General features: G+C 41.6%; 8 protein-coding genes and 5 pseudogenes across 13 annotated transcripts; 2 read left to right on the top strand and 11 right to left on the bottom strand.

Annotated features, from left to right (window-relative positions):
- Nucleotides 1–41,195: 41,195 nt before the first annotated feature.
- Nucleotides 41,196–41,654, bottom strand: GCG54_00015397 (uncharacterized protein; the record flags this gene model as incomplete). Its single annotated transcript, XM_045415183.1, is given in 3 exon segments — nt 41,196–41,491; nt 41,508–41,586; nt 41,625–41,654. The coding sequence occupies 3 exon segments, from the start codon at nt 41,652–41,654 to the stop codon at nt 41,196–41,198; spliced, it is 405 nt and encodes a 134-aa protein (XP_045264997.1).
- A 30-nt stretch (nt 41,655–41,684) lies between these two features.
- Nucleotides 41,685–42,816, bottom strand: GCG54_00015396 (annotated as a pseudogene). The gene is given in 3 exon segments: nt 41,685–42,237; nt 42,252–42,500; nt 42,601–42,816. Coding segments are annotated over 3 exon segments (1,018 nt in total).
- Nucleotides 42,817–42,878: 62 nt separating this feature from the next.
- GCG54_00015395 (Fusarin C synthetase) lies at nt 42,879–43,699 on the bottom strand (the record flags this gene model as incomplete). Its single annotated transcript, XM_045415182.1, has 4 exons — nt 42,879–43,121; nt 43,161–43,268; nt 43,293–43,395; nt 43,494–43,699. 4 exons carry the CDS (start codon nt 43,697–43,699, stop codon nt 42,879–42,881), a joined length of 660 nt encoding a protein of 219 aa, XP_045264996.1.
- A 45-nt stretch (nt 43,700–43,744) lies between these two features.
- GCG54_00015394 lies at nt 43,745–44,503 on the bottom strand (annotated as a pseudogene). The gene is made up of 2 exons: nt 44,074–44,503; nt 43,745–44,034 (listed from the first exon to the last, which is right to left on the bottom strand). Coding segments are annotated over exons 1-2 (720 nt in total).
- A 50-nt stretch (nt 44,504–44,553) lies between these two features.
- Nucleotides 44,554–46,346, bottom strand: GCG54_00015393 (uncharacterized protein; the record flags this gene model as incomplete). The annotated part of the gene is given in 6 exon segments (XM_045415181.1): nt 44,554–44,601; nt 44,617–44,823; nt 44,839–45,083; nt 45,143–45,171; nt 46,053–46,145; nt 46,216–46,346. 6 exon segments carry the CDS (start codon nt 46,344–46,346, stop codon nt 44,554–44,556), a joined length of 753 nt encoding a protein of 250 aa, XP_045264995.1.
- Nucleotides 46,347–47,480: 1,134 nt separating this feature from the next.
- GCG54_00015391 (uncharacterized protein) lies at nt 47,481–47,827 on the top strand (the record flags this gene model as incomplete). Its single annotated transcript, XM_045415180.1, has 3 exons — nt 47,481–47,487; nt 47,516–47,553; nt 47,669–47,827. 3 exons carry the CDS (start codon nt 47,481–47,483, stop codon nt 47,825–47,827), a joined length of 204 nt encoding a protein of 67 aa, XP_045264994.1.
- A 14,943-nt stretch (nt 47,828–62,770) lies between these two features.
- Nucleotides 62,771–64,573, bottom strand: GCG54_00015390 (putative serine/threonine-protein kinase mkcD; the record flags this gene model as incomplete). Its single annotated transcript, XM_045415179.1, has 1 exon — nt 62,771–64,573. The coding sequence occupies one exon, from the start codon at nt 64,571–64,573 to the stop codon at nt 62,771–62,773; it is 1,803 nt and encodes a 600-aa protein (XP_045264993.1).
- A 644-nt stretch (nt 64,574–65,217) lies between these two features.
- GCG54_00015389 (uncharacterized protein) lies at nt 65,218–67,164 on the top strand (the record flags this gene model as incomplete). Its single annotated transcript, XM_045415178.1, has 2 exons — nt 65,218–65,827; nt 67,148–67,164. The coding sequence occupies 2 exons, from the start codon at nt 65,218–65,220 to the stop codon at nt 67,162–67,164; spliced, it is 627 nt and encodes a 208-aa protein (XP_045264992.1).
- Nucleotides 67,165–67,335: 171 nt separating this feature from the next.
- Nucleotides 67,336–68,467, bottom strand: GCG54_00015388 (annotated as a pseudogene). The gene is made up of 2 exons: nt 68,355–68,467; nt 67,336–68,280 (listed from the first exon to the last, which is right to left on the bottom strand). Coding segments are annotated over exons 1-2 (1,058 nt in total).
- Nucleotides 68,468–68,471: 4 nt separating this feature from the next.
- Nucleotides 68,472–69,376, bottom strand: GCG54_00015387 (uncharacterized protein; the record flags this gene model as incomplete). The annotated part of the gene is given in 2 exon segments (XM_045415177.1): nt 68,472–68,735; nt 68,750–69,376. The coding sequence occupies 2 exon segments, from the start codon at nt 69,374–69,376 to the stop codon at nt 68,472–68,474; spliced, it is 891 nt and encodes a 296-aa protein (XP_045264991.1).
- A 172-nt stretch (nt 69,377–69,548) lies between these two features.
- On the bottom strand, nt 69,549–70,481 carry GCG54_00015386 (annotated as a pseudogene). The gene is given in 4 exon segments: nt 69,549–69,751; nt 69,768–70,101; nt 70,114–70,233; nt 70,288–70,481. Coding segments are annotated over 4 exon segments (851 nt in total).
- A 71-nt stretch (nt 70,482–70,552) lies between these two features.
- On the bottom strand, nt 70,553–71,033 carry GCG54_00015385 (annotated as a pseudogene). Its single transcript has one exon. A coding segment is annotated over exon 1 (481 nt).
- A 120-nt stretch (nt 71,034–71,153) lies between these two features.
- GCG54_00015384 (Vegetative incompatibility protein HET-E-1) lies at nt 71,154–71,882 on the bottom strand (the record flags this gene model as incomplete). Its single annotated transcript, XM_045415176.1, has 2 exons — nt 71,154–71,279; nt 71,373–71,882. Coding segments are annotated over 2 exons (636 nt in total), but the record flags the coding sequence as incomplete, so codon positions are not given.
- Between the last annotated feature and the right edge of the window lie 31,420 nt (nt 71,883–103,302).

Genomic DNA, 103,302 nt, shown 5'->3' with positions numbered 1-103,302 from the left:
AGTATTAAGTTTATAAATAATATAAAAAAGGGTTTTATTAGAGAATTATTGAAAATTAAAGATATTTTTTAATTTTTAAATAATAGAAATCTAGTTTTTAGAAATAACCCTAATATTTTTCAAAAAGTTTTTAAGTTCTTTCTAAATATTAAAAAGCTTTTAATATTCTTTATATAGTATAGATATTATAAAGAATTTATAGTAGCAGTTTAGTTAACCTATATAAGTGGGTATTATAGTTCACTTTATACTTTTTTTTCCCTATACTTTAAACCTAATAGCAGCACTTTAACCTATACTTAATCTTAATAAAGCAAATAAATAAATCTTAGTATACTAGTTATACCTACTTAAAACTATAACTAATAAAGATAATCTATAGTAGTTATATAGCCTTAAGATTAATATAGATATAGTTAAGGCTACTAATAATAATCCTAATACCTATAAATATCTTATAAGCTTCCTTAAGATAGCTAAGGTAGCCTAAGTAGTTAGTAAATTAAAAAGGGTAAATCTAGTATTAAGAGTATAGCTAATAGTAGTAAGGCTATTAAGACTATATAGTAGGGCAGAAGACGTTATTTATAGTATAGACGTCTAAATAGTAGAGGAGAGCAGATAGAAGTAGCTAGAGGAAGATAATTAACTTAGCTTATTATAATAGTTAAAGTTAGAGGAGCGTGAGGGTAAAGATAATATCTAAGTAGTTATATAACCTAAAGGCTGTTAGTAGAGGGCGAGGGGACTAGTCTAGCTTTTGCAGTTAATACTAGTTAAATTTTATAATATAAGGCTAGCGGCCCTTATAAAGGATTTATTATAAGTTATAAGAATAAGTTATTAATAGAGGTTTAAGGATAAGGAAGAGGAAGAGGAAGAGGGATAGGTATAAAGCCTTATATATAGTAGAGTTTTTATACTTCTAGCTATAAGAACCTCTTCTAATAACCTCTTTAGTTAAGAAGTTATCTCTTATATAGTAGCGCTTATAGTACCTTACTAGAAGGTTTAAGAAAGTTACTATTAGCTATAAGAGCCTTAGTAACCTATTCAGCCTTAATATAATTAGGCCTACTATATATAGCGCTACTACTACTAGCTTTATACTATATAGCTAGCGCTATTACTATTCCACTAGTCTATTTAGCTAGGGCGCGCGTTTAACTTTATATAGTGATATTTAGAGGGTTTACTTACTAGTAGGAACATATAGGGTTTCTATACTATTTTCCTTAACTAGTATAGGGTATAGGTTAAAGTACCTATATAGTATTTCTAGAATTATACTGATATATAGGGTGAATTTTACTATAATTTTTTTGCAGGGCGGCTATATTATAACTATAAACTTAATAATATTTAAAATTAGAAAAACAGTAATAATATATATAATTACTACTATACCTATTACTTATAGTATAATAGAGATATTTTACTTTATTTAGTTTATTAATCTTATAGTTATAGTTAAAAATCAATTAATTCTTAAATTTATAAAAATAGAAGTTTATAGGATTTCTTTCTCTATTCTTAGAATAAAAGACATGTATTACTATTACTATCCTAATAAGATTAAACCTTAGTAGAGGTATATAGAGTATACTTTAGAATAAAATAAGGAATTAAATTTATATAAAAGAAAGGAAAAAACATTATTAACTGACTTTAGTTAGTCCTTAATAATATCTTCCTTATAAGAAGTATTTTAATATATATTCTTATTTATAAAATAGAGAGATGTTAATCTCTAGTTATTTATAATACTTAAAGATATTAACTATCTTAAGGTTTTTTAGAATAGCTAGGGATATTCTTTTTTATAATCTTATTAAAAATAGTTCTAAAGAGGTATTTATAAAATTATAAATATATATAAATAATAATAAGTAGGTCTTTATAAGTTTCCTTAATAGAATCTAAAGCTATAATAAGTTTATTAAAAAAATCTCTTAAATATTACTAATAATATAAGCTACTTAATCTCTTTAAATAATATCCTATTTAGCCTATATTTTAAAATAATATATATAAGTACGTTTATAAGATATAGTAAGGCCTCTAGCCGTTCACAGTGATTTTTACCTGCTTAGAGCAACAGACCTCCTAACTCCGCGCCTCCTGATAATACACACAGCCTTTAGTCACATAATCGTAGCTCTCCCAACCACAGCCGCACTTATATATGCATATCAGTCAACAACCTCACGATCTTTAACTTCACTTTAATAACAATATAGTTTGTGATTACTTAATTACTTAATTACTAACTACTAAACTATTAACCTATCCTCTCTCTCGCGTATTACCTACGCCACTAACACTATCTCTATCACTACTTCGCTATCTGCTATTAAGTTGTCACTATTATTATCTTCTTATTCGATTAGGCTAGCTAACGCCTTTGTAGCTATATTATTATTAGTAATGCTCTCTCTATATAATAGTTAGTATAAGGCGTACTTATTAATCCCTACTATACTTATACTTATACTTAGGCTTAGGCTACCTCTGCCTTAGTATTACAGAGGGCTTATACAAAGAAGGGCTACTCTTCAGGATAGCTAGAGACATATATAGCCTCTATATAGAGGCGTTTAAGGCTATTATTTATTACCTTAATTATAGTATAAAGAGGGTCCCCTTTAGGGGTATTTATAAGGGCTTTAGCTATTACTACCCTAATAATATACTACTAATTAGTAAAAAAGTACTTACTAAATTTAAAGGCTTTATTTAGTATATAGATATTATCCTATATAGTAATACCCTTAGCTATTTACTTATAGAAGGGCGTACTTCATAGGGGATTAGTGTTCTTATATATCTCTTATAGTGTAGATATTATAAAGGACTTATTATAGGTTAATAAGGAAGAGGAAGAGGAAGAGGGATAGGTATAAGGCCCTATATATAGTAGAGTTTTTATACTTCTAGCTATAAGAACCTCTTCTAATAACCTCTTTAGTTAAGGAGTTATCTCTTATGTGGTAGTATTACTAGGCTATAAGAGCCTCAGTAACCTATTCAGCCCTAATATAATCAGCCCCACTATATATAGCGCTACTAGCCTCACGCTACGTAGCTAGCGCTATTACTATTCTACTAGTCTATTTAGCTAAGGTATGTATTTAACTTTATATAAGGGTTTACCTACCAGTAGGAATATATAGGGTTTCTATACTATTTTCCTTAATTAGTAGAGGGTATAGGTTAAAGTGCCTATATAGTGTTTCTAGAATTATGCCTACGTATAGGGTGAATTTTGCTGTAGTCTTTTTGCAGGGGGGCTACATCATAACTACAAACTCAATAAGATATAGTAATAATAAGACTTATAAAATAAGAAATAATTCCTAAGAGAAGAATTTTATATAAATATAGTTTAGAAAGAATCTTCTTCTTTATTTATACTTATTTTACGAGTTACTTTTATTTCTAAATATAAAGTATTTAAATTAATATAGTTTAAATAATTTTTAAGGCTAACTAAATATATTTTAAATGAGGGAATCAGAGGTCTTTTAATTATAATATAGTAAATAAGTTCCTAAACTATTCTTTCTTAAGAAAGTATTCTTAATTTTATAAATATAATTAGTCTTTATATAATAATTTTAGTTTATAAGTAGTTTATATATATATAAAGTACTACTAGCTATTCTTATAACTAAAGGGGTATAAAGTAATTTATTTTATAATATGCTGTTTATTCTATATAGCCCCCTTAATAAAACCTATTAAAGGAGTAGGTTCTAAAACTAATATAAGCCTTATAAGTTTATAATTTAAGGATACTTAGTAGTAAAACTTCCTCTTAAGTGATATTTACCTTTTTATAGACTCTTTAGTCTCTTCTAACTACTAGATATTAGTAACTAGTAATATAAAAAGAATATAGGGCTAGTACTTAGAATATTAATAAATCTAGTAAAAGTACTAATAATTAAATATATAACTATAATATATAGGTATATAAACTATATACCTATTGATTATATATTCATATAATAAAAAGAAAGAAAATAAATATAGCTTTATTAAATTAGAGCAAAAAGATAGTTAAATAAATTACTTATTATAGTTATTCTTATAATTTACTAAAAGAACAAAGCTTTATATTAAGTTAGTTATAATAAAAACTATATATTAAAAGAATATAAGTTCCTTAAAACTAATAATATATTTATTCTTACTAAAGCTAATATTAAGTTAAGAGTTTAAATTTAAATACTACAAACTACTAATTTATATATAAAAGTATAAACTATACCTATAATAGTATTATAAGTCTGAAGTACTTAAGTTAAATAAAGTAAATTAGAATTATTAACTATAAAGTAAAGTCTATAGTTTACTACTTAATATAGTAACTACTTTATTTAATAAAGGTTTATATAAGACAAATATACTATATATATTATAGATATTTCTATTTAAAACTTAGTTAATAGAAGTAAGTACTTTTTTATTATTATCTATCTAACTATTATTACTTACTCTCCCTTTAGTATTATTAGTTATATTATCTTTATTATATTATTAAAAGCTGTTGAAACTAGTTATAAGTAGGGTTTTATTTTTAAATATAAGAAACTTAATAGTAATAAGAAATAAAACAAATAGTTCCCTCTTTTATTATAATAAGTAATACTCTTACCCTTAATATAACTACCTCTATTATATACTATTTTATAATATAAGATATATTTTAGCTATTTACTATAGTAAAGAGTGTATATAGTAATTTATTAAGTGTTATACATCTTATTTAATATAGTATCTTTAGTAAGTATATACTAAAGTATTAACTTATATAACTAGTATAAGTTTTCTAACTTTATAATTTAATAATATTTAAGAGCGTAACTTCTTTATAAGTAATCTATATTCTATTTATAAGCTCTTTCGTTTCTTTTAACTACTTAGTCCTAGTAATTTATAAGTAAAAGCTAGAACTTATAAGATTCTTAGCTTAAGTTTAAAATATTATATCATTTAGTTTCCTTTTACTTAGCTAATAAATTTATATAAGAAAAAAGAAATATATTATATAGAGTTAGTTTATATTTTAAGACATATAAATAAGTCTTAGTTATTATTAAGCTTTAGCTATTAAGCTTAAACTCCTATTAGTATTTATATTATAAGTAATATGTTTATTATACTATAAATATAACCTTTATAAATATATATATACTACTTTTTATCTACTTACTTACCCTCTTTAATATAATCAGAGATAAGTTTAGCTAAATATAAAATACTAGTTATAATAATTAGATTTTATTTATTTATTCTATTAGAGTTAAGTATTAGTTTATATACGATTATTAGCTTTAAGGTATTATTAAGTATAAAAGCATATATAATCAAAGTAATATTATTAGAGGTAGGAATATTATATAATATAGGAAAAGGGGGAAACTATTCGTTTTACTAATTATTATAATAAGATTCCTTATAATTAAGAATAACTATTTATAGATAGTATAAATAGTTATTATTAATATAAAAGAAATAATACTAATAATAGGAATAATAGATAAAAGGTAGTAATAATAGGTAGTAGTAGTTAAATAGATAAAACTATTAAACTACTCACTTCCTTAAAATCTATTCTAAGTAGAAAAATCTATTATATATATAATATATTTATTTCCTTATAAATCCTTACTTAGTTAAGTAATTATTTAATTAAGTAATTACTATAATAGGTAAATAACTATAATAACCTTACTATGAAGTTCATTATTATAGCTTTATTTTATCTAATTTAGATATTTTAAATCTATATCATTATTATAGTTATAGTTTATAGATTTATTATAGATTATTACTTTCTATTATTTCAGCTTTAAATCTTAACTTAATATTAACTTTAGTTAATAATAACTATATTATTAACTCTAGGGTATTATTATTCTATTAATATATACTTTTTATAATAACTAATTTAATATATAGTTTTTATTTATTTTAGCTAATTATAGTAATTACTTTAATAGNGTAATTTATATAATTACACTTTTTATTCTAATTAGATAAAGTTACTATTATTTTCTTTCTTTTTATTATATTAATATATAATTAATAGTTATAAGGCTGCTTATTTAGTTATTAGGTATAGCTTTACTAGCTATACTAATATTAGTAGTATTAGCCCTATATCTCTTATATAGCGCGCTAGTTATATTTAGTTTTACTTAAACTCTACTTTAGGGGGTACTTAGTTAAAACCTAGTAGTTTTAGATTAAGTTTTTATTAAGTAAAATATAACACCTATTTATATAAGCTAATATAACTATAAGATCTATGATTTATTTTATTTAGAGAACTTATTACTTTATTTTTAAATAAGATACTATAATTAAAGCTTCTTATTATGTTATTTTATATCTAAAATAATCTCTTTCTTAGCTTTATACCTCTTTTTAAGATATATAGCCTATAGGTATTATAAGTTATAACTACCTCTTTTTATTATAGCTATACTTATATATGATTACTAATACTTAAGGTTAGTAAGCTACTTACTTAATATTTAGTTAGTTAGTTAGTTAGACTAATCTAGTTAGACTTAAGTTACTTAATTTAGCTAACTTCACTTAACTAGCTTAGTTTTAATTAACTTATTAACTTAACTTAATTTAACTAAACCTTACCCTTATTACTAATACATTTTATAGCTTTTAACTTTATTATACTACTTCATTATTAAACTGTTAATAAATATTCCTTTTCTATATTCTAATTATATTATTAATAATATCTTTTCTTATTACTTTTCTACTGTCTATTAATAGTTTCTTTATATAGTTATATTACTTCCTTTAGCTAAGTAATAACTTAATATTAGCTTAACTCTACTATATATATTACTACTAGCTTTATACTATATAGCTAACGCTATTCCTATTCTACTACTCTATTAAGCTAAGTCGTACGTTTAACTTTATAAAGTAATATTTAGAGGGTTTACTTACTAATAAAAATATATAAGGTTTCTATACTATTTTCCTTAACTAGTAGAAGCTATAAGTTAAAGTACCTATATAGTCTTTCTTAAAATATATATATATATCTATATATAGAGTGAATCTTACTGTAGTTTTTTATAAGAGGGATATATTATAACTATAAACTTAGCCTCTAGCTGTTCATATTAATTTTTACCTACTTAGAGCGATAGACCTCCTAACTCTACGCCTCCTAATAGTATATATAGCTTTTAATTATATAATCCCTAATAACCTCCTAAGTCTCTAACTACCTCTCTTAACTATAACTATACTTATATATATATATATATTATACTAAATAACCTTATAATTTATAACTTTACTTTAATAATAATATAATTCATAATTACCTAATTCCTATAAACTATTAAACTATTAACCTATTCTCTCTCTTATATATTATTTATACTACTATTAAATACTATCTCTATTACTACTTTACTATCTACTATTAAGTTATTATTATTATTCTAGTCTTCTTATTTAATTAGGCTAGCTAATACCTTTATAGTAGTTATAATATTATTAATAATACTCTCTCTATTTAGTATAAAGTATACTTATTAATCCCTACTAAACTTATACTTAGACTTAAGTTATATCTACCTTAGTATTATAGAGGGCTTATATAAAGAAGAGCTACTCTTTAAGATAGCTGGAGATATATATAACCTCTACTCTAAGGCTATTAGAGATATTTATTACTTTAATTATAGTATAAAGAGGTTCCTTTTTAGAAGTTTTCTTAAGGATTCTATTTAAAACTACTATAATAAAATACTTCTAATTAGAAGTAGAGAATATATTAAAACTAAAAACTTTATTTAGTATATAGATATTATTCTATATAGTGATATCTCTAGCTATTTTCTTAAAAAAAAGTATATCTAATATAAGATTAGTATTCTTATATTCCTTATATAGTATAGATATTATAAAGGATTTATTATAAGTTAATAAGGAAGAGGAAGAAGAAGAGGAATAAGTATAAAGCCTTATATATAGTAATAGAGTTTTTATACTTCTAGCTATAAGAACCTCTTCTAATAACCTCTATAGTTAAGGAGTTATCTTATATATAGTAGTATTTATAGAGCCTTACTAGAGAGTTCAATAAAGCTATTACTAAGCTATAATAGCCTTAATAACCTATTTAGCCTTAATATAATTAGCCCTACTATATATAATACTACTAGCTTTATATTATATAGCTAATATTATTACTATTCTATTAATCTATTTAATTATAATATATATTTAACTTTATAATATTTAGAGGGTTTACTTATTAGTAGGAATATATAAAGTATTTATATTATTTTCCTTAATTAGTAGAGGGTATAGGTTAAAGTGCCTATATAGTATTTCTAGAATTATACTTATATATAAGGTGAGTTTTGCTATAGGCCTTTTATAGAGAGGCTACGTTATAACTATAAACTTAATAACTATAAACTTAATCTTAAAACTTATATAAAGAAATACTACTCTTTAGAATAAGTAGAAATAGATTTTACCTCTATATTAACACTATTAGAGGTAGTTATTATTATAACTATAATATAAAAACGATCTTTCTTTAATATTAAGTTAGTATATTTATATTATTTATATATAATAAATATATAAAGGTTTTATATAAGATGTTAAGAATTATCCTTATATAGGATAAATATAGTTATAGCTTTCTAAGTAAAGAGGCTATATTAAATTTTCAAACTTAATATAATTTAGCTACTAGTAGCTCTAGCTTTTATAATAATACTTATAATTTAGTACTTCTTAATAGTTTTAATATTATATGTTTCTTTTTTAGTTATTATAAGCTTAGTTCTAAGTTAGAAGTCTATATTATAAGATTTATAATTATTTTATTAGTAGTATTATAATGTTTAGAGTACTAAAATAGATATACTTAAATATATAAATAAATCTCTTTAAGTTTAAGACTTAAAAGATAGTAGTAAATATAGATTACTTATTAAACTATTTTTAGATACTGAAATTAATTAATTCTTAGAAAAATACTTAATAACTATTATTAAAGCTATTAAATAATAGCTTAAAATAAGGTATTACTATTAATTATAACTATAGAGTATATTATTTAGGATATTCTTCTTATTTAAAACTTATCTCTCACTTTATCTAATATTATATTATAATATCTAAGCCTTAGAATATATTATATTATAATTATAAATACTTAAGACTAGCTTTAGTTTTAGCTTTATATATTATATTAGTATGCTTAGAAATATTATTTCTATATAACTAAGCTTTAATATTTCTAATAAATATAATATTATTAAGAGATAGTAATTATTAAAATTAAAAGATATTATTAAAAAGTATATATTACTTAAAAAGAAGCTATCTTCCTAAGTATTCTTATATTATAAGCTTATATAGCTTATATAGCTTATATTACCTACTTTTTATATAAGTACTTATAAAGAGGGCTATAATAAATAGGAAGTTTTATTAGAAGATAAATTACTATAAGTGTATATTAATAAAACTTACTTCTTAACCTTACTTCCTAAAAAAAGCTTAAAAGCAGAGATATAAGTATTATTATAAAGAATTTTAAATTGTTAATACTACTTATATAGAGATTTTAACACTATAATATACTACTTATTTATTCAAAATAGCTAGCTAAAAGCGCTTATTAGTACTATTTAATTTAGCTTTATAACTAATTACTTTATTAAATTTATTAATTTATATTCTATTTATATGCTATTTATATTTTCTCTTTACTTTATATAAGTATAAGACTATATAAGTAATAGTTAAAGGAGACTAAAGAGTTAAATAAAAGTGTATCTTTTCTAAGAAGATATTACGCTCTTAATATACCTTATATCCTATAAGTATTAGGTATATATAGCTTATATAACCTATTCGTTAATAAGCACTCACTAAGGCTTCTATATAAGGCGTATAGCATATTATTAGATACCTCGCTATATATAATTTTATATTTTACTTAATATTAATATTTCTTTAATCTTTTATATTAGCAGTCTAGTTAACCTATATAAGTAGGTATTGCAGTTCACTCTATACTTATTTTCTTAGTACTTTAAACCTAATAGCAGCATTTTGACTTATGCTTAATCTTAATAAAGCAAATAAATAAATCTTAGTATAACTAGTTGTTAATACTTAGTTTAACTTATTTCTAGCTATATAGAAGAGGGTAGGTAGGTAGATAGTAGAGTAGTAAAACGTACTAGTAAGAGCGTTATTTATAATATTATAAGAGTATTATTTATAACGTTATAAAGGCGTTATTTATAATATAGCTAGAGTTTAGTAATAGCTTAAACCTATACTTAAGGGTATAAACTTAATAGTATAACTCTTTACTACTATAGCTAAAAGGGTTCTTATAGCTATAGTATAAGAACTTAACTATTACTTTAAATAAGGCTTTAAACTTATTCCTTATATCCTCCTATATATACTATAACTTTATATAATAACTTTCCTAACTTTCTTACTTATTATAACTCTATATAGGCTAAATAAAGCTATACTAGATAACTTAATCTATAAAACTAAAGTTAATAAAATTAAGGGCTCTAAGTATAGTAACTTTCTCTATATTAATAAGAAAACTCTTCTTAAATTTACCTAGAAGTACCTACTTAAGATAGCTAATAAGAACGATATAATAGAGTTATATAGCTTTAAGATTAATATAGAGATAGTTAAGGCTATTAATAACGATCTTAATATTTATAATTACTTTATAGGCTTCCTTAAGATAACTAAGGCGGCCTAAGTAGTTAGTAAGTTAGGAAGGGTGAATATATTAAGAATATAGCTAATAGCAGTAGGGCTCTTCATTAAGACTACGCGGTAGGGCGGAAGATGTTATCTGAACGGTGTAATAGTATAGAGGCCTCGGGGCCCCTGCGCCTAGTGGAGCGGCGTAGACGTCTGAATAGCGGAGGAGATAACAGAAGATAGGCGCGGATCGAATATAGCGTGTAGATAGAAGCGGCTAGAGGAAGACGGTTGACTTAGCTTATTATAATAGTTAAAGTTAAGATGTCTAAGTCTGAAAGTTATATGACCTGAAGGTTATTAGTAGAGGGCGAGGGGACTAATCTAGCTTTTGTAGTTAATACTAGTTAAATTTCATAATATAAGGCTAGTAGCCTTCTTTAATCTTTTATACTTTTTTAAAATTTTATTTAATATCTCTTTTATACCTTATTTAGTGTTTTACTTAGTACTATTTTTACTTAGACTTTTAGAAATAAGATATCTATATATATTATAATACTATTTCTCTATATATTATAATATATATTAAAAATTAACTTTTATAATAATCTTCTTTTAAATTGTATAAAGCTTAATATAGTACGCTTAATTTTAATATCTCTTATTCTATTATATATTTAGATTAAAACTATTAATTTAGCTATAAAACTTTAATATCTAATATATATATAAAAATTAGCATTAGTTAATATTTAATAATAACTATATATATAATTCTAGTAACTACTTCTACTTTACTATTAAGCTTATAGTTATAATATTACCCTCTTATAAAAAGACTATAATAAAATTCACTCTATATATAAGTATAATTCTAGAAACGCTATATATATGTTTTAACTTATATCTTATATTAGTTATATAAAGTAATATAGAAACCTTATATTAACTTATTAATAAGTAAACCTTTATTTAAAGTTAAATATATATTCTAACTAAAACTAAGATTTATTTATTTACTTTATTAAGATTAAATATAAGTTAAAGTGCTACTATTAGATTTAAAGTGTTAGGAAAAATAGTATAAAGTAAACTATAATACTTACTTATATAGGTTAACTAAACTACTAATATATACTCTAACTTAATAGGATTAAGAGAATAGTAGTAATATTAAATATATAATATAAAGTTAGTAATAATATATATAGTAAAATTAATTATATTAGAACTAAGTAAGCTATTTAAGCTCTTATAACTTAGTAAAAACCTTCTAATAAAGTACTATAAATACTACTATATAAGAGATAGCTCCTTAACTAAAGAAGTTATTATAAAAGGTTCTTATAACTAGAAATATTAAAAGCTCTACTATATATTAAGCTTTATACCTATCTCTCTTCTTCTTCTCTACTTTACTATATATTATTATTAATCTTAATAGTAATAATAGTAAAAAGACTAAATTAAATAGTGCTTTTAACTTATTAAGTCTAACTTACTAGCTTTATTATTCTTAATAAATAACACTTTACTTATTAGTAACTATAAGTGCTTATTAAGGCTAGTAAGCAGTATTAGATAACGCTAAGAGAAACTATTTAAGGTAACCCTAAAGGTAGATTTATAGTATTAGACCTAGTTATATCTTAATATCTAGTCTATAACTAAGAGGCTTTTAGATTGTTTCTCAGCTAGGGGCAGAGCGCGAATAATCGCGGCCGCTGGGAGGGAATAAGCTAGAGGTTATCATTCGAGCCGGCAGTCACAGGGCTATAGTCGAGAGAAATCTCACAGATCCTCAGCGTAATTGAGTTTGACAATGGTCTCGCAGAAAGAAGCATGTTGTCTCTTGTTGCCGCAGGTCTTGGCGATGACGAAGACGCAGACCAGAGTATTAGAGCCTTGAACCCATGCCGACTTGGTGGAGACGTTGATAGGACTCGTTCAGAAGCTTCAACTTAGCGAATCTGCCAAGCGGTTGACTTGATCCATGGGGGATGCAGGTTGAACTGCAAGAAGAGTAAGAGGTGGCAGTAGACAGGCTTAGTGTGAGCAGTGGTCTTATGGGATTGAAGATAACGAAAGAGGCAGACCGTCCATCTGAAATGGTGTCGGGCGTAGGTCAAGGCGGTTGGTGAGCGACATCTACCGGCATACGTCAAAGGCAGGATCGGTGCTTCAGAGTCACAGAGTTGGCTGTTCGTGGGCGCGCGCGCTGGGGGAGGTTAAGACAGTGACCAGACGTGAAGTTTGTTGGGTCTCCACTAAATTTGCAGCGCGTTTGTGGATGGTCGCGTGGGGGCGATGGGGCTGCACCTGCAACCTTCCGGGTCTATGTTGCACTGTGTGGCGCACCCGCCAGCCGCAACCACAGGCTCCACTGCAGGTACGTTGGGCTTGAGGCACCTTACTGGGTACATTGAGAAAGCATGAGGCCTGTGCACTGCACCTCCTTGCCGCAGAGCATGAATATGGACGACCGCCAAGCCCACTGAGGCAGAAGTTCTGCTCAGGTGGTCAAGGCCCAACGCCCTGTGCAAGAAATTGCAGAGCTTTGCACATCCTGTGCAACTAACCCCATGCTGTTATCAAGAAGCATGACCGGAAAGCATTAGTGGTTTCTGTTACGTATCTCTGATGTCCAGAAATGCAACGAAACACCAATGGGCACAGTCAACACCGTGCTTATTTCAGGACTAGTATTGGGCAAATACTCGACTTCTAGTACGGTTTCAGGACATCAAGACAGCTTCATTGTTCCTGAGCTCACTAGCCCGGCTCCAGGCGTGCGATGATGTCGGTCTCTGGAAGCGACGAGGTTGAAGTGGTTTTCTAACAAGCGTCAGACTTGGTACGGGACGAAAAGTGGCACGAAAGGTGGCAGCTCTTTCATTCTACAAAAGGCTTCGAACGGCCATGCAGATTCGATCGGCTATGCACCAATCCCCTTTCGAATGCGTGGAAAGTACTCTTTGAACCAACCAAGTGACAGACTAATGCAGGAAAACAATGCACCGTCCAGAATGAAGTTATGTTTACAACGAAGGTCACGTTTGATGGACAACGCATAATCGTAAGGGCCTGTCGAGGAAAGAACCGTCAATGGCTGGCTTCTGCGATGGAGAAGCCAAGGCATGTGCCGAACCGCTTCTCGAGCCAGACTAGATGGGGAGTTCACATGGATAGAAAGGATGATCCAGGCGATGGCTATCGCCTGCTTCCGGTCGCCAATCGTCCCTTCTTACAAGACTGAAACTCTTCTCGGGGAATGCAGCTCGCAGCGTCCATTGACGGCGGAGCAAAGACTCAAAGCCCAAAAAGCCGCGGATGCTGCTCATAAGCTATTATTCCCCACGTCGTCAATAAGATAATAAATCTGGTAGACTAGAAATTTGACGAGGCCGGAGACCGCAAGCAACGCCGATGGCAGTGGTGAAGACAGGACCGACTTCGCCAAGACAACTCGTAGAAGAGCGAAAACACTCGTGGGAAGACTTTGAAGAAAGGGCGGTAGCTACCTGGAATAATTGGTTAGCATGAACTTGGTGAAGAGTATCTGGTTGTTCTTTCTGAAGCTGCAGAAAAAGTCACCGAAATTTCAGGAGAGCGAAACGCACGACAACAGCGGTGAATGGACATGCTGCGCCCAAGATCAGCGAACTTGGCGGCGATACTGGTCGCTATTGAGAAGGTTGTGATAGCATGAGTCCATGTCAAACGCATGTAGAATGCCGCCTGCGATTCTGCGCTTGATGGTGGAACTACACCGCTTATCTAGTCCTGGCTGTGCCAATCATAGTGGAAAGGACCCACGAGGAAGCATCGTACAGAACCTCTTCGCCATCTAAGTCCAAATGCCTATTTTCCCCTATACTTCGATGCCCATCAAAGCGTCTCTGAGCTTCTGTCTTGCCACGTTATTTCAACTCCGTTTCTTAGGACTGTTCTCGCCCGTCAAAAAGGCTGTCCTCGAATGCCAGCGACTGGTTTCGGTGTTCGATAGCGAACCCGTTCGAGCCCGCCACTTCCGCGATCGCCGAGGCATTCGCCGCGGCTTGCTGCGGAGCACTACCCACCGCCTTCTGATCATCCCACATCTCAGTCCCGGCCAGAGGAGGCAAAGATCTACTGCAGGATGCTGAGACTTCTGCTCACACACTGACACGCTTTCTCATGTGGCCGGCTGGCGAGAGTCATGCAAATGATTCGGGATGAAACCAAAAAGAACACGAAAAGTCCAGAGGCATTGCCTCATCGAGTCTTACGGAAGTTTCTACGAGTCGCATCATGGGATCCAAGTGATCAACCAGAAAGAGTCGAGATCTTTCCTTGAAACCCGTTGACGCAAACCGGGACATTACCAAGAATGGAGTCGTCTTGGTTCAGGGCAACAGAACCGAAGAGGTAGGATAAGCCTGACGCAACAATATCTAGACGAAGTATCGACAGACCTTTTAGATTGGATGTCCACAGCTGCATAGAAGACGGTATTGGACCCAGAAATGATACAGCGGGACACGTAGCAGAGCCTGGAGAGAAAAGTGAGGAGTTGTTGGTTGACGATCAGGTTTCGCCCGGCGTAGCGAAGCAACCATCACGTCTCCCTAACACTCATCCTCATTATCGACGTTCCAACTATCCTACAACTATGTTTTAAATGTGAAAGACACGATGAAACAACCTTGTGTGTCTCTCTTGGGGAGCTGGCATTGAACCAACTCGAAAAAGACGGCAAAGTCAACAACTGACTTGGCGTGGGCGTCAAAGCTGATCCGTCCTTTATTCTTTGCGGTGGCAGGATTAGTGCTTAGAGGCCGTTTGACTAGACACTTGTGCGAAGAAGTCTGATATTTCTCTGTTGATATGGTGGTTATCCATTCATTGGTACCCAAAAACACTTCGAGGCCCCACAGCAGAATCTACTGTCGGAGGGTATTCTCCGATCTTCAACAGAGTAGGGAGCATACGACTGTCGATTGACGCATTGTGCCCATAGGACGTCTGCTGCCATTGCAATTTGTGTCAAGAAGTCTGGATCGATTGGTTTGAAGCTTCTCTTCCCATTTCACCTCGGTGCCCACTATTGGCGTTTTCTTGGGCGAACGTTCCTTTCTCGCAAGTGCGCCTGGGTCTCGCCGAGGGAATCAACCCCTTGTCCCAGATATGCGAGAGCAAGTTGACTTGAGGGTCCTAGGCCAGGAGAAGCTCTTTCCACTGACTGATAGTTTGTCCTCACGGCTCGTACCGAAGGCTTTTCCAAGCCGGGCCACTATGTCGGTAGCGGAGCAAGTCATTTGCAGAGCGCAGCTCGTGAGCGGTCACGGGGGGACGCGATGAAGTAGATCGACGGCGTTGTCATCCGTGGCGGCGCGGGCACGACAGGCCATGCCAACCTAGTCATCACACCCAATGCCACCGGTCACTGCCTATTTTCAAGTGAGAAGCAGACGCCTGATTACTTGATTCCGGCTTTTGTTGTGTGGCTGATGTTTCGCTTCAGCGTTGTGCAGGACTGTCCATTCCTGAACGTCTTGTGTCGGAACAATGTTGTGATGATGTCGGGAGCTTCTGATCTAAATGTGTTTCTTGTGTATTCGGATGCGAATGTCTCGGCTATTATGATTTCCTTGATTGACTTGGAATGAGATGTCCGTGGCCCGCCAGGGGAAAAGATCTGCGGCTTGCGTTTCCTTCAGTTGATTGCTTAAATGTGATAGCTCAGACGTGGTGGTATCTTCAACAGCCAGTCGTCCACTAAATCTTCGCGTGCTCTCATCTTGATGAAATCTGGCATACTTCCTCTGCACCGTCGATCGTCTCGTGTTCTCCCTCTGCTCTGCCTTGGTACGGTGTCATGAGGTGCGGTCTCTGAATCCTCCGTTTGGAGCGTCGTGGCGGGAACAATGGAGGTCGGCCTCAGACTCAAAGAAGTGTTCATGTTGCCTCGAGGTCAACATCGACACTACGAAGGCTTGATCAGATGTTGGAACATGTGATGCTAGGTTTTGGCTCGTGCTGAATCAATTCAGGCTTGCGAGATATAATGCCCGTTGCGCTGCGGTGTTGCCACGTGCCTGAATAGTGTAACGGCAGAAAAAGTAACGAATGCCCACCGAATGCCTGTTGTCCAGAAGATTAATACTAAGGGTGAAAGTCTTGCTGATGATGACTTGATGATTGAAAGCTGCTGTACATATTCTCCTGCGGTGGCTGCAGTAGGACTTGGCATGGGAAGACAGCATGTCGACTCCAACACTTGAGGTAGTTGCGTCAAATTCTGTTCCATTTTATTCCCCTCCTCCGGAGCGAAGGCAAGGGAGTAATGTTGTGCTGGCATTAGGACTCTCACAAACAGGAAGATGACTTCACAGGTGACTGAAAACGTTACTCAATGTGACAAGTAAGAGTCAGATGAGCGGCTATAAACAGAGCCCATTAGCTGCTCTGTCTCTCAAGAGCAAACTTGTACCTTTAGCAACCGAATAATCCCATCTTTGGTCCATCGTCATGGACATTTGCTTGCTGCTCACAGCAACAATGGCGATCCAAGTGCTTGGCCAAGAGTTCAAGAGGATGAGGATGTCACAAATATTTCAAACGCTGTCGCACGAGGAGGGACATTGTTCTCCGTAGGAGCTTGGCGAACTGTGATGCCCCGAAGGTGCCGATCATTCACAACGAGCACCCGCTGCCGCGTAATGGTCTCCGGGTGAATGTCGAGCCTTGAAAGCCTCCCTGCTCTTCTGCAGGAGAGCACTCAGCGGCGCCGTGAGCTTGCCTCGAACCCATCGAATGGTGTTCCATGGACGGAGCACATCTGCAGCAACCCCGCTCGAATGACCGGAGCACCTAATCTTCTCGCTGACCGAAACGCATCCTTGACCGATTTGCTCAGTCACGGCCTGAGTTGTTTCCAATCGCAGTGAAGTAATGACATAGTTCAATACGTCGCTGCAACACATGACAGAGTCGCTTGTGATGTGGAGATGAACACCTCTTCCCGCTTTTGGCTTTTGCAACCACATGCCGACACGGCGACCATTGCGTTTCAGCCACCAGCTGTTATTGTTTTCTCAATGGGGGCTTGGGAAGATTTTGGGCTTCTGCGCGAGCGTTGGTGTGTCGCGGTTGACAATTTCGGACGTGTGTGGCTCGCTGTTCGCTAGTCCCCACGTCCAGGCGTTCCAATCACTTCCTTCGCCGTGATCATCACTGTTGTGAGTCGTGTCTTGCATTTAGCGACGTTTGGGGGGAGAATTGAGGAGCTCGTGCCGTGGACGAATAGTGCGGATCTCGATGTTGGAACCTGCCAGATTGCGTGGCATCTGCGGGCGTGGAGGAGAGCCAGCCGGGGCGTGTAGCTAGAATGCGTTTGAAGCAATGTCAGCGGAATGAGTGAAAACGCTGCTGGGCCGCAAAGAGAAGAAGTCGGGTGGATTCAAACACACCGTAGTAGACCTCCTCGATGACCGGGGTTGATCTTGTTGTCGGCAGCGGAGGCGTTTGCGGGGCTCGACAGGTGCTGTGAAGCGAAGGAGATGGTCGAAGCCAGGTTGTTGCTTATGGGGACACCCGTCGGTATCCCATTCGAGGTGAAGGAGAGAGGAACAGGAAGGGAAAAACCGCTTTGAGATCCGTTTGAGCTGTGAGCTGTGTGCAACGAGTCGATGGGAAAACCCGCAAATGCTGTGTCGGACGGACGTTGGTTGTGGATGGCGGACGGTTGGGCGCGTGCCGAGGCTTAGCAGCAGGACGTAATTGATTGAAAGAGCGGATCCAGACCTGGGTCGAAGGGGTGGCCTACCGTGATGGGCTCTCGTTCCTTTTCAGTCGTGAGCTAGAGAGTCAGGTGCCTGCAGCTCGTAGTTGGCCTCACGGTTTGGCCGTGCCTTACGTCATGTAAGTCGAAAAACATGGGCTAAATACTTCGACCTGGGACGCGAACTCTGCGCCTGCCTCTGAAGCCCAAAATTGGTAGTTGACGCCTCAGACGCTGTTGCATGGCCACTTGGCGGGAAGGTATCGCAGACGTACCTCCTGCTGAAGTGTCTAGGAAGGAAAGAAGGTGATCTGCGATGCCTGCCTGCCGTTAGGGTAGTGATCAGTGCCACTGCGCGCGTCCGTGACGCCCGCGTCGCCGTCGCTGCCGCTCTTTGAAAATGCCAGCATGAACCCAACGCGACTGGCTGCGGGTCATCATTTGATGATGAACCGGCGCTGTGTTGAAAGATTGTTTGTTGCCTCTGCGGCAATAGCGGACATGTGCGTCTTGGGGGATATGAGTATCACCATGGAGATTTGTGGATGCTTGCGAGGGAAGATTCGCCCAAGTTGGAGGCAGGGAAGCTCGCCGGGTTCAGGAGATTCGGGCGTCTGGTGCTCAATTGAGCTTCGGCTCGTGACTTGTGGCTTGAGCCCGCCGGGAAATGTCGACTTCCTCGAGTGTCCATGCATGATGGGACACAGGCGCTTGCGCCGAAACGGAAGAAGCAAGATCCGCTTTTCCTGCGGGAGATAGAAGCAGGCGCGGCGTGTGACAGCAGCGAAGAGCGGGCAGGAAGGAGCTCGAAGCAGGGGCGGCGGGGGCGGCGGCAAGACCTGGAGCCCCGGCCCCGGCCTTCGGGCGCTCGCTCCGGGAGTTTCTCTGGACGCTAGCTTCAGCATTCGCAGTGTTCAGTGGCTGTCGCATTTCGAAGGGCTCACTGAACGACCCATACAGCGTCTTTCCCTCTTTCTCGGCGTTGGAATGATGCGCGCTCAAATCCCTCCAACATTTGGAGATCTACAGTAAGCTATAAACGGTCCCAACTCTTACCCCGTGGCGGCTCATGTCTCCCGCCGTTATCCATGCTCATGATGCGTCAGTGAAAGCTGTGACCTGTGCCCAGAGAGCTTTCTGGCCAAAAATAAAGACAGCTCACGTAGGGGTGGCTCGTGGAACTCGCTTTCCAGCCTGCACCTCCCAAGGACCGCCTCAGTGGATCAATCGAGTTCATTTCTGGGCCACCAATCACCACGCTCTGTACCATCGCTCGCAGCTTTTGACGACGCGACAGTCCCCAACGGCGGTATGAGGCATGAAAACTGGTGGCTGGGAACAGCACACCGTCTCCGCTCTGCGGACATTCTGCGCACGGCTTGCCCTCGGTTCGCATACCCTTGCAATCCCCAATTTGCGCGTTCATTATGTGCATTTTTCGCATGATTTCCTGGGAGGAAAGCTGGGAACACGCCGCGACACCATCAATACCCCAGCTAGACGTGCATCAGCCTTGTGAGGAGCAAACATTGTGCAAGTTGTGGTGCTGCCCTGGTGCATATTCCGAATATTGACGCAGTTGTCAGAGAGGTGACGGCGTGACTTCAGTTGGGTAGGGTAGTGACACTGAGGAGGGTTGGTCAGATAATGGCGGAAAGAAACAGTCAGTGTTGCCACTTTTGGGGGCACGCCCATACTCTCTAGTGCTGAAAGTCTGACCACGGCCCTGGGAAACCCCTGTGGAGGCGGGACAGCGCCAGTGAACAGACCAACCAGAAGTATGGGATCCTGGTGTAGGTAGCTGACTATCAGCTATCCATACGACTGCTGCTGCTTCGCCCTGCAGGCCACAGTGACTAAGATCACTGCTGTGGTCTGTGGGCTGCCCGCACCAGCCCTCGAAGCTCGGCGGGTAAGGTATTTCCAATTTGATCCCCCCATCAAACCAAGCGATCTTGTTTCATCGCTACAACGTCTACTCACCGATCAGCTTGGCACTCCGTCAGAGCAGACGACCCTCTAAATGATGCGTTCTGGGTTTTGATACTTGTCAACTATCTTTTTGAATACCGTCCTGTGCCGCAATGATCAGATTTGTAGGTGGGACCTCGGTGCAGCTCTACCCAAGACGCCGCTCCACCCCAGCGAACATGAGCGCCGCAGCAAGAGTCCCGGAAATGCAATGGGCAGCCAAACACCGAGGCGTGTGCAACTAATAGGAGTAGACGTGATTCGTGGCTGATTGAGCGGTCGCATGCCTCGGCAATCGGCATGGTTCTAGGCAAACGCCTAACCGGTCGCGGCGGTGCTATTCCCGAAAGCTTCGGCGGCGGGCCGCAAGCGCATATTGAGAGATGTGATGTTCTCCTGCGGGAAAGTTTGCCGGTTACTGCTCTCATGTGCGCTTGCGTTACCTAGCACTTCGGCAGAAACGGATCGGGCCGAGCCGCTGCCAAATTCGATGAGGTGGAATTGTCTGAAAAATCACCGCCAGGATCGTGACTTCGGCAGGCACCTCATGCCCTCCGACACCAGCTAAGCACTTGGGGCGATCAGCGGATGCCTTTCTAGCCTTTTTTTCCCTAGGCCCGAATGGTCTAGTTGAGGGACATGGCGGTTAGGGGGCATGTGGCGGTAGCTTCAATGGTTTTCCCAGCGGCGACGACGACGAACGACACGTCACGGTCAGAAGTGCTTACGTAATACAACTCGAAACTCTTGGGTGACGAACTTCGACCTGCACCATAAGGGTCCCTCTCGTTCACGTGCTTATGTAATGCAACTCGAAACTCTTAGGTGACAAACTTCGACCTACACCACAAGGGTCCCTCTTATTCACGCGCTTATATAATGCAACTCGAAACTCTTAGGTGACAAACTTCGACCTGCACCACAAGGGTCCCTCTCGTTCGCGCGCTTATATAATACAACTCGAAACTCTCAGGTGACAAACTTCGCCCTGCACCATAAGGGTCCCTCTCGTTCGCGCGCTTATATAATACAACTCGAAACTCTCAGGTGACAAACTTCGCCCTGCACCATAAGGGTCCCTCTCGTTCGCGCGCTTATATAATACAACTCGAAACTCTCAGGTGACAAACTTCGACCTGCACCACAAGGGTCCCTCTCGTTCGCGCGCTTATATAATACAACTCGAAACTCTTAGGTGGCAGACCGAAATCCTGAGACAGTGATTTTTGGCCTGCACATTTCAAAATTTGCCTGACAGCTAGCACGTAAATGTTAACACACTGTTGCAAATGTTATCAGGAGAGCAACAAGGCTTGATTCAGGATGTGCTGTGTACGAAGCTCTCCCCAGCCACCTACTACGCGCTCCGTCAATCTCCGCCCCTGAACACGCATCGCTCTTTCGGACGGCTCTGGCGCGGCTCTACAGGAATAGCACTTAGACAGAAGGGGTTCCCTACGGAGAGCCACCAGCTGAGCTTCGCGGCCAATCACACTATGACGGCCAAGACCGAGTGCAAGACGGAGGTGATGATGAAGACTAAAGCAAACACCATAAGTAGGGCCAAGCCCTTGCATTCCAGCCCGGGAAGCCCACCAAAGACGAGCATGCCAAGCTTGGACATATCGAAGTCGAGCTCGGTGCAATGGAAAGGCTGGAAAACGCTGGATACAGGACAACGACCCTCCTGTTAAAGAACCTGTCAAATTGATTATGACCCGGATGGCATGGTTGGATGCACGGATCAGCTGCCGATTCGAGACGATCATCTCAGCGATCTTCAGCATTCAAATCGTCAGTCCTTCTTTGGGCCTTTTTCCCCGACATGAAGATCATTATCCCTTGTCCATCTTACTCGCAGCCAACTAGACACCCCCTAATGATATTGAGCCCCTCTATGATGATGCGACTCTTCATTTCTGCGCTGGTTGCGCTTCTCACCTTCTTCGGCTTGGAGTTCCAATGATCCTCTGATATGCTTGGCTTTTCGCGAAAGACGTTGATCTTTACGCAGTATTCACAACTTCCCTCGATCTTCACGTACGCACACCTCCCGAATCCATCCTCTCCGACGCTCTGTTACCGTCCCGGTAGCACCTCTCCCGCTGCGCTCGGTCAGATATCATGGCGGAGCTCAAGAGCACCGCCTATGTCGCTGAAAGGAAGCTCAGCCAGCGGCTACCTCTCAGTCCACCACAAATCGCTGACGCTGCAGGGCTGCCTCGACGAGGAGAAGCACGCCTCCCGCCCTTCACCCCTGCTGTTGACGAATTCTGCAATCTCAGGTGGAGATTCCACATCGAATCCATTGCAGCCCCACCACCGCTTCAGAGGACACGCGGTGCATGCGCCAAAAGTGATGCACGCCTGGCCAGGTACGTGCCTCTTCAGGGGTTTAGTGGGTACTGCACTACCACGAACTACAGCCTGTGGGTAGCTGAAAGTCAGCTACCCAGACCGGGATCCCACACCACTCATTGGCCCGTTCGTCACTCAGCGACCCTCCTAGACCGTGCACCTCTGAAATCGGCAGCTGCTGCAACTGCCATGAAAAACTGCAGGTGGTGAAACTACGCCGTCCTGAATTCGATTTGAGGAAGGTAGAGCACACTTCACCTTCCGCCCGAGCCTGGCCATCTTCTTCCCCCAAAACGTGAATTCCAGGAGCAGGAGGTTCAGTGGATGCTCAACTGCTGTTTGAAATCTCGCGCGTGCCTTCCTTAGCTTAACAACGCAACTACCTTAGAGCATTCGGCACCCGCGCACTCCCTCCAGCCCGCATCCTTCCAGCCCGCGCCTGCCCTCAACCCTTCGCGTTCAAATCGCCGAAGAACACTTGAGTGCGCAGGGATCTGTGCGTTGAATTTGCTGATCCCCATGGAGAAAAGGAATCTCTGCGCGTTGGGAGCCCGCTCCGGATCACCACCACCACTGCCATTACCACTGCCACCACCATTGCCATCACAACTACCATCGCCAACAGCTACAACCTAGACGCATCATCGCCGTCTCACTCGCCTCTCCCAACTAGTGCGACCAGACATTTCTCCAAAACAACCACTGGGCCTGTTCTCCATCACACCTCATCTGCACCCTCTCGATTCCAGGCAATCAGAAGATCCTCAAACCCCCAACTCGGTGCCCGGGCCCTCCATGGCAGCGGATCCGGCATCGTTTCCTCACAACACATTCCAACACCGACAATTACACACTTTGAAGCTCTCACTTGGATCATCTAAGTTTTCGACCGCAAAGACGAAGTCTTCGCCGGTCAAGATTCCTGCAACCTTGCCCAATTCCCGGAGGTGCTGCCATCTGGCGGCATGCTTATCGGCTTTCCTGCTCCCGCAAAAGACGCAATACACAAAACCACTTGGTTACTGCACGCAGAGGATTGACAACGGGTGCTTCGGGGCGTGCTATAGGTGCGCGCCGCCCTGCAGATGGTCGCGTACCCGATCTACTTCGTGGCCTTTGGCATGGGCACGTACATGATGCGCGAGCTGCATATCAACTTGTAGCGCCGAGATGGATGCAGGGGTGCAGTATCGTCCACAGTAGACGGTGTAGTTCTGCTCCAATCTCCGAGTTTGACGAAGCAAGCGCCAAAGCTATTCAACTCCTTGTGGACGAAGCGCACCGTGGTACTGTGCCAGCCAGCGAAGTTGTCGAGCAGCTCTCCTGTCAGGACGACCACATTTCTCAACCCGGCATTGATGTTGATACTCAGGGTTGCACACATCTTGGCCCGTGGGTCGAGGCCATTGGGTGGATCTTCTTGACGGAGTGGATTGGTCAGAAAGATTGACAATTATTACTCTTACCGCACCGGGACCAAAGCTGCTAAATGCCCCTTTCGATAACCACATTCGGGGCTGAGAATTCCGGGCGAACTTGCTTCAGGCGTTGATAGCCAGCGACGGTGGAGACGTTGCACCCGACTTGTAGGTCCTCGGACGAAATGCTTATCATAATTCAATGGCTCCACCCGAATACTTCAATTGAGAAGCTGCATTTGTTTCTCTCTGATGAAGTCTGTCTGCAATCTTGAGCGCTAGCATGTCTGCCACAAGAACCTTTCCCCGCCACACCTCTGTTCGGGCTGACCGCAGACTCTCAGTCTTGCAGCTCGAACATTTTGCTCGCAGCTCCCACATCCTGTCATATTAATTCGTTCAGTCATCAGCCAGTGAAATCTTGGCAGGAAATCGCATCTTGAGTCTCGCTCGCGAATTGCTGGAATAAGCCTGGTCACCACCCGGCGTTTAGCCGCATAGTTAGAAGATCTGATTGTTTAGCAACAGGAAGATACTGCACCTATCTTTCTTCGATGTTTTATACGTGCGACGAGTGTCCGCTGGCTCGTCTAAAACTCCGTACACAACACTCCCTTGCCTCTCTGATTGCGCGTCAAAGAGCTCGAATGCACTACACAGAGCGTGGAACCCAGATTCCTGAGAGAGCTGATGATGTTCGCCATATGGGCAATGAAGGAGTTAAGGATAACGTCTTTGCCATCTTTGATTCTGGGATTGATAGGTATAAAGTCCCTTGCTACAACGCGCGGGTCACCGCGCGCCGTGTGTTTCGGGTGTGACATTGCCCACGCGCGTAATTAGTTCGTGACCGCAGGATCTGTGACCGCGACCAAGGCTTGCTGCTCATTGTAGAAGAGCGGGTTGTTTCTGTGACCCAGAGCACCAGAAGCTTGGGGGGTTGGCTCGCGCTTCAAAGCGCGACTTCCAGTGCGTGTGGTGACGGCGGACAACAGCTACCCGGCGGCCGCGCCGTAGACCCTCGTGTCCAATGCCTACAGCTTGCCCGTGATGGCGGACGTCTTGTTCATCGATGCCCACGGCACGACGCGCTCGGGAGTCGTGGTCAACGGACTTGAGATGGTCGACGGCATCACTTCTACGGGGTCGTCCTCCTGTCGGCCATCAACAACTTCTTGCCAGATGGAGCAGCCTCGATGTAGAAACCGAGGTTATCGGGGATTCCATTGCTCAAGAGAAGCTCCGGAAAAGAGCCCTTAGGCGCGTAGGCGGAGTACCCTGACACGTAGGGATTGAACACCCCAGCATCCACACCCCTTACCTCCATATTTATATCGAAGCTTTCCTTTGTCAAAATCGCCGATCGAGAACCTGTTTTTGATTGATATCGGGCTGCTAATGGCGGCCTCCGAGGAGGAAGGGTTGTGGGATGGCTTGCAGAACTTGTGATCGTAATTCGCCGATATCAACTTGCTGCGCTCCGGTCTTCTGATAATCAGGAGGGTCATCAGCGTGGTAAAGGATGACTGGGTTTGCGGCACGCAGGCACGAAGCAGGAGGATGCCCACTGCACCAGAGACACTCACCTCCACTGTACTCTCCCATAGAGCAGATGGGCGGCGGACATGGCGTGTCATGGGTCGAGATTTGTTTGGTCCCGCAATCGACCGATGATGGCTCGCGGTAGGCGTCGTGGGTGTCTTTGGAGGTCTTGCGGGAGGTTGCGGTTGAAGTCAGACGCGCGTATTGACTAGTTTCTAGGAAATTGTGGTGTAGAGGCCTGGAGAAGGAAAGGTTAGGCATGTCTGGGCACCTGGGCCAATCAGCCACTTGCCCGCAGGTGAGGTTGTGATGCCTCCACAGCTCCCCAGCACCCATCAAGTTCTCCCAGGGGAATTGGTAACAGCTGGACCGTCACCGCCTCTCCCTAAGGTAGGCACTCGGGGGCTGCTGGTACGTGTCCCGGTGGAGGAGGGTTCGTAGCGAGGTCCAGGCACAGGCGAACCCGAGTTTGTGCATCCCACTTGCGCAGAGTTTCTGCCCATGCGGGTGCTTCTTGCAGTGCGCCTTTGTGGCGACGCGAGTCCAGAAGGCTCAGGGGGGCATGGTCAGACTTTCAGCACTAGAAAGTATGAGCATGCCCACTAAAAGTGCACTCACTGTTTGTATCCCGTGGGCTAGCGCACCGTCATGTCCAGAGTTCACAGGGTGCACGAATTAGGCAGGAATTCATGCAGGTCGAAGTTTTCACTAGTCATATTTCGACCTGCAACCGTTCTTGGGAAGATGCGCTTACCTTGATGTCACGTTAGTGCCACATCGGTCCATCAGGGTACGTGCCTCATTCCCGCAGAACCCATGGACGACATCTCGGCTTGAGACACTGGAAAATTGCAGACTTCCCGTTTTGTGGAGATTTAAATTGATGCATGATGAGCCTGACCACGTGCGAAGATCTCGTGTGCCTGCAGTGCAGCCCGTTGGTCAAGGCGTGCAAGTCGAATTCTGAGAGTGCACAGATTTCGATCCATTGAATTGAGGGGGCTGACCGCGGGGCTATTCTTCGACCTTACGTAATGCAGAACGAAATATTGTTGAGGTTTGAAAAGGAAAGAATCAATCCGGATGATTGTTCGCAACGGCCTCCTCTTCTATAGCTTATGAGCAGTCGTGGCGTGCATCAAAGCTGTCGCGTGTCGAGCGTTGCAATCGGCAGTTGATCCCTGTCGGGGAGACGTGGTGGCGACGTGACCATCACCACGTCTCCCCCTCCAACCCTCACAGGTCATCTGTCAGGATGTCAGCAGTGATGTTAGGCGGAGCAGTCACAATCGCCGTTGTCTCCTTGCCAGCATCCCCAGGCCGACACTATCGGCGAGACCTCTGCATCATCCGGCATGGGATTTCAAGATCGGCTCGCTGCATCCTGCCTCTGCTGGAGGTCCGTGACGGCTGATCCCATGCCAGCGATCACCATCCCAACAAGATGACAGCCAAAACTTGGTGGCATTAGTGCGATGTGCTCTCAGGTTTGATACAGCCGAAAATCCTTCCAGACTCGTCTCCTAACATTTGGTGACTGGCATCCCATGTCCACGTCAATCAAAATCCAACTCAGACTCAATTGTTGGCCAGATCGCCTCGAGCACCTTAAAGTGAGGTGCGGCACCTAGATCTTGGGTCGACAGATGGAAGGATGGCCCTCCACAGCATCACCTCATGTTCTGGGGGAAGGAAGACCCACATGTAGTCTCCACAGGCGACCGCCTTCTTACCTTACCTGTCTAAGTTATTGAGAAAATGGAAGGCAGCAGGTACACCGAACACTTGACGGGAATTTGAACACTGAATTCCGCCACGACGTCGCAGAGGCAGGAGCAGGGGCCGGGCAGAGACGGCAAAAATTCTCCAGCCTAGCACAGGCTGGAAAAGGGTGAATGTGAAAGAAATGCTCGTGTCGGGTCCCGAAGCTATCTTCCCTGTCCCCGGTCCGCGACAGGGTAAGGCATTCGTAGGCGGGCCGCTTTCGGGAGAGATGTGAGGTGGACTCGGATGCAGTGCAGGCGAATGGATGCACCAGAAATCTGTGCAGTGGCGTCCCTTACTGAGGCAGAACCCAGTTGTTGCTGGGGGATGGCCCAGCGGGGTGATTTGAGCACAAACACCTGTGACTGAGGAGAAGCAACCCAACCGGATGGTCGCGCCGAAAGTCCCCAATGACAATGGGGACCTGCCATGCTCAGCACCAGCGTGGGGAGGAATGTCAGTGCACACGACGTCGAAATAAAGTGAGATGCAGCTAGAGAACGTAGATCAGATGGCACGAAACAGTCAGCGAATCAAAGCTTGTGTCAGTGGATGCGTAACGTGCGTGGTGCGTGTGCATGACTCGCGTACAAATGTGGTAGTGGACTTTGCAGCGCCGTCTCGGCCCCACTCCGTGCCGGGGACGGCCCTCGCGGCCACTCAATCTCCACTCTCTTCGCCAGCAGTAAGGAAAGCGGTGCAGCCATTGGCCGTCAAACTTCAAATATATCGTTTTGCTTTGGGTTCATTCTGGAGGACGGCGAGGTTGCTCGTCTAGGCTGGGCGACAGCCAAATGTGGACAGTCAGAGGCCCAGGGACAGGGGGGCCAGACCCTTTGAGCCGAGAGATGCCCAGATATTGAGCTCTAGACATTAAGACACGTTTGCGACCAAGCTTCCGGGCCATGATACGCTCTACAGCAATTGATGTGAACATTTGAGCTGATTTTATTTTGTCGAAACGCGATATTTCGGTCGAATGCAAATGGCCAGTTTTGACTTGCTTGCGTCGGTAGTTGTGCCGTCCGACGACCAGGAGGGAGACGGGAACAACTTCAAAATACACCAGTGGTCCAGGCGAAGGGATGTCAAGGTCAGGCAAAGACGGGACAGGTCGATCCGCTGAGAACGTCAATTGAAACTTAGGCAATAAAAACATCGGCAGGCGAAAGAAAATTGACGCATGGGGGGACGCATAATTGGCGATGATGCCTTGTGATCTTTTACCACCTTGGGCAAGAAGAGTTCTCTCTTTGATTGGGTCTGGAATTCCGGCAGGTGTGTGGCTTTTTCAACCTCCAACCGGTACCTAAGGAGAGTAAAGAGGCCTCTATGCAACAGTGACAAAACGATCAAAAGCGTAACAGGGGACCGGATGACATACCTAATGTTTCTGCTGCAGACCTTTCCGTAGGATTTCCGAGCACAGGGGAGTTCGCAGCCCAGATTAAAACTGGCGGCCTTTTATTTCTGCTGCAGTCGTTAGTAGCCACTGTCATCTTGCCTCCGGGGGTCCCTCGGTGTTGGGTATATCTAGAGGGTGGATATTGGACCTGTACTGTGGTTCAGTGAACGACGTGTCAGCTGCAGCCCCTAAGGTGTCCCCCCCTCGCTCTGTCTCTCCCGTCTCTTTGTACTCCTCCCTCACTCTAAGGCTGACTGCACGGGCCACAGTAGTGGTTGCAGTCACTGTGGCCCATGCCCCACCGCTAGAGTCTGCTCCGCTCTCCATCGGGAATGGGCATCAGCTCAACCGTCGGTATCAGCTTTACGGAGACAGGCTTTGGGCGTCTCCCTGTCAACTAGGTACGCCCAGCAATGGACCAAGACTCTCTCACTTTCGCTAAACCCAAAGGTCAGCATGGCCTCATCGTGTCCCAGCCGCTCGTCTGCTGCATCACCGGACACTTGCTCAACGCCAGCCAAAGCAGCAATCACTTCCAACAGTTACACTAACAAGAGTTTTGCCAGCTTCAACCAGTCATGTTCGTCATTTTGTAGTGCCTCCGCGCACGCTGACAAGCGTGCCTTCTCGCACGCATCAATGCCAACCGCGAACATGACGCGGGAAGCTGGCCAGAGACATGCCCCTCTCGTCGCGTGCAAGAGGTCCTGATGAACACGAGAAGATGGCAGAGAGATTGCGTGAGAAATAAAGAGTGTGCCCGCCGTTGTTTGTCCGTTTCACGAGCCGACCAGCGAGCGGGGCGGCAAGGAGGTCCGGGCGGCGAAAGCGGCGCCGGGCCTGAGCGACCCCTGTGGTCGGAACGCAAGAGGGGCAGAGCATCAACGATGGACATGTCTGTGTGTCTGTAGCTGCTGGGGCGTCTGCGATTGTCTCGGGCGATACGGCAGGTAGCTATCTTTTGTGTGTGGTTTGGAATATGTTGGGTGGTGATAAAAGAGCTTGCGACGTGTCCGCCAGGGTCTTCTTTGTCCGAGTTAATTGTCTCTTTTATGACGAACCTTCTCTTCTTTTGGCCATTAACAGTAGAGCAGCTCTCGTTCCTTTGACCACTTGTCTCCCTATGTCTGCCAGCCCGTTTCTCTTCCTCGTCTTCTCTCTTTCCACTCCCTAGCTCCCGCAATACCTGCCAACCATGTACCGATTGTATCCCAGAGTCAAGCTGCCGCACCAAGACGAGCCGCTGGCTCAAGTCGTCCACAACCCATCGGAGGACCCGCTGCCGCCGATTTCAGACAAGCCTGACTGGCACCCGTCGCCGGTGCGCAACACGCGACTTTTCCGGCGCTTCTTCCGCGATCCAGCGAAATCCGACGCCGGAAACCTCGTCAAGCCGGTCTACTGGGACGTCCGGGAGGATGGGATGCCGTGGCCGGATAGCTTGGAGAAGGACGATGTGCCGCTGGAGCGCCTGCTCACGAACCATAGCTATAAGGAGGCGTTGAGTCTTTGCGGCATAGACCCCTCTCCAGCTAGGGACAACCCCATAGTCCGAATATACAACGGCTTCAGTAAGGCAGCGACTATAGGTCCGGAGGCGGAAGACGCGGACTACAATGATACAACAGGACGGTACGGTAGCGGTAGTGCGAAGATCCCGGCCGACCAAGTATTACCTGCACCAAGGCCGATGCAGGTGGGCCGACAGCCAGCTGCCCTCAATCTCGATACACGCAACAACGAGGTCGATAACCAGGACGCTCAGTACGAGCAATTCGGATTATGGTGGAAAGCGCTGTCCCCTGAGCAGCGGAGGGCGATTTTGGAGGAAAGCAGGCAGGCTATGCAGACAGGGTATGCCTCGCAGAGACGGCGGCGACGGTGAGGTTGAGTGACTGGCTTTGGTACTCGTGGAGTCAAAAGGCTGGCTGGGTCGCTTGGGTCGTCGGTGGCGGCGGGCGGGGAGAGGTCGGCATGGTTGGACTGGGTTTGGTCTTGTCGATAGCTGCAATGTTGGTCAATAAGTCAATGTCCATTTTATTGGCAGCTGCTCACATCGATCCTGAATCCGGGCTGCCAGAAAAAGCTGCCAATGAAATGTGTGTCGTGGAGTTTTGTCAAAGGCAAAGACGCGAAGTTGAGGTTTGGTGTTACAGAGAAACAAGGAGCTAAGGTCAGCCACGCCGCATGGGCCGTTCCATGCCCCACTTCACCTTACCTAAGGTACCTTATCTTCACGGTTGAGTGTGCTGTCTCCCAGGCAGGCATCGCAATGCGACCAACCAGAGAGCCGTACCTTCCTTGGATGATGGTACGTGGGCGAACCGCTAGGTAATCACGGTCGTCGTAGCGGGGGACCTGCCAGATAAGCACGGACTACCCCTCGCATCATCTTTGAGCTTGTCTGCAGATGTTTGCAGACAGGCTCTAGCTACCAGACAAGCTCCGGCCACCAGACAGACACCTTACCATCTCAAGGAGATGGTAGCTTCCAAAGAAGATGGCACCTTACGTGGCTAAATTACCTTTCTTGGTTCAACAACACCACCCCGTTCCTCCCTGCTGCGCGACAGCGACGTGCGAGTCCTCCGATGGACCACAGCCAGCGCGAAGTCATGCAAAAGAAAGCAGATGAGCAGCAACGGACCGGCTCATGACCAAGGTTCATGTAAGGCACTGGAGTTCATATTGCAACTGAATATCCTGCTCCGCCATGCCGTGCCGTATCAACGCAGACCTGACACCATCTTAGCCGCCGAAAACCTCCGGACGGCAATAGAACACACCCTCTTCCCCCCAAGATTCCGAATGCAACTCGAAAAATTGGCCAACGATGCCGACATCTTCCCCCAAAAGATGCGTCTACCATGTACAACATGGCGCGACAGCTGAAAACAGGCACGAGCTTCTCGCCTAGAGCGAGCGCAGGCATTCCCGCCTGTTTCTCAGAGCCAGACCATCAACAACGATGCCAAGGATGAGGATGAGGAGATGAGAAGCAAAATGTCACAGGCATGTTGATGGAGAGCAAGACGGAGGCGATGGATTGGTGACCAAGATGTCGGGTGACAGCTGCTGCTTCTGGGTCTCATCGTTATGTAGCATTGAATTCCGGCTCGAATCCAAAAGTCGCCATCTTCGCGTGCTTCTGCATCAGCGTTTGCCATTTACCTGCACGCACTCCAGGGAGCAGAGAGATGGGCACGCTGGCTCACTTGGGGCGCAGAATACTTTGTGCAGCCAATCACCAGTGTGGGATCCGGGTGTGGGTAACTGAGCTACCCACAGCATCGACACGGGCACTGAGCCACCAGACCGTCACAGTTCAGTTGCTTAGTGCCTTCTGACTGCTAAAATCGGCACCAAAGCCTCTAACCCACTGTCTAAATCCGCCACCCGCAACCAGCAATTACCCTTACCCTTCTGCTTTTGAAGCGCCTTAAAGATCTATCGACCTGCTGCCCTGCTGTAAGTGACCTCAGAGCCATTCCAAATCCACAGTTTACGATCTCTTTCTTGCACAGGAGGCGACCGCAACGTAGATCCCGCCGGCCGTAGTCAACGCAAAGTGACAGTGTTTCCCCTAGGCCATGAGGGGTTACAGAGGACCATTCGGTAGCGCAGTGCACATCTGTCTCTAGACCAAATGGCAATCCAGACTCAGTGCACCAACTTTCTTGACCGGGAGTTGACGCCTCAGCAGTGAACGCTACCTACACTGGCAATCTGCGGCGGTGCGCAACGAGGCCAGCTGGTCTGGTGCGGGCCCGGTCACCAGCGTCCCGCCCAGTGTTCGGTCCGAAGCCTGGGTGGAGCTACTGGACCCTACAGGACGGGACGCCAGGATGATTCAAGAAGGGCTCCCCCCATTCGCATCTCATCAACTGGACTCTGGACAGTTGCGGACATAAGCCCTGCGGTCCACTAAGAAATATCTACCACCTGAAAATGGCCGCAGATACCATATTATTGGACGAGGTGGGTGTCAGTGACAAACGACGATTACGCTTGCAATTTGGGGAACGCGACGATATTTCGGGGCGCTCTATGCATATTTGAATTGAACACAGCGTTGGAGAGGTCAAAACAGCAATCTTTCTCGCAAGATTGGACTTCTATCCCAGTTCGCAAAGTCGTAAGGTCCGTTTGCGAAAAGAAACGACGTTGAACCAGGCGGATAGGCCGCTGCGGCGCATTTAGGTCTGGCAGTCACTACCTCAGGGCGGGTTAGATGGTGCTGGATGAGGTACGTACTGAGAGCAGGTCGAAGTTTTCCATACCATGCAGGTCGAAGTTTTCCATAACATGTAGGTCGAAGTTTCTCACACCATGATGCGATGATGCGCGCTTCAAGTCGACGAGAACGACCAGTCAATCACTAACGTGACCTTGGGGGCTGAATGCCAGCAGGCGCGCGAAAAGATGGGCTACAAGCACGAACGGTAGGTGCTACAGCCTACAGGCTGCTTGCTTGCCTAAGGTGCTCGGGTACGCATTGCCGATTCGAGTGGGCATCACCTGCCCTGGTTCGTCCGTTCAGTGTTTCGTGCAGTGGCCCCACCACAACCGTCCCACCACGCGGTGCCTTGCCTTCGGGTCGAGGGCTCCCCACGCCGAGACGGGTCCATCAACAGCTGAGCCATGAACTGAAGCACCCGCATGAGGCACTGACAGCGGCCCTGGGATGACTTACATGAATCACCTGGGAGGATTTATGCACATTCCTAGCCTCAATCGCCCCAAGAACTTCTGCTGCTGTCGGCGCCTACGCACAGTCAGCACACCAGGGCCAGAACGAAGCGGAATGCGACGAATCCCATCTGCACGGAACGATTACGCCGTCCATACAAGTCACAATGGCTTCAGACGAGAAAAGGCCAAGCGCCGACGCGATTGTGGCTCTCGGTCGACCTGCTCGTCCAGAAGCATGGTAGGCGGATCCTGCTTCAGCCACAGATTCTGATGTCTCATTACCAAACGCCGCTGTCGAGAGTCTTCGAGGTCTGACCGAACAGGTATGCCACTACCACGCAGCCGAACTTTCTCGATATCCGGCTTCAAATACACAATTGCTGACATACCTAAAGCGGATCAACGAGTTCCGGATACTGGCCTGGATAGCATACAACGAACTGACCGACCTGGCTCGTGTGCTTTCGCAACAACTCCAGCGCATCATGCGGACAACGGCGACAGCTGATATCATATGCGAGCCGTATCCAGACAGCGTGGAACATACCCCTCTCTCAGCCCCTGCTGGCTAAACAGGGCCACTGCTTCACTAGCTTCGTTAATAGATGTGGAGACTGCGTGGAGGAGACAGTCAAGACCGTGTTAGGACGACGAACGTGGGAGGAGAGCCTCAATTCTTACACTTGACGATGGGATACCTCAATTAGGTTACAGAGGCTGCAGAAGTTGTCAGATCCTCTTACGCGTCTGTCAAGAAACGCAGCCATCCTCCCTGGAAGCTGTCTAGCTAATTACTCGATGCGAGGATGGCGCGAAGGTCATGCTACGCGCAGACCATTGCGTCGACAATCAAGTGGTAAAAGGTCCACGCGAGAAGCCGCGGCTTTGATAGGAATATTAACCCATCCCCCGCTAGTAAGCATCTTTCTTTTTCCGGCGCGTCGCGTCTCTTGCGTTCTTAGAAGCTGACATTTTCCACCGCCATACAGCCTCCAAGCCGAAGCCGAAATTCCAACAAACCTCCCTCCCGACCGCCTTTGTTTCCCTTTCGAACAAGCAGCCGCTGGTGGCCAAACCCGCCGACGCCGTCCAGAACCCAGCGAACGACAAGTCCACAATCGATGCCTCCGCTGCCGCAGTCCCCAAGATCACCATGGCGCCGGTGTTCACCCCCGAGCATGGTCTACCGATCATGTGAAAAGTCCGAATTGTTGCTTCATTTACGTGTGGGTGGTGGCGGATAGTTTCAGGACCAATTGGACGATGCTCCCTGTTCGTCTTGGAATAAGCACTGAATACATAAATCAAGGATTGCTACTTTTACCTTCCAGTGCTGGCCCATTCTAGAAGGACGATCTCGATCAATGGTCTATAATTGTGGTTTGGACAAAACCTGTTGAGCCAATACCCCATCCATTCCATGTATTCCAAGTCAGATCTGGTTTAAAAAGCACGAAACAATGAGCAATTCATTAGTATGTTTACTAGTCACCGTGTTAGATTAAGTAAACATAATTGTAGGGCGCTTTTGGGAAAGAATTCGATCGACACAACGAGCGACCAGAAAATAAGACCAGTCATATGACGGCCTGTTCAATGGACTTGGAGCCTCCGGCCTACCCTCCCTTTCGTGATAAGCCAAGGAAACAATAATTATGTCCACAAAGACTTGTATCCATAACTAGTTTAATGACTACAGCTGGCTTTCGGGTACATGTGGCCTTGGAAGTCTGGGGTATCATGGGTGTCATGGTTTGGCAGATGCTCACAGCGCCCTGGAAGAGCCGCGAATCAGGGTCACATTGTAAAGAGCAGAGGACATGTGAATTGAAGCTAGCATATTCATCTATTTCTGAGACCAGAATCTCTCCAACCATGCGTGTTCGAAAACAAACTCTCCAGCTACCAGATGACCGCGTGAGTTTGAGGCTGCTGGAAGAGGTATTTGCATACTTCAGTTCGTGCGTTGCAGAGCCAAGGGAATTGAGCCTACCACGCTCTAGAGCCCGGCAAGCGCGTCGCCTGGTCGGGATCCGCAGAATCTCCCAAGCACAGACTGTTCCCACAAGCCTGTAAGCCCTTGAGCAGTCCAGCACACGCACTAATGCCGCGAATTGTGTCCATAAAGGTTTCTCTGTGAGCCATCCTGGCCCTCGCGTATTTCCCTGTGAGAGTCATACGGCAGTCAACAAAGTGCGCCTCCAGGCGGCAAACTGCGAAGAAAAAGTTAGAAGGGAAGAAAGATTGTGTCCTTCATGATTTTCCTGTCCGAACGCCTAATTTTCCAATGTCTGCGCGACCGTATTTCCTGTGTACTTAATTACTCATGTAGGAGACAAAAACAGCGACGACGACGACGACGACAACGATGACGAAAATAGAAGCGACGACGATAGAAGCGACGACGGCAAGGAAGAGTATGGCCACAGGAAAAGTAGACGGCATAGCACAGGAACAATAGGCGGTCTCTTTCCTGTCCATCAAGTCAGTATCACGATGCCATCTGGACGCCGATGCAGAACTAGAGAACGGCTTACTGATGACGCTTGGCTCCTTGTCCGGGGAGAACCTTTCCTCCTGAGACCTTGCCTGTATTCTTCTTCCCACCGCCACAGGACGCGATTGTCCTGGGAGAACCTTTCCTCCCGAGACCTTGCCTGTGCCCTTCTTTCCACCGTCAGGGCCCCCACAGGCCGCCTGCATTGACGGCATTGTTGCGACGGACGACAGCGAATATGTGCCCGCACTTGTTTCTGTTGAGATTCGCAATGTCGATATTGAATTGGCGATGATGGCGTGGTTGTCTGGCTCCTAGGGGCACTTCAGCAATGCGTAGAGCTCAGTGGACTTCCAGATGACGAACCTCGAACTGCCAATTACTACCTCCATGCCGAAAAGAACCTATCCGGCGGCGGGCTCTGCCACGAGACTATTGGAAGAACAGCGGCGCGCCAAGCCCAAAGACAGACATTTTGAAGCAAGTCTAAAAACGGGAAACATGCCAGAAGATTGATTGTGGTAGGAAATGGTACTGATATCTGCCTTCTCCCAGATGTGGGAGTCGCATGGAGGATGGAGATGCAGTGTTGATGTTGTGTTGCGTGGTCGGATGAAAGGAGATGGGCGGTAGCTGTTATTCGAGGGAAGAAGGAGGCGGCGCACGGTGCAGCCAGAAATCTCGCAAGGACCTATGGTCTGATTTACGAACAGTAGGGAAGTAGGCAGGCCGAGTGCCTTCCTCTCTGACGTTGACACTCTTCACGGTACTTTCCCGTTTCAGCACACTTGGGCTAGAGGAGGGAGGAAGCACCACTTGTGACTTCCGGCCTCACTTTTGGCCCTCCTCAATGGAACTGAGACTTTTTGTGAGAAAGCCGTTCCGCGGTCGCCAACGCAGTGCAGCGACTCAACAACGCCGACCTTAGCACCGGCCCTCAATTGGCCTGCGGCCTCGCGTGGGCTCAAGATATATTCGCGGAAGACAATAGTTCACTCAAGATGTCTTCAAACCGCAGGAGGGCGTTCAACATAGCAAAGGGGGTGGGAAGGACAGCAGTGGCTACCGTGCTGGGAAGGGAAGGGTAGGAATGTGGTTTGCAGGTGCGGCTCGTACTTTAAGTGTGCAACATTTGCGCTGCTAGGTGGCAGGCTAGTTTGCGACAATCTGCAGCCGTTGCACAGCCAATTGCCCGCAGATGTGAGGTGTGTTGTGGTTGCAGGCAGAACTTGTCGGACCATTGGCAGAGCTTGTCTGACAGACATCCTCGAAAAAGGTGAGGCGTGGGGGGCGGAACGGCCCGGCACGACAGTGGCTTCCAGTCTTGTAGTTCTGCTCGCCGGCCCTGCCCGCCTCATCTTAAGCAGTACCTTAGATAACTGCCCAATTTTCGTGCTTCAATCAGCAGCTACGGAGAGTAGCGCCGCACCGGGAGAGTGCGTGCGTATCCACCTTACCTTACAGTGCCCCACGGTACCTTCAGGGGACGATGATGAACAGACCATCAGGGCGCGAAAGATCCACCTGGCGCGCGCAACAGCAGGGCCATGTCGACCACGCGAATAAATTAGGCGACGATGGAGAGCGTCCCATGCGAGCACAACATAAAGAAAGAGCATCGTGCCGTAGGGAGACCAGGGCGGGAGAATGATGTTGACTTGTTGATATCAGCCTAATTCAAGCTGAGGAGAAATGTCGTGCACGCAACTCGGAGCCACTCAGCAGCCATCGCCGCCGAAGAGTCTAGATTCAAGCTGCTTGTGCTTGCTGTTTGGAACGACCACAGAAGCAATGCGAGAGACCTCGAAGCTAACCCCGCTGCTCCGGAAGCAAGCTATACTATGCCGAGGCCTTACTGGCGCAAGGCGCCAAACACTTTCTGGGCATCGCAGGTCCCGGAGGGTTGACGTTCCTCGCGGCGACGCTAGGCTGCAAGTCGAAACCTTTTCGACTTCGGCCACCCACATAGCTGCTGACATAATGCAGGCCGAAACCTTTTCGACTTCGGCCACCCACATAGCTGCTGACGTAATGCAGGCCGAAACCTTTTCGACTTCGGCCACCCACACACCTGCTGACGTAATGCAGGCCGAAACCTTTTCGACTTCGGCCACCCACACACCTGCTGACGTAATGCAGGCCGAAACCTTTTCGACTTCGGCCACCCACACACCTGCTGACGTAATGCAGGCCGAAACCTTTTCGACTTCGGCCACCCACACACCTGCTGACGTAATGCAGGCCGAAACCTTTTCGACTTCGGCCACCCACACACCTGCTGACGTAATGCAGGCCGAAACCTTTTCGACTTCGGCCACCCACACACCTGCTGACGTAATGCAGGCCGAAACCTTTTCGACTTCGGCCACCCACACACCTGCTGACGTAATGCAGGCCGAAACCTTTTCGACTTCGGCCACCCACACACCTGCTGACGTAATGCAGGCCGAAACCTTTTCGACTTCGGCCACCCACACACCTGCTGACGTAATACAGGTCGTAAAATCGTTCTTTCCCGGGTCGCGTCGTGTCCTCGCGTCTGCCAGCAGGTACCGGTCCAGGCGTTACGACCTCTGCCGCCCAGGGAGCCCCTGTCAATTCTAGCGCTAAGTTTGGGCAAGGGTCCTGGGATGAAGGAGCAGCTGCACCTCATCTTGACCACCCACCTACACAATCAATTGACAGCGCCGTTTGCATGACGGTGCGGTGGTCCAGTCGCATTCCTTACCACCGCAATCACCCATTCAATCAACCGATTCTCAAAAATGCCGTCGCCATATCTTTCACCACTCTCCCTCAGGGCGGCGGTTACGGAGCGCAACGTGTCTCGGCTGGCTCAACAATGCCGCTATCACCCTCGAATCCGGCAGAGACTGGGCACATATCCTATAACACTGGGGTGTTGACGACAGAGACATCGGCGACGACACTGAACGGAGTCGCAGCGGCGGAATCCGAGACTTCGGGACGGTTTGCACGGTCTGCTCGATCGACCCAAAGTCCTGACGGACAAGGTGAAAGCACAAGGGGATCGTTTAAAGGAGGCCGAAGTATCAGCCTGCTGCAGCGGTGATTGCTTGGCACGCAGCGACTGGGCAGCGTCTACTCCACAAATGCATGAGATGTCGATGCAGGCAGGCGGAGAGGGGTCGTTCACAAGCGACCTGGCGAGCTTGCCCCAGATGCTGGTAGCCGTCCGACCCAAGCTGCTGCAGCGGAAGTAGCAGGAAACGCTGCTCGGTTTGTTTCTTCCCCCGTTTCCGTCTTTCTATTGCTCGATGTCTTTTCTCACAGGTGTAAACATGCTAATCCGTCGATCATTATCAGCGTTCCAGTACAATGTGACGAGCCTCAGCCCCTTCGCTTCGCAAATAACATCAAGCACATCTTGTGTCAACAAGAGACGTTGCTGAACAATCCCTCCGCACTGGATGACTCTTCTCAGCCGCGCACAGGGTCTCTCCAGGGCTGTCAAGATGGTCACAAGCCCGCCAAGCCGACCCAAGGCACCTTGGATCGCAGCCTGGCTAATCGTCGTGTAAGACAAAACGCGTTTGTGACGGGAAGCGATACGCCTCATCCTCAACCTTGAGAATCTGTTGGCGCTCGAGTTGGAGCAACATGTGCCAAAGTTGCTGGTGTACGCGAGGTCCTCGAAAGAGCGCACTCAGGTCGACCCGTCGTTCGGCAGCTGGTATGCCTGAAGCCCCAATCGTCGGTAGGTAACTTAGGGAATACATGGACACCAACATGGAGGTTGTGTACTTCCCATTATTTTTTGGACTTATTGCTCTCGTCTCTTTGCCTTACCTTCAACGGCGTCTGCCACTACGCAGTCCTACGACTCAATGTCCGAGAGCTTGTCGCCAATAGCTCACTCGCGCGCATGATCCAGCCATTACTTACGGAGCCCCGCCGATTCCTCGCGGTCCCGTTCAAGACTTAACAGGCGTCTGTTCGCACACGCCCACGGCTCAGGGAGCACGCTTAAGACCGGTCGCATCTTGGAGAGTATTTCCTGCGAGCGTCAGTTCAGATGATCCTCTAAATTGCAGCAGAGGCGCCAGCCATCTCATCCACCAATCTCTGCAATGCCCATAAGCCCGCCGTCTTCACCTCTGCCAGTGAGAACTATACGATGCCCTCCAAGCGCTGCTCGACAGACTTTCATTTGGCTACAAGCCGCTGTCATATGTCTTTCTGGAGCAGCTTGCTGCGCCTAGCGAGTATGTTGGTGGTCTCTGTTACGCTGCGGAACATGTTACTAATAAAGACGCGGATGAAGACGGTCCTGACTCCACAGTTCCCCTGAGAACTTTCCGTAGCCGGAAAGCAGGCCTCTTGAGTAATAGCGCCGTGAGGAACTATCCACCGAACGTCTGGATACTCGCGCCGATTTTGCCGGCCACATGGCGCACAAAGCCCGTGGCCTCGATGTCCTGCGTCATCACAAGGCCGGCTAGTAAGGCAGTCCACGCTGATGCTGGCTGTCCTCGAGACTCGCCAAGCTCCACTATCGCCCATTATTCACGCCTTTATCTTGTGGCTCATTATGCCCAGTTCCAGCTAGACTGGCCAGAAACATCGTAGGATGTGATGTTGGCGTAGGAAGTCGTTCCGCTTCCCTCCGCCCCATGCGCCACCGCCGCCACCACTGAACGGCGTGGAGTAACCGCAGTCTTGTCTCCAGGGTTTGCCGCTACTTACGATGCCGCAGCCGCTATGTCAGACATGCCATTCGAGCGTGTCGTGAGGGACTCACTAGCCGAGGAAGCCCTGTAGAGTGCGCCGAAAAAGGGACTGAGAAGGAAGAACCATCTAAGGTGTGTACGATGTGACGAAGTGCGCTGCGGGGTGCGATGCGCTGATTGCAGCGACACATGCGAAGACGAAGACGAGAAGGGCGACCAAGACACCAAAGCAGAGGCGGCAATGCCGGACAATGCCACAGGAGGTGTAGGACACCACCTTGATGAGACGAGCGATGCGGTTCTGTCTATCAGTGTCGTGGCAGTCGACCTAGTAGTTGCTGTCAGTGTTGTGGATGGTAGTGCTGTGTGTCAAGCCGTCGAAGAAAAAGTTTTTGGTGACGCCGGCGATGGCCAGCGTGCGGGCAATGGTGAGGTTCGTCTGTATTTGCGGTTCAGACTCGGATTGCAGACGTTGTTTGGGGCGTAAGACGTTCTCTGTTGCTTCGTTCGCGACATTGTCTTCACCTTGGCGCAGTGGTTGAGCCATGTTGTTTTGTCCGCATTCGACGATGCCACCCTCGTGTTTTTGCAGCTGCTGTGACTTCTTCTTCCGAGCGCTGAACACTTTAGCCAGGATTACTCAAGACAACGTGTGTTGCGTTGTGAGAAATCACAAAACCCGCCAGGGCTCGTCCGACACCACCCGTCAAGCCAGAAAGCTAGTAAGTGCAATCTGATTGGAAGAGATCCTGGCGACGGTGAATTGGCTCGACACAGTCAAGCGCATGTTTCTCTTCTTGGCAGTATATGAAGGAGTTCAATGTAGGTGGCGAATCGGCGATATAATCCTCTTGAGTGTCAGCATGTTGAGCGGTTGGCCCTCCGGAATCACCAAGTTATCGACCAACGATGAGGCGAAGGAGGAAACCATCTGAAGCAATCTGGTGACAGTCGCAGTCGGGCAGAACGGATGCCTCTCGCGCAGCAAGGTCAGAGAGCACCACCTTTGCGCAGACACGAGACAAGAACGCCGTGATAGCACGCCCGAGATTAGTCGCGCTATCTTTATGACTTGCGTCAATCTACAGAGTCGTGTCTGATGGTGTGGCCGAGTCGGTGACCCGCTTCGCGCTGTTGTCGTGCAAGTACGGCCAGTTTCTTCCGGTTTTCTCCGGGTTCGAAGTGATAAAGGTGACCTTTCGACCAAGCTTCGTCAGCTCCCCGGATAGCAGAGACGATAAGACCTGATCTTGCTCATACGAAACTACAGTTCCTGTTGGCGGTAGCAGCTGTAACAGCTGCTGGACTGTTAGATTGGCTAGGGCGAAGAAGATGAAGCAAGCGTCGATCGCGTCATCGCTGTCCAAACCCTTGGGACGGCCACTACAGAGGCATTGCGGTTCGAGAAGCAAATATTCTTGCTGCCCGTCTTCGTCTCCTTGCCAACATTAACGAAGACATTCCCAGAAATCGTCTTTACCAATGGAAAGAAGGAACAAGAGATCTGAAAATTGACGAGGTCATCAGAAGAAGGTGTCGTCTTGTCACGCCATTCATGAAGCATGTAGTTCCCGTCGGTCCATTCCAGAGTCATGCATATTTCGAAAGCATCCATCTGCTTGGTGATAGATCTCTTTGAGGAGTTTTACCGAAGATTTTGAGATTCTTGTGGACGGGCCCTGGGGATGAGAATCTGTTGACCTTTGAGAACAGGCTCCGATTCAAAGTTTCACAATAATTTGCCTAAATCTCCTTGCTGAACCATGTAGGCCTGGATGCCCAGCCTGTAGCATCGTCACGGATACAAGAATGGGGTTGACGGTATCAAGGGTGTCATTGATATCAAGAGTTTGCAGCAGGGTTCCGGGGAGTTCATGAAAGAGTTTCCTGAACAGCCTCGGGCGGTTCCAGCGTTGGGGTTGCTTGCGCAGCCCCCCTTTAGCATCCATGGCACACCATGTGCGTTTGGAAGAAGCTCTCTGAAATTATTGAAAATGCCTTCTACCATGTCTTAAAACAGATCATCTTCCAGCTCTGTCGGAATAAAGATGCAGATTCTGTCGTGTAGAATTAGCAGGATGCGCAAGTCGTTGACATGGGCGATATCGGAAAAGTCAGAGCTCAGCAGATCGCATACCTTAGTTTCCTTCAGAAATTGAACTGAGTGGCATTTGCCGCCCAAGACTACCGACGAGGTGTTGCTGGTGTTCAACTTCGCATCAAGCGAATTAGCTGAACGTGCAATCTGTTTAGTCTACGCTCTGGCAACGATGATTGAACCTGGAACTCCCACAGGGTCTGGCATGGGCGAGCTGCTCTCGTAGTCAGGCTCTTTGAGGATCTTGTTCCATAGCTCAAAGGCAAGACTCGGACCATGATAAATCTCGTTGTTCTCAACTACCTACTAACCTGATAGACCACCTACGACAAGACCGTGACGCTTGACATAATTACGGATGATTTCAATCACGACAAGACATCCTCCAGGCTTGAGAAGCTTACGAGTTTCTCCAGACCGTTTCCAATGACTTAGTCGCATGCAAGACACTGGAGGCCATGGCAACGTCGTAGCTGTGCAGCTCAAAGTTCTGTGCCGAAGGATCTTCGCATATCAAGCTTGATAAACACCATGTTATGAGTGTGCAACTGAGAATGATTGGCAGAGTGTTCAAAGAAAGCGCTAGAAATGTCCGTGTAGTCGTAGGAGCCAACCGCTGGCCTAATGCATTCGAGGATAGCATTAGTGGCACCGCCTGTACCAGCGCTAAACTCGATAAACTTCGTACGGGAATATTTTGTCGCCAGCTGCTCGGTCACTCCATAGACCAACATATTCAGTCACTCAAACCCAATTATGTCTGTGTAGTACCGCTCAGGTTAATTGTCCCTGATCGTGTACTGGAGAATGCCTCTCTCTCCGCTGAGAACCAATGGGATGAGAAGATGCTCTCCGACAGCCTTGGCCTGGTTGAAATCAGCATCATGTTGGCTATGTGATTTCATCATTTGAAAGACCTCCTCTCTGATATTGTTGATCCACGACTGAGGGGCGAATAGATACTCGCCATTGTCCACAATATGATAGAGTCGCTCAGAATCTTTGACCCACGCCTGCCTATACTCTGGCAAGGTTTTGCGCTGCTCAATGGTAGCCCGGCGTGGAAATTCTTCAAAAGATGGCCGCACGCTCTACACCGAGAGCTTACGCGCCTCCCATGGACCTGCGCGCCTGCCTCCAAAGATCATCCACACATCAGGCCGGTCCAACGTGAGAAAAGATTCCTGGAAAAGGTGTTTGTCATCTACGGAAGTGGCAGCGGCGTAGGGGGAAGAAGGTCACTCCCACGATTTCGATGATATGTGTCTCAAAGTCATCAAGATAAAGAATAACATCTCCAGTGACAGGATGCAACGACAAAACGTAGGGCGACGATTGAACAAAGACGGCGATCTTCAGGCGCACCGTGAGCAGAGTTGAGCCCTTGAAGAACACTATCGAGCATTCCGGGATAGAAGAATAGAGAAGTACCGTCTTCGTCGAACTGGGTACAGCGCATAGTTCCCGTGCTAAAGCCCAACTTACGAGCGATATTCGTCAAACCACAGAGGGGACTTCTTACCCAAAACCAAGGTCATTTTTGAGGCGGTTGTGGAGCCTGTCAACGGCAACTCCAGTCATGTTGCAACTATAGGATGATGGCGTGAGAATCGAATTTACGGTTCATTACCGAGGACTACTCAAAATGTACGTGACAGCCGCAGTTAAGAGCTAGTTGGTTCGAGTCTTTGCTAACTGTCGAAGAGACAGAAAAGTCGGCAATCATCTCCTTCTTATCGAATGCAAGGGGGCTGGTCTTGGTTATGGAGCTGAGCATCTCAGTGCCTGCCGCCTCATGGAGTGCGATAGCCTTCACAAATTTGAGGTTGAGAACATCAATTGAGTCAACCCGCTTGCCCTGGACCAATTAAACTGTCGCTTCCACCGCTAGGCAAATATGAGTGGTCTCGGGGAAGACTGATTGGCCTTGTAACGTATGTGTTAGGAGCCACGTCAGCTCGGGTGTCTTGAGCATGTTCCGCCATGTTCTCTCTTCAGCTGTGCCATATGGAGTCTGAAGACTCAGTAGAACATGGAATTTGGCAGGCGATGACCTAAAGACTTTGCTGAGCCCGGAATTGGCACAGAAAGTCTTCTGATGATCCAACGGGTAGGTCGCTTAGTCTTTAATCATGTGCGATCAGCTGCTTGGATGGCATATCTTTTGAAAGCCTCACAAATCGACGGTTTCCTGGCCGAAAAGGCACTAGAGGAAGCCGAGACTGGCAGAAATCTCTTCAATGTCACTTGCGCCTCTCGTAAAACTCCCCTGTGTAAGGCAGCTCCCTCCCAACCTCAGCGGTGATTGTGCCGCTGGTTGGCCCTTGAGAGCGGGGTGCGGTCCGTTCTCGATGACACCGCTGAAAGATGAGTGGGCAGCAGTAAGGCTCGTTTTGATAAGATCATGGAACAACACAGGCTTTACCATGTTTTCGACCCAGTATTGCACCTCAAGCTGCTCCGATGCGTCCACAAAGTGACTCAAATGCGACTCGTCTGGTACCGTTTTGGAGGTTGTGGACCGCTTCGTCTATCCGAACTATGCTCGAGGAAAAGACCATGTCGATTGTCATTGACGGGCCATGTAAATTAAAGAAGTACAAGATACGACTAGAAGTATTACTGGCAGCCGTGACAGAGGCAGCGTACGTCGGAATCGCGTTGACGTCTTGGCCTTGAAGAGCGAAGTAGTCTTGAAAGATGAAAGATGAGTTCGATGTAGAAGCTTGTGTCAGACCCCGCTATGCCGCTAACAGTCTCCCCTGAAGACTCCAAGGCCCCATACACGACCTCTAAAAAGGCCGTTGCTAGGGGTGGATAATTTCAGCTTCACAGCGAGAGACAGAGAACTTAGAAGTACTCGGAGTCGAACTTTCTGACACCATCTTGGAGAAGATAGGATCGTCTGATGTTCGTGGTTCTATAAAGAGCGGCGTCTTTATGCAAGCACGATCAATATTGAATTGGGATCGCGGGACTTGTTGAGATACGTCGTCCAGATCCGGCAATCCATGGTTACAATGGCAATGGCTTCATTCATGTGTGCAGAAATGGTTGTTAGACAAGCCCTCAGGGTGTTTAAGTCACTAGTTCGGATAGTGTCTGCGTTTTTCAGAGTCTGTCAAGCACATCCATGGGTTTAGCGGCGGGCGATGCAGGAGATCCGGGGACATCCAGTGACTTGAATAAGGCAAGGCTAAGGCCAATGGTTTCGACGCCACTCCTAAAAGATGCGCCTTGCTCAAGCGACGTATAGCCGGATATCTTCAATGTGACATCCCTCGTGGCGCCAACGAGCTCGGCGAACCCCCCAAACTCGGATGTGAGCGAGCGCATCCCTGGAACAGCACCGTAAACGCGGTCTCCAGCCTTGATTGACATTGCTGTCCGGATGTTGGATTCAACAGCCACAATGTCGGCAGCAAAATCCGTGCCGGCAATAGCTCATGAAGTTGCAACTGATCCTACCATCGTCGTATCGATTGGACTCAGCGCGACGACAGCATTTCGGACCAAAATCATTTCGGCCCCTAGTTCTGGGACGCCAGCATTGTGATTCATCACCAGGCTTCCATCGCCAAGAGCAGGGATTGCACTTTGCTTCAGGGGCGACGGATCGATGACGTGTAATATGTCTATGCGTCGCAGTGGTCAGGCGTAGTAGGTAAAATACAGGAAAGCTAGGATTAGGGAACAGGAAATGAGTAAAAAGTATAGACCTCTATCCGCAGCACATATACCAGTAAGATGTCTTCGAGATCGACATGAGTATTAGAATCGCTGAAATAAGCCACCAGGCTACTCGCGAAAGGCTAAAAGGTTACTGGCTCATGTAAATTATACTTTAAATAATTACAGATTAGAAAGAATAATATTTTTAAATGCTCGCCCGCGGCCCGTTGGAATTTGCATGGACAAACAACAGTCTCCTACGCCATAATCATCTTCTCATTTTGCTTTCTAGCCGACCATTTCTATATTAATCAAACAGTCGAAGTCATTCAAAGCTACTCTTTTTCTCATCGCTATGTTCTCTACTGTTTCAACGTCACTGACACATACACAAATCCGCCCATCACCACGGTCTTGCGGCCTTAGCTGTCAGCAATCTTACTGAATCCGGTCACGCTCAGCATTGAAGGACCTTATGCGACGACGCTTCTGAAACCTTTCGCCCTTGAAGCTGGGACATTGACTTTCTGGGCTACAGACTGGACAATCTGTATCCTCGATAAATCACACAATTTTGTGAATTCGTGACTCCCAGGGTAAGGAGGAACCTTTTGGTTGCGGTGACACCTGGTGCTAAGAGCTGCATAGAAGAGAACTTCTGAGACGGAATTCTCCCATGCCGTTCCCGGATCAGCGTTGGGAAATCATCCGAGAAATCGCAGAGACGAGTCCATAAGACGAGCTTCTGAGATTGTAAGGGGCTTTGAGCGAAGAGGTTCTCGTTACGAAGCCGAGCGCAATCCGAGACGTTTTTGTCGCTAAAATGTTCGACTTCTCTCATTAATGGCCGGTACGTCTTGCTATGAAGCGCTTCACAGGAAGTAACATGGTTCTTCTGAGCACCGCAGACTTCAGGGTGAGCCACTTCTCGGGCGCTTGACTGTCATTTCGCTGACCATTCGTCATCAGGTACACCAGTTGAAGATGCTGCCAGCATTCACTGTCATCCATGCCATAGGTCTTGGGACAAGGCTTTTGAAATGGTTGACTCTATCAAGCAAGAGCTAGAGAACAGCCATAATACGTTGATTGAGCGTCACGAGTACGTCTCCAGGGCCACATTGGACAACATCGGGCTCGCTGGCGTGGACCACGACTTCCAGAGTCTCAAAGAGTCTGAGACTACCTAAACCAACCAAATTGTTTGACTGGGTCGGGACTTTCAGCCGCTACTTGGACCTGCGTCTACTCCTCGAAATGCCGATCAAGAAACTTTGCGAGATAAAAGAGTCGAGGAATTACCTCGTGCGGCCTGTGGCGAGATGATCCGCGAGAGGAACCGGAAATTTACTGATTCTCAGGATGTGGCAGGAAATGACATCACCACAGTTGCTCCGGCCAGTAGCGCATTTACAGAGAGCCACGTGATCAATCACGTCATGATAGTTCTTACAGCCGTACACAAGTCTACTACCACGACGCTCGAATGGGCCGTGTATGAGCTCGCCAGGAGGCCCGAGATGCAGCAGCGGTTGAGGTCAGGGCCGCGAAAAGCTTTGGGAACGACCTTCGTGCCGGCGATTGCGGGCCCATCAACTTGAGTCAAAGAATCTTTTTCAATCTGGATGGTTCCCAGTCGGGATCGAACCAAGATATTCTTGGGCATGAAATCTCTCTGCCTCCGCATGATTTCGATTTGACTTGGACGTAGATGTCATGCCCACGGGTGATGTGAAAAGTAAAAGAAAGTAAAGCATCAATTGATGTACGACTTTGGGCTAGCCGCGAGGCGGGTAGCAGAAAATATAATCAAGGAAACTGTACCCCAAGGTCGGGAGAGTAGGGATATAAGTTACAAAAAAGGCTGTTTGCTTAACACGACACTCATGCTTTCACATCGACTTCAAGAAGTAAAAGAAGATTCACTTGTAGCGGCATTGTCCTCCGCTAATTCTGGCATTGCGATGAAGGTTTTCACAGACTACAATGCTCTTAAAGTTCGTACCTGGGATGGACAGCAAGGTGAGCTTTGATGCCCCTTCTCTGTTTAAGAAGAAATATTATGGACGGCACTTTATGCCCCACTGAGAACTTGAGTAATTCTCCCTTTGCGGGTTGAAATACTCCCTTGCGAGCCGTTTTGCTCTTTCAAGCCAGGAGATGCATTGAAAATGCACAGATGACAGATTGAGCTGGTGTATTTTGAATCTCTGCCCTACAGACAGCAGCGACGCGAGCCCCCAGGTTATGAGTGCTACCAAATGCCCTCGCCCAGTACAGCATCGAGACAGAAGGCCATCGCCACACGTGTTCCTTGAATTACTACCATGACATCGACTGGCTGCTCTCGCTTGATGTGAACTGTGCCAACTTCCCACACACGGCGCTTCTCGCCGTCCATATCTTCGGGCATCAAATTGGAAGCATCCATAACGCTCCTCTGGTGCTGAAGAGGAGGACACCTGGACCAGGCTAATCCATTTCGAGCGGTGAGGTGAGCTAACAAATACGAAGGGAACCCCAAAGCTTGGTAAATGTTGCGGGTCTGGTGGCGAAGAACAGCACCGTTAGTTCCATGTTCGTAGACATATAAGACGGCGGGCAAGGGGTTGCCTATCGCGTAAGGCATGCTTGTTAATAACAGCACTAGTGGAATGTTCTATTTTTTGCGTAACCTGAAGTATGAACTGGGACCAGTGCTTCTAAGTTGAATAATGCATTAAATGCACCTGTGGGGAGAACAGACCAACCCTCAGTAGGGCACGATTTACATACAAGAAGACATGCAGAAAAGGCTAACAGGCTGGTTTTTGAAGAATTGGATGTCGTGTGGGACACGTCAGTATAGGTCAGATCATCAATGACCATCTAGTCTTAGGTAACAAGGGCATGCGTGTATATCAATCGTGGCACGCTTTGGGATCAATCAACATCCGCCAATGGGTTTAAAATGATGTTACCAGCACTCATTAATCCAAGCTGCCACTTACAACCAATTTGCTTCCGTGCAAATCAAATATCTAGTCATTGACATGTTTCGCAAAGACATGACCTAGTCTTCCATCCGCTGCCATAGAGAACCGTAATCTTTGCACCGTCGGCGATATCACAAGTTGCCTTGGCAGCAAACACGTCTCGTCCGCTTACTTCCCTTCGGGCAGACTGGGTCGATGAATGACAGGAATGATTAAGCAACCTGAAAACGGCTATGGGTTTGCCCACTTGGTGTGCGAATCGTCCGGTCTCATCGGCAACACCCTGTAAGCCACGTTCGAGCTGCCCGTAGTCTTCGATCCGCGAGCAGGTGTCTTTGCCGCAAAAGTCGTACTTGTCATCAGTATGTGAGACTGTGGTGGGGTCGACTGGCCAGCATGGTACTTGCGGCCAGCCTTACGGGGGTGACCAAGCCGGGTATCGGTCTGGATTGCAGACGTTCCCCTTGATGGGCAGAAGTGGTCGAAGCAGCGCCAGCATCTCCTTGGCTGACAACCCGTCCGGGGGTTTGTTGTAGACCTCCCAAGCAAATTAAACATCTTACGAATCATGAGGTGGCGTCTAGTGAGTCGACAAATGCTCTTGCTGGTGAGCATAGAGATGCGGTGTAGTCTGTATTGAGAAGATACCTTAGGGCATCTATCTCCGTTTCGAGGAGACAACAAACCGCATTTGAGGACACGCCAAACGGATTGTTACTATCCAAAAGAACGGAGCACAATAGCTCTTTGCCATCTCGACAGAGTCGCATCCACTTGTTGCCCGACTTCGTATGGTGGACAGGTCGGCCTTGGAACACTGTGCTTTCCGAGCAACCGCGTCGATAACCGCAAAATTGGACCCGATACCGACGATCTTGGATTGGTCAATCTCGCAGGAAAGTGAGTACTCGTGAAGACGCATGATGAATTCCTCGATGTTGGACCTGCGGCGTGATATTGCGAGAGCATTGAGGCGCTGTCTAATGCGAGAATGAAGATCTCCCCCAAACCGCATCCGAGTTCTGTCATTGTTGGGTTCTCTCTGACTACATACAAGGCCGCAACACTGCTGAGTGGCTATGCGGCTTCCGATGCTTAGTGCAAGGCTTAATAGTTTTTAGGTGTGCCGGCTTGTTCCAGTCAATGCGAGGGATCTTGCATACTTAAGCTGTCTACCTTCTGGGCTTCTCTGACAATTTACCGTAGCTCCGCTCGAGGCCTGCCAATATCTCGTTTCTTGGCCGGTCGCTCATAGAGGGTCAGACCCGAAGACGGGACGGTTCTCTGAGTGGGCCATGTCAAAGTTGACAGCAGTGCAGGTCAAACAGTTGATGACAGCGTAGTATTGTTGAGCTCGGATGATCACCACGTCCCCGGGTCCCGCGCATTCGATAGTGAGATCAAGGTCTGCTGCCGCAAGCTTCGTAGGGCATGTGGACACAGAGGCATGGTGCACAAAATTCGCACATGAGTTCGTTTCCCGTTACCGACGCCCGAGGAGCTCGAGCGTCGATGTGTGTCATTCCGATATAGCCAGCCACAGCCGCCGACCGAGCCTTGCCAGAGTGCACGCCCGTATGCCAGCACTGCTCCTCCGAAAACACATACCAGAAAGCCTGGTAGCAGCAGACACATACGAAATGTGCCCGTTGGCAGTGGCAGTATTTCGCGTAAGAAGGCTGTTGGAAGAAAAGATGGAGTCGACCTCGGACGCGTTGAGAGTTGAGGCCTTATGTAGTAAGGCACCATACCTCGTAGTGGAGATTCACAACAGCTCCATGTGTTCCCGGGTACTCATAGCTATGTGACTGCTTGATGCCAGATTTTAGCCGAGGCCAGTCAACCTTTGGTTGGTTCGTGATACGAATCTTGACAGCGACACGTTCGTTGGCGACCAGAATCTCCCGTCAGGTGGCATCCGGGACTTGGGCATCTCACAGCGGCTGCGAAAGGGGCTTCGGGGAGCGTGAATCATTGTTGTGATGTGAGTGGCAAATCAGCGATGCGGTCGGAGGGGGATGAAGTCAGACCAGTAGTTGCATACTTAGCTCTGCAAGGAGGAACGGTACGACGGTTCTGAAGATCGGTGTCGTGGAGAGTTTGCGCCCAAAATAGTTCAGAGGTAAGGGCGGGAGGGGAAGAGCAGAAACAAGCATGTTGAAGGATTGAAGACAGCTTCTACAGAGTGAGCCAACAATACACTAAGTACGATGTCTATGCTGTCTGTTGTCACCACTATAGATGCGTTGGACATACACTACGGCTTCTACCGTTCGTGCATGAAATACGGCAACGTTCCTGTTCATGAAAGTCTGGTTGATTGATTTGCAGCAACCTTGAGGCTTTTCATATACAGATTGGTATAAAAGGTGCTTCAAGGGATTCTGAATCGCCAAGGCCGTTTTACTTGCGCCGACACGCTTTTTGCCCAAGCAGAACCATGTCCTGGCTAGCATTGTCTAGAGCAAGCTTTGTACTACACCTAGAGGCCATGCCGAGAATCGACGGCTGGTTAAGGCACACGACGATGTCAACGGCCTGCGGTAATGCAACCGAATCTCCCGGAGAAAACCGTGAGGCATGATATCTGATGGCCCACTAGCTCCTGTAGAGGTGAGTGTCTGACAGCAGGGCTGAAAACCTCAAGACTCGTAAAATGGGCTTCCAGCGAGGCTGGGTTTTGATTCCGAGCGCACTGATTGGTCACGACGGCTGTCTTTGGGGCTGTCCAAGTGGTACCATCTAAGTCAAGAGGGTGGATTTCAACAGAGATTGAGCGGCATCTACTGGACTGCAGAGAAAGCGACGAAATCTATTTGCCTGTCTACCTATTGCATTGAAGGCTTGCCAGCACAAAGCGTGTCATATTCAGCAAAAAGAAACGAACTTCAACACAACAATCTACTTGCTGAAACTAGCAGCCTCCTCGGAAGTAGAGCGAAGGCGAACTCGTCCGACAAATTTGCCGTTTCTTTTCTTTTTGTCTCCCGACTGGGTTGGGGGCAGAGGTGGTCGGTCGTAGTCAGTAATTGTCCTCGTTATACATTGCAGAGCTGCTGCTAAGTAATGAGCAAGGGGGGCGTAATACTAGGGAGCTCATCAAGTAAACTTTCTGTGTCAACGGCCGGGAGTTCTGCGAGTTGTCAGGGAGAACAGGCCATTCAGGGCAAAACAAGCCAAGAGCCTCACCGGGGTCCATTAAACAGTCAGCAATGGCAGCTCCAGCGTAGCTTGAAAGATTGAAAGTAGAACTCTGGCATCTGGGTAAAATTAAAATCAAAAAGTTTACAAACTGATAATCGACCGATTGTTTTCGCCGATGGCAAATCTTGGAGACCGCCGGTGGTGGGGTACTGAGTCTTGGGTTAGTTAAGCACTACGAAACCCCGAAAAAGTTCCGAGACTGGAGGAGAGTTGTTTCTCTATCTCAGCGCAGTTCAAACCAAGTTGATGGTGTCTGAGCCCACGATGAAGGAGTCGTGCGACTTGCAGGCTACATGCTTAGCGGAGAATTCAAGCCGGCAGCCTCTTCTGTGGAGTAGACCAGAACACCGGAATTGAAAGTTCGACAACAAGGAGCTCATGAATGGAGTGAAGAACTTCCAGAAGATGACATGCTGATAAAATCAGGCGTCTGAACGCGATTGTAGGTGCGTTTGTAATTGCGTCTACAGCCTTACGCCCCATGGAGGGCTACCAGTGAATCATGTTGGTTGCGATGTACGCTAGGTACATGAAGAGGAAAGGATCGAGAAAACACAAAAGCCCACAAGAAGTTTAATGCTGGACAGCGAATTCGGTAGTTATTTCTGCGCGGGAAGTCTTCAACACACTGTGGCTAAATTGTCTATAGGCTGGCGTGGCACCGTTTTCCCGAAGGGTTCAATATGCTTGTGCTGGCACGAAAGCCTCGGTTGCCTTCCCACATCAGCTGGGAGCAAGCCCTGAAATGGAACAAATATGACGATTGGCATTTGACCCTGAAAGGTACTCTCTAGGTATCGTATCCGTAGCTTTCTGGCTTTTTGAATATCCTATGTCCATGTAGGTAGCACAGTTGGAAGCCTTAACACATGCAGGCAATTCCCAACGCCTCGCTGGTGACAAGCGCTGAAGCCATCGCAAACGCCGAGTTGGATCACGGTCCTTTATTCCCTCAACACACATATGGAGCTGTTGGTATGGACGTGGCTTGGAAGTGGAACAAGTTCGTGAAGTTGTGGGATGCGGTGAGCGGCGATGGCCTCAACGTCAGGACGTCAGACGACACTAATGCAGCTAGAAAGCAAGGTCAAAACTCTCACGCTGGCATGCCCCTTTGAAGACAAATGACCTTGGCACAAAGAGAAAACAACAGAAGCAGGCAAACCGCCAAGTCGCATTCCCAAGTGGAAGTGGTAGCCAATTTCCTCAAGGGTATTGCTGGATGAAATCGATCACCAAATCACGGGCGATGGAGAGAGAATGTCGTACCTTCGAATTGCGGTTGTTCAACAGTAGCTGCAATTGTCTAGTGGGAATTCAAGGCAGCCGGCGCCAACGCGCCATCAAGTTCAGAGTTCGCGTTCAAAACAAAGACGAAAGCGGCTGGGCTGATGTTGTAGATGGTTGTAGGTTGGGCTTGTCGTCCTTCTGGGTGCACGGGGACGGTAATAATGTCGAGAACGTGGAAGAGTTACCGTGCCAGCCTCTCCAGCGGAAGCGGGCGTATCTCGAAGATTTTATCTGAACCATGACATACATTATTACAATGCTGAGGCATTGTGCCTCAAAAGCCGATATTGACGATAAGATAGATGTCTTGGTGGTTTCGTCGGTCGACCACTTTACTTCGACTTTGCGGGCATTAGTGCGGTGCGATGCGTGGCCAATGCTCGAGAAGGAAGGCAGCGTACTACCACAACGGTTCTGGGGAGAAGTTGGAAATGCTCAGGGCAATGGGCATTCAGCTCGACAGGAGCGAGGAAATTGTTGCTGGCCTGTCACCACTCTCCTCTGATTGGGGGTTATCGATAGTGAGTGGCGTGGGCCCAGTCGGAAAGAGAGCTGGAAAGGCACGGCTTGATGTTTGCCATATTCAAAATTGAAAAGCGGTCATCTGACAACGCAGCTGCTAATACTTGGAAGCAATTAAGTGCGTTGGTGGAGCGCAAGAGTTTTAAACATGAAGTTCGCACCGGGTCGTCGGCAGTTGGTCGAAGGCAGCAGTTACCAGAGACCAACTTACTTGACTTAGTTTGATTCTAATTCACGTTCTGCAAGACCTGTCCACTGCAGTTACTGTCGAAATATTCTTTCCGGCTGCGTAGGTACTTAGGAGGCCTTCCGGAATAATCTCATCCGCCAACGCCGTGCAATCCGTATGCCCGGCGCGATGCGGAAAGGAGGACTGCGTTGGATCCTACAACAAGACGAACAGAACTCACGGCACTGTTGTGGTTCATTCTTCAAAAGAATGAGCGAGGATGGTTTTTAGCTACGGCCAACATGGTCCAAGATGAAACGGCATGTCGAACGGACGAGGCAGAGTTCGCTCTGTCCTTCAAGGAGGCCGTGATAGGCTTGCATCGTGATGAAATCCAAATTTCGCCAAAAATTCCAGAACCCCTGCATGCAGATTCCCCAGCAAGGCGCCAGGCGCTCTCTTTGGGTGATTGACCAATAGAACGGTCGTCGCCGTTCCATCTGTTCCTCAAAGCTGCCGCGCAATGAGCTTGCGATGCAGACAGTCGGAGACGCCGAGCATGACAGATCTCGCTGATGCCCCAAAGCGGTCGGATCGTCGCAGTTGACTCGCAGAGGCGGAACATGCATGTCCGCCTGCGAGCCGCTTCCACCGAACGCTACGGTACTCCACTTGAGTCTGGAGCCTCTCTCTCGAAGGCAGAGTACCGCGCGAGGAGCTCTTCAAATTCGATGTGACGACTTGGACTTGCCACAGGTGATCGATGGTCTGTGAAGGAGGCGAAAGGGCGGTTCGAGTGAGGAGTAGGGGAGCGTGAGACGGCAGATGATGAGTGGGATGGAGATGGCGGAAAGAAGGTGAATGAGGGGTTGCGGCTCGGAGGCGCGGGCCCAGACACAAGTAGACATCATGCTGCACCGCCCGGCTTGTCGACCCTTGCTGTCAAGCGCGCCTCTTGGGCCATAAACCTGTGAGCAGAAGCTCGCTTTGTGGGACAGAAGACAGGTGTAAATATTGTTGCTGTTGGGAAGATCGAAGCTTAGCCGGAAGCCGGCTGGCTAAAATGTCGAAGCGTGGAGACTGTTCCTCCTCCACGGGATGTGACTGAGCGGGTTGTTGTTGACTCAGATGGACAGGAGGCTGTAGTTGCTGTTGGTGAAGTTGATGGTGCTGCTTGTTGGCTAGGGGCTGTTCGTGCACCTGACCATCTGGTTCTCGACGCAGCTGGACGGGAACATATTCCTACAGCTGAGTAGAAGGTTGGAGAGGCTTCTGGTAAGAATGGTGTTGGTGCGGCTGAGCATCTAGTTGAACGGAAGGTTGGCGAGGCGGCTGGCCGAAAAGGTGCTGGTGCGACTGCGCATCTGGTTGAAGAGGTGGCTAGGTAGGCGGGTGTTAGCGTGGTTACGCCAAAAGATTGGAGGAAGCATAAGATTGCTGATGAGGTTGTTGATAGTGCTGGCCAATAGGTTGCAGAGGTTGCCTGTGCAGGGGAGATTGACATGCCGAGGGTGGATCAAGACTTCAGGTTAGTGACGCCTGGATTCCCTTCAGAGATGAGGAGAGTGGAGGTAGTTCCAGCATCACTGTATCGTCCGGCGATAGTGGTTTCGGAGGGGGATTGCGCGGCGGTGAGACTGGATCCTGACGCGGAGGCGGCGCGGGTGGTCTGGGCGGGACCGGGAGCTCCAATGGATCTTGAGGTGCTCCTCCTCGACCTTGTCTGGCTTGTTGGGGGTTTTAGACTTACTCTTGAGCTAGTCGTAGATAACATAGGCATGAATAATGCGGTTCTTATACGCAGAGTAGCAAATTTGCATATTTTCGCGGATCTGGGCGCCGTGGAAGGTTTGTGGCCTCGCGAATTATGTCAGCAAACGGCAGCAATAAAAGTTAGTACAGGCACTCGCCCTTGCGTTCGCGCGCTTATAGAAGTTGTTTTTAGTCATGACGAGGGACTCAGGGATGATGTTGTTGAGACGGTAATGGTTCAGATGGAGTGGAGCAGTGTGGCTTAGAGCAGAGATAGGCTCAATGCGTCTTCAGATGGAGGCAGAGGTAAAAAGGCCCTGATGGATGGAAGAGATGGAAATGAGGTTAGAGAGAAAAGAAAACGGTGAGGCATGACTTTCTTATTGGATAACCTTATCGCACATATCACTTGGACCGATTTATTCCACCCACTCAAACAGCTGCTAGCCCACGTCTCCATCGCAGCTGACGGCATAGACACGATCCGCTGCATGACTTTGCCGGCGATGAGAGTAAGCAGGAGCGAACATGGCGTGCACGCATGTCCTCCTCATGGCATTGTGCAGGTTGTGCATTCCTACCCTACGCCGAAGGTGAAGAGTTCATGAGCCGGAGGCGGACAGTGCAGCGAAACATTTGGTGCTCCAGGTCTTGGATACAACGGTCCAACCGCCGTTCCTCCTTCTCAAGCCCTCTCCGTTCGGACATAGCCTGATCGTGTTGCTCGTTGAGGTCGTCGAAGGACTCTAAGGATGATGGCGGTGGAGGTGTGTGATTGGCAATGCGGGTGTTCTGTGGGGAGTGGTTGCTCCGACGACTCTGGCAATGGACAGGAAACAGTCCCTCGTAAGGTTGTAACAGGCGTTGAGGAGGTCCCTAACGCAAGCAGGTTGCTGATTGGCGCCATTCTCAAGCGACATGTCCGTAGAGGTGGGGGTGGGGGGATGCCGACGCTGTAGGAAGACCAGGGGGCCGGGCTGTGGGTGAAGTCGTTGGTGTTGGAGTACGTTATCCTGGGAGGAGCGGTTAGCGGCGATGGAGTTGGAGTGGGGGATGCTGACGCTGTAGGAAGACGAAAGGGCCAAGCGGTCGGTGACAGCGCTGGTGTTGGTGTTGGTGTTGGAGTGGGCATTGTCTCGGGAGAACCGATTGGCGGCGATGTAGTTGATGTTAGCATCCGACTGTTGGAGATGGGAATCGGTGTGCGTGTTAGTGTCCATGATTCGAATGACGCCCGACTCCTCTTGAACCAGACGATTGACCGGCAGGCGGCGCAAGGCAGCGAGGAAGGCGAGCTCCAACACGCCCTTCTGAGATTGCCAGACCTCTGCGGCTGCTCGCGCCCAAGCGAAATTCTGATGTACCTTGGCCACCATTTGAAGTCGGGGGAATGATGGGGAGGAAGAGATTGCTCCATGGCTTCAGTAAGGGGGGGGGGGACGTTGGTATCGAATGCGAAATGATGATGTGATGCGACGCGATGACAAGACGCTCGAGGCGAGTTAAAACTGGGAGGAACCGGGAGCAGGAAATGGCAATGGCGATCCGAGACTTTGGGAGATGGGACTTGTGGACGGAAGGAGTGGAGTGAACAGGCCTTCCAGGTCGTGGTCTACCTTACCCATGTCACCTTCCGCCCAACCCAAAAAATGGTGAGGCCCAATCAGTTGTTCTTGCCCAAACTGCACGACGTGAACACTGTGTGAGGTACTGATGGGAGGCTGTAATTGTTGTAGGACCCGTCCCGTAGTGTAAAGCTCCCGAATCTGGCGTTGGTGCCTGCCCGTCTGATCCATGCCCACGGGAATGGAAGCCGTTGGTGTCATGAGACGGACCCCAACACCTTCCAGATCTTCCAAGACCCATATTGCACTAGCGTCGATCTTGATCCCTGCACTGGGCTTGTGTGTCACCTGCATCTACACCTGCCCACTACACCCAGCGGCTGCCTCGTCCACATCGTAGTGCTGTTTGGTTGCCCTGCCCCACAGCTGTGGCGAACGCACCTTCCTGGGAAGGAGTGCAGGTCGAAGATCGAAAAACCACCACCAAAAGTTTCGACCTGCATCATGTTCATGCCAGCAACCCACCGCACCAATTGAGCAACTACCGATTCACGCGCTAGAATCAGCAGGTGGTCAGTGGTAGCCTGAGGAAAGCCCCAGGGTCAAGCATGGCGACAACATGTTCATACACGCATGCTCCCACGCATAACGAGAAGAGCGAGGATTCTTGAGAAGTGTTGCCGCGCGAGGGAAGAAGCAGTGGCGCAAAGATAAACAGCTTCCACCCAGCGCGAAGAAGACGACTTCGACGTCGAAGCTGCAAACCTGGCCATCATCGAGAAGAAGCTCAGCCCCGTCACCCAGTACTCGGTAGGAGAACCCATCCATGCATCCCAAGTCTGCTCATTTCGTTCAGTTCTCTGCTAGCGCAAGAGACAACCGAAACAGGCCATGGCGAACCAACGCAGCGGCGGCCACCTCTGGAACGTCAGGCGGGTGGACCGCGCCATGCGAGCCCGCCGGCTCCGTCGTTTCCACGCGCATCTCGAGACGGCCCAGCCCGCGAGACCCGACCTGCTAGATCGCTTCACCAACGTGGTGCTCGGCCAAATCGACGCGCTCCTCGACGACGCAGATTGCCGCCACGTGCCGGTCGGCTCGGAAGAAGCTGTCTTCCAGCCCAATTGGGAGAAGACGGTGCGCTCGCTGACGCGCCAGCTGGCTTATGTGAAGAAGTGGTGTACCTGCCGAAAAGAAGGCGCAGGAGGGAGCGGGAGAAGAGCCCCGAAGGCAGGAGGAATCCTCGACCCGACCTGAGGGACTGCATGCTGACCATAACAACAGGCCTCCTCTCACGCCCGACGTTCGGTCGGCCGGCCCCAGCGGCAAGATACCCGAAGTTGTCACCGAAACCTCCCGCTCTGTCGCTCCGAACACCGCCGCCGTCGAGCCCAGACTGGCAGGCCCACCACCACGCCGAACGGACGGAAGCCCCTCGTGGGGGGCGCTATCGCCGCTACCAAGACGCTGTTTTCCACACACACACACATACAGCCTGCCGCCGCGCCCCTGTCCACCTTTACCACCCCCTCCCGGCCTATCTTGATAGAGCCACGTCTCCCGATCCGTCCGGCCACAGCTCCCGTCCATCTCCCTGTCGCGGCTCCCACCCATGCCATTAGCAGCACCCAGCGTCTCGCCTCGCCGCAGCCACCGCACGAACTCGATGCCAACACCACCACGGCGGCAGATGCCCCTCGCAACGCGTAATACGACCTCACCGAGGAGGAAAAGACCAAGCTGAGAGCCGAATACGCAAAACAGCAGGCCCGCTACACCGAGATGTACATACAGTGTCTGCACGCGGAGAGGAACGCGTCGCAGCGAAAGTGCGAGGTGGAGCGAGCGCGCGCTTGCAGCGGCCGAGAATTCAATCAAGGAGACGGACGTGGCCAAGGCCGCGTATAATGCCGACGCGGTGGGAAGATTCACATCCACGTATGAGGCATGGGAGAAGGCGGATAAGGAGTTTGCGGATGAGGCGAAGGCTGCAGAGGCAGCGGCTCGCGTTTGAGGCGTGGCAGATGCATAAACACTGGATTGGTATTTGAAGGAAGAGCTCGAAGAGTAAGGTGGGTTTTAATGCTCGTTCTTACGAACTGGGGGTCTCAAGCTGTTCGGCATGTCCAAAGGATTGACGACGTTGCAAGATAAGTAAGGCCTTTCGCACCTGCGTTTCGCCCCGGCGACGATACTTGTGTCTTACTGTTTACTTAGTCTCGGGCCCCAGTTCAGAGCCGTTGCTTCGTCAACGTTGACTCGGGCTCTGACGATTGAATAAGCAGTGGAGTGCGGAGACAACACGGCGTGGCCGCTGCACTACCGGATCTGGCAAATCTGCTGCACGTCCAGCGCATTAGCCACACTCACCGCCACCGTTCTCAGACGAGTTCCAGGGAACAGTTTGCACGTTCCCCAATCCATTGCAGGCCGCACTTGACTTGACCGTTGCCGTGCGAAATTACTTCGCACCGATCTTTGAGGCAATGCGAACAATCGCCAGCGTGGGATATTGAAGCTGGAGGTTCTGAATGCGGCTGCCCCTGCGACATGCGCTCCCCAGGTGTCGACCAGCTCGCCATGGCCGTCGCACACCCCCACCCTTGGCGAGTGTGCAATGCGGACGGTGCCGACGTGGTCCGGGATGCGACGGCAGGACAACTGCCCATTCATGACGAATCAATCGAGCCAATCAGTCAACTGATCAATAGGTCCAAAGGAGGTCACTTGGGGGTTCAATCAGCCAAGACGATAATGCCCTCGTTTGGCTGTTTCAATCAAGCAGAGGGCCCGTCTGGAGGCGTTCCGGACCAGATGGGGCCTGGAGCCGAGCCCGCCGACTTGTGGGTACAGCCCCGCAGTGCGGTTTTGAACGCCGCGCGGAGCCGGGCACAAAGACCCATTCCCCCCGGCTGAAAAGAAAAGATACCGCGTGACGGCCTTGAGTACATCTGTGCCTTTGGCCAAGCAAAATCAAAACTAACAAGCGAATCAATCAGCCAAATTTAGCCCCTGCTGTTGACCTGATTTGTTGCTAGGCAGCGCTGTGCGGAAGTGGCGTGCATGATCCAGGTCGGCCTCTGACAAGCGACTGGAGGCGGCCTTCCTCGCGATGATCCCGTAACTGACCGCTGGGCCCGTTCTGGTATTCGCAGCCACGGAGTGCTTCGCTAAGTACTACGCGGGCATCCTGCCGCTCGCCGTCGTGCCGTCACATATCGACTACCCGCCCTTGGACTTCTACCAACTGTGGCACGACAGTGCGCATGTCTCGCCGTCGGACCGTTAGCTGTGATATCTGGCTGGCACGTTGCGTGGTCAGGCCGGTGCAGCTACAGCCGCGCCAGCTTCCGCGCCGACGCAATCGGGTCCACGGACCGCCCGGCCTTGACGAGCACCCAGCCCGCGCGCTCCTCGCCGAACTCGAATTCGACCTGGAGTGCCTGAAGTACGAGTACCCGTATGGGATTTCGTGGCTCTGCGAGACCTATGCTGAGGCCTTGCGCCGCATGGTGGCGGAGGGCGCGCGGTCACCGAAGGCCGAATTCCTCACCGTGCATGCCATTGTCAAGGCGGCGCGGGAGAAGCCCAGCATCCTCTGCCAGGGCAGCGGCTCGGCGGCGAACTGGGCCTTTCTGAGGACGCAGTCTCGGCTTTCTCCGGCTCCTCCGGCTCGGCCTAGGGCAACCAGTCGACCGACCTCAGGGCCCGCGAGGGGCAGACACAGTGAGCTCATCGACTACCCGCGATACCTGTCGCAGCAGGTCGACGGCTTTGTCCTGACCCGTGGCCGGATTGACGAGGTCGTGCCGATCCTCAACTCCGGCATGAGCATGGTTTCGAGGTCCTGGAGCATCACTTCGATGAGCGCGTCACCCCCGCCGCGCTGTCGATTGATCAGGACGAGCTGACCTACGCCGGGACGCGCAGCAGCTTCCGGGTCGAATCGCGCACGCAGATGAGAATGCTGCCAAAGCTGCGTCCTGAGCGTTTCATGACTTCGTCATCCAGGTCGCGACGGGATGGTCCGCCCCGGGTCGATGGCGACTTCACGCCCGCTGAGGCCGACGGGGGATGGCAGGCGATGGCAACCTTCGAGCGCCACGGCAATGCCGACGACTACGGGCAACGCAGATTCGATGGCATGATGTCGCGACTATGACCGGAAGTTCACGGTCCTCTGCTTCCTGCAGATCGAGGGTCTCGGCAAATACTGTCGCCCAGAATCGCACACTGCCTTCAAATTTCGTCGCGGCGATGTCTGCGGCGGTGGCAGAGGGGTCCAGCTGGATGGCATGCTAGCCCTTACTTACAGCGGAAAATGTGTGGAAGTTAGCGGATGGCACACAGCTCCAGCAGGTATGTGCCTCACGGTTGGGGCTTAGCGCGGGTACTTCCTGAGATGTGGGGATGCACGCTAAAATGAAAGTACCGCAAGGTTTGTGGCGCTGCCTGCAGCGATGTTGGTGGCACCGTCAGACTTTTTGGGGTGAAAAATATGACCGTGCGCCTGGAACACCGCTTGAAAGGACCAACGCAACTGAGTGCACCGAAAGTTTCCTTATCTAATTTTCGACGCTGGTCACTAAGGTAAGCTCAGGCGCTTCCACCGCCTCGGCAATCTGGGACGGTTTCAAAAATGAGGCCATCGCCATTTTATGGACGAGCATCGGCCAGAGCCGCCACTATCTGCGAGGCATCAATTCTCGACTTCGCTGTAGGATCCAACATCTTGTAAACAATGTTTTCCACGACATCCGAGGACGCCAGGCTCTCCCTTTCTGCCTGCACAACATCCAACCACTGTATCATCTTCGCTCGCGCTTCGCTGTTCTCGGTCATCACCTCTCGAATCAACCAGCCTCTCATGGTCCGCTCCGGCAGTATCACCTTGGCAAGCACGTAAAGCATCGTCACTCCCAACGCCCATATATCTCCCGGCGCACCTCTGCTCTGCCTGGTAATGAGGTCGGGTGGGATGTACCATGGCGTGCCCCCGAGCATCGCCGGCACGTTCAAGGCCGTGGCAAGCCCGAAATCTAAGAGGACGGCGCCACGTTCCGGCGAGTAGGCGATATTTGCAGGCTTGATATCGTTATGGGCAATGTTTTGAGCGGTGATGTACGACAGGGCTGATGCAACGTCCCGGAGGATCGTCCGCGCCTCGTGGGGTGCGAACGGCGACGATTCGCCGCGGTTGAGGGATCCTGGGAGGCGCTCCACATACATGGCGAAGAGACGGCCGTCGAATGCTTTGAGTGAGATGATGTTCGCGTGATGCAACTTCTCCAGGACAGTCTTCTCCTGCTGCCAGCTCCGGGCGCATTTGACCAGGTCGACGGCCGTCTTGCCGGTGTATCTGATGACTTTGGCGACGACATCAACAGGTAATCCTGAGTGACGGCCGGTGAAGAGACTCGCTGATGGGGTGTCGGCAACTTTTTCGAGTCGGCGCAGGTCGTACATGGCCGAACCCTCAGTGCTGACATCGCCGTGGCTTCTGCGTGGGCCGCGGATGACAGCCACCTCTCCGCGGCCGAGATCCAAAAGAGGTGTGCCCTTGGTATGCACAAGCTGTCTGCTGGCTGTGCGGGTTGAGGTCATCTTAAGCCCGGCATCATCATCAGCCCCATCATCATCTGGGGCTGCGGCAAGCAGGATTTCCGTGATGTCGCCCTCGTGCCTTCGTTTCTTTAGCCTTACATCTTCTGCATCAGCAGCGGATCGCTTCCTAGAACTTGCCAGGGAAAGAGGGGCTTCGTGGATTGTAACGCTGAATTGTCTCCGCAGGATGAGGAAGTCTACAAGGGCTTGCTCGGCGAAGTCTGCGCCATAGGCTACGGATATCCTCCACGTCCCGGGCTGCACCACTCGAGCCTCGCCATTGTGCAATGGTTTTCGGCCTTGATCTGGGCAGATGCCTGTGAGGAGGAAAAGGGCCGTGGACTTATTCACGATGACGCAGTCGTCGCTGGCTGGGTCATAGTAAATGTGACAGATGAGCCGTGATTGAATGAAGCGAGGTGAGGGCGGCAGCGCGGGGTTGTCGTGAAAGGGAATGCATAAAGTGAAGCAGACATCTTCCGTGCGCTGCACCACCCCGACCAAGTCTCGGTGGCTGGTGGTGTGAGGAAGAGGGATGACGGCGGGATCTGTGGTCTTTGGAGGGCGATGGTGAGCGACAATGAGACGCGCGTCGGGGAGCGAGGTGAGCGATGCTCGTCTCAATACCTCATCGAGCTCAGCGATGGATATGGGCGACGCAGATGGAGCATCGACATTTTTCCCTTCTTGGGCGACGGGAACGGGGTGACGGGGTGCGACTGGAAGACCGCTATTCACCGGCGCGGGGCCTGCGGAGTCGTCCGGGCGCCGGTCGGCTGCCGCTTCGTCAAGGCGGCGCTGAAGGTCGGGAGTGTCGCTGAATAGCTGCGTGGATGCGCCGCTCGCAAGGGACATGTTCCAAGTCTTTTAACACACCCATACAGTCGAGAGGGAAGTTCAGGCGAGGGCCTGCATGTGGGAATGCGTGCATCTTGGGCATGATGGGGCGATTGGTCAATTGGTTAACAGGGAGGGTATATGCATATATCCAGGTTGGCAAGCACATTTCAGTGTCGGCTGGGTGGCTGGGTGGCTGGGCACTTCGCTCCACTTTGACCAGGTGCTCTGATAAGATAAGTCTAGGTTCTCTGCGCCACTGGCTCACTTGTGGCTCGGCCGGTTGAAAGTGAGGCTGGCGATGGCGTGGTACTCCACCCTGTCCAATCATGTCTCGCTGACGCCTAGCCGGCAATTTCCGCGTCTCCTACAACGACATTGAAGTTCATTTGCATTCAGCAGCTCTCGTCATCTACCATGCGAATGTCCGCTTCCAAACGCGCAACGCAAAGCAAATCGGTTTCAAGTCCCGTCTATCATTGCATCTGACATATTTTGATACCTCCCGCCGCCGCCGACGAACTCTCACACCCGATCGACCATCTGGCTCGCGACGAGTCTCTCACAAACACACAATGGCCCCTTTCGAACCCCCGGGCTTGACGCAAGCAAAAAACAGGGCATGGAGTAAAGTTGCCAAGGCCGACTTCTGCGATCCAACCATGCTCTGGACAGACTACTGGACCCGTTTCAACACCATCAGCATCCCGATACAGGACGAGGATGCCTTCTTCGCCGACGCTATGGCCGCCGCACGAGTCGCCGAGAACCGCCAGCACCTGGAGGAGATCCTCGAGCAGAAGTCACGCGAACGACGGGCCGAACTCGCCGATGTTGTCTCGAGTATCGCCATCGCCGCCATCTCCCTTCGCACACCCTTCGACACACCCACCGCCCGTTCCGCGGCGCTGAAGGTCGGCCAGACCGGCAGCTTGGACAGTTTCGCGCAGCTCGCGTGTGGCGTTGCATTTTCATGGACCGGTGCGAACCAGAAGGCGGAGAGGGTGAATATCGAGCCGAGAGAGAACCGCGCACCGAGCGCAGAAGCCCGAGCTCAAAGCAAAAACGATACCGATAATGATAGTGACGGAGATGCCGATGAAGACACCCACGATACCCACGATACCCATGATACCCCTGAAGATGACTACGAAGAGGCCTACATGCCCACGAATGACCCTTGGGAGTTGGAGAATGCCTTTCCATCAGATTATGATATATATGAAGCTGCAGCTGGGGACGAATGTGGCTCAGAGTACCACGGCTGCGATCGTCCACGAGTGGTTGAGATAGGAGACAAGGAAGGAATCGAGCCGTCATTCGCGAGCCTGCCATATTCGCATGCCGACGATGCAATATCAGTAGTACACGAGGGGGTCCGACGCCATGGTTTAGATGTATCAGGTGCCGGAAGGCAGGCTGACGAGCCGTCTCGGATAGGCTCAACAACTGCCATCTCGACACCCCTACAGGACGACCAATTTGAACAGATACCAAGCTCTCCATTATCAAACGAGCTGTCCTTCTCCGGCACAGGCTCCGTATCATCGCGACCTCCCTCTCCAATCACGCCTCGCACATCATCCGTCTTCGCAGGGGGTCGGATAGCGAACGACTCAACAACATCACTGCACCCCGAGTCACCCACAATGTTGAAAGCCAATGTGGATGTCACGTCCGATGAGAGGTTGCCCCGCGAGACACAGCCTTCCACCTTAAGTAGGAAGAGGTCATTATCTATTGACTGCAACGGGGATCATGGTATTAGCGATCATCACCGGAAGCGCAGAGCCGTCAGCTGAGCTCTGGACGACTTTCATATTGTGCGATGAAGTCAGGATTAGTGTGACAACACAGATTAATGTATATTCCCTCCCATACTTTCGAGAACCGGGCCCGTATCAATATATCCATCCGCCCAAGAGCGAGAACCCAACGGTAGCATACAGCAACGCGCCAAGTCCTACAGATGTTGGGCCCAGAACGAGTCAGACATATGCTCTTGCTTTCGAGCCTGCTTCAGCCGTGCGAATTACTCACAAGCCGCGGAGGCGATATCAAAATTCAAACTCTCGACAGCGTATGCCAAGGCAATGTCTCGTAGAAGCACGGGGCTTGATCAACCGTCAAATGATGTATGGTGGATATCCAGCTCAAGACGGGGAGCTGCTCCTGCCGGCCGGCAGAGACCCGCCGTGGTGATACTCCGGATTTATTTGTGGAACGATATTTGCGCAAGCATCGCGCAGGATGACCTGCACCGATTTCGGCATATCAAGAAGCTGAACAAACGCTGCGCATGCCATGATGGCTTTGTGAAGATAGGAGAGGTGTTCCGAAAGAGCCTTCATCCATAAGACTGGTTGGTCGAGAGTCATGACGGTGGCGGTGGGTACGGATGAATCTCAACCATCATTTCGGAAATGTTTTCATCTTTGGCCGGACTCTTGCTGCTGCGGATGTTCTCGATGTTTGCCCTCGTTGGGATCAACTTTGTAGAGTACAGGGTGCTCAGCAGTAGCATGTGCCCTACGGGGTCTGCTGGGAAAACTTCTGTCCGTGCGACGCGCTGAACGTGCGCTAAATTTACAGCGCTAAGGGCGCTGTAGTTACTGTACCTCGGAAAGGTTGTCTGCCAGACAGGCTCAAGCCACCCTCAGGGAAAACCCGAACCCCATCGCTCAGCAACCCAATCGAAAGCTGGCTGTGTTTTCGATGACACCGTCTACTGGGAACTTGAGTCTCGCTCTCACCAACTGATTACACTTCCAGTTCAATTCTCATTGCGTGCGCGATGATTGAGCACCAGGTCCAAGATCAAAACGCGTCCTGACGGACAACCAATGGCTGGCTATTTTCGATCCCTCGGTCGCGTGACAACCAGGCCGATACCCCAGAGCTAATCGACGCACGCTCCGTTGTTCATCTTGAATCCAAACATCGTCATCTGAAACATGATAGTCTTTCGTACAAGGCCATTGACTTGACTCTCGAGTCATGATGCCGAAGAAGGTAGTCCTTGCATGATCGATGTGCCCCTTGAGTGATTGCTGATGCTGCCGTATAGCTGGGCTCCAGAGAATGATAGTCTTGTCCTTCGACGCTGATGCTACCAGCATGCTGTCCCCGAGAGAGACACGGACCTGACGCTATCACCGTGGCCCTTGAGTATCTGAAGACAGTCGCCAGTAGTAGCGTCCCAAACCTTCAATGTCTTATCGTCCGACGCGGACGCTAGATACAAGCTGTCCTTCGAAAAGGCCACCGACCAAATGAGGTCACTATGTCCCTCGAGTGTCCGTATACATTGTCCACGAACAACATTCCAGATCTTCACAGTCTTATCCTTAGACGCCGAGGCTAGTCGTTTTCTGTCGCCTGAGAAGGATACCGAGTGCACGCTGTCGCCATGGCCATTCAGCGTCTTGAAGGGTCTTCCTGAACTTGGTTTCCAGAGCTTGACAGTCTGATCTTCCAATCCTAATGCAAGCAAATCCCCATCGCGAGAGAGTGCGACTGAGAGAAACCTAAACTTAAGACCATCAAGTGTCCAGTGGCATTGACCATCGTTCACGTCCCAAACCTTCACAGTCTTGTCATCAGAGGCTGATGCAAGTAAGCTGCTATTAACAGAGAATGCTACTGCGTCGACGTAGGAACCATGCCCTTTAAGCGTCTGAAGACAGGTCACTGAGTTAACGTCCCAGAGCTTCACAGTCTGTAAACTGGCGTTTGTTTGGAGGCCATGTAATCTCCCAGAGCTTCACAGTCTTGTCGTCAGAGGCGGACACAAGCTGACGCCCATCTGAAGACAAGACCACAGACCTGAAAAAGCCATGATACTCTCTCAACTTCCGTAGACAGTGGTCCTTTGCCAATGTCAAAGTAAACTGGCGTTTGTCTGGAGACCATGTCATCAGACCAGATAGACCGCTATTGCTGAAGCTCTTTCTATCTGACACTGGTCAGTCGCCACATCCAGAACCTTCACAGTCTTCTCTTCTGAGGACGATATGAGCTGATAACCATCCAAGGAGAAGCCGATCAAAGTAATATGACTGGAATATAATTTCTTTATCTGTTCGTGTCGGTTTGAAGTGACTTCGAAGAATGTGACAGTCTTATCACGGGATGCCAATGCTAGTCGAGTCTGGTCTTGAGAAAAGACTATCAATGCGACCTGAGAGCCATTACAGCGTTCGAAAGTATGAAACATTCGTCTGCGCTGGCGTTCCATATCTTTACAGTCTGGTCCTTGGACGCTGATGCGAGCTGGATATTGTCATGAGAGAAGGTTACCAAGTGTACATGACCTTTGTGACCTTTGAGAGTCTGGGTTGCCTTAGTACCGACGGTCAAAACGTCGATGCTCTCATCGTCTGACACAAACGCAAGCTGGGAATCATCTGAGGAAAACACCAACAGATCCGCATGGGCGCCAGGCCCTTGAAGGATCTGAAGAGGTCTTCCCGTAGTAGTGTCCCATATTCTGATCGTGTTGCCTTTAGAGGCCGACGCAAGTTTGCGTCCGCCTGAAGAGAACTTCATTCTGGTGATAAAGTCTCTGTGGCTGTAGAGGTCACGTTGGGCTGTGCATCGATATGCATCCCAAATTTTGACGGTCTTGTCGTGTGATGTTGACACAAGCCGGGTCGAGTCCGAAGAGAAAGCAGCTAACGAGATAGAGTCACTATAGCCCTCAAGATATCTCCAAATATTGCCGTTAGCTATGTGCAGAACCTTGATGATATTATCTAGCGTTAATACCAGATATTTGCCGTCGCTAGAGAAGTTCAATAACCTGCCATGAATACCCTTCATCCATACTTGCTTTCCTAAGTTAATATGCCATAACTTAACATTATCATCAATTAAGGCAGAAGTCCGTTTAGAGAGAAGGCAATCGAAGTAACCAAGCCGCTATGGCCCTCTAGTATCAAACCACAATTACCTGTTTTAGCGGTCCAGACCTCGATAGTCTGATCCCACGACACTAATGCCATGCGAGACCCTTGCAGAGAGAACGATAATAAATCAATTCTTTAATATTTAGAGACACTTTCCCGTGGTGAAATTCCCAAGTCTGAGCAGTTTCAGCTTTAGCTGTTGCTAATTTCAACTCGTCCTCGAAGAAAGTCACCGACCAGACTATGTCTTTATCATCTGACAGCAGGGTCATGATCAAATCTCTGACTCCTTGCACAAGCTTTACGGTGTCTGGCTTTGGTGCTAGGGTCGATGACAGCGTAGCCGAAGATAAGTCTAATGGGAAGGAGTCGATGTAGCTCTCGATGGTCCATAGGCATCGCCCCGTGGTGGTGTCCCAGATTTTTGACGTTGTGGTCAGATGCCGATGCTAGCCGCTTGGCATTGTTGGAGAAACAGAGTGACTTGACTGGCACGGCATGGCCTTTCAAAGTCAGCTGATGTTGTCCCGTGAAAGTGTCCCAGAGCTTGATTGTCTTATAGTCCGAGGCTGATGCAATCTGACGATCATCCGGGGAAACCCTCACGAATTTAACGGGTCCACTATGACCATCTAGCGTCTACAGGCATACACTCCAATCCTCATCCACTATCGGGTGCGTTATCCACTTTGGCTCTTGATCTTTGAACAACCGCCTGGCCACGCTATTCTTTGGACTGAACACAAATGCGGAGTTATCAATCTGGAGGGGCTATTCTTCGATTGTTGCCCAGTGGTGTCTCATAAATCGCAGTGCATATCGGACGAGTTCTTCAAGTTGTATGGCTTCTCCCTGCGACTGCGGGATTAGGTATCGTTTCTGAATGGATAACTCGAAACCTCACTTGGATCAGAGACAAGAGCATCGATAACATGTGAGTACCGCTTAACAGGTTTCTTGTCACGCTCAGGGCTTCCATCAGTAGAGCAAGCAACCCTTGAGAAAGCATTGCACAGCATCGTTGCATTTCTCTGCGTCTACTGCCTCCACCAGCTACGTGGTCGACCCTATTCAGAATCCAATATTCAAATTACACCAACTTATTCTCTTCAGCCCTCATCGATCTGTTGTCTATATATCGAATTGAGACTTTAGCATTAAGAATTCTCAACATGTTCCGTTGCAGCACGTTTTGCATTCGACGCGTAGCTCGGATGGCTAGTGTGTGGTGAAATTCTGCGACAGAAGTTCTAGACAGAGATTTGAGAAACCGTGTAAGGTAATATTTAGCTGATTGGTGAACAAGGAAGACACAATCTTCTTGATCTGAGAGGAAAGCGCCGCATTTTGCATTGACTTGAACGCTATCATCTCCACTAACTATCTGGCTACTGCAACATTGATCTGATTCCCTGCTGAGCTAGAGGCCGATATGCGACAGTCGCCATTTGAAGAACCTCTCTGCAATGATGGAAATCGGTCGATACATTGGCTTGTTTAAAAAGGCGCGCCGAGATATTTTCATAGAAAGACTCTAGGCCATTAGGGGTTTTCTTAAGCATGAACATCATATCCACTATGCTGTTCGCTTTTCCAGTTTAGCCAACGACAAGACTGGCCCAGGAAACGTTGCCACCAGCCCTTTTTTTTTTATAGGTTTGATCGCAGATCCTGTCTCGCAAGTCCGTATCCTAGAACAACAGCATAGGCAGGAGCTTGCGGTGAACGAATTCCCTAATAGCTTGGTCAATATAACCCTCTTCCTTCTGCAGGTTCAAGGTCGCCACTGAAGATACACACATCAGCCGTTCCTTAATCTCACGTTCGTATTAACTGGATACAATCCATTCTATACTAAAGTGAGCGACGCATTTGACGATGAAGTCGATCAGCTCCTATTAGCCTATAACGCACTCGTCCAAAGCGTCGATAACCAAGTGGCAGTTCCTCAAAATAAGGTCCCTGAGCATATTAGCAAACCAGCCTTCAAGTTCGCGGAAACCACTAAGACCCTCAGGCAGCTGGTCAACAGGATATCCATGTGATATTTCGAAATAATGGGACAAGTTAGGATGTCTTTGAACCAAGCCACGTGCTAAGCCTTCCAAGACAGCTATAGCGTGATTCGATTGTGAGTCCATGTTCTGGCAGAAAGAGAATGAATAATGGTTTGGTTGTTTCAGTAGCTCGTCGATAATGCCACACACTAGCATGGTCTTACCCTTGTCAGCATCGCCCCTAATCCAGAGAAGTCGGCACCTATCGTCACGTTGTATGCCCTTGAAACCCTCGTGTTTCAGGACCCATTGGTATGCCTCCTGGATGATGCCGCCTTTCCTTTTCTCAATGTTTCTCTTGCTTTCCCGAGGGTCGGTGGACGGAAGAAAGGGAGATGTTGAGGCATAATGATTACGAGTTATCTTGGGGCCGATGTGTGCTTGGGAGTTACCATTAGTGGTCAACGTATGAACCCAGTTGGCGAGGGATTCGAGGGATAGTTAGCCATCATTGTCGGTTATGGGTTTGAACTGGATACTTCTCAGTAAGATGGGAAATGGTTAGAAGAATCTCTCTTTTGGTGTGTAGAGTAGCGCCCTGAGAACTTCAGCTGGCCTTCGCTGGCACCAGAGTCACCAACTATATTTCATCAGCCCCATCCCCTCTTCTTCTCCTGACTGTCCTCTTCAACCACTGGTCATTCGCGAATTCTCCTTCCTTTCTCACTGCCAAGCCGGCACAATTCATTATGCTTATCAGTACATCCCTGCTTATATATTTATAGGTGCCTTGTGTAAGAATCCACTAGCGACATATGGGCGTTATGCTCTGAGCCCTAGCTGCAGCTTCAGCCTGTCCCTATATGCTAGTTAGTGAATAAGTGGAGTTGTGAAGGGGGCTTGCACGTCTCCTAAAACTAATACCTCCCTCTGTATAGCTAGATAGTAGTGATATAATGCTCATAGATTTATAGCAGTGTTATAGTTAGCTATCTAATAGTAGGGTCTACTAATAGAAGCTAGGGATTAACACGTTATAATAGTATACTAAGGTCGTAGTCTAAGTTATAGGTTATAAGCTATAGTAGATTAGGTCTTTTAGAGACTAAAGTGATTAATCTTAGACTTAATAAGTGATTCGCAATAAGGGTAAGCTAAGAGTATCTATAAGGATAAATACTAAGTTAATTACTAAAGAGCTATAGAAGTTTAATTTTAAGTCTAATTTATAGTTATATTATATATAAGTCCTAAATAGTCTCTCTATTCTAAAACTAATAAGATCTAAGTAATCCCTAAAGGTAAACTACTATCTTTATATTAGTCCTCTTATTAGATTACTTATTTTCTATTAGTCCTTCTTATTATTATATAACTTATATTATAGTTCTTCTATTCTATATAAGTCCCTATTATTCCTATAATTCTATAGTATAAATATCTTATCCTAGTTACTTAATACCTAATAGGTTAATTAACTATTATCTATATATAATAAGTTATAATATTAGGTCCTCTCTCTATAGGTCTTATCCTTAAGACCTAATATAAGTAGGTTATTAGTCTTAGGTTAGGGATCTATTAATTATACTTCTTAATTTACTTATAATATTAACACTATATTAGGTTATATTTAGAAATTAAAAAAGAAGTCGCCTACTATTAAACTTAAAGATTATAAGCGTAAAGCTTTAATTAAATATATTAATTCTTATTCCCTACTTAGTAATATACCTTATATCTATTACTTTTAAGCTAAAATTCTTTACTATTTTAATAAGAAGTTATCTTAATATTATATATATATTAAGGTGAAGAAGCCTTATAATAGTGTCCTAGTAGCTTTAACTTATATAGTAGCTTTTTTAGTTCTTTTTTTTTTTTTTTTTTAAGTAGCTAATTTACTTTTTTATAGTATAAAAGTTAAATAAGTAGTANTTTTTTTTTTTTTTAAGTAGCTAATTTACTTTTTTATAGTATAAAAGTTAAATAAGTAGTAGAAGAAGTAGGATAAGAAGGAGGAAAAAGCTAATAAAGAGCTACTTATACTTTATTAGGGGTTTACTTATTTATAGACTTAAATAGCTAAAACTACTAATTACTTAAGCTATATTTATATAACTAGGAAACTAATAAGGGAATACTAAACTAAGACTTTTAAATAGAGGATATAGGAGATTAATAAGGAGGATAGTATACTTCTAGTATTAGATACCTATAAGAGGTAGGTAGTAAGTAACCTTTAAGCTATTAGGGTACTAAATAATCTTTAGTAGTAGGAGTTTAGACTTAGTTTAGACTTTATTAAACTTAGTCCTTTAGTTCTTAATACTAATAGTACTCTAGTATTATCTTAGTTTATTTCTAGTATCTCTAAGTAAATAGATATATTTTCTTATTATATTAGTCTAAGATATCCTCTTAGTTATACTTATATTAATAGGAGTTATATCCTTTATTTCTTAGCTTCTCTTTATTTCTATTATATTTCTTTTTATATTTATTTCTCTTTTTTATTAATATACTTTATATATTCCTTAAATTCTTCTAAGGTTATAAATAAGCTTAATCTATCCTAAGGATTAATATAATTAAGTATCCTAATATACTTATTAATTTTATCTTAATACTTAAATAAGTTATTATTAAGTTTCTATATATTATCTTTATATCTATAGTTTTTCTACTTAATAAAGTATTCCTATTTATTATCTCTATACTAGTAGTTAAGTAATTTTTCTATTTTATATTCTAGTTTATTATCTTCTATAATAATAAGGTTATTTATTTATAATCCTCATAGTACTAACTTAAGAAGTAAAATATAGAATACTAAGTAATACTTTATAGTTTCTAAGAATTTAAGTTTATAATTAACTAGTAAGATAACTTATAAGATTTTAAAAGGTCTAAGTTTTTTATAGTTAAGTTTATTACTTAGTTATTTTATTTTAATATTTTACTATATAAGGTAAGTACTATCTCCCTCTTTTAAGGTTAATCCCTTAATCCTTTATTTATTACTAAATTTTAATATTTATTATTAGATAAATTTAAATTCTTTATATATATTATCTTAGATATCTTTAATTTATTATACTAAGGTAGTAGCTTTAACTATAGCTAGGCTTATTTAAGGTTCTCTATAGGTAATTAGTTTAAATCTATAATTAAAGTAGAAGGGGGATTCCTTAGTACTTTCTCTAATTATACTATTATAGGTAAACTAAGCGATTAATAAAAGTATAACCTAATTATTTTAATTATAGTTAATATAGGCGTAGAAGTAGGTTTTAAAGATTTAATTAATTTATTCTATTTATCTATTAGTTTATAGGTAGAATATAGTAGATATTAATTATTTAATATTAAGTTATACTATAATTAACTTCTAAAACTTAGAAGTAAAGATTTTATCTTTATTTAATATAATCTCTTTAGGTATACTATAATTAGTAATAATATACTTAAGGAAAGTATATATATATTCTTTAGTATTACTTACTTCTTTATATAGGATAAAGTAGGTATACTTTATAAGTTAGTTTACTATAATAAGAATACTATTAAAGTGTACTCCTATAAGGGGTTCTTATAACTTTAGTAGTTTAATAATAAAGTTAAAAGATATAGATTACTAAGTAGTTTATAGTATAGGTAAAGGTTATAGTATACTATAAGGTTAGTATTAAATAGGTTTACTTTTTAGGTATATCTTATAATTCTTAATTATTTTTACTATATATTTTTTTATAACCTTTTCTCTATATTATTATTATAGTTATTTCTAGGTTTTTATAATTCCTTAGTAACTATATATAAGGCGTATATAAAATTCTATAATTACTTTATTATTTAGTTTATTAGTTAGGCTAATATTAGATTATCTAGCTATTATTAGGAGTTTAGCTACTAATATTAGGTTTTTATTATCTTATTATTTAAGAATTACCTAGGTCTCTTTAGGTATTAAGATATTATAATCTAATTATTAGCTAAGAGTATCTACTCTACTATTATCTAATCTTTTTTAATAGATTATTTAGAAATTAAATTCTAAGAGGAATTCTAACTATTAGATTTATTATTTATTAAGTACTTTTAAGGTTATAAAGTATAAGAGATTCTTATAATTTAAATATATAAATACTTTATGAATTATTCTTAAGAGTTTAAATCTCTATTTTTTAAAAGCTTTAATAATTACTATAAGCTCTTTATTATAGATTTAGTAGTTNCTCTATTTTTTAAAAGCTTTAATAATTACTATAAGCTCTTTATTATAGATTTAGTAGTTAAGCTTAAGTTTATAGAGCTTATAAGAGAAGAAGGTATAGAGGTATAGTTATCCTTTTAGGTTTTATTATAATAGCTATACTCTAATTATATAGTTAGATATATTAAGCTCTATTTTAAACTATTTTATTAGATCTAAGATTATTAAGATAGGTTTATTAGTAATAAGGTTTTTAATCTTCTAGAATACTATCTATTATAGTTCTTTCTATATAAAAGGTATATCTTTATAGCTAAGGCTAATAAAAGCTATATTAATCTTATTATAGTTTTTAATAAACTTATAGTAGAAGTTAATAAAACTTAGGAATCTTTAGACTTCCTTAAAATTATTAGGTATTAGCTATTCCTTAATAGCTTTAATTTTATTTTCTAATATATAGACTTTCTTAGGGGTAATAGTAAATCTAAAATATTCTACTTTTTATATATAAAATTTACTTTTTTTAGGTTTAACTAAGAGTTTAGTTTTTTAGAGGGCTTATAAGATATAATAAATATCTTCTTTATACTTCTTAAATATAAGTAAGAAAATAAGGATATTATCTTATTACGACCTATTATATATAGATAATAGTGACTAACCTACTTAGGCAGCAGGTAGCTAGAATAGGATATTTATACTATAGAATTAATAGGGATAATAAGGACTTACTTAGAATAGAAGAACTATAGTATAAGTTATATAATAATAAGGAGAATAATTAGTAGAGTATAAGAAGAAATGCTTAGTGATTAATTAGTATTACTAACTGATTATAATTACTTATATACCTAGGTGATCACCTAAAAGTAGATAAAGGATATTATTTAGGACTTATATATAGTATAACCTAGGCCTCACTTAAGGTTAGATTTCTATAGTTCTTTAGTAATTAACTTAGTATTTATCCTTATAGATACTCTTAGTTTACTTTTACTGCGAATTACTTATTAAGTTTAAGACTAATCACCTTAGTCTCTAAAGACCTAATTTACTATTAACTTATAACTTATAACCTAAACTATAACCTTAGTGTACTATTATAATATATTAATCCCTAGCTTCTATTAGTAGACTTTACTATTAGATAGCTAACTATAATATTTTAATTACTCTTATTTAGTAAGTTAACTATTAACACCTACTAATAGTAAAATAATAAGAATATCTTCTCACACTTTAGTTAAATCCCCTACTTTAAGATCTTTATCTTCCTCGTATAACTAGCCTTAGAGTCTAATATAGGAACTTATTAGCGTTAAGGATTATAATATACTAAACCTTAAGTATAACTCTAATAGAGAAGGCTCCTTTACTAAAGAAGGTTATAAAAAACTCTAACGTATTATCTAGAAATAAGAAGCTAAATCTAAGGAAATATAGACGTTTATAAATAAAAATAAGTAAGTTATTAAAAACCTTAATAGATAACTTCAGAACGCTATAGTAACTTTTAAAAAGCTAGAAAAGGATATTAGAGGAGATACTAACCTTAAAAGGGTTTAAAAACTCTAAGAAGAACTTAATACCCTCTAAGCTACTACTAATATTATTGGAGGAGGAGGTTTCTAGAATAAGTAACTTAATAGAGGTATATAAAGATATACTTATCGTTTTACTATTAGTAAGTATTAATAGTTAACTTACTAAATAGGAGTAATTAAAATATTATAGTTAGCTATCTAATAGTAAGGTCTAATAATAGAAGCTAGGGATTAATATATTATAATAGTATACTAAGGTTATAGTCTAAGTTATANTACTAATAGAAGCTAGGGATTAATATATTATAATAGTATATTAAGGTTATAGTCTAAGTTAGAAGTTATAAGCTATAGTAAATTAGGTCTTTTAGAGACTAAAGTAATTAGTCTTAAACTTANGTCTAAGTTATAAGTTATAAGCTAATAGTAGATTAGGTCTTTAGAGGCTAAAGTAATTAGTTTTAGACTTAATAAGTAATTTATAGTAAAGGTAAGTTGAGAGTATCTATAAGGATAAATACTAAGTTAATTACTAAAGAGCTATAGAAGTCTAACTATAAATAAGGCTTAAGTTATACTATATATAAGTTCTGAATAGTCCTCTTATCCTTATTACTATTCTTTAGTCTAATAGAATCTATTTTACTAAATATAGCTTCTATATCCTTAGTATATAGATCTAATCTCTTATCTTATCATTATATAACTTATACTATAGTTCTTTTATTTCTAAGTGAGTCTCTGCTATTCCTATAATCCTATAGTATAAATATCCTATCTTAGCTACTTAACGCCTAAGTAGGTTAGTTAACTGTTATCTATATATAACAGGTTATAATATTATTACTCCTATTAACTACTAGAGCTATTTACTCTAAAGAACTATATTAAGCCCCCTAATATACTTTTATATTACTTAGAGCTATATAAACTATATACTAGATAGATATATAAAGCTATACTATAGGTCTCTTCTTCTATTCTTTAGTAAATATTGCTATAAACTCTAATAATAGCAAATACACTTTTTACTAGTTAATTAGTATAGGGATAGGGTAACTAGCTAGGTTAGTAATACCTCTATAGGTAAATTAACTACTATAGAGGTATTAAATATACACCTTATATCTCTATTATATAGTAATACGTTTAAATACTACTATAACTATAATAATTAATACTAATTAAGGTACTAGCGATAGATTTAGCGCGTTTTGCATATAATGCGGATAAATGCGCGTCATAGTATAAAATTAGCTTTTTTTTATATTTTTATATAAGCGGGGAAAAAAAGGGGGGGCAGATGCTGTTAACGTAACAGAGTGTATATATACCCTTTGTTTTAATAGATGTTATGCTAGTCCCCATAAACCTGCTACTATTATGATTGCTACCTCTTCGCACTAGCTCCTATAAGGCCCTGTCTTATTTCAGAGAGTATAGAGTCTAGAAAGTATAAGGAGATCAGAGTAGTAAGCCTATAAGTTCTATTAACTCTAATAATTTAGCTTAATCCTTAGTACCTAGCTAGTATATAGGCTTATAAATAGGGTAGTTAGACGTTCATCCTAATATTGTGAAGTGTTACTATAAGAAGTCTAATACTAATAAATATATCTAGGTAGGAATTTTTCTAACCTATCACACTATACTAATAGAGAGGAAGATAGAGGTGTCTAAAGATATAAGAGGAATTAGGATTAACATTAGGTAGAAAAGCAGCTTAGCTGCTGTTAAAATTAGGTATAGCTGCACTTATATTAATAGAAAAGAGGATATGAAAATATCAGCACTTATAGGTACACTTTATATATACCTTAGATAGCTGATATCCTTAGCTATATCTCTAAAGTAGGAGTTTTTAAGCTTTTAGAAGGAGTGGGAGCTTTTTAGCTATTTAGCTTAATAATAAAGTATTTCTAGATATATACTAAATTACTTAAAATATTAATATATTTGATCTATTATATTAGTCCCTACTAGGAGAGCTAACGCCTTTGCTGCTAAGTATCCTAGCTACCTCTCAGCTTATTACTTCTGCTTTCTACTTTCTGCCTTCCTCTTTCTGCTTATATAATCACCTATACCTTCTCCTACCTTCTACTTAGATTCTTTATTATTATAAATACTACCTTATTTAAGGATTATTATTATTATCTTTATTATAATTATTATCTCTATTACTATTATTAACTATACTTAAATACCTACCTTAGTAAAGACTTATAGAACTAAAGCTAAGTCTCCTTTTTATAACTAATATTAACTATACTACTTAAGTTTTAATATAAGTTCTCTTATAAGCTTATTGCTTTAATTTAGTTTGTAAAAATTAGAATTACACTCTCTGCTATATCTCTAACTTTAGCGAATCATAAGAACTATAAGACGATCTGGAAATACTACTTAGTTATATATATACTAGCTTAAGACACCTTTAGCTGAGATGCTATTCTAGCACTATAGTTCTATTATTATAACCTAAAAGGAATAACCTATATAGTAGTAAGTATTATAGAATATACTTAGCTAACTCTATAAGGCACTACTATTAGGTGTATTTAGAGTATATCTAAAAGTAAGTATTATAGTATATATTCTTTCCCTTTATAAAGCATATAATTAGAAAGCTTAGTACACCTTAATAAACGCAGCCGCACTATAGGGGTAGTTCACTTATAGTAAAGTAGTATAGTAGGAAGTAGCAGTAGGTAATAAACCTACCTAGGTAGGGAAGTACCTATAGGGGAAACCTAATTTCTTATGTTATTAAGAGAAGGACTTATACCTTATAGTACTTTCTATTTTAGCTTTAAGGGTTATTTGTAATTAGTCACTAGAAAGCTTATACTCTACTCCTAAAAGCTCCTACTCTATAAGTATTATATAGGAGTTTTTAAGGGATCTATTATTAAGCAGTCTACTTACTTATTTTAATATTACGCTTTAATACTTAGAGGGATATACCTCTAAGGTATTGCTAGCTAAATACCTAAGGAGTTCTCTAGAGTTATAAAAAAGAGAAATAGCAGCTAAAGGGGTAGTAATATTAGCTACTAGCTAAAGGTAGTATCTCCTAAATTATTATCTATATTACTAACTCTTACCTATAATAAATAACCTATAAAAAGGATTAAACTGTATTTAGAATCCTAAGTAAATAGTATTTCTTAAGAGGGTATATATATTTAATTAATTTATCTACTTATTTCTTCTACCCTAGCTAAGCTTAAAAACTAATACTATTTAAAACTATATCATATTACGTCGCATAGTTAGTTTCCTATTATCTTTATTGCCTTTAATTTTTCGCTTAGGTTTGCTAGTCTTTAACTATAGCGTCTAGTATTTAAGATAACTAAGTATCTATTTAAAGTAAGAAATTATCTAAATAGTATTAAACTTAATCTAACTATTTATTACTCAAAAGTAGCACTTTCTAATAAGCTTTAGGCTTTATTACGTTACGTTTATTCAGCTATAAATTCTAATAACTAGAGCGTTAGCTTAACCTATAAATAACCCTTAAGAAGACCTATTTTAAGTCTATAAAGGCCTATTTAATATTAAAAAGCATACTCTTATATTAAGCTTCCTTTTTACTAAAAGTCTACTATATAACACTATACTAACTACGCCTACTAAGCCTATAAAAACTAATAGCAGCCTATTCTTTATAACTAACACTAATACTAACATTAGCTTTAATATTAGCACTAAGGTTACTATAGACTTTATAGCATTTTACCTCCACTCGTTTAATATTAAACTTAGCTAATCTGTTTATCCTTATAAGTTTCTCTTAAAGCTACCTATACTTTAACTTAAGGACTTACCCCTTATTTCTATTACTTTTCCCCTAAGAGATTCCTATCTAGTTAAGATGAAGCTGTTATTATATATAAAGCGTAACTATAAGCTTATCTGTAATCTAGTAGAATATATAATAGAATGTAAGGGGATAAAACTTACTTATATAGGTAAAGATTTGTGATTTTTATAAGTAGTAAAAGACTAGCTTAGGAGGAAGATTCTAATATATCTATTTGTTAGGAATAGCTATAAAAAGGAGTATTATTAATTATTTAACTCGTTTCCTAAAGAATTTCGCTACCTAATAAGCCTAGACTTATTCCCTACCCTATTAATATTAAGTTTCCTTCAGACTTAAAAGTGAGCTTTAGTATTGCTCTACTACTGTTCTTAAGGGACTCCTATCTATTTAGTTCTACCTCACTTATTTAATTTAGTATTACTAAATACTAAGCTAATATATTTAAGCTTTTCTAGTTAAGTATTCTACTTAGTAAATATCTAACTTATATTATCAGCTGTATACTTATTAAAATATAAGGAGTCCTTAGGAGTATAATTAAATATAGAACTAATTAGCTTCTATATTAAATAGTATATAGCTTAGCGCCTTTAAGGAGTATACTTCTATAGCGCTAGATAAATTATAATATATTAGCTAACTTATCTGCTTTATTATCCTTTCCTCCTTCTGTTCCTAACCTACTGACTTATAAGCTAAGAAGCTCCTATACTAGACGTACTTAAAGGTATTAACTAAGCTACCTGCAACTTCTTATATTACTTAGACACTCTAATATGCAGCTAAGTAGATATACTAAACTTTAATAGTTTAAGTGCTATAGTATATCTATTTAATCCTTAGATCTATATACTACTACTTACAGCTAAGGCGGAAGATAGTTTCAAAAAGGTTCCTCTAGTAGCAATAGTAGCTTAATCCTCCTATCACTCTCATCTTTATCCCTAGGTATACGCCTCTAATCCTAAGCCTCTAATCTAAGCTTTTAAGAGGGAGCTAATATAAATAGCGCTTATTCACCTATCCTAGTATACTTTCTAATAGATATATAGTTTAAGTTAGCTTAGCAGGCTAAGTAGGTATATTACTGCTAAGCAAAAAGGCTAGTCTCTAATAAAAACTAATATCTTAGTATAAGTATGTAGTATGTTTTTATAAGTCGCTTATATTTAGATATATTTAGAAAGAGTTCTATAGTTATATTTATATCTACAGTCTAATATAGGTTAATTAAGGAGATAAACTCTTACTATAGCGTGGATTTAATTTAAACTTATATTAATCTTAAGTAAATATACTATAGTTCTTCTAATATAATTTCTATATATAATATTCTCTATTCCTACTTGCTTTCTCTCCTATATCTTAAAATCTCTTAATTAACTTTTGTATATTCTTATTTATAAGCTGCTCTAATATAAGCTTTCCCTAAGCCTTTCTGCTTTAGATACCCTCCTTAGCCTGCTTATTAGCTGCAAAGTTTTATTCTTAACTTTAGCCCTATCCTTAAAGTAAAATCTCACCTAATCTAATAGGCACCCCTAGTAGCCTTACTAAGAAGATACTACCTAAATACTATCTTAACTGTAGTAATAAGTTAGGCAGTAATTAATAAGAATATAGATATTATAGAGATAAGGTTTATAGACTTCTTCTCTAGTTATTTAGCGTAAATATAGGTAAAAGTAGGCTTCTAAGACTGTAAACTAATATTAGGACTTATATTTAAGGATTACTATCTACTTTCTTATTATTACTTAAGCTTATTAATACTAGATTCTCTAGACCCTACATATATAGAACTATCCTATTGTTACAAATGTTTTCCCACCCTCATATAATAGAAGATAAAGTATTCTATAGACTAATAGGTCTGCTAATTCTTTCTTATTACTCTTAATACTGCTAATACTATTAGGAGCTTATATCTTTAGGTAAATTTAGAGGAAACTAAGGGATATAGCGAGAAATATAATAGGAGGCCTTAATATAGTGATTTTAATAAAGGGGACTAAGGCCTTATAGACTTTGCTTACTGCATCCTTACGTAGCTATAAGCGTGTTATCTATATATTAGAGGGATATAAACTCTAACTGCTAGCCTCTATACTTCTGTATTGCAGATATAGCGATGCAGCTTATACCTACTTTTTTTATTAGCTAGTCTATAATAAGCTTAGCTTAGTAGCTAGTTTAGACTTTTATTATTAAGAGGCTTACTAGTAGATAGTAATAGAGTAAGTTAGTTATTAGTAATTATATTAAGGTAGCTAATAAAGTCTATATAGGAATGTATTAGTAGGGGGAGGGGAAAGTAAGAAGTTAGTGAAGGCGTAGAGGATGAAAAGGAATTAGATAGAGGTATAGGTAACATATAGATTCAGCTATCTTATAAGGATTATAACTAGGTGGTACGCATTAATTCTATTATTTTATCTTTATTGTTATCCTTATACTTAGCTCCAGCTTCATCTTTAGTAGTAGTGTTAACTTTATATCCTTACTAATAGGTAGGATTAAGTTAGGAGATATAGTTACTATTAGGGGATAGAAGGTAATAAAAATAATACTACTAATGCCCCTCCTGATTATATCTAGGAATAAAGCTAGCTATATTAATAGTAAGGACTTCTAGGTTAAATAGAAGTCTCACTTAATAAGCTATATTTTAGAAGACTTAGATTTAATTTTGACGTTAAGGATTAACCTTAATAGTAGGCTACTTTATATGCTTACTGCTACTACTATTAGAAGAGTTAAAGTTAAACTTAAGTATGAGGATGCTGTATTATAAGCATTACGCTACTAGCTGAAGTTATATTTAAATTAGTTATAATTAATACTTATTAACATAATACTGCTCTTCCCTCTATAACTATAATATATTAATTAGATTAGTTTTAAATAAAGCAGAATTAATAGCTGCTATCACTAATTAGGTATTAATAAAGAAAGGGGAAATATAGATTATGTGAGGGAGATAGTAGCCTATATGCGTATCTATTTTGGTCCCTATCGCTTATATCACTGCTTTAGTACCTACTATACTTTAAATCTCTTCTCTTCTTTTGTCGCCTTTATTCCCCTACTCTATTAGATCTATCCTACCTTCTAATAGAAATATATACTATATACCGCCTAAGAAAGTCACTATAATATAAATAACTCTCTTTATCTACTACTATATATAGAACCTAATGCTTATCTTCTAGTATGCCCTTTCTAGTGCTACTACTAGGCCTTTAAACTTAGCAACCTACTTACTAAATCTAGAATGCCTTATTAGTAGATATTAAATATAGTTTGCTAAGAAGAGACTTAATATAAGCTTAAAAGCAGCTACCTCCCCTAAAAATAGGAGACTGTAGATATAGCTTTACTACTAGATACCTATATTAATTATTTTAATAAGTAGCTTATTACGTATAACCTAAGATAGCTATTAGAGCAGAGTATATAGATATATATATAAAATTAAAGATAGGAGCAATAATAGGATAATAGGATAATAGGTTGAGAATAAGGTTTAATAGCTTCAGTAGTGCTAACGCAGGGGCTGATAGTATATAAGCTAAACTTCAGTTATCCTCTAGCTATTAGGACTTAAGTGATGTTTGATTAGTTCTGAATGCTATAGGTAGTAGTATTCCCTACCCCTTAGCTTATTTTTATTATTAAGCTTATAGCTTTTAGGCTAGCTATATAGCTTATATTTATAACTATTTAGTTAATAAAGCTTAGGGTTATATATTAGGTATATATTAGGGCTTTGATTTGCAGAGAAGTACTATAAAGCTTTATTAGGTGAATATAACACTAGAAGCAAGCTAAGAAAAGAATAGAAAGCTATAACTATATAGGGCTTATAGCTATTTATATAAAGCATATGAAATATTTGTAAGATATTAGAGGGTATTAGAACTAAGCTAAGGGCTAAAAGTTAGAGCGAAGTTATAAACGCTAATAGGATAAATAGTATCTACCTCTATTAATATAATTATTATAGCTACTACTACCTTATATATAAATAAATCTTCAGCTAGATAATAATAGCTATAGACTAAGCTTTTATATATAAAGCACCTGATTTTCTAAAGTAAACTATTAATTAGGGCGTGATATTTAGTTAAAGTGGATCTAAAAACCTTAATATCTATCTCCTTAACAGCAGTATACTCCTTAGTAAGCTTAAGGAGAGGGAACTTATTAATAACTACTTTACCTTTATTCTAAGCTATAAGCTATAGAAGCTACCTAAAGAGGTATGCTTCTTTTTAGTATAAGGAACTTTAATACTATAGATTATATAAGAAGAGGTGACTTTCTATATTACTTAGTAATTAAGGATATATTAGTAAGGAATAGTATATCCTTTTAGCGAGCGTTAATAATAATATGATATCTAGAAGTAGGCGTTAAAAGGTTATTAAAGCTAGAGAACTAGCTAGTAACTAGTGTGATAGTTAGATTATACTTTATACTTAGTGTAATTAGCATCTGATCTAGATATATAGCTACTAAAGAGGTTTATACCTAGAAAGTATTAACCCTTTTTGTTGAAGATTACTTAGCTTTAAGGGAGAGAAGTAATAAAAATAACCCTAGGCGTTATATTATACCTCTAAACTATACTGCATAGCTTAAGCTATATTTATCTTAGTAAGTAGGAGGATTTAAATTTATAAAAATTAAGAGGCTAACTTTTTATAAGGTTAAAATTAATAGTAATTTCCTAGAAGATAGAACTAAGTTCAGCAGAATAGAGTTTATTATTATATAGAGGGCTTTAGTTAGCATTAGCAGAAAATTTAGTGATAGCTATAGTAATACAGAGTGCTTAATTACCTCTTTATTAGTATTATTACTAGAATAAGCTTATATAGTATGCTATTAAAGCAGAGGAATAGCTTTTAGATATTAATACTAAGAGAGCCCTCTTATATAGGGTAGGTAATATTTAATTTAGAAGATAAGCAGTTAGATTATAAAGTATCTTATAAGGCTGAGGTAGGGCTAAGTTAAGTTGCTATTAAGAAAGAATTATTATAGGCAGCCAGCTTCTAATATATTTTCTATAGCTCTATATAGGTTAATTATCCCTCTAGTATATAAATTAATTTGCCTAGCTTGCGCTAGTAATATTAATCCTTATTAGTAGTATAGATAAGTATTAGGCTGTAGTGCTTATAATGCTATAGCCTACATCTAAGTCCATAAGATATTACTATATCTATACGTTAAGCACCTAAGTTGCTCTTATTAAAGATAGTTAATCTATAGGCTAAGGATATAGTATTATTAGGTAGGGTTCTTTAAATTTAGCAACCTAATATAGTATATATGCAAGAGGCTATAATTAAGGCGTACTCTTAAACGCTAGGTCCCTAAGGTAGACTTAAGTTTATAGAACTACACTATAAAATTATAGCTAAGCTAGAAGCAAATAATAAGTAGCACTATCTAACTTATATAATAATTCTAGGGAAAATAGTATTATATAGCATATTCCTTTAGGGTAACTTAAGGTTAATAAAATTATTTATTAGGGAAGTAAAATTGCTGTTAGTAAAGGTGGTGCTTAGGAATATCTATTAGTCCTATCGTTCTCACTTAAAGTTAAGTTCTACTTCTTAGCGCTTAGTTAGGTTCTTATATTATACTAACTTTAGGTTTCTATCTACAGCTAGCCTAAGTAGTCTAAGCTTTATATCTATATCGCTTAGAGATGCTACTACTATATCTATAAATTATTAATATAGCTAGTAATAAAGGATAACATTAAGATGTAAGAGATAAGGGAATATAGGCTATATAAGCTTTATATGTTACTGTTAATAAAAGCTGTTTATACTTAGTTAGGATAGGGGGAGGTGTTAGGTTAGATATTATAGCAACAGACCTTAGATCTAGCGTAATTAAACTTATCTCTAAGAGGGAACTCTAATATATTAAAAAGCTAGCATTCTCTTTAGATATAGCTAGCAATAAGGATTAATAGCAAATTTAACTTATAGTATAGCGTGCTATAAGCGTAAGTAGCAAATAGCATTAAAAGCTAGCTTTATATAGAGAAGGGATATAGTATATATCATAAAGGTTACTATTAGGTAGCTAGGTAATATTACCCCTACTAGAGGAGTTTAGAACTCCTATGCTATACCCTTATAACTAAAGTTGCTGCTATTAAGGTTGCTGCTAGTAGAGTTACTACTAGTAGAGCTGCTACTATTAAAGTTGCTGCTAGTAAAGTTGCTGCTATTAGAGTTACTGCTATTAGAGTTGCTACTAATAGAGTTACTACTAGTAGAGTTATATTGCTACTAATAGAGTTATATTGCTACTAATAGAGTTGCTACCACTCTATTTTTTAGTAGGCTATTATACACCCTAACATATATATTAACCCACTTTATTTTGCAAGCTCTAGTATCTTATCTATATCCTCACTACTTCGCTACTATCCTAGTCCCCTTAAAAAAGTGTCTGCACTAAAGATATAATATTTAATTAAGCTGTTAACTAGCAGTCTAATCACCTATAGAAGCTATAAGGTAATAATATTTAAGAGTAGAAGAAGTAATATAAAAGGCTAGCTTTATAATAAAAAAATACCTAATAACAGATATAATTTATCCACAGCATTTCCCACCCTTCTTATCTACTATACCACTACTTTTAAAGTTATAAGCGTTAAGCTTTAAGGCTATAATTATAAGTAGCTGCTTAAAAAGTATATATATTAAAGCGTCCTTACCTTACACCTTAATTTTTCAGAAGGTTTAAAGGTGTAAGAAGTGAGGAGAAGTTATTTAAAATACCTATTAAGCAAAAGTTATAAGTAGGATATCTATTACTACTATAGCTGAAATATATTTAGGAGTAGGAGTAGGAGTTTTAAATAATAATATAAGGAAGATATTAAAAAACTCCTATAATAGTAGGAGCTTTTAGGCTTAATACCTAGATATCTTAAGTATAATAGCTAGAGGTGTTAAGCCTATCTAAGTAAAGATAAATAACATTTATAGAAGTAAGATTCCTAAAAAAAAAGTACTTAATTAAAGAGATCACCTTATACTACTTCTATATATTTCATATAATTAGCTAAAATAGGATATTAGCAGTAAGGCACTTTATTTATATAATACTAGCTTCTATTTAATATCTTATCTCTGCCTAACCTCTATCTACATAGTATTACTATTATAATTTGCCTTATCGTTCTATATATCTTTTCTAATTTCCTTCTGTTAAGTTCTTCTCTATCTTATTCTTAGACTATGTGATAGTCCTACTATTACTACTATATAGTAAGGTATAAGGGGGCTGAGGAGAAAATTTATAGCTTAGCTAGTAAGACTATATACTGCTGCTGCTCACCCTACTGCCTAAGAGGGGTTCTTATTAAATTAGTAGATAGATTATTACTAATAGGTATCGTAAAGGCCTTAGATAGAGGCCTTAGTTGCTATTACTATTGCGTTTATTAGTGTTTGCAGGCTATAGGGACGTCCTGTAGAGTTAAATAAATACTTTTAGAGGAAATAAACTAAAAGGTCTGAAATTATATATATAAGTTTTATTACCTAATATCCTTTATTATATTAAAAATTCTGCAGGTTAAATATTCTATAGGTTGAATTAAATAAATAAGTGGAATTATAAAAGTAGGTTGAATTAAATAAGGTTAAGTAGGTTGAAGGTCCTAGTAGGGCTAGGTAAAAGAGGTGTACTTACCCCCCTACTAACTTCCTTTTTAAAGCTTTAGCTGCCTACTAATTAGATATAGTTACCCCCTTATTACTGCTATTAGTACCCCCTAGGTTTTAATAGTGTTGCTATAAAGCTAAAGCAGAACCTTATAATAGTAGTAATATGCAGTATATAGTAGTAACCCTACTTAGCAAACCTATAGTGTACTATATTAGTGTAGTAGCTACTATTATAGTAACTTAGCGTAGCAACTCCTAGTAGTAACCTATCTATAGTAGTAATAATATCTGTAGTAACTAAGGTATTAAGCTTTAGCTATTAGCTGAGGCTATATAAGTATACTATGATCTAACCTTAAAAACCTAAATATATGCTGTCTATTTAACCTATCTATATAATCTATATATACCTATCCTATTTATACCTAAGTGTGCTTTTTATGCTATTTAATTAGGAGCTTAATACTTTCCTCTATAGTTAATAGATAAAGCAAAAAGTGGTAATAAGATAAATTAAGATAGGGCTGTTAGATAAAGAAGTAAACTTCTTCTAAGGGACCTAGAGGGAAAGAGGCTTTAGATAGATATTACTTAGTCTAAAGGTCTATATAGATAACTGTATCTTATTAGCTATAGCTAGTCTTTTTTATTATCTAAAAGCTCTTACTATAGTAAGAACTTTTGAATAGAAACCCTTAAGGTCCTTATAAAAGGGATGTAGAAGGTATGCGCGTATAATAGCTCCTACTAAGTACTATTAGCAGTATAAATAATTAAGCTAGAAGTAGCGTATAGAAAATATATCTAATAAAGATTATAAATACTAAGCTAAAACTAAATATTGCTAGTAAGCATAGCGATCATAGTAAGGAGGCTAAGCTAAGATTAGAGGAAGGAGTGAGATAATACTTAAATAGGAGTGTGATATATCCTTATATTAGTTCTTCTTATAGTTATATTAAACTATAGACTAACTTTATAAATACTGAAACTAGTAATAACGTTAAAAGGATTGCTAGCAAAAATATATAGTAGATGACGTTTAAGAGCTCTTTAACTAAAAGGTATGCTTTATTCCTTTACTTTAAATTATTTAGGTATACTTTAAGAGGCTATTATTAGATAGTATACTACTTATTTTAATAGAGCTATAGTGCTAATTCTTAGTAATAACTACTTCATACTAATAGTCCCCACTTTGGGAATCTAATAGTAGGTAGTATTAGGAGCGTCTCAGAAGCTTATAAACTTAATATCCTGATATATAACTATATAGCATCCTTAAAGGCTAGTTTAATAGAGATTAGTATGGAAATAAGATATTAGTTATAATATCCTTTAGTTTGATAGTAGTGGCAGTTTGCAAGCTAATAGGGATAGTTAAGTTTATAATAGCCCCTATATTATAGAGGCTATAGAGATAGGTATAAGCTTAGGATAGTACTAATATTACCTTAGACTATTACTTTTAGCTTTAAAGCTTTATTAGGGATATTAGGCTTTACTTATTACTATAGGTGCTTAGTTATAACTATAGGTATATCTAAATATTATAGCTAGCAATTTAGTTGTTATAAGGGGATTATAGAACGCAGTATGCTGTCTAGAAAGCTAGGAGTATGCTGAAAATCTAACTAAGATCTTTTTAATAGCTTTAAATTAAACTTAAACTAAGAGACCTAATTTAGTCCTATTAACGTTTAGTAAGTCTGATTATAGACTTATTACTTCTTAAAGTCCTAAAAAGAGGGAGCTAAAGCTTAGATTTAAGTAGCTAATTATTAGTTTAATGTTATTATTAAGGAATCTAAAGAAAATACTAAGAACTCTTTTATTTCTATAGAGATATATCTAAACTTATAACTTTGATTTCTAGGAGTTTAAGCTTATTTTCTTCTAATAGAAATAATTAGTAGAAGCTATACTATACTTTTAAGTAATAGTATTATTATAGTTACTATACTTCTTTAGTTTAATAGTAATAGCGTTAGTAATTTATATCCTTTTATAATAGTAGCTATAGTAAGAGAACTATCTAGAGGAGGGAAATTAAGATATTACAGCTATTATTATAAGTACTATAAGGTATAAGCACTTAAATTAGTACCTTTTCTTTATATCACCTTAAAAATAAAAATTTTAGGATTAGTGCGATTATTAGTAGAGTTTATAATCTAATTGCCTTTATAGTTAGAATAAGAATACTCTAAATAATTAGTAGTCCTCTATCCTTCTTCTCAGTAATACTACTGATGCTTACTTATAGTAAATATCTTATTAGAACTATTAAAATTATGCTTAATAGCTTAACTTCTACTTATAATACTTAGATTACTATACTAACCTCTGAATATATTAAGATCCCTACTTCTTACCTTTTTCAGCTAGTAGATTTAAAGGTTATCCTATCTTAGAAATCCTTAGTTAATTAGTAGTATTATAGATATAGAGGACTCTTCCTTAAGTAGCTAAGGTAGTAAAAAGATAGGAGTACTTAGTATTATAACTTTTATAAGGTTTATAGAACTTATATTAGAGATGCTATAGTATACCTTAAATAGTTCTTCTTCTAGGTGAATAAGCGAAGTTATTAGGTATTATAGGAGGTCTAATAATATAGTGCTTCTTAAGACTGTTATAGTTAGGTAAGATAGAGATTATATTGCTGCCTGCCTATCTAAATAGCGTTTAAAATTGATGTTAGTAGGATAGGAGAGGTATATAGTTTAGTATAATATATATATAAATTCCTATTTTATTTAGACTCTCTTATAGCTTTAGTATTAGAATATTTAGTGCCTCCCCTTAATGAAACTCTAAGTGTGAATAGAAGAAAACTAAATCTTAATTTAATTTAGTTATATAACCTACTTATAATCTAACCTTATTTTATATCCTACCTATATAGTATTTCTCCTTATATAGGAGACAGCTAAGATCTAATTAATTACTCCTAAGGCTATAGGGTTTTGGAGTTGAAACTTAGTGGGGTTTTGGGATAGAAATTCTAGTACTAGAAGCTTTAATCCTAGATGTAAGATGGAACCTAGTGTTAGACTTAGATGCTGGCTGAATCAGAGGCTCTGTTTAATACCTTCTAGTGCCTACCTCCTTCTCCCCTATTTTTCTTTCTCTTCTGCTTTTATCTCTAAATATGCTGCTAAGAATAGTATGATGTGCTGTTATTAACTACTATAAGAACTTTCTAATATCTTAAAGCTGTTTATATCTGTAGATTATATAGAAATGAGGTATATGCTCTAATAGATTAATACTACTTGAGATAACTTATGTAGATAGTAGTGATGAGGTTTTACTATTAGTTAATATAGGCTGGGAATATATAGTAAATTCAGGCTGTTATACTAAATTATTATATGCCTACCTCTATAGAATAATATAGACCTTCTAGAATTAATAGGACTATTATATTCCTATTAAGTTAATCTACCTCTATTAGTCTATAAGCTAGAATTAGGAACTTTATAGTACACCTCAAACTATAAGACTTATAATATTATAAAGTAGACTTTCTACTATATATATAGTGTATTACTAAGTTCTTTTTCTATTTACTGCGCTTTTAGCTGAGATTTAGGGTTAGACTTATCACTATAAATATATAGAATATATGCTATTAAGTTGTTAATATAAGAAAACTACTCCTATTTTTAATAGAGGACTAATAGTTACCCCTGCTAAAGAGCGTAGTGAGGTAGCGTCTATCTTTTACCTATCTATCTATATAATAGGATTGTAAGTAATCTATAGTACTAATATTTAAGCTAGTAAAAGCTATAAGGCTCCTACTAACTTATATAGGTAGAAGATATGCTAAAGTAGAGTATAGAAATTGCAAACTTATAATAGGATTATTTACTTATAGTAGGTAGTAGCTAAGACTATAATTAATATATAAGAAAGGTATATAAATAGCGCTATAGAAGAGATAGTAATTACTATAATTACTATACTCCTAACTCCTATATAGTATATAGCTAGAGCTAATAAGTAGAGATAAGTTTAATCTAAGAAAGGTTTATACTCTTTTGTGGAATATAGGGTGAGTAGTAAGTGCTAACTTTATTAAAGTAGAATAATAAGATAGATAGGTAGCATTTTTACTATAAGTACTATTAATCTTAGACTATTAATAGATGAATATTATATATTATTATTTATGCTAGTATAATACTCTCTAAGATCTATTAAGATAATAATAAGGCTAACTAAATAAGAATTAGATTAATAGCTGTCTAGAAATTATCTAGCTATCTATTTTATAAACGCTTAAAGTCTGATATAATACTTATATAAACCCCTTTTTAAGTTAACGCTAAGTATTCTTATAGTGTTCGTCTAGCTAGTTAAACTATTCCTAATTAAATAAAAGAAGAAGAAGTTTATAACCTATAATAAAATAGGTCCTTTAAAAGCAGGTTTACATCTTAGTATTATTTGTAGATATCTGTTTTATCTTCTTAGCGTAATAGATAACAGGATGAACTAATCTCCTACTATTAATAGGACTATTCACAGCTTTATCAGACTATTAATTAGGGTTAGCGTAGTTATTAATTATTAGCAAACTATATATCTACACTATAATAGCTAGATATATATATAACTACTAACTAGCTATAATATAGTAATAGCTAGAGATAGTGAGATTTATATAGTTTTTAGAGCCTTAGTAGTAATACTTAGCAGCCCTCTATACTAAGAAAGAAGACTTCTAAGTAGTAATACTTTATAGTTATAGTTATCCTAATAAAGCAATTTTTATTATTATTAATTAGGTACTAGTGAGATATATTAAAGTATACTATATAATACTAGGAGAACTAGCTCTTAGTAAATCTAAGTATATTTTTATAACGCGAAAGACCTTAAGCTAGATTTTATATTTAAGATTATGCTAAGTTGCTGAAACTATTATTAAATTCCCTACTTCTGTCCTATCTTTATGCTAAATATAAGAAAAAATATTAACTACTAAGTTATAGCTAATATATAGAAAAGGTTAAGTGAGAAAGCTATATTAGCTAGTAGCTATAAGCCTTAGGCGACAAAATAGTCTAAAAGAGCGTTAAGTATGTTAGCTATAATAGCCTTATTAGTATCTATATCCTCTAAGGTCTTAAGATTTAAAGCTTATACTTTAGTCTTAACTTAAATAGTTTTCTTAGCTTAGGTATACTTAGAGCACTATAAATAATAAGTAAGAGAGCATACTTACTCTAGCTTCTAATTAAAGGGTTTGCTAAGTTTAGCTTTTTTATTTACTAAAGGAGGTGATAGTTAAGTTAAGTTAGTAGATTATAATACTATTAATTGCTAAAAGGGTATAAGAAAACTTAAGTAGTTATTAAGAAATATTATTAGAAATAATATTAATAGATAGAGAGGAAATAGTATTTTATTCTATTAAGTATAGAGCAGCTTATAGTCTATTATCACTTTTAAGTTACGCTTCTTTATCTAGTTAGGGAGAATTTAATAATACTTCAGCCTTTTTAATACCTTTTATCTCATAGCTTCCTCTTCTAATAGCATTTTAATAATAACTACATATACTCTAAATAATTAACCTATAAGCAGAATATACTTAGAATAGCCTGAAATATTAAGGTTAGCATATAAGCATATATATTAAATAGAAGTTGCATAATCTTATAACGACCTATTAGTAATATAGTTTAAAGGGCCTTCTTAGAACGTCCTTTAGGTGTGTTACTTTTAGCTTTCTTATTAAGTATATTATATACTAAGACTTTATATAATTTAGTATAAGTAGCTTAAGAGTAGTTTAGAAGTAGATATATAGGATTATATCCCCTTTTATAAATACTATATATCCTCTCCTATAATATATATAACTACTAGCCTTACTTAATTACTAATAATTAAATCTATATTAAGGCTATAACCTATATGTATTTAATATCCCTTGCTTACTAGGTATAGTCTACTTAATTATAGAAACTGCATAAGACTATAACTATATAAGAGACTACTCTTCTTTTTAGCGTTATATCTAAACTAAATATAATAAGAGGTATATTATAGCTTATTACTTAATTATTATTTATCCCCTATTCTAGGCTAAGACTCTAGAGATTATTACAGGTATACCTTAGGACTTCCTCCCCTATTAGAAGAGGGCTCTTAAAACAGTTAAGATTATAATTAGGTAAAGTTATAAATAAGTTATAAATTTATAATAGGAAATTAAGTATAATATTTAATATTAGTATTAGAGATTATTTCTAAATTATATGAGGACTCTTAAGATGCTTATAGCTTCTCTAAGCTGTAGTTATAAATATCTTAGCGGAAAAGGGTAAGGCTTATGAGTCTCTTACTAATATAGCTGCTTACCTATATTAGAGCTTAAGGGCTATAGATCTTAGAGGCTGAAGGACATGCATTATAGCTAATTTTTCTTAATAAAGTGAGGAGCTATATGCTAATTATCGTTCTATATAAGTTTAGTAGTAGTATATTAAAAAGCTAGTATTAAGGACTAAATCTATATTAAACTACTAACCTAAATTAGCGTTAAAGTTTACTAAGTTACTCTCTTTAAATATACGCCTAATAGCTGAAGGTGTTTTTTAATATCACTCTAAAAATTAAGAGATTTCAGACGATCTAAGAAAAGATGCTACAGCCACTCTATGACACTATTTTAAGCAGGTTAAGTTATAAACCTAGGGAAAATACTAATATAAGCTAATTAACTATATATAAAGATATATCGTCTAGTTAAAATATAAGTAGATCCTCTAAATAATATATATTCTAAAGGTGTATTAGTAGATAGTTAAGTTCTTAAGCCCTAGCATAATAAATTGAATATAGTAGCCTAGTATATAAGTAGACCACTAAGGTATATTCTTACACTTATTTAAGTTAGGATAGGGAAGTTTAAACCTTAGTGTGAGAGAGAATTTTTATACTATATCTATTATAAGCTTACTTTAGTTATACCTATAGGGGAGACTATATTTATTAGCTAAGTTGCCTATAATAGTGAAAATAGGGTTATATTTATTTCTCGCTCTAATAGAGAATAACCTATATAATAGTGAAATGCAGAGATACTAACGTGAGCTTATTAACCTTTCTAAAGGTAATATACATAATAGACTAATATGCAGCTAGCTTAGCCTTAGAGCCTATAATATGCTTAAAGATAAGTCTATAAATCGAAAGTAGATTACTAAAGTGCTATAAATTATATAAACTTCCCTTCCTTAATTAATAGCTTTATCCTAGTGTTTAAAGGTCTTCCTATTAAAAGGATTAGAACCACAAGCTACATTTAGCTACTATAGTTATTATAGATAGGTATTAAACCCTAGTTATACTAGCACTTTTATATTTAAACTAGCCCCTAATCAAAAATAGGATAGTAAAGCAGCTTTAATATTAGCCTGCTATAGCTATAGGACTTATATAAAGTATAGCTTCTTAAACACTTTTATGCAAATAATCTCTTTTAAGGTAGCAGTTATATATCCTATTTTATCTACCTAGAAGAAAAAGTTTAATAGTATTATTATTAAGCTAAACATAAGAGGTTTATAAGCTTAAAATAATCTACTAGCGAAGAGCAGCTGATTTATTCTAAGTTTAAGCTATTAAGTACCTAATTTATTAATAAACAGTCAGCCTAAATCTAGGTTTATCTATAAATAACACCTCAAAGACGCTTCCTATAGTGATACTATATTTCAGAATATCTATTTACTAAAGCATTATAGAAAATAGGAAGGACTATTTAGATAAAGCTTAAATTCTATCTAGCTGCTTAAAAGCAAATCATTAGTTAAAGCTAGGCGTAGGGGGGTGGCTCCTAATCTCTAATACTAAAGTCAGCATAGCACCTAATAGTTGCTAGCTAGAATGCTAAAGAGTAGAAGTCACTTAGGTAAAAGCTTAATTAATAGCTTCTCTCTGATATTAAGTGTATAGCTATTAATAGGGACGTATAGAACTAATTTAAAACTTTAAAGAGAGGTAATATAGATTGCTTACTATAGGCTAGGTTGAAGATAGAGAATAAAACCCTAATAGCTATCATTTTTAACTATAGGGTGGAGAAGAATAAGAGCAAAAAGTTAACTATATTGCGCCTTATATAAGAAATTCACCTTAAAAGAGCTTTTATAACACGTTAAATTATACGCTATTTCTATCTTAATTATTATAGCCTCTTATACTAATAGTCCTAATATAAGCTACTATTAGTAAGGTAGTAACTAGCTATTTAAATAATTAGTATATCTATCTTATTACTAGTGTTATCCCTAAACTAATAAAAGGTAGGCGTTAGATTACTATAACTATTTATTACTTTATAAAGGTCTTATATTAAAGCTTATAGGAGTTAACTAGCCTAACTATTTATATTATAATATAAAATAACTACCTTTAGTATCCTTAGATTAAAGTCTATAGCGATTAGAAAGAGACTGTAAGTAACTTAAATAACAGCTAGCTAAGCTGTAAATTGAGGTATAAATTAATTACTAAGTAGTAAGTTATATAGGATTAGTATATCAAAATAGTAGGCTATAATGTTTTTATAATTCTATCAGTCTTACTTATTTACACCTTATTACGCTATTATATATAATTATAAAGGCCTTACTAGCAGAGCTAGTGTATAAGTTAAGTTTTAAAGGTATAATAAGGCTTAATATATAGGATAATAAGATAGTAGGAAAGTATTTATAGGATTTACTATCTATAAGCATAGGAAATCTAAATAAATATGCCCTAACTAGTAAACAGTTAATATAGACGCAAGAAGGATATAATTTATTTAGTTAGAAATAAGCTTATAGTCTCTAGATGATAATAGTAATTTAATACTATATATTAAAATATATTTTAGTGTGCTATATAGAATAGTGTTTAGATATCCTAACTTATGTTATAGCCTTATTACTAAGAAGAATAAGGAAGCTAAGAATTAATAAAGGGTGAGGAAGAAATATATTTAGTGCGTCCTACTAAGGTTATAGCTATCTTAAGGAATAAGCGTTTAAGTATAATCCTATTTTAATTTAAGACCCTTAAAAGTAGCGCTAAGGGATAGTTTGTAGTAGATATAATTAATATAGCTGTGAGGTGATTATAGATAGGTAGGAACTTAGATAGAATAAATTGATTATAAGTGCTTATTAGTGCTATACACCTAGGTAGATAGTAGATGATTAGTTTTAGGTGAGCAGTATAGATAATAGGTGCTAAGGTTAGAGATATTATAATACTTAGCTATAGTAGTAGAGGGCTAGTAGGAGCTTATATTGCTTATTATTTATTACTAGTAGTAGATTAATATTAAGCTTAAACTAAACTATAGAGATATAGGTAGAGGAGGAGGATAAAATTAAGCGTAGGACTATAAGAAAGGACTGAGAAGTAATAAAGTACTTAAGGCTGCCTATAAAAGTCTAATAGCTTATGAGGAGGATAAGATATAAGAGAGGTAAGAGATAAGAGGTATACTCCTAGATCTATTAGATTTATAAGCTAAGGGCTATTAATAAGATCTTAAGTCTTATTCTATAAGGGCTATAGATAAATAAGGTAGATAATAGCATATAAGTTATATAGTTAAAGTTAAGGCTATAAAGTGCTATCTCTATATATAAAAATTTAGAATACTATCTATCTTATCTATACCCTACTAAATAAGATAGATAAAATATAAAATCTTATATACACCCTATTAGACGAATAATAATAATATCCTTAAGTAAGACCTAATCTTTCTATCTTTCTATCTTTACATAATAAACATCTACTATATAATTACCTATGCTTTTTATCTCTAAAGTTGCTATTCTAAGTTATTTCCTTAGCGTATTACTACACTCTTAATCTAACTTTCCAGCCTATATCACGCTTAGAGGACTATAGCTACTAGCTATATATACTAGAGTGAGCTTTATTACTTACGCAGCGCCCTGTTAGATATAGCTAGGTGACTTATCCTAGCTTAATTACAGTTTAGGCTTTATATAAGTTTAAGCTTTAGGGGGTAGCGCTCTAATAGCTAGGCTTCTACTTATTAACTCCTCACTCTAAGTTAGCAAATAGAGTAGGTTTAGGGGTAGCTATATAGAGTTGAAGTAGCCCTACCTTACTATCTTATCTTCTTATTTCATAAAAGACCTTTAACCTTCTTATATAGAAGTATAGGATATACTGAAATTATAGTTTAATAGTTTATATTTAACTATAATAAGTATTCACTTAGCTTTAGAGCTATAGTAATAATAAACCTTTTTAATCTGAAGCGTTCTACTTACTAACTCTTCTATCTATCTTTATACTATAGTCCTAGCTAAAAAGAATATAAGATAAACTACTAGCGATAATCTTCTATTTTAAACCTTATTAAGCTAAGTTAGCTATTAGTCTATAGTTAATATTTAATATAAACCTCACTAATAGGTTAAGCAACTTTATAATAAGGTTACTTTCAGTTTATATAGGAAAGAAGCTTTAAAAATTATACTACCCCCTTACAAAAGTTATAGTTAATAAAGTTTTACTAGATTTTAGTAGAAGTATATTAATCTCACTAAATTATATTAATAAACTCTTAAATGTAATAAAAAGCTCCTTACTATAACAGCTAGCGTTCCCCTCTATGCTATATTATGCTATATAAGCTATTAAGGCTGAATTTAAAAGTAGGAAGCTACGCGTTAGGAGTTTAAATAATAGGCAGCTATTAAGATCTAAGTCTACTCTTATCTACTAGACTTATTAATTCAGATACTTAGCGCTAGCATACCTACCTCTATTCTTAAAAGTAAAGCTAAACTAATAGCCTTAATTCTACTTAAAAGCTAGAGGGGATAGATAGCTATACTACTATTAAAATAATAAATTATTATAGGCTTTAATAGCACTTAAGTCTATAAAAGTTGCTTATATACTATCGTTATAGCACCTATAGCTAGGTCCTTAGCAGACTTAGGTAGATTAGTAACACCCTCTTAAATAGCTAACTTCTCGCTCTCTAAGTAAGTTTAGGTATCTTAGGATAATTTATAGATATTATGAACACAACGTATAAGTTAGTAGCAGCCTTAACTATTGTGAGGCTGCTAGTAATAACTAGAAGATAGCAATAGATGCTGAGGGAGGATAATATACACTAGTTTATAGCGTTACTTAGCTAAAGTTTAAGTTAATAAGTAGGCTTTTGTTTGCTAAACTCTTAGCATACTTAATAATCTATTTTTAAGAAATAAAATAACTAAAATCAGGGTTTCTATCACATAGTATAATAGCTATTAAGTAGCTCTAGATAGACCGCTTATTTATATTATTAATAAGGAATTTAATATAGAGTAGCTATTTTAATTAAGGTAGCTTTTCTAAAAGTATTATAGCTTCTATTTATATAAGCAGCTTAACAGTAAAATAGCTAAGTTAAAGGTGTTAATATAGCTATAAGTAGGAGTATATATATCTCTGCTCTAGATATTATATAAAACTATACTATTATGTAATATATACCTATAATTAAGTAAGTTAAACTGCATAAGAGGATGCAAAAAGTAGTAACTACCTTTATTTCTTTTTAGTGCACTATAGAACTTAAAACTCCCTTCTATTAGATATAATCAGCCTTTACTAAAGGGTTTACTATATTAGAAATAACTTAGACTAGCTGTTCTCTAAAGTATATATTTAAAAAACTAACGCGATATAAAGCTTATTAGGCCTTAGTAAATAAGTACTAAGCGTATATAGCTAAATAGAAGGGTTTGCCTTTTTATCTGTTAAGTAATTAGACTTAGATTAGTATTAATATTATTTATTTACTTTAGGTTACTACATAATAAATCTTAATAGATTAGGTCTACTATCCCCTATTTAATATATTATAAAGATAATTTAGAAAGGTCTTAGCAGTTATTAGAAATTTACCCTTATAACTACCCTTCTATATTAGTTTTAGAGGTTTCCTATATTATACTAACGCCTTACTAACTAGCAAATAATACTACTATTAGAAATCTAAAGCGGAGATAAGCTAATTAATAACTATGCTCTTATCATAAGATATAGTATGTTTAGTAAGCCCCTTATATAGCGCTATTTTTAGTCTTCTCCTTAAAGGTGTGAGAAGTTTAGTTATAAATATAATATATTAAAGTTATTAGCTTTAATCTTTATTATTAAGTTAACTAATATGCTTACTACTAGGTAAATGTATTTTCAGAGTATAAGAGAGGTCTAAGTACTAAGATATAATAAATAGAAAGGCCTGCAGTTAAATATGCTTATAAAAGCATAAGCCTCACTATAAATAAGGAAGATAACTATACTATAGGACTTAAAACTAGCTAGTATCTATAATAAGAAGTACTACTTTTATGCAGTTATAAAGAAGCCTTTTAATATCTATCCCTACTATATATACTACGTTATCTAACTCCTTGCTCTTATAATTATTATATAATATATACCTATAATTAAGTAAGTTAAACTGCATAAGAGGATGCAAAAAGTAGTAACTACCTTTATTTCTTTTTAGTGCACTATAGAACTTAAAACTCCCTTCTATTAGATATAATCAGCCTTTACTAAAGGGTTTACTATATTAGAAATAACTTAGACTAGCTGTTCTCTAAAGTATATATTTAAAAAACTAACGCGATATAAAGCTTATTAGGCCTTAGTAAATAAGTACTAAGCGTATATAGCTAAATAGAAGGGTTTACCTTTTTATCTGTTAAGCAATTAGACTTAGATTAGTATTAATATTATTTATTTACTTTAGGTTACTGCATAATAAATCTTAATAGATTAGGTCTACTATCCCCTATTTAATATATTATAAAGATAATTTAGAAAGGTCTTAGCAGTTATTAGAAATTTACCCTTATAACTACCCTTCTATATTAGTTTTAGAGGTTTCCTATATTATACTAACGCCTTACTAACTAGCAAATAATACTACTATTAGAAATCTAAAGCGGAGATAAGCTAATTAATAACTATGCTCTTATCATAAGATATAGTATGTTTAGTAAGCCCCTTATATAGCGCTATTTTTAGTCTTCTCCTTAAAGGTGTGAGAAGTTTAGTTATAAATATAATATATTAAAGTTATTAGCTTTAATCTTTATTATTAAGTTAACTAATATGCTTACTACTAGGTAAATGTATTTTCAGAGTATAAGAGAGGTCTAAGTACTAAGATATAATAAATAGAAAGGCCTGCAGTTAAATATGCTTATAAAAGCATAAGCCTCACTATAAATAAGGAAGATAACTATACTATAGGACTTAAAACTAGCTAGTATCTATAATAAGAAGTACTACTTTTATGCAGTTATAAAGAAGCCTTTTAATATCTATCCCTACTATATATACTACGTTATCTAACTCCTTGCTCTTATAATTATCCTATATATATAGACTATTAGAATAAATCGTTTTAAAGATAATAATTATTATAGCTCCTAATTTTAACGTAATAACCTTTATTTAGATCTATTAGTTCTTATAAGATTTCTCTATTCGTATGCTAGCTTATATATATAAGGTAGAGCTCCTGTAGATAGTAAAATATTATAGCTTCATAAGTATACCTAAAGATGAAGGCGTTTAACTAGCTGTAACTACTTTAGAACAGCTAAGAATATTAACTAAAAAAGGCGATATAAAGCTGGTAAGCAGCTTAGCTATAATAATAGTTTATAACCTGCTCTGAAATATTCCCACTAAGAGCGATAACGTCTTATACCTATAAGCAAACTTTAATCTAGCCTCCCTCACTATTACTAGGCTATATAATATCTTAGTAGCTTATAAGGTGTTATACACTATAGCGAAGATAAAAAATAATTTTATCTAGCTCTTTCTTTTTAATATTAAGCTATAGGCTGAGGCTACTATTAAGGCTATAGCTATAGTTAAGAGAATAGATATAGGAATTATTAATATAAGATTATAAAGAACCTAGTAACTTTAGTATATTTTGCTGTTATTACAGCAGAGGAACTAGCTTAAGTTAGATTATATTATTATAGATTAGTATTAATTATTAGATAATACTGCAGTTTTAGTTATATATAGTGTTAAGAATATCTCATATTATATAGGTTTTAAATGTTTTAGCAACTTAGATTATAAAATTAGGCAGCGTTAGTAATATTAAAACGCCTTTTTAGGAGTTAATATATAATTATAACATAAGAACTATATAGACCTATAGCTTAGTAGTAGCATCTAAAGAGCTATGCGCATAATAAGCTATAAGCTTAACTAACGATATATTATAGTCTATAGCAAGTTAATATAAACCTCTCTAAACATAATTTAGGGTTACTTAGGGTTAGGGTTAGGGTTAGGGTTAGGGTTAGGGTTAGGGTTAGGGTTAGGGTTAGGGTTAGGGTTAGGGTTAGGGTTAGGGTTAGGGTTAGGGTTCGGGTTAGGGTTAGGGTTAGGGTTAGGGTTAGGGTTAGGGTTAGGGTTAGGGTTAGGGTTA

This window comes from Colletotrichum gloeosporioides, assembly GCF_011800055.1.
Source record: "Colletotrichum gloeosporioides strain Lc1 chromosome Unknown consensus_39, whole genome shotgun sequence".
Taxonomy (NCBI): domain Eukaryota; kingdom Fungi; phylum Ascomycota; class Sordariomycetes; order Glomerellales; family Glomerellaceae; genus Colletotrichum; species Colletotrichum gloeosporioides.
Note: the sequence above shows the minus strand (reverse complement) of the source record. Positions and strands in the feature narration are given on the sequence as shown.